We start from the raw sequence: 144,179 nt of genomic DNA on the forward strand, positions 1-144,179 counted from the left end.
ATGAAATGGAATGGAATGGAATGGAATGGAAAGGAATGGAATGGAATGTGCACATGTAGAATGTAATCTATTGGAATGCAATGGAATGGAATGGAATGGAATGTAATGGAATGTAATGGAATCTACCCGAGTAGAATAGAATGGAATGGAATGGAAAGGAATGGAATGTAATGTAATGGAATGGAATGGAACGGAATAGAATCTACCCGAAAAGAACGGAACGGAACGGAACGGAACGGAAGAGAACTGAATGTAATCTAAACGAGTAGAATGGAATGGATTCGAAAGGAATGGAACGGAACGGAATGGAATGGAATGGAATGCAATGGAATGGAATGGAATGGAATGGAATGGAATGGAATCTACTCGAGTAGAATGGAATGGAATGGAATGGAATGGATTGGAAAGGAATCTACACGACTGGAACGGAATGGAATGGATTGGAATGGTATGGAATCTACCAGAGTAGAACGGGATGGAATGGAATGGAATGGAATGGAATGGAATGGAATGGAATGGAATGGAATGGAATGGAATGGAACAGAACGGAATAGAATGGAATGGAAGGGAATGGAATCTACCCCAGTAGAACGGTATGGAATGGAATGGAATGGAATGGAATGGAATGGAATGGAATGGAATGGAATGCAAAGGAATGGAAAGGTATGGAATCTACCCGGGTTGAACAGAATCGAATTGAGTGGAATGGAATGGGATGGAATGCAATGGAATGGAAAGGAATAGAATGGAATTGAATGGAATGGAATCGCATGGAATCTACCCGACTAGAACGGAATGGAATGGAATGGAATGGTATGGAATCTACCCGAGTAGAACGGAATGGAATGGAATGGAATGGAATGGAATGGAATGGAACGGAACGGAAGAGAATGGAATGGAATGGAATGGAACGGAATAGAATATACCCGAAAAGAACGGCACGGAACGGAACGGAACGGAAGAGAAATGAATGTAATGTAAACGAGTAGAATGGAATGGAATCGAAAGGAATGGAACGGAACGGAATGTAATGGAATGGAATGCAATGGAATGGAATGGAATGGAATCTACTCGAGTAGAATGGAATGGAATGGAATGGAATGGAATGGAATGGAATGGAATGGAATGGAATGGAATCTACCCGACTAGAACGGAATGGAATGGATTGGAATGGTATGGAATCTACCAGAGTAGAATGGGATGGAATGGAATGGAATGGAATGGAATGGAATGGAATGGAATGGAACAGAAAGGAATAGAATGGAATGGAATGGAATGGAATCTACCCCAGTAGAATGGAATGGAATGGAATGGAATGGAATTGAATTGAATGGAATTGAATGGAATGGAATGCAAAGGAATGGAAAGGTATGGAATCTACCCGGGTTGAACAGAATCGAATTGAGTGGAATGGAATGGAATGGAATGCAATGGAATGGAAAGGAATAGAATGGAATGGAATGGAATGGAGTCGAATGGAATCTACCCGACTAGAACGGAATGGAATGGAATGGTGTGGTATGGAATCTACCCGAGTAGAACGGAATGGAATGGAATGGAAAGGAATGGAATGGAATGGAACGGAAGAGAATGGAATGGAATGGAATGGAACCTACCCGAGTAGAACGGAATGGAATGCAATGGAATGGTATGAAATCTACACGAGTAGAACGGAATGGAATGCAATGGAAAGGAAAGGAACGGTATGGAATAGAATGGAATGGAATGGAACGGAATGCAATGGAATGGTATCTATCCGAGTAGAATGGAATGGAAGGGAATGGAATGGAATGGAACGGAAAGTTACGGAGGAGAACGGAACGGAACGGAACGGAACGCAATGGAATGGAATCCACCCGAGAAGAACGGAACGGAACTTAACGGAACGCAATGGAATGGAATCCAACCGAGAAGAACGGAACGGAACGGAACGGAACGGAACGGAATGGAACGGAACGGAACGGATTGGAACGCAATGGAATGGAATGCAATGGAATGGAGACTACCCGAGTAGAAACGAATGGAATGGAATGGAATGGAATGGTATGGAATCTACCCGACTTGAACAGAATGGAATGGAATGGAATGGAATGGAATCTACCCGACTAGAATGGAAAGGAATGGATTGGAATGGTATGGAATCTACCAGAGTAGAACGGAATGGATTGGAATGGAATGGAACCGAATGGAATGGAATGGAATGGAGTCTACCCGAGTAGAACAGAATGGAATGGAATGGAATGGAACCGAATGGAATGGAATAGAATGGAATGGAATGAAAAGGAATGGAATGGTGTGGAATCTACCCGGGTTGAACAGAATCGATTTGAAAGGAATGGAATGGAATGGAATGCAATGGAACGGAAAGGAATAGAATGGAATGGAATGGAATGGAATGGAATCTACCCGACTAGAATGGAAAGGAATGCATTGGAATTGTATGGAATCTACCAGAGTAGAACGGAATGGATTGGAATGGAATGGAACCGAATGGAATGGAATGGAATGGAGTCTACCCGAGTAGAACGGAATGGAATGGAATGGAATGGAACCGAATGGAATGGAATAGAATGGAATGGAATGAAAAGGAGTGGAATGGTATGGAATCCAGCCGGGTTGAACAGAATCGAATTGAATGGAATGGAATGGAATGGAATGCAATGGAACGGAAAGGAATAGAATGGAATGGAATGGAATGGAATTGAATGGAATCTACCCGACTAGAACGGAATGGAATGGAATGGAATGGCATGGAATCTACCCGAGTAGAATGGAATGGAATGGAATGGAATGGAATGGAATGGAATGGAATGGAATGGAATGGAATAGAATGGAAAGGAATGGAATAGAATGGAATGGAATGGAATGGAATGGAATGGAATGGAATGGAATGGAATGCAATGGAAAGGAATGGAATGGAATCTACCCGAGTACAACGGAATGGAACGGATCGGAACGGAAAGGAATCTACTTGAGAAGAACGGAATGGAATGAAATGGAATGGAATGGAATGGAATGGAAAGGAATGGAATGGAATGTGCACATGTAGAATGTAATCTATTGGAATGCAATGGAATGGAATGGAATGGAATGGAATGGAATGTAATGGAATCTACCCGAGTAGAATAGAATGGAATGGAATGGAAAGGAATGGAATGTAATGTAATGGAATGGAATGGAACGGAATAGAATCTACCCGAAAAGAACGGAACGGAACGGAACGGAACGGAAGAGAACTGAATGTAATCTAAACGAGTAGAATGGAATGGATTCGAAAGGAATGGAACGGAACGGAATGGAATGGAATGGAATGCAATGGAATGGAATGGAATGGAATGGAATGGAATGGAATCTACTCGAGTAGAATGGAATGGAATGGAATGGAATGGATTGGAAAGGAATCTACACGACTGGAACGGAATGGAATGGATTGGAATGGTATGGAATCTACCAGAGTAGAACGGGATGGAATGGAATGGAATGGAATGGAATGGAATGGAATGGAATGGAATGGAATGGAATGGAACAGAACGGAATAGAATGGAATGGAAGGGAATGGAATCTACCCCAGTAGAACGGTATGGAATGGAATGGAATGGAATGGAATGGAATGGAATGGAATGGAATGGAATGGAATGGAATGCAAAGGAATGGAAAGGTATGGAATCTACCCGGGTTGAACAGAATCGAATTGAGTGGAATGGAATGGGATGGAATGCAATGGAATGGAAAGGAATAGAATGGAATTGAATGGAATGGAATCGCATGGAATCTACCCGACTAGAACGGAATGGAATGGAATGGAATGGTATGGAATCTACCCGAGTAGAACGGAATGGAATGGAATGGAATGGAATGGAATGGAATGGAACGGAACGGAAGAGAATGGAATGGAATGGAATGGAACGGAATAGAATATACCCGAAAAGAACGGCACGGAACGGAACGGAACGGAAGAGAAATGAATGTAATGTAAACGAGTAGAATGGAATGGAATCGAAAGGAATGGAACGGAACGGAATGTAATGGAATGGAATGCAATGGAATGGAATGGAATGGAATCTACTCGAGTAGAATGGAATGGAATGGAATGGAATGGAATGGAATGGAATGGAATGGAATGGAATGGAATCTACCCGACTAGAACGGAATGGAATGGATTGGAATGGTATGGAATCTACCAGAGTAGAATGGGATGGAATGGAATGGAATGGAATGGAATGGAATGGAATGGAATGGAACAGAAAGGAATAGAATGGAATGGAATGGAATGGAATCTACCCCAGTAGAATGGAATGGAATGGAATGGAATGGAATTGAATTGAATGGAATGGAATGGAATGGAATGCAAAGGAATGGAAAGGTATGGAATCTACCCGGGTTGAACAGAATCGAATTGAGTGGAATGGAATGGAATGGAATGCAATGGAATGGAAAGGAATAGAATGGAATGGAATGGAATGGAGTCGAATGGAATCTACCCGACTAGAACGGAATGGAATGGAATGGTGTGGTATGGAATCTACCCGAGTAGAACGGAATGGAATGGAATGGAAAGGAATGGAATGGAATGGAACGGAAGAGAATGGAATGGAATGGAATGGAACCTACCCGAGTAGAACGGAATGGAATGCAATGGAATGGTATGAAATCTACACGAGTAGAACGGAATGGAATGCAATGGAAAGGAAAGGAACGGTATGGAATAGAATGGAATGGAATGGAACGGAATGCAATGGAATGGTATCTATCCGAGTAGAATGGAATGGAAGGGAATGGAATGGAATGGAACGGAAAGTTACGGAGGAGAACGGAACGGAACGGAACGGAACGCAATGGAATGGAATCCACCCGAGAAGAACGGAACGGAACTTAACGGAACGCAATGGAATGGAATCCAACCGAGAAGAACGGAACGGAACGGAACGGAACGGAACGGAATGGAACGGAACGGAACGGATTGGAACGCAATGGAATGGAATGCAATGGAATGGAGACTACCCGAGTAGAAACGAATGGAATGGAATGGAATGGAATGGTATGGAATCTACCCGACTTGAACAGAATGGAATGGAATGGAATGGAATGGAATCTACCCGACTAGAATGGAAAGGAATGGATTGGAATGGTATGGAATCTACCAGAGTAGAACGGAATGGATTGGAATGGAATGGAACCGAATGGAATGGAATGGAATGGAGTCTACCCGAGTAGAACAGAATGGAATGGAATGGAATGGAACCGAATGGAATGGAATAGAATGGAATGGAATGAAAAGGAATGGAATGGTGTGGAATCTACCCGGGTTGAACAGAATCGATTTGAAAGGAATGGAATGGAATGGAATGCAATGGAACGGAAAGGAATAGAATGGAATGGAATGGAATGGAATTGAATGGAATCTACCCGAGTAGAATGGAATGGAATTTAATGGAATGGTATGGAATCTACCCGAGTAGAATGGAATGGAATAGAATGGAATGGAATGGAATAGAATGCAATGGAATGGAATGGAATGGAATGCAATGGAAAGGAATGGAATGGAATCTTCCCGAGTACAACGGATTGGAACGGATCGGAACGGAAAGGAATCTACATGAGAAGAACGGAATGGAATGAAATGGAAGGGAATGGAATGGAATGGAAAGGAATGGAATGGAATGTGCACATGTAGAATGTAATTTATTGGAATGCAATGGAATGGAATGGAATGGAATGAAATGGAATGTAATGGAATCTACCCGAGTAGAATAGAATGGAATGGAATGGAAAGGAATGGAATGTAAAGTAATGGAATGGAATGGAACGGGATAGAATCTACCCGAAAAGAACGGCACGGAACGGAACGGAACGGAAGAGAACTGAATGTAATCTAAACGAGTAGAATGGAATGGAATCAAAAGGAATGGAACGGAACGGAATGGAATGGAATGGAATGCAATGGAATGGAATGGAATGGAATGGAATCTACTCGAGTAGAATTGAATGGAATGGAATGGAATGGAATGGAATGGAATGGAATCTTCCCGACTAGAACGGAATGGAATGGATTGGAATGGTATGGAATCTACCAGAGTCGAACGGGATGGAATGGAATGGAATGGAATGGAATGGAATGGAATGGAATGGAACAGAACGGAATAGAATGGAATGGAATGGAATGGGATCTACCCCAGTAGAACGGAATGGAATGGAATGGAATGGAATGGAATGGAATGCAAAGGAATGGAAAGGTATGGAATCTACCCGGGTTGCACAGAATCGAATTGAGTGGAATGGAATGGAATGTAATGCAATGGAATGGAAAGGAATAGAATGGAATGGAATGGAATGGAATGGAATCGCATGGAATCTACCCGACTAGAACGGAATGGAATGGAATGGAATGGTATGGAATCTACCCGAGTAGAACGGAATGGAATGGAATGGAATGGAATGGAATGGAATGGAATGGAATGGAATGGAATGCAAAGGAATGGAAAGGTATGGAATCTACCCGGGTTGAACAGAATCGAATTGAGTGGAATGGAATGGAATGGAATGCAATGGAATGGAAAGGAATAGAATGGAATGGAATGGAATGGAGTCGAATGGAATCTACCCGACTAGAACGGAATGGAATGGAATGGTGTGGTATGGAATCTACCCGAGTAGAACGGAATGGAATGGAATGGAATGGAATGGAATGGAATGGAACGGAAGAGAATGGAATGGAATGGAATGGAACCTACCCGAGTAGAACGGAATGGAATGCAATGGAATGGTATGAAATCTACACGAGTAGAACGGAATGGAATGCAATGGAAAGGAAAGGAACGGTATGGAATAGAATGGAATGGAATGGAACGGAATGCAATGGAATGGTATCTATCCGAGTAGAATGGAATGGAAGGGAATGGAATGGAATGGAACGGAAAGTTACGGAGGAGAACGGAACGGAACGGAACGGAACGCAATGGAATGGAATCCACCCGAGAAGAACGGAACGGAACTTAACGGAACGCAATGGAATGGAATCCAACCGAGAAGAACGGAACGGAACGGAACGGAACGGAACGGAATGGAACGGAACGGAACGGATTGGAACGCAATGGAATGGAATGCAATGGAATGGAGACTACCCGAGTAGAAACGAATGGAATGGAATGGAATGGAATGGTATGGAATCTACCCGACTTGAACAGAATGGAATGGAATGGAATGGAATGGAATCTACCCGACTAGAATGGAAAGGAATGGATTGGAATGGTATGGAATCTACCAGAGTAGAACGGAATGGATTGGAATGGAATGGAACCGAATGGAATGGAATGGAATGGAGTCTACCCGAGTAGAACAGAATGGAATGGAATGGAATGGAACCGAATGGAATGGAATAGAATGGAATGGAATGAAAAGGAATGGAATGGTGTGGAATCTACCCGGGTTGAACAGAATCGATTTGAAAGGAATGGAATGGAATGGAATGCAATGGAACCGAAAGGAATAGAATGGAATGGAATGGAATGGAATTGAATGGAATCTACCCGAGTAGAATGGAATGGAATTTAATGGAATGGTATGGAATCTACCCGAGTAGAATGGAATGGAATGGAATGGAATGGAATGGAACGGAATGGAATAGAATGGAATGGAATGGAATAGAATGCAATGGAATGGAATGGAATGGAATGCAATGGAAAGGAATGGAATGGAATCTTCCCGAGTACAACGGATTGGAACGGATCGGAACGGAAAGGAATCTACATGAGAAGAACGGAATGGAATGAAATGGAAGGGAATGGAATGGAATGGAAAGGAATGGAATGGAATGTGCACATGTAGAATGTAATTTATTGGAATGCAATGGAATGGAATGGAATGGAATGAAATGGAATGTAATGGAATCTACCCGAGTAGAATAGAATGGAATGGAATGGAAAGGAATGGAATGTAAAGTAATGGAATGGAATGGAACGGGATAGAATCTACCCGAAAAGAACGGCACGGAACGGAACGGAACGGAAGAGAACTGAATGTAATCTAAACGAGTAGAATGGAATGGAATCAAATGGAATGGAACGGAACGGAATGGAATGGAATGGAATGCAATGGAATGGAATGGAATGGAATGGAATCTACTCGAGTAGAATTGAATGGAATGGAATGGAATGGAATGGAATGGAATGGAATCTTCCCGACTAGAACGGAATGGAATGGATTGGAATGGTATGGAATCTACCAGAGTCGAACGGGATGGAATGGAATGGAATGGAATGGAATGGAATGGAATGGAATGGAACAGAACGGAATAGAATGGAATGGAATGGAATGGGATCTACCCCAGTAGAACGGAATGGAATGGAATGGAATGGAATGGAATGGAATGCAAAGGAATGGAAAGGTATGGAATCTACCCGGGTTGAACAGAATCGAATTGAGTGGAATGGAATGGAATGTAATGCAATGGAATGGAAAGGAATAGAATGGAATGGAATGGAATGGAATGGAATCGCATGGAATCTACCCGACTAGAACGGAATGGAATGGAATGGAATGGTATGGAATCTACCCGAGTAGAACGGAATGGAATGGAATGGAATGGAATGGAATGGAATGGAATGGAATGCAAAGGAATGGAAAGGTATGGAATCTACCCGGGTTGAACAGAATCGAATTGAGTGGAATGGAATGGAATGGAATGCAATGGAATGGAAAGGAATAGAATGGAATGGAATGGAATGGAGTCGAATGGAATCTACCCGACTAGAACGGAATGGAATGGAATGGTGTGGTATGGAATCTACCCGAGTAGAACGGAATGGAATGGAATGGAATGGAATGGAATGGAATGGAATGGAATGGAACGGAAGAGAATGGAATGGAATGGAATGGAACCTACCCGAGTAGAACGGAATGGAATGCAATGGAATGGTATGAAATCTACACGAGTAGAATGGAATGGAATGCAATGGAAAGGAAAGGAACGGTATGGAATAGAATGGAATGGAATGGAACGGAATGCAATGGAATGGAATCTATCCGAGTAGAATGGAATGGAAGGGAATGGAATGGAATGGAACGGAAAGTTACGGAGGAGAACGGAACGGAACGGAACGGAACGCAATGAAATGGAATCCACCCGAGAAGAACGGAACGGAACTTAACGGAACGCAATGGAATGGAATCCAACCGAGAAGAACGGAACGGAACGGAACGGAACGGAACGGAACGGAATGGAACGGAACGGAACGGATTGGAACGCAATGGAATGGAATGCAATGGAATGGAAACTACCCGAGTAGAAACGAATGGAATGGAATGGCATGGAATGGTATGGAATCTACCCGACTTGAACAGAATGGAATGGAATGGAATGGAATGGAATCTACCCGACTAGAATGGAAAGGAATGGATTGGAATGGTATGGAATCTACCAGAGTAGAACGGAATGGATTGGAATGGAATGGAACCGAATGGAATGGAATGGAATGGAGTCTACCCGAGTAGAACGGAATGGAATGGAATGGAATGGAACCGAATAGAATGGAATAGAATGGAATGGAATGAAAAGGAATGGAATGGTGTGAAATCTACCCGGGTTGAACAGAATCGAATTGAAAGGAATGGAATGGAATGGAATGCAATGGAACGGAAAGGAATAGAATGGAATGGAATGGAATGGAATTGAATGGAATCTACCCGAGTAGAATGGAATGGAATGGAATGGAATGGTATGGAATCTACCCGAGTAGAATGGAATGGAATGGAATGGAATGGAATGGAACGGAATGGAGTAGAATGGAATCGAATGGAATAGAATGCAATGGAATGGAATGCAATGGAAAGGAATGGAATGGAATCTTCCCGAGTACAACGGATTGGAACGGATCGGAACGGAAAGGAATCTACATGAGAAGAACGGAATGGAATGAAATGGAATGGAATGGAATGGAATGGAAAGGAATGGAATGGAATGTGCACATGTAGAATGTAATTTATTGGAATGCAATGGAATGGAATGGAATGGAATGAAATGGAATGTAATGGAATCTACCCGAGTAGAATAGAATGGAATGGAATGGAAAGGAATGGAATGTAAAGTAATGGAATGGAATGGAACGGAATAGAATCTACACGAAAAGAACGGCACGGAACGGATCGGAACGGAAGAGAACTGAATGTAATCTAAACGAGTAGAATGGAATGGAATCAAAAGGAATGGAACGGAACGGAATGGAATGGAATGGAATGCAATGGAATGGAATGGAATGGAATGGAATCTACTCGAGTAGAATTGAATGGAATGGAATGGAATGGAATGGAATGGAATGGAATGGAATGGAATGGAATGGAATCTTCCCGACTAGAACGGAATGGAATGGATTGGAATGGTATGGAATCTACCAGAGTCGAACGGGATGGAATGGAATGGAATGGAATGGAATGGAATGGAACAGAACGGAATAGAATGGAATGGAATGAAATGGGATCTACCCCAGTAGAACGGAATGGAATGGAATGGAATGGAATGGAATGCAAAGGAATGGAAAGGTATGGAATCTACCCTGGTTGAACAGAATCGAATTGAGTGGAATGGAATGGAATGGAATGCAATGGAATGGAAAGGAATAGAATGGAATGGAATGGAATGGAATCGCATGGAATCTACCCGACTAGAACGGAATGGAATGGAATGGAATGGTATGGAATGTACCCGAGTAGAACGGAATGGAATGGAATGGAATGGAATAGAACGGAGGAGAATGGAATGGAATATAATGGAATCTACCCGACTAGAACGGAATGGAATGGAATGGAATGGTATGGAATCTACCCGACTTGAACAGAATGGAATGGAATGGAATGGAATGGAATCTACCCAACTAGAATGGAAAGGAATGGATTGGAATGGTATGGAATCTACCAGAGTAGAACGGAATGGAATGGAATGGAATGGAACCGAATGGAATGGAATGGAATGGAACAGAACGGAATGCAATGGAAAGGAATGGAATGGAATCTACCCGAGTACTATGGAATGGAACGGATCGGAACGGAAATGAATCTACGTGAGAAGAACGGAATGGATTGAAATGGAATGGAATGGAATGGAATGGAAAGGAATGGAATGGAATGTGCACATGTAGAATGTAATTTATTGGAATGCAATGGAATGGAATGGAATGGAATGAAATGGAATGTAATGGAATCTACCCGAGTAGAATAGAATGGAATGAAATGGAAAGGAATGGAATGGAATGTAATGGAATGGAATGGAACGGAATAGAATCTACCCGAAAAGAACGGCACGGAACGGAACGGAATGGAAGAGAAATGAATGTAATCTAAACGAGAAGAATGGAATGGAATCGAAAGGAATGGAACGGAACTGAATGGAATGGAATGGAATGCAATGGAATGGAATGGAATGGAATGGAATCTACTCGAGTAGAATGGAATGGAATGGAATGGAATGGAATCTACCCGACTAGAACGTAATGGAATGGATTGGAATGGTATGGAATCTACCAGAGTAGAACGGGATGGAATGGAATGGAATGGAATGCAATGGAATGGAATGGAATGGAACAGAACGGAATAGAATGGAATGGAATGGAATGGAATCTACCCCAGTAGAACGGAATGGAATGGAATGGAATGGAATTGAATGGAATGGAATGGAATGGAATGGAATGGAATGGAATGCAAAGGAATGGAAAGGTATGGAATCTACCCGGGTTGAACAGAATCGAATTGAGTGGAATGGAATGGAATGGAATGCAATGGCATGGAAAGGAATAGAATGGAATGGAATGGAATGGAGTCAAATGGAATCTACCCGACTAGAACGGAATGGAATGTAATGGAATGGAATGGAATGGAATGGAATGGAATGGAACGGAAGAGAGTGGAATGGAACGGAATGGAACCTACCCGAGTAGAACGGAATGGAATGGAATGGAATGGTATGAAATCTACACGAGTAGAACGGAATGGAATGCAATGGAATGGAAAGGAACGGTATGGAACAGAATGGAATGGAATGGAACGGAATGCAATGGAATGGAATCTATCCGATTAGAATGGAATGGAAGGGAATGGAATGGAATGGAACGGAAAGTTACGGAAGAGGACGGAACGGAACGGAAGGGAACGCAATGAAATGGAATCCACCCGAGAAGAACGGAACGGAACGGAATGGAACGCAATGGAATGTAATCCAACTGAGAAGAACGAAACGGAACGGAATGGAACGGAACGGAATGGAACGGAACGGAACGGATTGGAACGCAATGGAATGGAATGCAATGGAATGGAAACTACCCGAGTAGAAACGAATGGAATGGAATGGAATGGAATGGAATGGAATGGTATGGAATCTACCCGACTTGAACAGAATGGAATGGAATGGAATGGAATGGAATCTACCCGACTAGAATGGAAAGGAATGCATTGGAATTGTATGGAATCTACCAGAGTAGAACGGAATGGATTGGAATGGAATGGAACCGAAAGGAATGGAATGGAATGGAGTCTACCCGAGTAGAACGGAATGGAATGGAATGGAATGGAACCGAATGGAATGGAATAGAATGGAATGGAATGAAAAGGAGTGGAATGGTATGGAATCCAGCCGGGTTGAACAGAATCGAATGGAATGGAATGGAATGGAATGGAATGCAATGGAACGGAAAGGAATAGAATGGAATGGAATGGAATGGAATTGAATGGAATCTACCCGACTAGAACGGAATGGAATGGAATGGAATGGCATGGAATCTACCCGAGTAGAATGGAATGGAATGGAATGGAATGGAATGGAATGGAATGGAATGGAATGGAATAGAATGGAAAGGAATGGAATAGAATGGAATGGAATGGAATGGAATGGAATGGAATGGAATGGAATGCAATGGAAAGGAATGGAATGGAATCTACCCGAGTACAACGGAATGGAACGGATCGGAACGGAAAGGAATCTACTTGAGAAGAACGGAATGGAATGAAATGGAATGGAATGGAATGGAATGGAAAGGAATGGAATGGAATGTGCACATGTAGAATGTAATCTATTGGAATGCAATGGAATGGAATGGAATGGAATGTAATGGAATGTAATGGAATCTACCCGAGTAGAATAGAATGGAATGGAATGGAAAGGAATGGAATGTAATGTAATGGAATGGAATGGAACGGAATAGAATCTACCCGAAAAGAACGGCACGGAACGGAACGGAACGGAAGAGAACTGAATGTAATCTAAACGAGTAGAATGGAATGGATTCGAAAGGAATGGAACGGAACGGAATGGAATGGAATGGAATGCAATGGAATGGAATGGAATGGAATGGAATGGAATGGAATCTACTCGAGTAGAATGGAATGGAATGGAATGGAATGGATTGGAAAGGAATCTACACGACTGGAACGGAATGGAATGGATTGGAATGGTATGGAATCTACCAGAGTAGAACGGGATGGAATGGAATGGAATGGAATGGAATGGAATGGAATGGAATGGAATGGAATGGAATGGAACAGAACGGAATAGAATGGAATGGAAGGGAATGGAATCTACCCCAGTAGAACGGTATGGAATGGAATGGAATGGAATGGAATGGAATGGAATGGAATGGAATGGAATGGAATGGAATGCAAAGGAATGGAAAGGTATGGAATCTACCCGGGTTGAACAGAATCGAATTGAGTGGAATGGAATGGGATGGAATGCAATGGAATGGAAAGGAATAGAATGGAATTGAATGGAATGGAATCGCATGGAATCTACCCGACTAGAACGGAATGGAATGGAATGGAATGGTATGGAATCTACCCGAGTAGAACGGAATGGAATGGAATGGAATGGAATGGAATGGAATGGAATGGAATGGAACGGAACGGAAGAGAATGGAATGGAATGGAATGGAACGGAATAGAATATACCCGAAAAGAACGGCACGGAACGGAACGGAACGGAAGAGAAATGAATGTAATCTAAACGAGTAGAATGGAATGGAATCGAAAGGAATGGAACGGAACGGAATGTAATGGAATGGAATGCAATGGAATGGAATGGAATGGAATCTACTCGAGTAGAATGGAATGGAATGGAATGGAATGGAATGGAATGGAATGGAATGGAATGGAATGGAATCTACCCGACTAGAACGGAATGGAATGGATTGGAATGGTATGGAATCTACCAGAGTAGAATGGGATGGAATGGAATGGAATGGAATGGAATGGAATGGAATGGAATGGAACAGAAAGGAATAGAATGGAATGGAATGGAATGGAATCTACCCCAGTAGAATGGAATGGAATGGAATGGAATGGAATTGAATTGAATGGAATGGAATGGAATGGAATGCAAAGGAATGGAAAGGTATGGAATCTACCCGGGTTGAACAGAATCGAATTGAGTGGAATGGAATGGAATGGAATGCAATGGAATGGAAAGGAATAGAATGGAATGGAATGGAATGGAGTCGAATGGAATCTACCCGACTAGAACGGAATGGAATGGAATGGTGTGGTATGGAATCTACCCGAGTAGAACGGAATGGAATGGAATGGAAAGGAATGGAATGGAATGGAACGGAAGAGAATGGAATGGAATGGAATGGAACCTACCCGAGTAGAACGGAATGGAATGCAATGGAATGGTATGAAATCTACACGAGTAGAACGGAATGGAATGCAATGGAAAGGAAAGGAACGGTATGGAATAGAATGGAATGGAATGGAACGGAATGCAATGGAATGGTATCTATCCGAGTAGAATGGAATGGAAGGGAATGGAATGGAATGGAACGGAAAGTTACGGAGGAGAACGGAACGGAACGGAACGGAACGCAATGGAATGGAATCCACCCGAGAAGAACGGAACGGAACTTAACGGAACGCAATGGAATGGAATCCAACCGAGAAGAACGGAACGGAACGGAACGGAACGGAACGGAATGGAACGGAACGGAACGGATTGGAACGCAATGGAATGGAATGCAATGGAATGGAGACTACCCGAGTAGAAACGAATGGAATGGAATGGAATGGAATGGTATGGAATCTACCCGACTTGAACAGAATGGAATGGAATGGAATGGAATGGAATCTACCCGACTAGAATGGAAAGGAATGGATTGGAATGGTATGGAATCTACCAGAGTAGAACGGAATGGATTGGAATGGAATGGAACCGAATGGAATGGAATGGAATGGAGTCTACCCGAGTAGAACAGAATGGAATGGAATGGAATGGAACCGAATGGAATGGAATAGAATGGAATGGAATGAAAAGGAATGGAATGGTGTGGAATCTACCCGGGTTGAACAGAATCGATTTGAAAGGAATGGAATGGAATGGAATGCAATGGAAAGGAAAGGAATAGAATGGAATGGAATGGAATGGAATTGAATGGAATCTACCCGAGTAGAATGGAATGGAATTTAATGGAATGGTATGGAATCTACCCGAGTAGAATGGAATGGAATGGAATGGAATGGAATGGAACGGAATGGAATAGAATGGAATGGAATGGAATAGAATGCAATGGAATGGAATGGAATGGAATGCAATGGAAAGGAATGGAATGGAATCTTCCCGAGTACAACGGATTGGAACGGATCGGAACGGAAAGGAATCTACATGAGAAGAACGGAATGGAATGAAATGGAAGGGAATGGAATGGAATGGAAAGGAATGGAATGGAATGTGCACATGTAGAATGTAATTTATTGGAATGCAATGGAATGGAATGGAATGGAATGAAATGGAATGTAATGGAATCTACCCGAGTAGAATAGAATGGAATGGAATGGAAAGGAATGGAATGTAAAGTAATGGAATGGAATGGAACGGGATAGAATCTACCCGAAAAGAACGGCACGGAACGGAACGGAACGGAAGAGAACTGAATGTAATCTAAACGAGTAGAATGGAATGGAATCAAAAGGAACGGAACGGAACGGAATGGAATGGAATGGAATGCAATGGAATGGAATGGAATGGAATGGAATCTACTCGAGTAGAATTGAATGGAATGGAATGGAATGGAATGGAATGGAATGGAATGGAATCTTCCCGACTAGAACGGAATGGAATGGATTGGAATGGTATGGAATCTACCAGAGTCGAACGGGATGGAATGGAATGGAATGGAATGGAATGGAATGGAATGGAATGGAACAGAACGGAATAGAATGGAATGGAATGGAATGGGATCTACCCCAGTAGAACGGAATGGAATGGAATGGAATGGAATGGAATGGAATGCAAAGGAACGGAAAGGTATGGAATCTACCCGGGTTGAACAGAATCGAATTGAGTGGAATGGAATGGAATGTAATGCAATGGAATGGAAAGGAATAGAATGGAATGGAATGGAATGGAATGGAATCGCATGGAATCTACCCGACTAGAACGGAATGGAATGGAATGGAATGGTATGGAATCTACCCGAGTAGAACGGAATGGAATGGAATGGAATGGAATGGAATGGAATGGAATGGAATGCAAAGGAATGGAAAGGTATGGAATCTACCCGGGTTGAACAGAATCGAATTGAGTGGAATGGAATGGAATGGAATGCAATGGAATGGAAAGGAATAGAATGGAATGGAATGGAATGGAGTCGAATGGAATCTACCCGACTAGAACGGAATGGAATGGAATGGTGTGGTATGGAATCTACCCGAGTAGAACGGAATGGAATGGAATGGAATGGAATGGAATGGAATGGAATGGAATGGAACGGAAGAGAATGGAATGGAATGGAATGGAACCTACCCGAGTAGAACGGAATGGAATGCAATGGAATGGTATGAAATCTACACGAGTAGAATGGAATGGAATGCAATGGAAAGGAAAGGAACGGTATGGAATAGAATGGAATGGAATGGAACGGAATGCAATGGAATGGAATCTATCCGAGTAGAATGGAATGGAAGGGAATGGAATGGAATGGAACGGAAAGTTACGGAGGAGAACGGAACGGAACGGAACGGAACGCAATGAAATGGAATCCACCCGAGAAGAACGGAACGGAACTTAACGGAACGCAATGGAATGGAATCCAACCGAGAAGAACGGAACGGAACGGAACGGAACGGAACGGAACGGAATGGAACGGAACGGAACGGATTGGAACGCAATGGAATGGAATGCAATGGAATGGAAACTACCCGAGTAGAAACGAATGGAATGGAATGGCATGGAATGGTATGGAATCTACCCGACTTGAACAGAATGGAATGGAATGGAATGGAATGGAATCTACCCGACTAGAATGGAAAGGAATGGATTGGAATGGTATGGAATCTACCAGAGTAGAACGGAATGGATTGGAATGGAATGGAACCGAATGGAATGGAATGGAATGGAGTCTACCCGAGTAGAACGGAATGGAATGGAATGGAATGGAACCGAATAGAATGGAATAGAATGGAATGGAATGAAAAGGAATGGAATGGTGTGAAATCTACCCGGGTTGAACAGAATCGAATTGAAAGGAATGGAATGGAATGGAATGCAATGGAACGGAAAGGAATAGAATGGAATGGAATGGAATGGAATTGAATGGAATCTACCCGAGTAGAATGGAATGGAATGGAATGGAATGGTATGGAATCTACCCGAGTAGAATGGAATGGAATGGAATGGAATGGAATGGAACGGAATGGAGTAGAATGGAATCGAATGGAATAGAATGCAATGGAATGGAATGCAATGGAAAGGAATGGAATGGAATCTTCCCGAGTACAACGGATTGGAACGGATCGGAACGGAAAGGAATCTACATGAGAAGAACGGAATGGAATGAAATGGAATGGAATGGAAAGGAATGGAATGGAATGTGCACATGTAGAATGTAATTTATTGGAATGCAATGGAATGGAATGGAATGGAATGAAATGGAATGTAATGGAATCTACCCGAGTAGAATAGAATGGAATGGAATGGAAAGGAATGGAATGTAAAGTAATGGAATGGAATGGAACGGAATAGAATCTACACGAAAAGAACGGCACGGAACGGAACGGAACGGAAGAGAACTGAATGTAATCTAAACGAGTAGAATGGAATGGAATCAAAAGGAATGGAACGGAACGGAATGGAATGGAATGGAATGCAATGGAATGGAATGGAATGGAATGGAATCTACTCGAGTAGAATTGAATGGAATGGAATGGAATGGAATGGAATGGAATGGAATGGAATGGAATGGAATGGAATCTTCCCGACTAGAACGGAATGGAATGGATTGGAATGGTATGGAATCTACCAGAGTCGAACGGGATGGAATGGAATGGAATGGAATGGAATGGAATGGAACAGAACGGAATAGAATGGAATGGAATGAAATGGGATCTACCCCAGTAGAACGGAATGGAATGGAATGGAATGGAATGGAATGCAAAGGAATGGAAAGGTATGGAATCTACCCTGGTTGAACAGAATCGAATTGAGTGGAATGGAATGGAATGGAATGCAATGGAATGGAAAGGAATAGAATGGAATGGAATGGAATGGAATCGCATGGAATCTACCCGACTAGAACGGAATGGAATGGAATGGAATGGTATGGAATGTACCCGAGTAGAACGGAATGGAATGGAATGGAATGGAATAGAACGGAGGAGAATGGAATGGAATATAATGGAACCTACCCGAGTAGAACGGAATGGAATGGAATGGAATGGTATGAAATCTACACGAGTAGAACGGAATGGAATGCAATGGAATTGAAAGGAACGGTATGGAATAGAATGGAATGGAATGGAACGGAATGCAATGGAATGGAATCTATCCGAGTAGAATGGAATGGAAGGGAATGGAATGGAATGGAAAGGAAAGTTACGGAAGAGAACGGAACGGAACGGAACGGAACGCAATGGAATGGAATCCACCCGAGCAGAACGGAACGGAACGGAACGGAACACAATGGAATGGAATCCAACCGAGAAGAACGGAACGGAATGGAACGGTACGGAACGGAATGGAACGGAATGGAACGGATTGGAACGCAATGGAATGGAATGCAATGGAATGGAAACTACCCGAGTAGAACGGAATGGAATGGAATGGAATGGAATGGAATGGAATGGAATGGAATGGAATGGAATGGAATGGAATGGAATGGAATGGTATGGAATCTACCCGAGTTGAACAGAAAGAATGGAATGGAATCTACCCGACTAGAACGGAAAGGAATGGATTGGAATGGTATGGAAACTACCAGAGTAGAACTGAATGGAATGGAATGGAGTGGATTGGAATGGAATGGTATGGAACAGAATGGAATGGAATGGAATGGAATCTACCCGAGTAGAACGGAATGGAATGGAATGGAATGGAATGGAATGGAATGGAATGGAATGGAATGGAATGGAATGCAAAGGAATGGAATGGTATGGAATCTACCCGGGTTGAACAGAATCGAATTGAATGGAATGGACTGGAATGGAATGCAATGGAACGGAAAGGAGTAGAATGGAATGGAATGGAATGGTATTGAATGGAATCGGCCCGACTAGAACGGAATGGAATGGAATGGAATGGTATAGAATCTACCCGAGAAGAATGGAATGGAATGGAATGGAATGGAATGGAATGGAATGGAATGGAATGGAATGGAATGGAATGGAATGCAAAGGAATGGAATGGAATGGAATCTACCCGAGTACAACGGAAAGGAACGGATCGGAACGGAATGGAATCTACATGAGAAGAACGTAGTGGAATGAAATGGAAAGGAATGGAATGGAATGGAAAGGAATGGAATGGAATGTTCACATGTAGAATGTAATTTATTGGAATACAATGGAATGGAATGGAATGGAATGAAATGGAATGTAATGGAATGTACCCGAGTAGAATAGAATGGAATGGAATGGAAAGGAATGGAATGTAATGTAATGGAATGGAGTGGAACAGAATAGAATCTACCCGAAAAGAACGGCACGGAACGGAACGGAACGGAAGGGAACTGAAGGTAATCTACCCGAGTAGAATGGAATGGAATCGAAAGGAATGGAACGGAACGGAATGGAATGGAATGGAATGCAATGGAATGGAATGGAATGGAATGGAATCTACTCGAGTAGAATGAAATGGAATGGAATGGAATGGAATGGAATCTATCCGAGTAGAATGGAATGGAACGGAACGGAATGGTACGGAACAGAATGGAACAGAACGGAACGGAACCCAATGGAATGGAATCCACCTGAGAAGAACGGAACGGAATGGAACGGAATGGAACGTATCGGAATGGAACGGAACGGAATGCAAAGGAATGGAATGGAATGAACCCGAGTAGAACGGAATGGAATGGAATGGAACGTAAGGGAATGGAATGGAATCCACCCGAGAAGAACGGAATTCAATGGAAAGGAATGGATCGGAACAGAACAGAATAGAATGGAATGGAATGGAATAGAATGGAATGGAATAGAATGGAATCTACCCAAGTAGAACAGAATGGAATGGAATGGAATGGAATTTAATCCACCTGAGAAAAACGGAATGGAATGGAACGGAATGGAATGGAATGGAATGGAACAGAACGGAATGGAATGGAATGGAATGGAATGGGATCCACAAGAAAGGAACGGAATGGAATGGAATGGAATGGAATGGAATGGAATGGAATGGAATGGAACGGAACGGAATAGAAAGGAATGGAATTGAATCTACCTGAGTAGAACGGAATGGAATGGAATGGAATGGAATGGAATGGAATGGAATGGAATGAAATGGAATGGAATGCAATGGAATGGAGTGGAATGAAATGGAATGGTATGGAATCTACCTGATTTGAACAGAATCGAATGGAATGGAATGGAAGGGAATGTAATGGAATGGAACGGAATGGAATTGAATGGAATGGAATGGAATTGAATGGAATGGAACGGAACGGAACGGAATAGAATTGAATCTACCCGTGTAGAATGGAATGGAATGGAATGGAATGGAATCTACCCGACTAGAACGGAAAGGAATGGATTAGAATGGTATGGAATCTACCAGAGTAGAACGGAATGGAATGGAATGGAATGCATTGGAATGGAATGGAATGGAATGGAATGGAATGGAATGGAATGGAATGGAATGGAATGGAATGCAAAGGAATGGAAAGGTGTGGAATCTACCCAGGACGAACAGAATCGAATTGAGTGGAATGGAATGGAATGGAATGCAATGGAATGGAAAGGAATAGAATGGAATGGAATGGAATGGAATCAAATGGAATCTACCCGACTAGAACGGAACGGAATGGAATGGAATGGAATTGTATGGAATCTACCAGAGTAGAACGGAATGGAATGGAATGGAATGGAATGCAATGGAATGGATTGGAACGGAACGGAATGGAACAGAATGGAATGGAATGGAATGGAATGGAACCTACCCAAGTAGAATGGAATAGAATGGAATGGAATGGTATGGAATTTACACGAGTAGAACGGAATGGAATGCAATGGAATGGAATGGAATGGAAAGGAACGGTATGGAATAGAATGGAATGGAATGGAACGGAATGCAATGGAATGGAATCTATCCGAGTAGAATGGAATGGAAAGGAATGGAATGGAATGGAATGGAATGGAATGGAACGGAAAGGCACGGAAGAGAATGGAACGGAACGGAACGGAACGCAATGGAATGGAATCCACCCGAGAAGAACGGAACGGAATGGAACGGAACGCAATGGAATGGAATCTATCCGAGTAGTATGGATCGGAATGGAATGGAATGGATTGGAACCCAACCGAAAAGAACGGAACGGAATGGAACGGAACGGAACGGAATGGAACGGAACGGAACGGAACGGATTGGAACGCAATGGAATGGAATGCAATGGAATGGAAACTACCCGAGTAGAAACGAATGGAATGGAATGGAATGGAATGGAATGGAATCTACCCGACTAGAACGGAAAGGAATGGATTAGAATGGTATGGAATCTACCAGAGTAGAACGGAATGGAATGGAATGGAATGCATTGGAATGGAATGGAATGGAATGGAATGGAATGGAATGGAATGGAATGGAAAGGAATGGAAAGGTATGGAATCTACCCGGGACGAACAGAATCGAATTGAGTGGAATGGAATGGAATGGAATGCAATGGAATGGAAAGGAATAGAATGGAATGGAATGGAATGGAATCAAATGGAATCTACCCGACTAGAACGGAATGGAATGGAATGGAATGGTATGGAATCTACCCGAGTAGAACGGAATGGAATGGAATGGAATGGAATGGAATGGAATGGAACGGGATGGAACAGAATGGAATGGAATGGAATGGAATGGAATGGAATGGAACCTACCCGAGTAGAACGGAATGGAATGCAATGGAATGGAATGGAATGGAATTGAACGGTATGGAATAGAATGGAATGGAATGGAACGGAATGCAATGGAATGGAATCTATCCGAGTAGTATGGAACGGAATGGAATGGAATGGAATGGAACAGAAAGGTACGAAAGAGAACGGAACGGAACGGAACGGAACGCAATGGAATGGAATCCAACCGAAAAGAACGGAACGGAATGGAACGGAACGGAACGGAATGGAACGGAACGGAACGGATTGGAACGCAATGGAATGGAATGCAATGGAATGGAAACTACCCGAGTAGAACGGAATGGAATGGAATGGAATGGAATGGAATGGAATTGAATGGTATGGAATCTACCCGAGTTGAATAGAATGGAATGGAATGGAATGGAATCTACCCGACTAGAACGGAAAGGAATGAGTTGGAATGGTATGGAATCTACTAGATTAGAACGGAATGGAATGGAATGGAATGGAATGGAATGGAACAGAATGGAATGGAATGGAATGGAATCTACCCGAGTAGAACGGAATGGAATGGAATGGAAGGCAAAGGAATGGAAGGGTATGGAATCTACCCGGGTTGAACAGAATGGAATGGAATGGAATGGAATGGAACGGAACGGAACGGAACAGAATGGAATGGAATGAAATGGAATGGAATGGAATAGAATCTAACCGAGTAGAACGAAATGGAATGGAATGGCATGGTATGGAATCTACCGGAGTAGAATGGAATGGAATGGAACGTAACGGAATGGTACGGAACAGAATGGAACAGAACGGAACGGAACCCAATGGAATGGAATCCACCCAAGAAGAACGGAATTTAACGGAAGGGAATGGAACGGAGCAGAACAGAATGGAATATAATGGAATGGAATAGAATGGAATGGAATAGATTGGAATCTACCCAAGTAGAACAGAATGGAATGGAATGGAATGGAATTTAATCCACCTGAGAAGAACTGAATGGAACGGAACGGAATGGAACGGAATGGAATGGAATGGAATCCACAAGAGAAGAAAAGAATGGAATGGAACGGAATGGAATGGAATGGAACGGAACCGAACGGAATGGAATTGAATCTACCCGAGTAGAATGGAATGGAATGGAATGGAATGGAATGGAATGGAATGGAATGGAATGGAATGGAATGGAATGGAATGCAATGGAATGGAATGGAATGAAATGGAATGGAATGGAATCTAGCTGAGTTGAACAGAATCGAATGGAATGGAATGGAAGGGAATGTAATGGAATGGAACGGAATGGAATAGAATGGAATGGAATGGAATGGAATGGAATTGAATGGAACGGAACGGAACGGAACAGAACGGAATGGAATGGAATGGAATCCACCCGAGGAGAACGGAGTGGAATGGTACATTATGGAATGGAATGGAATAGAATGGAATGGATTTGAATCGCATGGAATGGAATGGAATCGAAACTACCCGAGTAGAACGGAATGGAATGGAATGGAATGGAATACAATGGAATGGAATGGTATGGAATCTATCCGGGTTGAACAGAATCGAATGGAATGGAAATGAATGGAATGGAATGGAATGGAACGGAACGGAATAGAATGCAAAGGAATGGAAAGGAATTGAATGGAATGGAATGGAATGGAATGGAATGGAATGGAATGGAATCTACCCGAGTAGAACACAACGGAATGGAATGGAATGGAATGGACCCAAGAAGAACGGAATGGAATGGAATGGAATGGAATGGAGTGTAACGGAACGGAATGGAAAGAATGGAATGGAATGGAATAAACTCGAGTAGAACGGAATGGAATGGAATGGAATGGAATGGAACGGAATGGAATGGAATGGAATCTACTCGAGTAGAATGGAACGGAACGGAACGGAATGGAACGGAATGGAATGTACCCGAGTAGAACGGAATGGATTGGAATGGAATGGAATGGAACGGAATGGAATGTAAAGGAATGGAATGCAATGGAATCTCCACGAATAGAACGGAATGGAATGGAATGGAATGGAATGGAATGGAATGGAACGGAATGGAATGCAATGGAATGGAATGGAATGGAATCCAACTGAGTAAAATGGAACGGAACGGAAGGGAACGGAATGGAATCTACAGGAGAAGAACGGAATGGAATGCAATGGAATGGAATGGAATGGAATGGAATGGAATGGAATGTACCCGAGAAGAATGGAATGGATTGGAATGCAATGGAATGGAATGGTATGGAATGGAATCTACCGGAGTAGAATGGAATGAAATAGAATGGAACGGAATGGAAATGAATGAAATGGAACGGAATGGAATGGAATGGAATGGAATGGAATCTACCCGCGTAGAACGGAACGGAATGGAATGGAACGGAATGGAATGGAAAGGACCCGAGAAGAACGGAATGGAATGGAATGGAATGGAATGGAGTGTAATGGAAGGGAAAGGAATGAAAAGGAATGGAGTGGAATGGAATGGAATGGAATGGAATTGAATGGAATGGAATGGAATGGAATGGAATCTACCCCAGTAGAATGGAACGGAACAGAACGGAACGGAACGGAATGGAATGTACCCGATTAGAAAGGAATGTAGTGGAATGGAATTCAATGGAATCTCCACGAATACAACGGAATGGAATGGAAAGGAATGGAATGGAATAGAATGGAATGGAATGGAATGGAATGGAATGCAATGGAATGGAATGGAATGGAATGTACCCGAGCACAACGGAATGGAACGGATCGGAACGGAATGGAATCTACATGAGAAGAACGGAATGGAATGAAATGGAATGGAATGGAATGGAATGGAATGGAATGGAATGGAAAGGAATGGAATGGAATGTGCACATGTAGAATGTAATATATTGGAATGCAATGGAATGGAAAGGAATGGAATGGAATGAAGTGGAATGTAATGGATTCTACCCGAGTAGAATAGAATGGAATGGAATGGAAAGGAATGGAATGTAATGTAATGGAATGGAATGGAACGGAATATAATCTACCTGAAGAGAACGGCACGGAACGGAACGGAACGGAACGGAACTGAATGTAATCTACCCGAGTAGGATGGAATGGAATCGAAAGGAACGGAACGGAATGGAATGGAATGGAATGGAATGCAAAGAATGGAATGGTATGGAATGGAATCTACTGGAGTAGAATGGAATGGAATGGAATGGAATGGAATGGAATGGAATGGAATGGAATGGAATCTTCCCGACTAGAACGGAATGGAATGGATTGGAATGGTATGGAATCTACCAGAGTAGAACGGGATGGAATGGAATGGAATGGAATGGAATGGAATGGAATGGAATGGAATGGAATGGAATGGAATGGAACAGAATGGAATAGAATGGAATGGAATGGAATGGAATCTACCCCAGTAGAACGGAATGGAATGGAATGGAATGGAATGGAATGGAATGGAATGAACTCGAGTAGAACAGAATGGAATGGAATGGAATGGAATGGAATGAAATGGAATGGAATGGAATGGAATGGAACGGAATGGAATGGAATGGAATGGAATGGAATGGAATGGAACGGAATCAACCGGAGTAGAACGGAATGGAACAGAATGGAATGTACCCGATTAGAACGGAATGGAATGGAATGGAACGGAACGGAATGTAATGGAATGGAATTCAATGGAATCTCCATGAATACAACGGAATGGAATGGAATGGAATGGAGTGGAATGGAATGGAATGGAATAGAATGGAATGGAATGGAATAGAAAGGAATGCAATGGAATGGAATGGAATGGAATCTACCCGATTACAACGGAATGGAACGGATCGGAACGGAATGGAATCTACATGAGAAGAACGGAATGGAAAGAGATGGAATGCAATGGAATGGAGTGGAAAGGAATGGAATGGAATGTGCACATGCAGAATGGAATTTATTGGAATGCAATGGAATGGAATGGAATAGAATGAAATGGAATGTAATGGAATCTACCCGAGTAGAATAGAATGGAATGGAAAGGAAAGGAATGGAATGGAATGTAATGGAATGGAATGGAACGGAATAGAATCTACCTGAAAAGAACGGCACGGAACGCAATGGAACGGAACGGAACTGAATGTAATCTACCCGAGTAGAATGGAATGGAATCGAAAGGAATGGAACGGAATGGAACGGAATGAAATGGAATGCAATGGAATGGAAAGGAATGGAATGGAATGGAATCTACTCGAGTAGAATGGAATGGAATGGAATGGAATGGAATGGAATGGAATCTACCCGACTAGAACGGAATGGAATGGATTGGAAAGATATGGAATCTACCAGAGAAGAACGGGATGGAATGGAATGGAATGGAATGGAATGGAATGGAATGGAATGGAATGGAATGGAATGGAATGGAATGGAACAGAATGGAATAGAATGGAATGGAATGGAATGGAAACTACCCCAGTAGAACGGAATGGAATGGAATGGAATGGAATGGAATGGAATGCAAAGGAATGGAATGGTATGGAATCTACCCGGGTTGAACAGAATCGAATTGAGTGGAATTGAATGGAATGGAATGCAATGGAATGGAAAGGAATAGAATGGAATGGAATGGAATGGAATCGAATGGAATCTACCCGACTAGAACGGAATGGAACAGAATGGAATGGAATGGAATGGAATGGAACCTACCCAAGTAGAATGGAATAGAATGGAATGGAATGGTATGGAATTTACATGAGTAGAACGGAATGGAATGCAATGGAATGGAATGGAATGGAAAGGAACGGTATGGAATAGAATGGAATGGAATGGAACGGAATGCAATGGTATGGAATCTATCCGAGTAGAATGGAATGGAATGGAATGGAATGGAATGGAATGGAATGGAACGGAAAGGCAGGGAAGAGAATGGAACGGAACGGAACGGAACGCAATGGAATGGAATCCACCCGAGAAGAACGGATCGGAATGGAACGGAATGCAATGGAATGGAATCCAACCGAGAAGAACGGAAAGGAATGGAACGGAACGGAAAGGAATGGAAGGGAACGGAACGGTTTGGAACGCAATGGAATGGAATGCAATGGAATGGAAACTACCCGAGTAGAAACGAATGGAATGGAATGGAATGGAATGGAATGGTATGGAATCTACCCGAGTTGAACAGAATGGAATGGAATGGAATGGAATCTACCCGACTAGAACGGAAAGGAATGGATTGGAATGGTATGGAATCTACCAGAGTAGAACGGAATGGAATGGATTGGAATGGAATGGAATGGAATGGAATGGAATGGAATGGAATGGAATGGAATGCAAAGGAATGGAAAGGTATGGAATCTACCCGGGATGAACAGAATCGAATTGAGTGGAATGGAATGGAATGGAATGCAATGGAATGGAAAGGAATAGAATGGAATGGAATGGAAGGGAATCAAATGGAATCTACCCTACTAGAACGGAATGGAATGGAATGGAATGGTATGGAATATACCCGAGTAGAACGGAATTTAATGGAATGGAATGGAATGGAATGGAATGGAATGGAATGGAATGGAATGGAATGGAATGGGATGGAACAGAATGGAATGGAATGGAATGGAATGGAATGGAATGGAATGGAGTGGAATGGAATGGAACCTACCCGAGTAGAACGGAATGGAATGCAATGGAATGAAATGGAATGGAAAGGAACGGTATGGAATAGAATGGAATGGAATGGAACGGAATGCAATGGAATGGAATCTATCCGAGTAGAAAGGAATGGAATGGAATGGAATGGAATGGTATGGAATCTACCCGAGTTGAATAGAATGGAATGGAATGGAATGGAATGGAATGCAATGGAATCTACCCGACTAGAACGGAATGAATGAATTGGAATGGTATGGAATCTACCAGAGTAGAACGGAACGGAATGGGATGGAATGGAATGGAATGGAACAGAATGGAATCTACAGGGGTAGAATGGAATCGAATCAAATGGAATGGAATCTACAGGAGCAGAATGAAATGGAATGTAATGTAATGGAATGGAATGGAATGCAATGCAATGGAATGGAGTGGAATCTACCCGAGAAGTACGGAATGGAACGGAACGGAACGGATAAAAATGGAATGGAACGGAAGGGAACGGAATCTACCCGAGTAGAATGGAATGGAATGGAATGGAATGGAATGGAATGGAATGGAACGGAACGGAAGGGAATGGAACGGAACGGAAGGGAATGTACCCGAGTGGAACGGAATGGAATGGAATGGAATGAAATGGAACATAATATAACGGAGGGGAATGGAATGGAATGGAATGGAATCTACCCGAGTAGAACAGAGCGGAACGGAACGGAAAGGAACGGAACGGAACGGAACGCAATGGAATCTACAAGAGTAGAACGGAATGGAATGGAATGGATTGGAATGGATTGAAATGGAATCTACCAGAGGAGAACGGAACTGAGTGGCATGGAATGGAGTGGAATGGAATGAAATCTACCCGAGTAGAACGGAACGGAATGGAACAGAACGGAACGGAATGGAATCTACCCGAGTAGAACGGAAGGGAATCGAATGGAATGGAATGGACCCGAGAAGAACGGAACGGAATGGAATGGAATGGAATGGATTGGAATGCAATGGAATGGAAAGGAATGGAATGGAATGGAATGGAATGGAATTGAATGGAATGGAATGGAATGGAATGGACCGGAATGGAAGGGAATGGAATGGAATCTACCCAAGTGGAAAGGAATGGAATGGAATGGAATGGAATATAATGGAACGGAATGGAATGGAATGGAATCTACCCAAGTAGAACTGAACGGAACGGAACGGAACGGAAGGGAACGGAATGGAATCTAGAGGAGAAGAACGGAATGGAATGCAATGGAATGGAATGGAATGGAATGGAATGGAATGGAATGGAATGTACCCGAGTAGAATGGAATGGATTGTAATGCAATCGAATGGAATGGTATCAAATGGAATCTACCCGAGTAGAATGGAATGAAATGCAATGGAACGGAATGGAAATGAATGGAATGGAACAGAATGGAATGGAATGGAATCTACCCCAGTAGAACAGAGTGGAATGGAATGGAATGGAATGGAATGGAATGGAATGGAAAGGACCCGAGAAGAACGGAACGGAATGGAATGGAATGGAATGGAGTGTTATGGAATGGAATGGAATGGAATGGAATGGAATGGAATGGAATGGAATGGAACGGAATGGAATGGAATCTACCCGAGTAGAATGGAACGGAACGGAACGGAACGGAACGGAATGGAAAGTACCCGATTAGAACGGAATGGAATGGAATGGAACGGAATGGAATGTAATGGAATGGAATTCAATGGAATCTCCACGAATACAACGGAATGGAATGGAATGGAATGGAATGGGATAGAATGGAATGGAATGGAATGGAATGGAATGCAATGGAATGGAATGGAATGGAATCTACCCGAGTACAACGGAATGGAACGGATCGGAACGGAATGGAATCTACATGAGAAGAATGGAATGGATTGAAATGGAATGGAATGGAATGGAATGGAATGGAATGGAATGGAAAGGATTGGAATGGAATGTGCACATGTAGAATGTAATTTATTGGAATGCAATGGAATGGAATGGAATGGAATGGAATGAAATGGAATGTTATGGAATCTACCCGAGTAGAATAGAATGGAATGGAATGGAATAGAATGGAATGGAATGTAATGTAATGGAATGGAACGGAACAGAATCTACCCGAAAAGAACGGCACGGAAGGGAGCGGAACGGAACGGAACTGAATGTAATCTACCCAAGTAGAATGGAATGGAATCGAAAGGAATGGAACGGAACGGAATGGAATGGAATGGAATGCAATGGAATGGAATGGAATGGAATGGAATCTACTCGAGTAGAATGCAATGGAATGGAATGGAATGGAATGAAATGGAATCTACCTGACTAGAACGGAATGGAATGGATTGGAATGGTATGGAATCTACCAGAGTAGAACGGAATGGAATGGAATGGAATGGAATGGAATGGAATGGAATGGAATGGAATGGAACAGAGTGGAATAGAATGGAATGGAATGGAATGGAATTGAATCTACCCCAGTAGAACCGAATGGAATGGAATGGAATGGAATGGAATGGAAAGCAAAGGAATGGAATGGTATGGAATCTACTCGGGTTGAACAGAATCGAATTGAGTGGCATGGAATGGAATGGAATGCAATGGAATGGAAAGGAATAGAATGGAATGGAATGGAATGGAATCGAATGTAATCTACCCGACTAGAACGGAATGGAAAGGAATGGAATGGTATGGAATCTACCCGAGTAGAATGGAATGGAATGGAATGGAATGGAATGGAATGGAATGGAATGGAATGGTATGGAATCTACCCGAGTTGAATAGAATGGAATGGAATGGAATGGAATGGAATGGAATCTACCCGACTAGAACGGAAAGGAATGAATTGGAATGGTATGGAATCTACCAGAGTAGAACGGAATGGAATGGAATGGAATGGAATGGAATGGAACAGAATGGAATGGAATGGAATGGAATCTACCCGAGTAGAACGGAATGGAATGGAATGGAATGGAATGGAATGGAATGGAATGGAATGGAATCTACCCGAGTAGAATGGAACGGAACGGAACGGAACGGAACGGAATGGAATGTACCCGATTAGAAAGGAATGTAATGTAATGGAATTCAATGGAATCTCCACGAATACATCGGAATGGAATGGAAAGGAATGGAATGGAATAGAATGGAATGGAATGGAATGGAATGGAATGCAATGGAATGGAATGGAATGGAATCTACCCGAGTACAACGGAATGGAACGGATCGGAACGGAATGGAATCTACATGAGAAGAACGGAATGGAATGAAATGGAATGGAATGGAATGGAATGGAATGGAAAGGAATGGAATGGAATGCAAAGGAATGGAATGGTATGGAATCTACCCGGGTTGAACAGAATCGAATTGAGTGGAATGGAATGGAATGGAATGCAATGGAATGGAAAGGAATAGAACGGAATGGAATGGAATGGAATCGAATGGAATCTACCCGACAAGAACGGAATGGAATGGAATGGAATGGTATGGAATCTACCCGAGTAGAACGGAATGGAATGGAATGGAATGGAATGGAATGGAATGGAATGGAATGGAATGGAATGGAATGGAACGGAATGGAACGGAATGGAATGGAATGGAATGGAATGGAACCTACCCGAGTAGAATGGAATAGAATGGAATGGAATGGTATGGAATTTACACGAGTAGAACGGAATGGAATGCAATGGAATGGAATGGAATGGAAAGGATCGGTATGGAATAGAATGGAATGGAATGGAACGGAATGCAATGGAATGGAATCTATCCGAGTAGAATGGAATGGAATGGAATGGAATGGAAGGGAACGGAAAGGCACGGAAGAGAACGGAACGGAACGGAACGGAACCCAATGGAATGGAATCCACCCGAGAAGAACGGAACGGAATGAAACAGAACGCAATGGAATGGAATCCAACCGAGAAGAACGGAACGGAATGGAACGGAACGGAACGGAATGGAAGGGAACAGAACGGATTGGAACGCAATGGAATGGAATGCAATGGAATGGAAACTACCCGAGTAGAAACGAATGGAATGGAATGGAATGGAATGAAATGGAATGGAATGGTATGGAATCTACCCGAGTTGAACAGAATGGAATGGAATGGAATGGAATGGAATCTACCCGACTAGAACGGAAAGGAATGGATTGGAATGGTATAGAATCTACCAGAGTAGAACGGAATGGAATGGAATGGAATGGATTGGAATGGAATGGAATGGAATGGAATGGAATGGATTGGAAAGGAATGGAAAGGTATGGAATCTACCCGGGATGAACAGAATCGAATTGAGTGGAATGGAATGGAATGGAATGCAATGGAATGGAAAGGAATAGAATGGAATGAAATGGAATGGAATCAAATGGAATCTACCCGACTAGAACGGAATGGAATGGAATGGAATGGTATGGAATCTACCCGAGTAGAACGGAATGGAATAGAATGGAATGAAATGGAATGGAATGGAATGGAATGGAATGGAAAGGAACGGGATGGAACAGAATGGAATGGAATGGATTGGAATGGAATGGAATAGAATGGAACCTACCCGAGTAGAACGGAATGGAATGCAATGGAATGGAATGGAATGGAAAGGAACGGTATGGAATAGAATGCAATTGAATGGAACGGAATGCAATGGAATGGAATCTATCCGAGTAGAATGGAATGGAATGGAATGGAATGGAATGGAACGGAAAGGTACGGAAGAGAACGGAACGGAACGGAACGGAACGCAATGGAATGGAATCCACCCGAGAAGAACGGAACGTAACGGAACGGAACGAAATGGAATGGAATCCAACCGAGAAGAACGGAACGGAATGGAACGGAACGGAATGGAATGGAGCGGAACGGAACGGATTGGAACGCAATGGAATGGAATGCAATGGAATGGAAACTACCCGAGTAGAACGGAATGGAATGAAATGGAATGGAATGGTATGGAATCTACCCGAGTTGAATAGAATGGAATGGAATGGAATGGAATGGAATGGAATCTACCCGACTAGAACGGAAAGGAATGAATTCGAATGGTATGGAATCTACTAGAGTAGAATGGATTGGAATAGAATGGATTGGAATGTAATGGAACAGAATGGAATGGAATGGAATGGAATATACCCGAGTAGAACGGAATGGAATGGAATGCAAAGGAATGGAATGGTATGGAATCTACCCGGGTTGAACAGAATCGAATTGAATGGAATGGACTGGAATGGAATGGAATGGAACGGAAAGAAATAGAATGGAATGGAATGGAATGGAATTGAATGGAATCTACCCGACTAGAACGGAATGGAATGGAATGGAATGGTGTGGAATCTACCCGAGTAGAATGGAATGGAATGGAATGGAATGGAAAGGAATGCAAAGGAATGGAATGGTATGGAATCTACGTGGGTTGAACAGAATCGAATGGAATGGAACGGAATGGAATGGAATGTAAAGGAAGGGAATGAAACGGAACGGAACGGAACAGAACAGAAAGGAGTGGAGTCTACCCGAGTAGAACAGAATGGAATCTAATGGAATGGAATGGAATGGAATGGAATTAAATGGAATGGTATGGAATCTATCTGAGTTGAACAAAATCAAATGGAATGGAATGGAATGGAATGGAATGGAATGGAATGGAATCTACCCGAGTAGAACGGAATGGAAAGGAATGGAATGGGATGGAATTTACCCGACTAGAACGGAATGGAATGCAATAGAATGGAATGGAATGGAACGGTATGGAATAGAATGGAATGGAATGGAATGCAATGGAATGGTATCTATCCGAGTAGAACGGAATGGAATGGAATGGAATGGAATGGAATGGAAAGGTACGGAAGAGAACGGAATGGAACGGAACGGAACGCAATGGAATGGAATCCACCCGAGAAAATCGGAACGGAATGGAACGGAACGGAACGGAATGGAACGGAACGGAACGGAATGTAATTCAACGGAATGGAATGCAATGGAGTGGAATCTACCCGAGTAGAAAGGAATGGAATGGAATGGAATGAAATGGAATGGAATGGAATGGAACAGAATGGAATAGAATGGAATGGAATGGAAAGGAATCTACCAGAGTAGAACGGAATGGAATGGAATGGAATGGAATGCAAACGAATGGAATGGTATGGAATCAACACGGGTTGAACAGAATCGAAATGAATGGAATGGAAAGGAATGGAATGGAATGGAACGGAAAGGAATGGAATGGAATGGAATGGAATGGAATCGAATGGAATCTACCCGACTAGAACAGAATAGAATGGAATGGAATGGTATGGAATCTACCCTAGTAGAACGGAATGGAATGGAATGGAATGGAATGGTATGGAATCTACCAGAGTTGATCTGAATCGAATTGAATGGAAAGGAACAGAATGGAATGGAATGGAACGGAATGGGATAGAATGGAACGGAATGGAATGGAATGGAATCCACCCGAGAAGAACGGAATGGAATTGTAAGTTATGGAATGGAATGGAATGGAATGGAATGGAATGGAATGGAGTGGAATGGAATCTACCCGAGTAGAACGGAATGGAATGGAATGGAATGGAATGGAAAGCAAAGGAATGGAAGGGTATGGAATCTACCCGGGTTGAACAGAATGGAATGGAATGGAATGGAATTTAAAGGAATGGAATGCAATGGAATCTCCACGAATAGAACGGAATGGAATGGAATGGAATGGAATGGAAGGGAAGGCAATGGAATGGAATAGAATGGAATCCACCTGAGTACAATGGAACGGAACGGAACGGAACGAAATGGAATCTACACGAGAAGAACTGAATGGAATCAAATGGAATGGAATGGAATAGAATGGAATGGAATGGAATGGAATGGAATGGAATCTATCCGAGTGGAAAGGAATGGAATGGAATGGAGTGGAATGGAATGGAATGGAACGGAATAGAATGGATTCTGCTCGAGTCGAGCGGAATGGAATGGAATGGCATTGAATGGAATGGAATGGAATGGGATGGAATGGAATGGAATGGAATGGAATGGAATGGAATGGAATGGAATGAAATGAAATGTAACCGAGTAGAACGGAATGCAATGGAAAGGAATGGAATGGAACGGAAAGGAATGGAATGGAATGGAATGGAATGGAATGGAATGGAATCTACAGGGGTAGAATGGAATCGAATGGAATGGAATGGAATCTACAGGAGCAGAATGAAATGTAATGTAATGTAATGGAATGGAATGGAATGGAATGCAATGCAATGGAATGGAGTGGAATCTACCCGAGAAGTACGGAATGGAACGGAACGGAATGGATAAAAATGGAACGGAACGGAAGGGAACGGAATCTAACCGAGTAGAATGGAATGGAATGGAATGGAATGGAATGGAATGGAATGGAATGGAACGGAACGGAAGGGAACGGAACGGAACGGAACGGAATTTACCCGAGAAGAACGGAATGAAATGGAATGGAATGAAATGGAACATAATATAATGATGGGGAATAGAATGGAATGGAATGGAATCTCTCCGAGTAGAACGGAGCGGAACGGAACGGAAAGGAACGGAACGGAACGGAACGCAATGGCATCTACCCGAGTAGAACGGAATGGAATGGAATGGATTGGAATGGATTGAAATGGAATCTACCATAGTAGAACGGAACGGAGTGGCATGGAATGGAGTTGAATGGAATGAAATCTACCCGAGTAGAGCGGAACGGAATGGAACAGAATGGAACGGAATGGAATCTACCCGAGTAGAACGGAAGGGAATGGAATGGAATGGAATGGACCCGAGAAGAACGGAACGGAATGGAATGGAATGGAATTGATTGGAATGCAATGGAATGGAATGGAATGGAATGGAATGGAATGGAATGGAATGGAATGGAATGGAATGGAACGGAATGGAATGGAATGGAATGGAATCAACCCAAGTGGAAAGGAATGGAATGGAATGGAATGGAATATAATGGAATGGAATGGAATGGAATGGAATCTACCCAAGTAGAACTGAACGGAACGGAACGGAACGGAAGGGAACGGAACGGAATCTACAGGAGAAGAAAGGAATGGAATGCAATGGAATGGAATGGAATGGAATGGAATGGAATGGAATGGAATGGAATGGAATGGAATGGTATGGAATCTACCCGGGTTGAACAGAATCGAATTGAGTGGAATGGAATGGAATAGAATGGAATGGAATGGAATGGAATCGAATGGAATCTACCCGACTAGAACGGAATGGAATGGAATGGAATGGTATGGAATCTACCCGAGTAGAACGGAATGGAATGGAATGGAATGGAATGGAATGGAATGGAACGGAATGGAACAGAATGGAATGGAATGGAAAGGAATGGAACCTAACCGAGTAGAATGGAATAGAATGGAATGGAATGGTATGGAATTTACCCTAGTAGAAGAGAATGGAATGCAATGGAATGGAATGGAATGGAAAGGAACGGTATGGAATAGAATGCAATGGAAGGGAACGGAATGCAATGGAATGGAATCTATCCGAGTAGAATGGAATGTAATGGAATGGAATGGAATGGAACGGAAAGGCACGGAAGAGAACGGAACGGAACGGAATGGAACGCAATGGAATCGAATCCACCCGAGAAGAACGGAACGGAATGGAACGGAACGGAATGGAATGGAAGGGAACGGAACGGATTGGAACGCAATGGAATGGAATGCAATGGAATGAAAACTACCCGAGTGGAAACGAATGGAATGGAATGGAATGGAATGGAATGGAATGGAATGGTATGGTATGGAATCTACCCGAGTTGAACAGAATGGAATGGAATGGAATGGAATGGAATCTACCCGACTAGAACGGAAAGGAATGGATTGGAATGGTATGGTATCTACCACAGTAGAACGGAATGGAATGGAATGGAATGCATTGGAATGGAATGGAATGGAATGGAATGGAATGGAATGGAATGGAATGGAATGGAAAGGAATGGAAAGGTATGGAATCTACCCGGGACGAACAGAATCGAATTGAGTGGAATGGAATGGAATGGAATGCAATGGAATGGAAAGGAATAGAATGGAATGGAGTGGAATAGAATCAAACGAAATCTACCCGACTAGAACGGAATGGAATGGAATGGAATGGTATGGAATCTACCCGAGTAGAACGGAATGGAATGGAATGGAATGGAATGGAATGGAATGGAATGGAATGGAACGGGATGGAACAGAATGGAACGGAATGGAATGGAATGGAATGGAATGGAAAGGAACTGTATGGAATAGAATGGAATGGAATGGAACGGAATGCAATGGAATTTAATCTATTCGAGTAGTATGGAACGGAATGGAATGGAATGGAATGGAACAGAAAGGTACGAAAGAGAACGGAACGTAACGGAACGGAACGCAATGGAATGGAATCCAACCTAAAAGAACGGAACGGAATGGAACGGAATGGAATGGAACGGAACGGATTGGAACGCAATGGAATGGAATGCAATGGAATGGAAACTACCCGAGTAGAACGGAATGGAATGGAATGGAATGGAATGGAATGGAATGGTATGGAATCTACCCGAGTTGAATAGAATGGAATGGAATGGAATGGAATGGAATGGAATCTACCCGAGTAGTATGGAATGGAACGGAACGGAACGGAACGGAATGGAATGTACCCGATTAGAACGGAATGGAATGGAATGGAATTCAATGGAATCTCCACAAATACAAAGGAATGGAATGGAATGGAATAGAATGGAATGCAATGGAATGGAATGGAATGCAAAGGAATGGAATGGAATGGAATCTACCCGAGTACAACGGAATGGAACGGATCGGAACGGAAGGGAATCTACATGAGAAGAACGGAATGGAATGAAATGGAATGGAATGGAATGGAATGGAATGGAAAGGAATTGAATGGAATGTGCACATGTAGAATGTAATATATTGTAATGGAATGGAATGGAATGGAATGGAATGGAATGGAATGAAATGGAATGTAATGGAATCTACCCGAGTAGAATAGAATGGAATGGAATGGAAAGGAATGGAATGTAATGTAACGGAATGGAATGGAACGGAATGGAATCTACCTGAAAAGAACGGCACGGAACGGAACGGAACGGAACGGAACTGAATGTAATCTACCCGAGTAGAATGGAATGGAATCGAAAGGAACGGAACGGAATGGAATGGAATGGAATGGAATGGAATGGAATGGAATGGAATTGAATGGAATGCAATGGAATGGAATGGTATGGAATGGAATCTACTCGAGTAGAATGGAATGGAATGGAATGGAATGGAATCTACCCGACTAGAACGGAATGGAATGGATTGGAATGGTATGGAATCTACCAGAGTAGAACGGGATGGAATGGAATGGAATGGAATGGAATGGAATGGAATGGAATGGAATCTACCCAAGTGGAACGGAATGGAATGGAATGGAAGGGAATATAATGGAATGGAATGGAATGGAATGGAATCTACCAAAGTAGAACTGAACGGAACGGAACGGAACGGAAGGGAACGGAATGGAATCTACAGGAGAAGAACGGAATGGAATGGAATGGAATGGAATGGAATGGAATGGAATGTACCCGAGTAGAATGGAATGGATTGGAATGCAATGGAATGGAATGGTATGGAATGGAATCTACCCGAGTAGAACGGAACGGAATGGAATGGGACGGAATGGAATGGAAAGGACCCGAGAAGAACGGAACGGAATGGAATGGAATGGAATGGAGTGTAATGGAAGGGAAAGGAATGGAATGGAATGGCATGGAATGGAATGGAATGGAATTGAAAGGAATGGAATGGAATGGAATGGAATGGAATCTACCCAAGTAGAAAGGAACGGAACAGAACGGAACAGAACGGAATGGAATGTACCCGATTAGAAAGGAATGTAGTGGAATGGAATTCAATGGAATCTCCACGAATACAACGGAATGGAATGGAAAGGAATGGAATGGAATAGAATGGAATGGAATGGAATGGAATGGAATGCAATGGAATGGAATGGAATGGAATCTACCCGAGTACAACGGAATGGAACGGATCGGAACGGAATGGAATCTACATGAGAAGAACGGAATGGAATGAAATGGAATGAAATGGAATGGAATGGAATGGAAAGGAATGGAATGGAATGTGCACATGTAGAATGTAATATATTGGAATGCAATGGAATGGAATGGAATGGAATGGAATGAAATGGAATGTAATGGAATGTACCCGAGTAGAATAGAATGGAATGGAATGGAAAGGAATGTAATGTAATGCAATGGAATGGAATGGAACGGAATATAATCTACCTGAAGAGAACGGCACGGAACGGAATGGAACGGAACGGAACTGAATGTAATCTACCAGAGTAGAATGGAATGGAATCGAAAGGAACGGAACGGAATGGAATGGAATGGAATGGAATGCAATGGAATGGAATGGTATGGAATGGAATCTACTGCAGTAGAATGGAATGGAATGGAATGGAATGGAATGGAATGGAATGGAATGGAATGGAATCTTCCCGACTAGAACGGAATGGAATGGATTGGAATGGTATGGAATCTACCAGAGTAGAACGGGATGGAATGGAATGGAATGGAATGGAATGGAATGGAATGGAATGGAATGGAACAGAATGGAATAGAATGGAATGGAATGGAATGGAATCTACCCCAGTAGAACGGAATGGAATGTAATGGAATGGAATGGAATGGAATGAACTCGAGTAGAACAGAATGGAATGGAATGGAATGGAATGGAATGAAATGGAATGGAATGGAATGGAAAGGAACGGAATGGAATGGAATGGAATGGAATGGAATGGAGCGGAATCAACCCGAGTAGAACGGAATGGAACAGAATGGAATGTACCCGATTAGAAAGGAATGGAATGGAATGGAACGGAATGGAATGTAATGGAATGGAATTCAATGGAATCTCCACGAATACAACGGAATGGAATGGAATGGAATGGAATGGAATGGAATGGAATGGAATGGAATGGAATGGAATGGAATGGAATAGAATGGAATGGAATGGAATAGAAAGGAATGCAATGGAATGGAATGGAATGGAATCTACCCGATTACAGCGGAATGGAACGGATCGGAACGGAATGGAATCTACAAGAGAAGAACGGAATGGAATGAGATGGAATGCAATGGAATGGAGTGGAAAGGAATGGAATGGAATGTGCACATGTAGAATGTAATTTATTGGAATGCAATGGAATGGAATGGAATAGAATGAAATGGAATGTAATGGAATCTACCCGAGTAGAATAGAATGGAATGGAATGGAAAGGAATGGACTGGAATGTAATGGAATGGAATGGAATGGAATAGAATCTACCTGAAAAGAACGGCACGGAACGGAATGGAACGGAAGCGAACTGAAGGTCATCTACCCGAGTAGAATGGAATGGAATCGAAAGGAATGGAACGGAACGGAACGGAACGGAACGCAATGGAATGGAATCCAACCGAGAAGAACGGAACGGAATGGAACGGATTGGAACGCAATGGAAGGGAATGCAATGGAATGGAACCTACCCGAGTAGAAACGAATGGAATGGAATGGAATGGAATGGAGTGGAATGGTATGGAATCTACCCGACTTGAACAGAATGGAATGGAATGGAATGGAATGGAATCTACCCGACTAGAATGGAAAGGAATGGATTGGAATGGTATGGAATCTACCAGAGTAGAACGGAATGGAATGGAATGGAATGGAACCGAATGGAATGGAATGGAATGGAATCTACCCGAGTAGAACGGAATGGAATGGAATGGAATGGAACCGAATGGAATGGAATAGAATGGAATGGAATGAAAAGGAATGCAATGGTATGGAATCTACCCGGGTTGAACAGAATGGAATTGAATGGAATGGAATGGAATGGAATGCAATGGAACGGAAAGGAATAGAATGGAATGGAATGGAATGGAATCTACCCGACTAGAACGGAATGGAATGGAATGGTATGGAATCTACCCGAGTAGAATGGAATGGAATGGAATGGAATGGAATAGAGTGGAATGGAATGGAATAGAATGGAATGGAATGGAATGGAATGGAATGGAATGGAATGCAATGGAAAGGAATGGAATGGAATCTACCCGAGTACAACGGAATGGAACGGATCGGAACGGAAAGGAATCTACATGAGAAGAACGGAATGGAATGAAATGGAATGGAATGGAATGGAATGGAAAGGAATGGAATGGAATGTGCTCATGTAGAATGTAATTTATTGGAATGCAATGGAATGGAATGGAATGGAATGAAATGGAATGTAATGGAATCTACCCGAGTAGAATGGAATGGAATGGAATGGAAAGGAATGGAATGGAATGTAATGGAATGGAATGGAACGGAATAGAATCTACCCGAAAAGAACGGCACGGAACGGAACGGAACGGAAGAGAACTGAATGTAATCTAAACGAGTAGAATGGAATGGAATCGAAAGGAATGGAATGGAACGGAATGGAAAGGAATGGAATGCAATAGAATGGAAAGGAATGGAATGGAATCTACTCGAGTAGAATGGAATGGAATGGAATGGAATGGAATGGAATGGAATGGAATCTACCCGACTAGAACGGAATGGAATGGATTGGAATGGTATGGAATCTACCAGAGTAGAACGGGATGGAATGGAATGGAATGGAATGGAATGGAATGGAACAGAACGGAATAGAATGGAATGGAATGGAATGGAATCTACCCCAGTAAAACGGAATGGAATGGAATGGAATGGAATGGAATGGAATGGAATGGAATGGAATAGAATGGAATGCAAAGGAATGGAAAGGTATGGAATCTACCCGGGTTGAACAGAATCGAATTGAGTGGAATGGAATGGAATGGAATGCAATGGAATGGAAAGGAATAGAATGGAATGGAATGGAATGGAATCGAATGGAATCTACCCGACAAGAACCGAATGGAATGGAAAGGAATGGTATGGAATCTACCCGAGTAGAACGGAATGGAATGGAATGGAATGGAATGGAATGGAATGGAACGGAAGAGAATGGAATGGAATGGTATGGAATGGAATGGAATAGAATGGAATGGAATGGAACCTACCCGAGTAGAATGGAATAGAATGGAATGGAATGGTATGGAATTTACACGAGTAGAACGGAATGGAATGCAATGGAATGGAATGGAATGGAAAGGAACGGTATGGAATAGAATGGAATGGAATGGAACGGAATGCAATGGAATGGAATCTATCCGAGTAGAATGGAACGGAATGGAATGGAATGGAATGGAACGGAAAGGCACGGAAGAGAACGGAACGGAACGGAACGGAACGCAATGGAATGGAATCCACCGGAGAAGAACGGAACGGAACGGAACAGAACGCAATGGAATGGAATCCAACCGAGAAGAACGGAACGGAATGGAACGGATTGGAACGCAATGGAAGGGAATGCAATGGAATGGAAACTACCCGAGTAGAAACGAATGGAATGGAATGGAGTGGAATGGTATGGAATCTACCCGACTTGAACAGAATGGAATGGAATGGAATGGAATGGAATCTACCCGACTAGAATGGAAAGGAATGGATTGGAATGGTATGGAATCTACCAGAGTAGAACGGAATGGAATGGAATGGAATGGAACCGAATGGAATGGAATGGAATGGAATCTACCCGAGTAGAACGGAATGGAATGGAATGGAATGGAACCAAATGGAATGGAATAGAATGGAAAGGAATGAAAAGGAATGGAATGGTATGGAATCTACCCGGGTTGAACAGAATCGAATTGAATGGATTGGATTGGAATGGAATGCAATGGAACGGAAAGGAATAGAATGGAATGGAATGGAATGGAATTGAATGGAGTCTACCCGACTAGAACGGAATGGAATGGAATGGAATGGTATGGAATCTACCCGAGTAGAATGGAATGGAATGGAATGGAATGGAATAGAATGGAATGGAATGGAATAGAATGGAATGGAATGGAATGGAATGGAATGGAATGGAATGGAACAGAACGGAATAGAATGGAATGGAATGGAATGGAATCTACCCCAGTAGAACGGAATGGAATGGAATGGAATGGAATGGAATCTACCCGAGTACAATGGAATGGAACGGATCGGAACGGAAAGGAATCTACATGAGAAGAACGGAATGGAATGAAATGGAATGGAATGGAAAGGAGTGGAATGGAATGTGCACATGTAGAATGTAATTTATTGGAATGCAATGGAATGGAATGGAATGCAATGAAATGGAATGTAATGGAATCTACCCGAGCAGAATAGAATGGAATGGAATGGAAAGGAATGGAATGGAATGTAATGGAATGGAATGGAACGGAATAGAATCTACCCGAAAAGAACGGCACGGAACGGAACGGAACGGTATGGAATAGAATGGAATGGAATGGAACGGAAAGCAATGGAATGGAATCTATCCGAGTAGAATGGAATTGAAGGGAATGCAATGGAATGGAACGGAAAGGTACGGAAGAGAACGGAACGGAACGGAACGGAACGCAATGGAATGGAATCCACCCGAGAAGAACGGAACGGAACGGAATCGAACGCAATGGAATGGAATCCAACCGAGAAGAACGGAACGGAATGGAACGGAATGGAACGGAATGGAATGGAACGGAACGGATTGGAACGCAATGGAATGGAATGCAATGGAATGGAAACTACACGAGTAGAAACGAATGGAATGGAATGGAATGGAATGGAATGGAATGGAATGGTATGGAATCTACCCGACTTGAACAGAATGGAATGGAATGGAATGGAATGGAATGGAATCTACCCGACTAGAATGGAAAGGAATGGATTGGAATGGTATGGAATCTACCAGAGTAGAACGGAATGGATTGGAATGGAATGGAACCGAATGGAATGGAATGGAATGGAATCTACCCGAGTAGAACGGAAAGGAATGGAATGGAACGGAACCGAATGGAATGGAATAGAATGGAATGGAATGAAAAGGAATGGAATGGTATGGAATCTACCCGGGTTGAACAGAATCGAATGGAATGGAATGGAATGGAATGGAATGCAATGGAACGGAAAGGAATAGAATGGAATGGAATTGAATGGAATCTACCCGACTAGAACGGAATGGAATGGAATGGAATGGTATGGAATCTACCCGAGTAGAATGGAATAGAATGGAATGGAATGGAATAGAATGGAATGGAATGGAATAGAATGGAATGGAATGGAATGGAATGGAATGGAATGGAATGGAATGGAATGGAATGGAATGGAATGCAATGGAAAGGAATGGAATGGAATCTACCCGAGTACTACGGAATGGAACGGATCGGAACGGAAAGGAATCTACATGAGAAGAACGGAATGGAATGAAATGGAATGGAATGGAATGGAATGGAAAGGAATGGAATGGAATGTGCACATGTAGAATGTAATTTATTGGAATGCAATGGAATGGAATGGAATGGAATGGAATGAAATGTAATGTAATGGAATCTACCCGAGTAGAATGGAATAGAATGGAATGGAAAGGAATGGAATGGAATGTAATGGAATGGAATGGAACGGAATAGAATCTACCGGAAAAGAACGGCACGGAACGGAACGGAATGGTATGGAATCGAATGGAATGGAATGGAACGGAATGCAATGGAATGGAATCTATCCGAGTAGAATGGAATTGAAGGGAATGCAATGGAATGGAACGGAAAGGTACGGAAGAGAACGGAACGGAACGGAACGGAACGCAATGGAGTGGAATCCACCCGAGAAGAACGGAACGGAACGGAATCGAACGCAATGGAATGGAATCCAACCGAGAAGAACGGAACGGAATGGAACGGAACGGAACGGAATGGAATGGAACGGAACGGATTGGAACGCAATGGAATGGAATGCAATGGAATGGAAACTACCGGAGTAGAAACGAATGGAATGGAATGGAATGGAATGGAATGGAATGGAATGGAATGGTATGGAATCTACCCGACTTGAACAGAATGGAATGGAATGGAATGGAATGGAATCTACCCGACTAGAATGGAAAGGAATGGATTGGAATGGTATGGAATCTACCAGAGTAGAACGGAATGGATTGGAATGGAATGGAACCGAATGGAATGGAATGGAATGGAATCTACCCGAGTAGAACGGAAAGGAATGGAATGGAATGGAACCGAATGGAATGGAATAGAATGGAATGGAATGAAAAGGAATGGAATGGTATGGAATCTACCCGGGTTGAACAGAATCGAATTGAATGGAATGGAATGGAATGGAATGCAATGGAACGGAAAGGAATAGAATGGAATGGAATGGAATGGAATTGAATGGAGTCTACACGACTAGAACGGAATGGAATGGAATGGAATGGTATGGAATCTACCCGAGTAGAATGGAATGGAATGGAATGGAATGGAATGGAATGGAATGGAATGGAATAGAATGGAATGGAATGGAATAGAATGGAATGGAATGGAGTGGAATGGAACAGAACGGAATAGAATGGAATGGAATGGAATGGAATCTACCCCAGTAGAACGGAATGGAATTGAATGGAATGGAATGGAATGGAATGGAATGGAATGCAAAGGAAGGGAATGGTATGGAATCTACCCGGGTTGAACAGAATCGAATTGAATGGAATGGACTGGAATGGAATGGAATGGAATGGAATGGAATGGAATCTACCCGAGTAGAATGGAACGGAACGGAACGGAACGGAACGGAATGGAATGTACCCGATTAGAAAGGAATGTAATGTAATGGAATTCAATGGAATCTCCACGAATACATCGGAATGGAATGGAAAGGAATGGAATGGAATAGAATGGAATGGAATGGAATGGAATGGAATGCAATGGAATGGAATGGAATGGAATCTACCCGAGTACAACGGAATGGAACGGATCGGAACGGAATGGAATCTACATGAGAAGAACGGAATGGAATGAAATGGAATGGAATGGAATGGAATGGAATGGAAAGGAATGGAATGGAATGCAAAGGAATGGAATGGTATGGAATCTACCCGGGTTGAACAGAATCGAATTGAGTGGAATGGAATGGAATGGAATGCAATGGAATGGAAAGGAATAGAATGGAATGGAATGGAATGGAATCGAATGGAATCTACCCGACAAGAACGGAATGGAATGGAATGGAATGGTATGGAATCTACCCGAGTAGAACGGAATGGAATGGAATGGAATGGAATGGAATGGAATGGAATGGAATGGAATGGAATGGAATGGAACGGAATGGAACAGAATGGAATGGAATGGAATGGAATGGAACCTACCCGAGTAGAATGGAATAGAATGGAATGGAATGGTATGGAATTTACATGAGTAGAACGGAATGGAATGCAATGGAATGGAATGGAATGGAAAGGAACGGTATGGAATAGAATGGAATGGAATGGAACGGAATGCAATGGAATGGAATCTATCCGAGTAGAACGGAATGGAATGGAATGGAATGGAAGGGAACGGAAAGGCACGGAAGAGAACGGAACAGAACGGAACGGAACCCAATGGAATGGAATCCACCCGAGAAGAACGGAACGGAATGAAACAGAACGCAATGGAATGGAATCCAACCGAGAAGAACGGAACGGAATGGAACGGAACGGAACGGAATGGAAGGGAACAGAACGGATTGGAACGCAATGGAATGGAATGCAATGGAATGGAAACTACCCGAGTAGAAACGAATGGAATGGAATGGAATGGAATGAAATGGAATGGAATGGTATGGAATCTACCCGAGTTGAACAGAATGGAATGGAATGGAATGGAATGGAATCTACCCGACTAGAACGGAAAGGAATGGATTGGAATGGTATAGAATCTACCAGAGTAGAACGGAATGGAATGGAATGGAATGGATTGGAATGGAATGGAATGGAATGGAATGGAATGGATTGGAAAGGAATGGAAAGGTATGGAATCTACCCGGGATGAACAGAATCGAATTGAGTGGAATGGAATGGAATGGAATGCAATGGAATGGAAAGGAATAGAATGGAATGAAATGGAATGGAATCAAATGGAATCTACCCGACTAGAACGGAATGGAATGGAATGGAATGGTATGGAATCTACCCGAGTAGAACGGAATGGAATAGAATGGAATGAAATGGAATGGAATGGAATGGAATGGAATGGAAAGGAACGGGATGGAACAGAATGGAATGGAATGGATTGGAATGGAATGGAATAGAATGGAACCTACCCGAGTAGAACGGAATGGAATGCAATGGAATGGAATGGAATGGAAAGGAACGGTATGGAATAGAATGCAATTGAATGGAACGGAATGCAATGGAATGGAATCTATCCGAGTAGAATGGAATGGAATGGAATGGAATGGAATGGAACGGAAAGGTACGGAAGAGAACGGAACGGAACGGAACGGAACGCAATGGAATGGAATCCACCCGAGAAGAACGGAACGTAACGGAACGGAACGAAATGGAATGGAATCCAACCGAGAAGAACGGAACGGAATGGAACGGAACGGAATGGAATGGAGCGGAACGGAACGGATTGGAACGCAATGGAATGGAATGCAATGGAATGGAAACTACCCGAGTAGAACGGAATGGAATGAAATGGAATGGAATGGTATGGAATCTACCCGAGTTGAATAGAATGGAATGGAATGGAATGGAATGGAATGGAATCTACCCGACTAGAACGGAAAGGAATGAATTCGAATGGTATGGAATCTACTAGAGTAGAATGGATTGGAATAGAATGGAATGGAATGTAATGGAACAGAAAGGAATGGAATGGAATGGAATATACCCGAGTAGAACGGAATGGAATGGAATGCAAAGGAATGGAATGGTATGGAATCTACCCGGGTTGAACAGAATCGAATTGAATGGAATGGACTGGAATGGAATGCAATGGAACGGAAAGAAATAGAATGGAATGGAATGGAATGGAATTGAATGGAATCTACCCGACTAGAACGGAATGGAATGGAATGGAATGGTGTGGAATCTACCCGAGTAGAATGGAATGGAATGGAATGGAATGGAAAGGAATGCAAAGGAATGGAATGGTATGGAATCTACGTGGGTTGAACAGAATCGAATGGAATGGAACGGAATGGAATGGAATGTAAAGGAAGGGAATGAAACGGAACGGAACGGAACAGAACAGAAAGGAGTGGAGTCTACCCGAGTAGAACAGAATGGAATCTAATGGAATGGAATGGAATGGAATGGAATTAAATGGAATGGTATGGAATCTATCTGAGTTGAACAAAATCAAATGGAATGGAATGGAATGGAATGGAATGGAATGGAATGGAATCTACCCGAGTAGAACGGAATGGAAAGGAATGGAATGGGATGGAATTTACCCGACTAGAACGGAATGGAATGCAATAGAATGGAATGGAATGGAACGGTATGGAATAGAATGGAATGGAATGGAATGCAATGGAATGGTATCTATCCGAGTAGAACGGAATGGAATGGAATGGAATGGAATGGAATGGAAAGGTACGGAAGAGAACGGAATGGAACGGAACGGAACGCAATGGAATGGAATCCACCCGAGAAAATCGGAACGGAATGGAACGGAACGGAACGGAATGGAACGGAACGGAACGGAATGTAATTCAACGGAATGGAATGCAATGGAATGGAATCTACCCGAGTAGAAAGGAATGGAATGGAATGGAATGAAATGGAATGGAATGGAATGGAACAGAATGGAATAGAATGGAATGGAATGGAAAGGAATCTACCAGAGTAGAACGGAATGGAATGGAATGGAATGGAATGCAAACGAATGGAATGGTATGGAATCAACACGGGTTGAACAGAATCGAAATGAATGGAATGGAAAGGAATGGAATGGAATGGAACGGAAAGGAATGGAATGGAATGGAATGGAATGGAATCGAATGGAATCTACCCGACTAGAACAGAATAGAATGGAATGGAATGGTATGGAATCTACCCTAGTAGAACGGAATGGAATGGAATGGAATGGAATGGTATGGAATCTACCAGAGTTGATCTGAATCGAATTGAATGGAAAGGAACAGAATGGAATGGAATGGAACGGAATGGGATAGAATGGAACGGAATGGAATGGAATGGAATCCACCCGAGAAGAACGGAATGGAATTGTAAGTTATGGAATGGAATGGAATGGAATGGAATGGAATGTAATGGAGTGGAATGGAATCTACCCGAGTAGAACGGAATGGAATGGAATGGAATGGAATGGAAGGCAAAGGAATGGAAGGGTATGGAATCTACCCGGGTTGAACAGAATGGAATGGAATGGAATGGAATTTAAAGGAATGGAATGCAATGTAATCTCCACGAATAGAATGGAATGGAATGGAATGGAATGGAATGGAAGGGAAGGCAATGGAATGGAATGGAATGGAATCCACCTGAGTACAATGGAACGGAACGGAACGGAACGAAATGGAATCTACACGAGAAGAACTGAATGGAATCAAATGGAATGGAATGGAATAGAATGGAATGGAATGGAATGGAATGGAATGGAATCTATCCGAGTGGAAAGGAATGGAATGGAATGGAGTGGAATGGAATGGAATGGAACGGAATAGAATGGATTCTGCTCGAGTCGAGCGGAATGGAATGGAATGGCATTGAATGGAATGGAATGGAATGGGATGGAATGGAATGGAATGGAATGGAATGGAATGGAATGGAATGGAATGGAATGGAATGAAATGAAATGTAACCGAGTAGAACGGAATGCAATGGAAAGGAATGGAATGGAACGGAAAGGAATGGAATGGAATGGAATGGAATGGAATGGAATGGAATGGAATCTACAGGGGTAGAATGGAATCGAATGGAATGGAATGGAATCTACAGGAGCAGAATGAAATGTAATGTAATGTAATGGAATGGAATGGAATGGAATGCAATGCAATGGAATGGAGTGGAATCTACCCGAGAAGTGCGGAATGGAACGGAACGGAATGGATAAAAATGGAACGGAACGGAAGGGAACGGAATCTAACCGAGTAGAATGGAATGGAATGGAATGGAATGGAATGGAATGGAATGGAACGGAACGGAAGGGAACGGAACGGAACGGAACGGAATTTACCCGAGAAGAACGGAATGAAATGGAATGGAATGAAATGGAACATAATATAATGATGGGGAATAGAATGGAATGGAATGGAATCTACCCGAGTAGAACGGAGCGGAACGGAACGGAAAGGAACGGAACGGAACGGAACGCAATGGCATCTACCCGAGTAGAACGGAATGGAATGGAATGGATTGGAATGGATTGAAATGGAATCTACCATAGTAGAACGGAACGGAGTGGCATGGAATGGAGTTGAATGGAATGAAATCTACCCGAGTAGAGCGGAACGGAATGGAACAGAATGGAACGGAATGGAATCTACCCGAGTAGAACGGAAGGGAATGGAATGGAATGGAATGGACCCGAGAAGAACGGAACGGAATGGAATGGAATGGAATTGATTGGAATGCAATGGAATGGAATGGAATGGAATGGAATGGAATGGAATGGAATGGAATGGAATGGAATGGAATGGAATGGAATGGAACGGAATGGAATGGAATGGAATGGAATCAACCCAAGTGGAAAGGAATGGAATGGAATGGAATGGAATATAATGGAATGGAATGGAATGGAATGGAATCTACCCAAGTAGAACTGAACGGAACGGAACGGAACGGAAGGGAACGGAACGGAATCTACAGGAGAAGAAAGGAATGGAATGCAATGGAATGGAATGGAATGGAATGGAATGGAATGGAATGGAATGGAATGGAATGGTATGGAATCTACCCGGGTTGAACAGAATCGAATTGAGTGGAATGGAATGGAATAGAATGGAATGGAATGGAATGGAATCGAATGGAATCTACCCGACTAGAACGGAATGGAATGGAATGGAATGGTATGGAATCTACCCGAGTAGAACGGAATGGAATGGAATGGAATGGAATGGAATGGAATGGAACGGAATGGAACAGAATGGAATGGAATGGAAAGGAATGGAACCTAACCGAGTAGAATGGAATAGAATGGAATGGAATGGTATGGAATTTACCCGAGTAGAAGAGAATGGAATGCAATGGAATGGAATGGAATGGAAAGGAACGGTATGGAATAGAATGCAATGGAAGGGAACGGAATGCAATGGAATGGAATCTATCCGAGTAGAATGGAATGTAATGGAATGGAATGGAATGGAACGGAAAGGCACGGAAGAGAACGGAACGGAACGGAATGGAACGCAATGGAATCGAATCCACCCGAGAAGAACGGAACGGAATGGAACGGAACGGAATGGAATGGAAGGGAACGGAACGGATTGGAACGCAATGGAATGGAATGCAATGGAATGAAAACTACCCGAGTGGAAACGAATGGAATGGAATGGAATGGAATGGAATGGAATGGAATGGAATGGTATGGAATCTACCCGAGTTGAACAGAATGGAATGGAATGGAATGGAATGGAATCTACCCGACTAGAACGGAAAGGAATGGATTGGAATGGTATGGTATCTACCAGAGTAGAACGGAATGGAATGGAATGGAATGCATTGGAATGGAATGGAATGGAATGGAATGGAATGGAATGGAATGGAAAGGAATGGAAAGGTATGGAATCTACCCGGGACGAACAGAATCGAATTGAGTGGAATGGAATGGAATGGAATGCAATGGAATGGAAAGGAATAGAATGGAATGGAGTGGAATAGAATCAAACGAAATCTACCCGACTAGAACGGAATGGAATGGAATGGAATGGTATGGAATCTACCCGAGTAGAACGGAATGGAATGGAATGGAATGGAATGGAATGGAATGGAATGGAATGGAACGGGATGGAACAGAATGGAACGGAATGGAATGGAATGGAATGGAATGGAAAGGAACTGTATGGAATAGAATGGAATGGAATGGAACGGAATGCAATGGAATTTAATCTATTCGAGTAGTATGGAACGGAATGGAATGGAATGGAATGGAACAGAAAGGTACGAAAGAGAACGGAACGTAACGGAACGGAACGCAATGGAATGGAATCCAACCTAAAAGAACGGAACGGAATGGAACGGAATGGAATGGAACGGAACGGATTGGAACGCAATGGAATGGAATGCAATGGAATGGAAACTACCCGAGTAGAACGGAATGGAATGGAATGGAATGGAATGGAATGGAATGGTATGGAATCTACCCGAGTTGAATAGAATGGAATGGAATGGAATGGAATGGAATGGAATCTACCCGAGTAGTATGGAATGGAACGGAACGGAACGGAACGGAATGGAATGTATCCGATTAGAACGGAATGGAATGGAATGGAATTCAATGGAATCTCCACAAATACAACGGAATGGAATGGAATGGAATAGAATGGAATGCAATGGAATGGAATGGAATGCAAAGGAATGGAATGGAATGGAATCTACCCGAGTACAACGGAATGGAACGGATCGGAACGGAATGGAATCTACATGAGAAGAACGGAATGGAATGAAATGGAATGGAATGGAATGGAATGGAATGGAAAGGAATGGAATGGAATGTGCACATGTAGAATGTAATATATTGTAATGGAATGGAATGGAATGGAATGGAATGGAATGGAATGAAATGGAATGTAATGGAATCTACCCGAGTAGAATAGAATGGAATGGAATGGAAAGGAATGGAATGTAATGTAACGGAATGGAATGGAACGGAATGGAATCTACCTGAAAAGAACGGCACGGAACGGAACGGAACGGAACGGAACTGAATGTAATCTACCCGAGTAGAATGGAATGGAATCGAAAGGAACGGAACGGAATGGAATGGAATGGAATGGAATGGAATGGAATGGAATGGAATTGAATGGAATGCAATGGAATGGAATGGTATGGAATGGAATCTACTCGAGTAGAATGGAATGGAATGGAATTGAATGGAATCTACCCGACTAGAACGGAATGGAATGGATTGGAATGGTATGGAATCTACCAGAGTAGAACGGGATGGAATGGAATGGAATGGAATGGAATGGAATGGAATGGAATGGAATCTACCCAAGTGGAACGGAATGGAATGGAATGGAAGGGAATATAATGGAATGGAATGGAATGGAATGGAATCTACCAAAGTAGAACTGAACGGAACGGAACGGAACGGAAGGGAACGGAATGGAATCTACAGGAGAAGAACGGAATGGAATGGAATGGAATGGAATGGAATGGAATGGAATGTACCCGAGTAGAATGGAATGGATTGGAATGCAATGGAATGGAATGGTATGGAATGGAATCTACCCGAGTAGAATGGAATGAAATGGAATGGAACGAAATGGAAATGAATGAAATGGAACAGAATGGAATGGAATGGAATGGAATGGAATCTACCCGAGTAGAACGGAACGGAATGGAATGGGACGGAATGGAATGGAAAGGACCCGAGAAGAACGGAACGGAATGGAATGGAATGGAATGGAGTGTAATGGAAGGGAAAGGAATGGAATGGAATGGCATGGAATGGAATGGAATGGAATTGAATGGAATGGAATGGAATGGAATTGAATGGAATCTACCCAGGTAGAAAGGAACGGAACAGAACGGAACAGAACGGAATGGAATGTACCCGATTAGAAAGGAATGTAGTGGAATGGAATTCAATGGAATCTCCACGAATACAACGGAATGGAATGGAAAGGAATGGAATGGAATAGAATGGAATGGAATGGAATGGAATGGAATGCAATGGAATGGAATGGAATGGAATCTACCCGAGTACAACGGAATGGAACGGATCGGAACGGAATGGAATCTACATGAGAAGAACGGAATGGAATGAAATGGAATGGAATGGAATGGAATGGAATGGAATGGAATGGAAAGGAATGGAATGGAATGTGCACATGTAGAATGTAATATATTGGAATGCAATGGAATGGAATGGAATGGAATGGAATAGAATGAAATGGAATGTAATGGAATGTACCCGAGTAGAATAGAATGGAATGGAATGGAAAGGAATGTAATGTAATGCAATGGAATGGAATGGAACGGAATATAATCTACCTGAAGAGAACGGCACGGAACGGAATGGAACGGAACGGAACTGAATGTAATCTACCAGAGTAGAATGGAATGGAATCGAAAGGAACGGAACGGAATGGAATGGAATGGAATGGAATGCAATGGAATGGAATGGTATGGAATGGAATCTACTGCAGTAGAATGGAATGGAATGGAATGGAATGGAATGGAATGGAATGGAATGGAATGGAATGGAATCTTCCCGACTAGAACGGAATGGAATGGATTGGAATGGTATGGAATCTACCAGAGTAGAACGGGATGGAATGGAATGGAATGGAATGGAATGGAATGGAATGGAATGGAACAGAATGGAATAGAATGGAATGGAATGGAATGGAATCTACCCCAGTAGAACGGAATGGAATGTAATGGAATGGAATGGAATGGAATGAACTCGAGTAGAACAGAATGGAATGGAATGGAATGGAATGGAATGAAATGGAATGGAATGGAATGGAAAGGAACGGAAAGGAATGGAATGGAATGGAGCGGAATCAACCCGAGTAGAACGGAATGGAACAGAATGGAATGTACCCGATTAGAAAGGAATGGAATGGAATGGAACGGAATGGAATGTAATGGAATGGAATTCAATGGAATCTCCACGAATACAACGGAATGGAATGGAATGGAATGGAATGGAATGGAATGGAATGGAATGGAATGGAATGGAATAGAATGGAATGGAATGGAATAGAAAGGAATGCAATGGAATGGAATGGATTGGAATCTACCCGATTACAGCGGAATGGAACGGATCGGAACGGAATGGAATCTACAAGAGAAGAACGGAATGGAATGAGATGGAATGCAATGGAATGGAGTGGAAAGGAATGGAATGGAATGTGCACATGTAGAATGTAATTTATTGGAATGCAATGGAATGGAATGGAATAGAATGAAATGGAATGTAATGGAATCTACCCGAGTATAATAGAATGGAATGGAATGGAAAGGAATGGACTGGAATGTAATGGAATGGAATGGAATGGAATAGAATCTACCTGAAAAGAACGGCACGGAACGGAATGGAACGGAAGCGAACTGAAGGTAATCTACCCGAGTAGAATGGAATGGAATCGAAAGGAATGGAACGGAACGGAACGGAACGGAACGCAATGGAATGGAATCCAACCGAGAAGAACGGAACGGAATGGAACGGATTGGAACGCAATGGAAGGGAATGCAATGGAATGGAAACTACCCGAGTAGAAACGAATGGAATGGAATGGAATGGAATGGAGTGGAATGGTATGGAATCTACCCGACTTGAACAGAATGGAATGGAATGGAATGGAATGGAATCTACCCGACTAGAATGGAAAGGAATGGATTGGAATGGTATGGAATCTACCAGAGTAGAACGGAATGGAATGGAATGGAATGGAACCGAATGGAATGGAATGGAATGGAATCTACCCGAGTAGAACGGAATGGAATGGAATGGAATGGAACCGAATGGAATGGAATAGAATGGAATGGAATGAAAAGGAATGGAATGGTATGGAATCTACCCGGGTTGAACAGAATGGAATTGAATGGAATGGAATGGAATGGAATGCAATGGAACGGAAAGGAATAGAATGGAATGGAATGGAATGGAATCTACCCGACTAGAACGGAATGGAATGGAATGGTATGGAATCTACCCGAGTAGAATGGAATGGAATGGAATGGAATGGAATAGAGTGGAATGGAATGGAATAGAATGGAATGGAATGGAATGGAATGGAATGGAATGGAATGCAATGGAAAGGAATGGAATGGAATCTACCCGAGTACAACGGAATGGAACGGATCGGAACGGAAAGGAATCTACATGAGAAGAACGGAATGGAATGAAATGGAATGGAATGGAATGGAATGGAAAGGAATGGAATGGAATGTGCTCATGTAGAATGTAATTTATTGGAATGCAATGGAATGGAATGGAATGGAATGAAATGGAATGTAATGGAATCTACCCGAGTAGAATGGAATAGAATGGAATGGAAAGGAATGGAATGGAATGTAATGGAATGGAATGGAACGGAATAGAATCTACCCGAAAAGAACGGCACGGAACGGAACGGAACGGAAGAGAACTGAATGTAATCTAAACGAGTAGAATGGAATGGAATCGAAAGGAATGGAATGGAACGGAATGGAAAGGAATGGAATGCAATAGAATGGAAAGGAATGGAATGGAATCTACTCGAGTAGAATGGAATGGAATGGAATGGAATGGAATGGAATGGAATGGAATGGAATCTACCCGACTAGAACGGAATGGAATGGATTGGAATGGTATGGAATCTACCAGAGTAGAACGGGATGGAATGGAATGGAATGGAATGGAATGGAATGGAACAGAACGGAATAGAATGGAATGGAATGGAATGGAATCTACCCCAGTAAAACGGAATGGAATGGAATGGAATGGAATGGAATGGAATGGAATGGAATGGAATAGAATGGAATGCAAAGGAATGGAAAGGTATGGAATCTACCCGGGTTGAACAGAATCGAATTGAGTGGAATGGAATGGAATGGAATGCAATGGAATGGAAAGGAATAGAATGGAATGGAATGGAATGGAATCGAATGGAATCTACCCGACAAGAACCGAATGGAATGGAATGGAATGGTATGGAATCTACCCGAGTAGAACGGAATGGAATGGAATGGAATGGAATGGAACGGAAGAGAATGGAATGGAATGGTATGGAATGGAATGGAATAGAATGGAATGGAATGGAACCTACCCGAGTAGAATGGAATAGAATGGAATGGAATGGTATGGAATTTACACGAGTAGAACGGAATGGAATGCAATGGAATGGAATGGAATGGAAAGGAACGGTATGGAATAGAATGGAATGGAATGGAACGGAATGCAATGGAATGGAATCTATCCGAGTAGAATGGAACGGAATGGAATGGAATGGAATGGAACGGAAAGGCACGGAAGAGAACGGAACGGAACGGAACGGAACGCAATGGAATGGAATCCACCGGAGAAGAACGGAACGGAACGGAACAGAACGCAATGGAATGGAATCCAACCGAGAAGAACGGAACGGAATGGAACGGATTGGAACGCAATGGAAGGGAATGCAAAGGAATGGAAACTACCCGAGTAGAAACGAATGGAATGGAATGGAATGGAATGGAGTGGAATGGTATGGAATCTACCCGACTTGAACAGAATGGAATAGAATGGAATGGAATGGAATCTACCCGACTAGAATGGAAAGGAATGGATTGGAATGGTATGGAATCTACCAGAGTAGAACGGAATGGAATGGAATGGAATGGAACCGAATGGAATGGAATGGAATGGAATCTACCCGAGTAGAACGGAATGGAATGGAATGGAATGGAACCAAATGGAATGGAATAGAATGGAAAGGAATGAAAAGGAATGGAATGGTATGGAATCTACCCGGGTTGAACAGAATCGAATTGAATGGAATGGATTGGAATGGAATGCAATGGAACGGAAAGGAATAGAATGGAATGGAATGGAATGGAATTGAATGGAGTCTACCCGACTAGAACGGAATGGAATGGAATGGAATGGTATGGAATCTACCCGAGTAGAATGGAATGGAATGGAATGGAATGGAATAGAATGGAATGGAATGGAATAGAATGGAATGGAATGGAATGGAATGGAATGGAATGGAATGGAACAGAACGGAATAGAATGGAATGGAATGGAATGGAATCTACCCCAGTAGAACGGAATGGAATGGAATGGAATGGAATGGAATCTACCCGAGTACAATGGAATGGAACGGATCGGAACGGAAAGGAATCTACATGAGAAGAACGGAATGGAATGAAATGGAATGGAATGGAAAGGAGTGGAATGGAATGTGCACATGTAGAATGTAATTTATTGGAATGCAATGGAATGGAATGGAATGGAATGAAATGGAATGTAATGGAATCTACCCGAGCAGAATAGAATGGAATGGAATGGAAAGGAATGGAATGGAATGTAATGGAATGGAATGGAACGGAATAGAATCTACCCGAAAAGAACGGCACGGAACGGAACGGAACGGTATGGAATAGAATGGAATGGAATGGAACGGAATGCAATGGAATGGAATCTATCCGAGTAGAATGGAATTGAAGGGAATGCAATGGAATGGAACAGAAAGGTACGGAAGAGAACGGAACGGAACGGAACGGAACGCAATGGAACGGAATCCACCCGAGAAGAACGGAACGGAACGGAATCGAACGCAATGGAATGGAATCCAACCGAGAAGAACGGAACGGAATGGAACGGAACGGAACGGAATGGAATGGAACGGAACGGATTGGAACGCAATGGAATGGAATGCAATGGAATGGAAACTACCCGAGTAGAAACGAATGGAATGGAATGGAATGGAATGGAATGGAATGGAATGGAATGGTATGGAATCTACCCGACTCGAACAGAATGGAATGGAATGGAATGGAATGGAATCTACCCGACTAGAATGGAAAGGAATGGATTGGAATGGTATGGAATCTACCAGAGTAGAACGGAATGGATTGGAATGGAATGGAACCGAATGGAATGGAATGGAATGGAATCTACCCGAGTAGAACGGAAAGGAATGGAATGGAACGGAACCGAATGGAATGGAATAGAATGGAATGGAATGAAAAGGAATGGAATGGTATGGAATCTACCCGGGTTGAACAGAATCGAATGGAATGGAATGGAATGGAATGGAATGCAATGGAACGGAAAGGAATAGAATGGAATGGAATTGAATGGAATCTACCCGACTAGAACGGAATGGAATGGAATGGAATGGTATGGAATCTACCCGAGTAGAAAGGAATGGAATGGAATGGAATGGAATAGAAAGGAATGGAATGGAATAGAATGGAATGGAATGGAATGGAATGGAATGGAATGGAATGGAATGGAATGGAATGGAATGCAATGGAAAGGAATGGAATGGAATCTACCCGAGTACTACGGAATGGAACGGATCGGAACGGAAAGGAATCTACATGAGAAGAACGGAATGGAATGAAATGGAATGGAATGGAATGGAATGGAAAGGAATGGAATGGAATGTGCACATGTAGAATGTAATTTATTGGAATGCAATGGAATGGAATGGAATGGAATGGAATGAAATGTAATGTAATGGAATCTACCCGAGTAGAATGGAATAGAATGGAATGGAAAGGAATGGAATGGAATGTAATGGAATGGAATGGAACGGAATAGAATCTACCCGAAAAGAACGGCACGGAACGGAACGGAATGGTATGGAATAGAATGGAATGGAATGGAACGGAATGCAATGGAATGGAATCTATCCGAGTAGAATGGAATTGAAGGGAATGCAATGGAATGGAACGGAAAGGTACGGAAGAGAACGGAACGGAACGGAACGGAACGCAATGGAATGGAATCCACCCGAGAAGAACGGAACGGAACGGAATCGAACGCAATGGAATGGAATCCAACCGAGAAGAACGGAACGGAATGGAACGGAACGGAACGGAATGGAATGGAACGGAACGGATTGGAACGCAATGGAATGGAATGCAATGGAATGGAAACTACCCGAGTAGAAACGAATGGAATGGAATGGAATGGAATGGAATGGAATGGAATGGTATGGAATCTACCCGACTTGAACAGAATGGAATGGAATGGAATGGAATGGAATCTACCCGACTAGAATGGAAAGGAATGGATTGGAATGGTATGGAATCTACCAGAGTAGAACGGAATGGATTGGAATGGAATGGAACCGAATGGAATGGAATGGAATGGAATCTACCCGAGTAGAACGGAAAGGAATGGAATGGAATGGAACCGAATGGAATGGAATAGAATGGAATGGAATGAAAAGGAATGGAATGGTATGGAATCTACCCGGGTTGAACAGAATCGAATGGAATGGAATGGAATGGAATGGAATGCAATGGAACGGAAAGGAATAGAATGGAATGGAATTGAATGGAATCTACCCGACTAGAACGGAATGGAATGGAATGGAATGGTATGGAATCTACCCGAGTAGAATGGAATGGAATGGAATGGAATGGAATAGAATGGAATGGAATGGAATAGAATGGAATGGAATGGAATGGAATGGAATGGAATGGAATGGAATGGAATGGAATGGAAAGCAATGGAAAGGAATGGAATGGAATCTACCCGAGTACTACGGAATGGAACGGATCGGAACGGAAAGGAATCTACATGAGAAGAACGGAATGGAATGAAATGGAATGGAATGGAATGGAATGGAAAGGAATGGAATGGAATGTGCACATGTAGAATGTAATTTATTGGAATACGATGGAATGGAATGGAATGGAATGGAATGAAATGTAATGTAATGGAATCTACCCGAGTAGAATGGAATAGAATGGAATGGAAAGGAATGGAATGTAATGTAATGGAATGGAATGGAACGGAATAGAATCTACCCGAAAAGAACGGCACGGAACGGAACGGAAAGGAAGAGAACTGAATGTAATCTAAACGAGTAGAATGGAATGGAATCGAAAGGAATGGAACGGAACGGAATGGAAAGGAATGGAATGGAATGTAATCTACTCGAGTAGAATGGAATGGAATGGAATGGAATGGAATGGAATGGAATGGAATGGAATCTACCCGACTAGAACGGAATGGAATGGATAGGAATGGTATGGAATCTACCAGAGTAGAACGGGATGGAATGGAATGGAATGGAATGGAATGGAATGGAATGGAACAGAACGGAATAGAATGGAATGGAATGGAATGGAATCTACCCCAGTAGAAAGGAATGGAATGGAATGGAATGGAATGGAATGGAATGGAATGGAATGGAATGGAATGGAATGGAACGGAATGGAATGGAATGGAATGGAATGGAATGGAATTGAATGGAACAGAACGGAATAGAATGGAATGGAATGGAATGGAATCTACCCCAGTAGAACGGAATGGAATGGAATGGAATGGAATGGAATGGAATGGAATGGAATGGAATGGAATGGAATGCAAAGGAATGGAAAGGTATGGAATCTAACCGGGTTGAACAGAATCGAATTGAGTGGAATGGAATGGAATGGAATGCAATGGAATGGAAAGGAATAGAATGGAATGGAATGGAATGGAATCTACCCGAGTAGAACGGAATGGAATGGAATGGAATGGAATGGAACGGAAGAGAACAGAATGGAATAGAATGGAACCTACCCGAGTAGAACGGAATGGAATGGAATGGAATGGTATGAAATCTACACGAGTAGAACGGAATGGAATGCAATGGAATGGAAAGGAACAGTATGGAATAGAATGGAATGGAATGGAACAGAATGCAATGGAATGGAATCTATCCGAGTAGAATGGAATGGAAGGGAATGGAATGGAATTGAACGGAAAGGTACGGAAGAGAACGGAACGGAACGGAACGGAACGCAATGGAATGCAATCCAACCGAGAAGAACGGAACGGAATGGAATGGAACGGAACGGAATGGAAAGGAACGGAACGGATTGGAACGCAATGGAATGGAATGCAATGGAATGGAAACTACCCGAGTAGAACGGAATGGAATGGAATGGAATGGAATGGAATGGAATGGTATGGAATCTACCCGAGTTGAACAGAATGGAATGGAATGGAATGGAATGGAATCTACCCGACTAGAACGGAAAGGAATGGATTGGAATGGTATGGAATCTACCAGAGTAGAACGGAATGGAATGGATTGGAATGGAATGGAATGGAACAGAATGGAATGGAATGGAATGGAAAGGAATGGAATGGAATGGAACGGAATCAACCCGAGTAGAACGGAATGGAACGGAATGGAATGTACCCGATAAGAACGGAATGGAATGGAATGGAACTGAATGGAATGTAATGGAATGGAATTCAATGGAATCTTCACGAATACAACGGAATGGAATGGAATGGAATGGAATGGAATGGAATGGAATTCAATGGAATGGAATGGAATGGATTTTACCCGAATACAACGGAATGGAACGGATCGGAACGGAATGGAATCTACATGAGAACAACGGAATGGAATGAGATGGAATGCAATGGAATGGAGTGGAAAGGAATGGAATGGAATGTGCACATGTAGAATGTAATTTATTGGAATGCAATGGAATGGAATGGAATAGAATGAAATGGAATGTAATGGAATCTACCCGAGTAGAATAGAATGGAATGGCATGGAAAGGAATGGAATGGAATGTAATGGAAAGGAATGGAACGGAATAGAATCTACCTGAAAAGAACGGCACGGAACGGAACGGAACTGAATGTAATCTACCCGAGTAGAATGGAATAGAATCGAAAGGAATGGAACGGAAAGGAATGGAATGGAATGGAATGCAATGGAATGGAATGGAATGGAATGGAATGGAATGGAATGGAATCTACTCGAGTAGAACAGAATGGAATGGATTGGAATGGTATGGAATCTACCAGAGTAGAACGGGAGGGAATGGAATGGAATGGAATGGAATGGAATGGAATGGAATGGAATGGAATGGAACAGAATGGAATAGAATGGAATGGAATGGAATGGAATCTACCCCAGTAGAATGGAATGGAATGGAATGGAATGGAATGGAATGGAATGGAATGCAAAGGAATGGAATGGTATGGAATCTACCCGGGTTGAACAGAATTGAATTGAGTGGAATGGAAAGGAATGGAATGCAATGGACTGGAAAGGAATAGAATGGAATGGAATGGAATGGAATCGAATGGAATCTACCCGACTAGAACGGAATGGAATGGAATGGAATGGTATGGAATCTACCCGAGTAGAACGGAATGGAATGGAATGGAATGGAATGGAATGGAATGGAATGGATTGGAACGGAACGGAATGGAACAGAATGGAATGGAATGGAATGGAATGGAACCTACCCAAGTAGAATGGAATAGAATGGAATGGAATGGTATGGAATTTACACGAGTAGAACGGAATGGAATGCAATGGAATGGAATGGAATGGAAAGGAACGGTATGGAATAGGATGGAATGGAATGGAACGGAATGCAATGGAATGGAATCTATCCGAGTAGAATGGAATGGAATGGAATGGAATGGAATGGAATGGAATGGAATGGAATGGAAAGGAACGGTATGGAATAGGATGGAATGGAATGGAACGGAATGCAATGGAATGGAATCTATCCGAGTAGAATGGAATGGAATGGAATGGAATGGAAGGGAACGGAAAGGCACGGAAGAGAACGGAACGGAATGGAACGGAACGCAATGGAATGGAATCCACCTGAGAAGAACGGAACGGAATGGAACAGAATGCAATGGAATGGAATACAACCGAGAAGAACGGAACGGAATGGAACGGAATGGAATGGAATGGAAGGGAACGGAGCGGATTGGAACGCAATGGAATGGAATGCAATGGAATGGAAACTACCGGAGTAGAAACGAATGGAATGGAATGGAATGGAATGGAATGGAATGGAATGGAATGGTATGGAATCTACCCGAGTTGAACAGAATGGAATGGAATGGAATGGAATGGAATGGAATCTACCCGACTAGAACGGAAAGGAATGGATTGGAATGGTATAGAATCTACCAGAGTAGAACGGAATGGAATGGAATGGAATGGATTGGAATGGAATGGAATGGAATGGAATGGAATGGAATGCAAAGGAATGGAAAGGTATGGAATCTACCCGGGATGAACAGAATCGAATTGAGTGGAATGGAATGGAATGGAATGCAATGGAATGGAAAGGAATAGAATGGAATGGAATGGAATGGAATGGAATCAAATTGAATCTACCCGACTAGAACGGAATGGAATGGAATGGAATGGTATGGAATCTACCCGAGTAGAACGGAATGGAATGGAATGGAATGGAATGGAATGGAATGGAATGGAATGGAATGGAATGGAATGGAATGGAATGGAATGGAACGGGATGGAACAGAATGGAATGGAATGGATTGGAATGGCATGGAATGGAATGGAACCTACCCGAGTAGAATGGAATGGAATGCAATGGAATGGAATGGAATGGAAAGGAACGGTATGGAATAGAATCGAATGGAATGGAACGGAATGCAATGGAATGGAATCTATCCGAGTAGAATGGAATGGAATGGAATGGAATGGAATGGAACGGAAAGGTACGGAAGAGAACGGAGCGGAACGGAACGGAATGCAATGGAATGGAATCCACCCGAGAAGAACGGAACGTAACGGAACGGAACGCAATGGAATGGAATCCAACCGAGAAGAACGGAACGGAATGGAACGGATCGGAACGGAACGGAACGGAACGGAACGGATTGGAACGCAATGGAATGGAATGCAATGGAATGGAAACTACCCGAGTAGAACGGAATGGAATGAAATGGAATGGAATGGTATGGAATCTACCCGAGTTGAATAGAATGGAATGGAATGGAATGGAATGGAATGGAATGGAATCTACCCGACTAGAACGGAAAGGAATGAATTGGAATGGTATGGAATCTACTAGGGTAGAACGGAATGGAATGGAATGGAATGGAATGGAATGGAACAGAATGGAATGGAATGGAATGCAATCTACTCGAGTAGAACGGAATGGAATGGAATGGAATGGAATGGAATGGAATGGAATGGAATGGAATGGAATGGAATGGAATGCAAAGGAAGGGAATGGTATGGAATCTACCCGGGTTGAACAGAATCGAATTGAATGGAATGGACTGGAATGGAATGCAATGGAACGGAAAGAAATAGAATGGAATGGAATGGAATGGAATTGAATGGAACCTACCCGACTAGAACGGAATGGAATGGAATGGAATGGTATGGAATCTACCCGAGTAGAATGGAATGGAATGGAATTGAATGGAATGGAATGGAAAGGAATGCAAAGGAATGGAATGGTATGGAATCTACGCGGGTTGAACAGAATCGAATGGAATGGAACGAAATGGAATGGAATGTAAAGGAAGGGAATGAAACGGAACGGAACGGAACAGAACAGAAAGGAGTGGAGTCTACCCGAGTAGAACAGAATGGAATCTAATGGAATGGAATGGAATGGAATGGAATGGAATGGAATGGAATTAAATGGAATGGTATGGAATCTATCTGAGTTGAACAAAATCGAATGGAATGGAATGGAATGGAATGGAATGGAATGGAATGGAATGGAATGGAATCTACCCGAGTAGAACGGAATGGAAAGGAATGGAATGGGATGGAATTTACCCGACTAGAACGGAATGGAATGCAATAGAATGGAATGGAATGGAACGGTATGGAATAGAATGGAATGGAATGGAATGCAATGGAATGGTATCTATACAAGTAGAACGGAATGGAATGGAATGGAATGGAATGTAACGGAAAGGCACGGAAGAGAACGGAATGGAATGGAACGGAATGCAATGGAATGGAATCCACCCGAGAAAAACGGAACGGAATGGAACGGAACGGAACGGAATGGAACGGAACGGAACGGAATGTAATTCAATGGAATGGAATGCAATGGAATGGAATCTACCCGAGTAGAAAGGAATGGAATGGAATGGAATGAAATGGAATGTAATGGAATGGAATGGAATGGAACAGAATGGAATAGAATGGAATGGAATGGAAAGGAATATACCAGAGTAGAATGGAATGGAATGGAATGGAATGGAATGCAAACGAATGGAATGGTATGGAATCTACACGGGTTGAACAGAATCGAAATGCATGGAATGCAAAGGAATGGAATGGAATGGAACGGAAAGGAATAGAATGGAATGGAATGGAATGGAATTGAATGGAATCTACCCGACTAGAACGGAATAGAATGGAATGGAATGGTATGGAATCTACCCTAGTAGAACGGAATGGAATGGAATGGAATGGAATGGTATGGAATCTACCTGAGTTGAACTGAATCGAATGGAATGGATAGGAACGGAATGGAATGGAAAGGAACGGAATGGAATAGAATTGAACGGAATGGAATGGAATGGAATCCACCCGAGAAGAACGGAATGGAATTGTAAGTTATGGAATGGAATGGAATGGAATGGAATGGAATGGAATGGAATGGAATGGAATCTACCCGAGTTGAACGGAATGGAATGGAATGGAATGGAATGGAATGGAATGGAAGGCAAAGGAATGGAAGGGTATGGAATCTACCCGGGTTGAACAGAATGGAATGGAATGGAATGGAATGGAAAGGAACGGAACGGAACAGAATGGAATGGAATGAAATGGAATGGAATGGAATGGAATCTAACCGAGTAAAACGAAATGGAATGGAATGGCATAGTATGGAATCTACCCGAGTAGAATGGAATGGAATGGAACGGGATGGAATGGTATGGAACAGAATGGAACAGAACGGTACGGAACCCAATGGAATGGAATCCACCTGAGAAGAACGGAACGGAATGGAACGGAATGGAACGGATCGGAATGGAATGGAACGGAATGCAAAGAATGGAATGGAATGAACCAGAGTAGAACGGAATGGAATGGAATGGAACGTAACGGAATGGAATGGAATCCACCCAAGAAGAACGGAATTTAATGGAAGGGAAAGGAACGGAGCAGAACAGAATGGAATATAATGGAATGGAATAGAATGGAATGGAATAGAATGGAATCTACCCAAGTAGAACAGAATGGAATGGAATGGAATGGAATTTAATCCACCTGAGAAGAACGGAATGGAACGGAATGGAATGGAATGGAATGGAATGGAATGGAATCCACAAGAGAAGAACAGAATGGAATGGAACGGAATGGAATGGAATGGAATGGAATGGAACGGAACGGAACCGAACGGAATGGAATTGAATCTACCCGAGTAGAACGGAATGGAATGAAATGGAATGGTATGGAATCTACCTGAGTTGAACAGAATCGAATGGAATGGCATGGAAGGGAATATAATGGAATGGAACGGAATGGAATAGAATGGAATGGAATGGAATGGAATGGAATTGAATGGAACGGAACAGAACGGAATGGAATGGAATGGAATGGAATCCACCCGAGAAGAAAGGAGTGGAATGGTACATTATGGAATGGAATGGAATAGAATGGAATGGATTTGAATCGCATGGAATGGAATGGAATGGAACCTACACGAGTAGAACGGAATGGAATGGAATGGAATGGAATACAATGGAGTGGAATGGTATGGAATCTATCCGGGTTGAACAGAATCGAATGGAATGGAAATGAATGGAATGGAATGAAATGGAACGGAACGGAATAGAATGCAATGGAATGGAAAGGAATGGAATGGAATGGAATGGAATGGAATCTACCCGAGTAGAACACAACGGAATGGAATGGAATGCAATGGAATGGATTGGACCGAAGAAGAACGGAATGGAATGGAATGGAATGGAATGGAATGTAGTGTAACGGAACGGAATGGAACGGAATGGAATGGAATGGAATAAACTCGAGTAGAATGGAATGGAATGGAATGGAATGGAATGGAATTGAATGGAATGGAATGGAATGGAACGGAAGGGAATGGAATGGAATCTACTCGAGCAGAATGGAACGGAACGGAACGGAATGGAACGGAATGGAATGTACCCGAGTAGAACGGAATGGATAGGAATGGAATGGAATGGAACGGAATGGAATGTAAAGGAATGGAATGCAATGGAATCTCCACGAATAGAACGGAATGAAATGGAATGGAATGGAATGGAATGGAAGGCAGTGGAATGGAATGGAATGGAATCCACCTGAGTACAATGGAACGGAACGGAACGGAACGAAATGGAATCTGCACGAGAAGAACTGAATGGAATCAAATGGAATGGAATGGAATAGAATTGAATGGAATGGAATGGAATGGAATCTATTCGAGTGGAAAGGAATCGAATGGAATGGAGTGGAATGGAATGGAATGGAACGGAATAGAATGGATTCTACTCGAGTAGAGCGGAACGGAATGGAATGGCATTGAATGGAATGGAATGGAATGGGATGGAATGGAATGGAATGGAATGGAATGGAATGGAATGGAATGGAATGGAATGGAATGGAATGAAATGTACCCGAGTAGAACAGAATGGAATGGAATGGAATGGAATGGAACGGAAAGGAATGGAATGAAATGTACCCGAGTAGAACGGAATGGAATGGAATGGAATGGAATGGAACGGAAAGGAATGGAATGGAATGGAATGGAATGGAATGGAATGGAATGGAATGGAATGGAATGGAATGGAATGGAATCTACAGGGGTAGAATGGAATCGAATGGAATGGAATGGAAACTACAGGAGCAGAATGAAATGTAATGTAATGTAATGGAATGGAATGGAATGCAATGCATTGGAATGGAGTGGAATCTACCCGAGAAGTACGGAATGGAACGGAACGGAATGGATAAAAATGGAACGGAATGGAAGGGAACGGAATCTACCCGAGTAGAATGGAATGGAATGGAATGGAATGGAATGGAACGGAACGGAAGTGAACGGAACAGAACGGAACGGAATTTACCCAAGCAGAACGGAATGGAATGGAATGGAATGAAATGGAACATAATATAATGGAGGGGAATGGAATGGAATGGAATGGAATCTACCCGAGTAGAACGGAGCGGAACGGAACGGAAAGGAACGGAACGGAACGGAACGCAATGGTATCTACCAGAGTAGAACGGAATGGAATGGAATGGATTGGAATGGATTGAAATAGAATCTACCAGAGTAGAACGGAACTGAGTGGCATGGAATGGAGTGGAATGGAATGAAATCTAACCGAGTAGAGCGGAACGGAATGGAACAGAACGGAACGGAATGGAATCTACCCGAGTAGAACGGAAGGGAATGGAATGGAATGGAATGGACCCGAGAAGAACGGAACGGAATGGAATGGAATGGAATGGATTGGAATGCAATGGAATGGAAAGGAATGGAATGGAATGGAATGGAATGGAATGGAATGGAACGGAATGGAATGGAATGGAATGGAATCTACCCAAGTGGAAAGAATGGAATGGAATGGAATGGAATATAATGGAATGGAATGGAATGGAATGGAATCTACCCAAGTAGAACTGAACGGAACGGAACGGAACGCAAGGTAACGGAACGGAATCTACAGGAGAAGATCGGAATGGAATGCAATGGAATGGAATGGAATGGAATGCAAAGGAATGGAAAGGTATGGAATCTACCCGGGTTGAACAGAATCGAATTGAGTGGAATGGAATGGAATGGAATGCAATGGAATGGAAAGGAATAGAATGGAATGGAATGGAATGGAATCGAATGGAATCTACCCGACTAGAACGGAATGGAATGGAATGGAATGGTATGGAATCTACCCGAGTAGAACGGAATGGAATGGAATGGAATGGAATGGAATGGAATGGAATGGAATGGAACGGAATGGAAGATAATGGAATGGAATGGAATGGAATGGAACCTAACCGAGTAGAATGGAATAGAATGGAATGGAATGGTATGGAATTTACCCGAGGAGAACGGAATGGAATGCAATGGAATGGAATGGAATGGAAAGGAACGGTATGGAATAGAATGCAATGGAATGGAACGGAATGCAATGGAATGGAATCTATCCGAGTAGAATGTAATGTAATGGAATGGAATGGAATGGAACGGAAAGGCAGAGAAGAGAACGGAATGGAACGGAACGGAACGCAATGGAATGGAATCCACCCGAGAAGAATGGAACGGAATGGAATGGAACGCAATGGAATGGAAGGGAACGGAACGGATTGGAACGCAATGGAATGGAATGCAATGGAATGGAAACTACCCGAGTAGAAACGAATGGAATGGAATGGAATGGTATGGAATCTACCCGAGTTGAACAGAATGGAATGGAATGGAATGGAATGGAATCTACCCGACTAGAACGGAAAGGAATGGATTGGAATGGTATGGAATCTACCAGAGTAGAACGGAATGGAATGGAATGGAATGCATTGGAATGGAATGGAATGGAATGGAATGGAATGGAATGCAAAGGAATGGAAATGTATGGAATCTACCCGGGACGAACAGAATCGAATTGAGTGGAATGGAATGGAATGGAATGCAATGGAATGGAAAGGAATAGAATGGAATGGAATGGAATGGAATCAAATGGAGTCTACCCGACTAGAACGGAATGGAATGGAATGGAATGGTATGAAATCTACCCGAGTAGAACGGAATGGAATGGAATGGAATGGAATGGAATGGAATGGAATGGAATGGAATGGAATGGAACGGGATGGAACGGAATGGAATGGAATGGAATGGAATGGAATGGAACGGGATGGAACAGAATGGAATGCAATGGAATGGAATGGAATGGAAAGGAATGGTATGGAATAGAATGGAATGGAATGGAACGGAATGCAATGGAATGGAATCTATCCGTGTAGTATGGAACGGAATGGAATGGAATGGAATGGAACAGAAAGGTATGAAAGAGAACGGAACGGAACGGAACGGAACACAATGGAATGGAATCCAACCGAAAAGAACGGAACGGAATGAAACGGAACGGGACGGAATGGAACGGAACGGAACGGATTGGAACGCAATGGAATGGAATGCAATGGAATGGAAACTACCCGAGTAGAACGGAATGGAATGGAATGGAATGGAATGGTATGGAATCTACCCGAGTTGAATAGAATGGAATGGAATGGAATGGAATGGAATGGAATCTACCCGACTAGAACAGATAGGAATGAATTGGAATGGTATGGAATCTACCAGAGTAGAACGGAATGGAATGGAATGGAGTGGAATGGAATGGAACAGAATGGAATGGAATGGAATGGAATGGAATCTACCCGAGTAGAACGGAATGGAATGGAATGGAATGGAATGGAATGGAATGGAATGGAATGGAATGGAATCTACCCGAGTAGAATGGAACGGAACGGAACGGAACGGAACGGAATGGAATGTACCCGATTAGAAAGGAATGTAATGGAATGGAATTCAATGGAATCTCCACGAATACATCGGAATGGAATATAAAGGAATGGAATGGAATAGAATGGAATGGAATGGAATGCAATGGAATGCAATGGAATGGAATGGAATGGAATCTACCCGAGTACAACGGAATGGAATGGATCGGAACGGAATGGAATCTACATGAGAAGAACGGAATGGAATGAAATGGAATGGAATGGAATGGAATGGAATGGAAAGGAATGGAATGGAATGCAAAGGAATGGAATGGTATGGAATCTACCCGGGTTGAACAGAATCGAATTGAGTGGAATGGAATGGAATGGAATGGAATTCAATGGAATGGAAGGGAATAGAATGGAATGGAATGGAATGGAATCGAATGGAATCTACCCGACAAGAACGGAATGGAAAGGAATGGAATGGTATGGAATCTACCCGAGTAGAACGGAATGGAATGGAATGGAATGGAATGGAATGGAATGGAATGGAACGGAATGGAACAGAATGGAATGGAATGGAATGGAATGGAACCTACCCGAGTAGAATGGAATAGAATGGAATGGAATGGTATGGAATTTACACGAGTAGAACGGAATGGAATGCAATGGAATGGAATGGAATGGAAAGGAACGGTATGGAATAGAATGGAATGGAATGGAACGGAATGCAATGGAATGGAATCTATCCGAGCAGAATGGAATGGAATGGAATGGAATGGAAGGGAACGGAAAGGCACGGAAGAGAACGGAACGGAACGGAACGGAACGCAATGGAATGGAATCCACCCGAGAAGAACGGAACGGAATGGAACAGAACGCAATGGAATGGAATCCAACCGAGAAGAACGGAACGGAATGGAACGGAAAGGAACGGAATGGAAGGGAATGGAACGGATTGGAACGCAATGGAATGGAATGCAATGGAATGGAAACTACCCGAGTAGAAACGAATGGAATGGAATGGAATGGAATGGAATGGAATGGAATGGAATGGTATGGAATCTACCCGAGTTGAACAGAATGGAATGGAATGGAATGGAATGGAATCTACCCGACTAGAACGGAAAGTAATGGATTGGAATGGTATAGAATCCACCAGAGTAGAACGGAATGGAATGGAATGGAATGGATTGGAATGGAATGGAATGGAATGGAATGGAATGGATTGCAAAGGAATGGAAAGGTATGGAATCTACCCGGGATGAACAGAATCGAATTGAGTGGAATGGAATGGAATGGAATGCAATGGAATGGATAGGAATAGAATGGAATGGAATGGAATGGAATCAAATGGAATCTACCCGACTAGAACGGAATGGAATGGAATGGAATGGTATGGAATCTACCCGAGTAGAACGGAATGGAATTGAATGGAATGGAATGGAATGGAATGGAATGGAATGGAATGGAATGGAATGGAAAGGAACGGGATGGAACAGAATGGAATGGAATGGATTGGAATGGAATGGAATAGAATGGAACCTACCCGAGTAGAACGGAATGCAATGCAATGGAATGGAATGGAATGGAAAGGAACGGTATGGAATAGAATGCAATGGAATGGAACGGAATGCAATGGAATGGAATCTATCCGAGTCGAATGGAATGGAATGGAATGGAATGGAATGGAATGGAATGGAACGGAAAGGTACGGAAGAGAACGGAACGGAACGGAACGGAACGCAATGGAATGGAATCCACCCGAGAAGAACGGAACGTAACGGAACGGAACGAAATGGAATGGAATCCAACCGAGAAGAACGGAACGGAATAGAACGGAACGGAATGGAATGGAGCGGAACGGAACGGATTGGAACGCAATGGAATGGAATGCAATGGAATGGAATGGAATCTACCCGACTAGAATGGAAAGGAATGAATTGGAATGGTATGGAATCTACTAGAGTAGAACGGATTGGAATAGAATGGAATGGAATGTAATGGAACAGAATGGAATGGAATGGAATGGAATGGAATCTACCCGAGTAGAACGGAATGGAATGGAATGCAAAGGAATGGAATGGTATGGAATCTACCCGGGTTGAACAGAATCGAATTGAATGGAATGGACTGGAATGGAATGCAATGGAACGGAAAGAAATAGAATGGAATGGAATGGAATGGAATTGAAAGGATTCTACCCGACTAGAACGGAAAGGAATGGAATGGAATGGTATGGAATCTACCCGAGTAGAATGGAATGGAATGGAATGGAATGGAAAGGAATGCAAAGGAATGGAATGGTATGGAATCTACGCGGGTTGAACAGAATCGAATGGAACGGAACGGAATGGAATGGAATGTAAAGGAAGGGAATGAAACGGAACAGAACGGAACAGAACAGAAAGGAGTGGAGTCTACCCGAGTAGAACAGAATGGAATCTAATGGAATGGTATGGAATGGAATGGAATGGAATGGAATGGAATGGTATGGAATCTATCTGAGTTGAACAAAATCGAATGGAATGGAATGGAATGGAATGGAATGGAATGGAATCTACCCGAGTAGAACGGAATGGAAAGGAATGGAATGGGATGGAATTTACCCGACTAGAACGGAATGGAATGCAATAGAATGGAATGGAATGGAACGGTATGGAATAGAATGGAATGGAATGGAATGCAATGGAATGGTATCTATCCGAGTAGAATGGAATGGAATGGAATGGAATGGAATGCAATGGAAAGGTACGGAAGAGAATGGAATGGAACGGAACGGAACGCAATGGAATGGAATCCACCCGAGAAAATCGGAACGGAATAGAACGGAACGGAACGGAATGGAACGGAACGGAACGGAATGTAATTCAATGGAATGGAATCTACCCGAGTAGAAAGGAATGGAATGGAATGGAATGAAATGGAATGGAATGGAATGGAACAGAATGGAATAGAATGGAATGGAATGGAAAGGAATCTACCAGAGTAGAACGGAATGGTATGGAATGGAATGGAATGCAAACGAATGGAATGGTATGGAATCTACACGGGTTGAACAGAATCGAAATCAATGGAATGGAAAGGAATGGAATGGAATGGAACGGAAAGGAATAGAATGGAATGGAATGGTATGGAATCTACCCTAGTAGAACGGAATGGAATGGAATGGAATGGAATGGTATGGAATCTACCTGAGTTGAACTGAATCGAATGGAATGGAAAGGAACAGAATGGAATGGAATGGAACGGAATGGGATAGAATGGAACGGAATGGAATGGAATGGAATCCACCCGAGAAGAACGGAATGGAATTGTAAGTTATGGAATGGAATGGAATGGAATGGAATGGAACGGAATGGAATGGAATGGAATCTACCCGAGTAGAACGGAATGGAATGGAATGGAATGGAATGGAAGGCAAAGGAATGGAAGGGTATGGAATCTACCCAGGTTGAACAGAATGGAATGGAATGGAATGGAATGTAAAGGAATGGAATGCAATGGAATCTGCACGAATAGAACGGAATGGAATGGAATGGAATGGAATGGAAGGGAAGGCAATGGAATGGAATGGAATGGAATCCACCTGAGTACAATGGAACGGAACGGAACGGAACGAAATGGAATCTACACGAGAAGAACTGAATGGAATCAAATGGAATGGAATGGAATAGAACGGAATGGAATGGAATGGAATGGAATCTATCCGAGTGGAAAGGAATGGAATGGAATGGAGTGGAATGGAATGGAATGGAACGGAATAGAATGGATTCTGCTCGAGTAGAGCGGAATGGAATGGAATGGCATTGAATGGAATGGAATGGAATGGGATGGAATGGAATGGAAAGGAACGGGATGGAACAGAATGGAATGGAATGGATTGGAATGGAATTGAATAGAATGGAACCTACCCGAGTAGAACGGAATGGAATGCAATGGAATGGAATGGAATGGAATGGAATGGAATGGAATGGAATGGAATGGAAAGGAATGGAAAGGTATGGAATCTACCCGGGACGAACAGAATCGAATTGAGTGGAATGGAATGGAATGGAATGCAATGGAATGGAAAGGAATAGAATGGAATGGAGTGGAAAGAATCAAACGGAATCTACCCGACTAGAACGGAATGGAATGGAATGGAATGGTACGGAATCTACCCGAGTAGAACAGAATGGAATGGAATGGAACGGAATGGAATGGAATGGAATGGAATGGAATGGAATGGATTGGAACCTACCCGAGTAGAACGGAATGGAATGCAATGGAATGGAATGGAATGGAAAGGAACGGTATGGAATAGAATGGAATGGAATGGAACGGAATGCAATGGAATGGAATCTATCCGAGTAGTATGGAACGGAATGGAATGGAATGGAATGGAACAGAAAGGTACGAAAGAGAACGGAACGTAACGGAACGGAACGCAATGGACTGGAATCCAACCGAAAAGAACGGAACGGAATGGAACGGAATGGAATGGAACGGAACGGATTGGAACGCAATGGAATGGAATGCAATGGAATGGAAACTACCCGAGTAGAACGGAATGGAATGGAATGGAATGGAATGGAATGGAATGGAATGGTATGGAATCTACCCGAGTTGAAGAGAATGTAATGGAATGGAATGGAATGGAATGGAATCTACCCGACTAGAACGGAAAGGAATGAATTGGAATGGTATGGAATCTACCAGAGTAGAACGGAAAGGAATGGAATGGAATGGAATGGAATGGAACAGAATGGAATGGAATGGAATGGAATCTACCCGAGTAGAAAGGAATGGAATGGAATGGAATGGAATGGAATGGAATCTACCCGAGTAGAATGGAACGGAACGGAACGGAATGGAATGTACCCGATTAGAAAGGAATGTAATGGAATGGAATTCAATGGAATCTCCACGAATACATCGGAATGGAATGGAAAGGAATGGAATGGAATAGAATGGAATGGAATGGAATGGAATGGAATGCAATGGAATGGAATGGAATGGAATCTACCCGAGTACAACGGAATGGAACGGATCGGAACGGAATGGAATCTACATGAGAAGAACGGAATGGAATGAAATGGAATGGAATGGAATGGAATGGAATGGAATGGAAAGGAATGGAATGGAATGCAAAGGAATGGAATGGTATGGAATCTACCCGGGTTGAACAGAATCGAATTGAGTGGAATGGAATGGATTGGAATGCTATGGAATGGAAAGGAATAGAATGGACTGGAATGGAATGGAATGGAATCGAATGGAATCTACCCGACAAGAACGGAATGGAATGGAATGGAATGGTATGGAATCTACCCGAGTAGAACGGAATGGAATGGAATGGAATGGAATGGAATGGAATGGAACGGAATGGAACAGAATGGAATGGAATGGAATGGAATGGAACCTACCCGAGTAGAATGGAATAGAATGGAATGGAATGGTATGGAATTTACACGAGTAGAACGGAATGGAATGCAATGGAATGGAATGGAATGGAAAGGAACGGTATGGAATAGAATGGAATGGAATGGAACGGAATGCAATGGAATGGAATCTATCCAAGTAGAATGGAATGGAATGGAATGGAATGGAAGGGAACGGAAAGGCACGGAAGAGAACGGAACGGAACGGAACGGAACGCAATGGAATGGAATCCACCCGAGAAGAACGGAACGGAATGGAACAGAACGCAATGGAATGGAATCCAACCGAGAAGAACGGAACGGAATGGAACGGATCGGAACGGAATGGAAGGGAACGGAACGGATTGGAACGCAATGGAATGGAATGCAATGGAATGGAAACTACCCGAGTGGAAACGAATGGAATGGAACGGAATGGAATAGAATGGAATGGAATGGTATGGAATCTACCCGAGTTGAACAGAATGGAATGGAATGGAATGGAATGGAATCTACCCGACTAGAACGGAAAGGAATGGATTGGAATGGTATAGAATCTACCAGAGTAGAACAGAATGGAATGGAATGGAATGGATTGGAATGGAATGGAATGGAATGGAATGGAATGGAACGGAATGGAATGGATTGCAAAGGAATGGAAAGGTATGGAATCTACCCGGGATGAACAGAATCGAATTGAGTGGAATGGAATGGAATGGAATGCAATGGAATGGAAAGGAATAGAATGGAATGGAATGGAATGGAATCAAATGGAATCTACGCGACTAGAACGGAATGGAATGGAATGGAATGGTATGGAATCTACCCGAGTAGAACGGAATGGAATAGAATGGAATGGAATGGAATTGAATGGAATGGAATGGAATGGAATGGAATGGAAAGGAACGGGATGGAACAGAATGGAATGGAATGGATTGGAATGGAATGGAATAGAATGAAACCTATCCGAGTAGAACGGAATGGAATGCAATGGAATGGAATGGAATGGAAAGGAACGGTATGGAATAGAATGCAATGGAATGGAACGGAATGCAATGGAATGGAATCTATCCGAGTAGAATGGAATGGAATGGAATGGAATGGAATGGAACGGAAAGGTACGGAAGAGAACGGAACGGAACGGAACGGAACGCAATGGAATGGAATCCACCCGAGAAGAACGGAACGTAACGGAACGGAACGCAATGGAATGGAATCCAACCGAGAAGAACGGAACGGAATGGAACGGAACGGAATGGAATGGAGCAGAACGGAACGGATTGGAACGCAATGGAATGGAATGCAATGGAATGGAAACTACCCGAGTAGAACGGAATGGAATGAAATGGAATGGAATGGTATGGAATCTACCCGAGTTGAATAGAATGGAAGGGAATGGAATGGAATGGAATGGAATCTACCCGACTAGAACGGAAAGGAATGAATTTTAATGGTATGGAATCTACTAGAGTAGAACGGATTGGAATAGAATGGAATGGAATGTAATGGAACAGAATGGAATGGAATGGAATGGAATCTACCCGAGTAGAACGGAATGGAATGGAATGCAAAGGAATGGAATGGTATGGAATCTACCCGGGTTGAACAGAATCGAATTGAATGGAATGGACTGGAATGGAATGCAATGGAACGGAAAGAAATGGAATGGAATGGAATTGAATGGAATTGAATGGAATCTACCCGACTAGAACGGAATGGAATGTAATGGAATGGTATGGAATCTACCCGAGTAGAATGGAATGGAATGGAATGGAATGGAATGGAAAGGAATGCAAAGGCATGGAATGGTATGGAATCTACGCGGGTTGAACAGAATCGAATGGAATGGAACGGAATGGAATGGAATGTAAAGGAAGGGAATGAAACGGAACGGAACGGAACAGAACAGAAATGAGTGGAGTCTACCCGAGTAGAACAGAATGGAATCTAATGGAATGGAATGGAATGGAATGGAATGGAATGGAATGGAATGGAATGGAATGGAATGGTATGGAATCTATCTGAGTTGAACAAAATCGAATGGAATGGAATGGAATGGAATGGAATGGAATGGAATCTACCCGAGTAGAACGGAATGGAAAGGAATGGAATGGGATGGAATTTACCCGAATAGAACGGAATGGAATGCAATAGAATGGAATGGAAGGGAACGGTATGGAATAGAATGGAATGGAATGGAATGCAATGGAATGGTATCTATCCGAGTAGAACGCAATGGAATGGAATGGAATGGAATGGAATGGAATGGAATGGAAAGGTATGGAAGAGAACGGAATGGAACGGAACGGAACGCAATGGAATGGAATCCACCGAGAAAATCGGAACGGAATGGAACGGAACGGAACGGAATGGAACGGAACGGAACGGAATGTAATTCAACGGAATGGAATGAAATGGAATGGAATCTACCCGAGTAGAAAGGAATGGAATGGAATGGAATGAAATGGAATGGAATGGAATGGAACAGAATGGAATAGAATTGAATGGAATGGAAAGGAATCTACCAGAGTAGAACGGAATGGAATGGAATGGAATGGAATGCAAACGAATGGAATGGTATGGAATCTACACGGGTTGAACAGAATCGAAATGAATGGAATGGAAAGGAATGGAATGGAAAGGAACGGAAAGGAATGGAATGGAATGGAATGGAATGGAATCGAATGGAATCTACCCGACTAGAACGGAATAGAATGGAATGGAATGGTATGGAATCTACCCTAGTAGAACGGAATGGAATGGAATAGAATGGAATGGTATGGAATCTACCTGAGTTGAACTGAATCGAATGGAATGGAAAGGAACAGAATGGAATGGAATGGAACGGAATGGGATAGAATGGAACGGAATGGAATGGAATGGAATCCACCCGACAAGAACGGAATGGAATTGTAAGTTATGGAATGGAATGGAATGGAATGGAATGGAATGGAATGGAATGGAATGGAATGGAATCTACCCGAGTAGAACGGAATGGAATGGAATGGAATGGAATGGAAGGCAAAGGAATGGAAGGGTATGGAATCTACCCGGGTTGAACAGAATGGAATGGAATGGAATGGAATGTAAAGGAATGGAATGCAATGGAATCTCCACGAATAGAACGGAATGGAATGGAATGGAATGGAATGGAAGGGAAGGCAATGGAATGGAATGGAATGGAATCCACCTGAGTACAATGGAACGGAACGGAACGGAACGAAATGGAATCTACACGAGAAGAACTGAATGGAATCAAATAGAATGGAATGGAATAGAATGGAATGGAATGGAATGGAATGGAATGGAATCTATCCGAGTGGAAAGGAATGGAATGGAAAGGAATGGAGTGGAATGGAATGGAATGGAACGGAATAGAATGGATTCTGCTCGAGTAGAGTGGAATGGAATGGAATGGCATTGAATGGAATGAAATGGAATGGAATGGAATGGAACAGAATGGAATAGAATTGAATGGAATGGAAAGGAATATACCAGAGTAGAATGGAATGGAATGGAATGTAATGGAATGCAAACGAATGGAATGGTATGGAATCTACCCGGGTTGAACAGAATCGAATTGCGTGGAATGGAATGGAATGGAATGCAACGGAATGGAAAGGAATAGAATGGAATGGAATGGAATGGAATCGAATGGAATGTACCCGAGTAGAACGGAATGGAATGGAATGGAATGGAATGGAATGGAATGGAACGGGATGGAACAGAATGGAATGGAATGGCATAGAATGGAATGGAATGGAATGGAATGGAACCTACCCGAGTAGAACGGAATGGAATGCAATGGAATGGAATGGAATGGAAAGGAACAGTATGGAATAGAATGGAATGGAATGGAACGGAATTCAATGGAATGGAATCTTTCCGAGTAGAATGGAATGGAATGGAATGGAATGGAATGGAATGGTATGGAATCTACCCGAGTTGAATAGAATGGAAGGGAATGGAATGGAATGGAATGGAATGGAATGGAATGGAATCTACCCGACTAGAACGGAAAGGAATGAATTGGAATGGTATGGAATCTACCAGAGTAGAACGGAATGGAATGGAATGGAATGGAATGGAATGGAACAGAATGGAATGGAATGGAATGGAATCTACCCGAGTAGAACGGAATGGAATGGAATGGAATGGAATGGAATGGAATGGAATGGAATGGAATGCAAAGGAATGGAATGGTATGGAATCTACCTGGGTTGAACAGAATCGAATTGAATGGAATGGACTGGAATGGAATGCAATGGAACGTAAAGAAATAGAATGGAATGGAATGGAATGGAATTGAACGGAATCTACCCGACTAGAACGGAATGGAATGGAATGGAATGGTATGGAATCTACCCGAGTAGAATGGAATGGAATGGAATGGAATGGAATGGAATGGAATGGAATGGAATGGAATGGAATGAAATGGAAAGGAATGCAAAGGAATGGAATATTATGGAATCTACCCGGGTTGAACAGTATCGAATGGAATGGAATGGAATGGAACGGAATGGAATGGAATGTAAAGGAAGGGAATGAAACGGAACGGAACGGAACGGAACCGAACGGAGTGGAGTCTACACGAGTAGAACAGAATGGAATCTAATGGATTGGAATGGAATGGAATGGAATGGAATGGAATGGAATGGAATCTATCTGAGTTGAACAAAATCGAATGGAATGGAATGGAATGGAATGGAATGGAATGGAATGGAATGGAATCTACCCGAGTAGAACGGAATGGAAAGGAATGGAATGGGATGGAATATAGCCGACTAGAACGGAATGGAATGCAATAGAATGGAATGGAATGGAACGGTATGGAATAGAATGGAATGGAATGGAATGCAATGGAATGGTATCTATCCGAGTAGAACGGAAAGGAATGGAATGGAATGGAATGTAACGGAAAGGTACGGAAGAGAACGGAATGGAATGGAACGGAAGGCAATGGAATGGAATCCACCCGAGAAAAACGGAAGAGATTGGAACAGAACGGAACGGAATGGAACGGAACGGAACGGAATGTACTTCAATGGAATGGAATGCAATGGAATGGAATCTTCCTGAGTAGAAAGGAATGGAATGGAATGGAATGAAATGGAATGGAATGGAATGGAATGGAATGGAATGGAACAGAATGGATTAGAATGGAATGGAATGGAAAGGAATCTACCCGAGTAGAACGGAATGGAATGGAATGGAATGGAATGCAAACGAATGGAATGGTACGGAATCTACCCGGGTTGAACAGAATCGAATTGAATCGAATGGAAAGGAATGGAATGGATTGGAACGGAAAGGAATAGAATGGAATGGAATGGAATCGAATCGAATGGAATCTACCCGACTAGAACGGAATAGAATGGAATGGAATGGTATGGAATGTACCCTAGTAGAACGGAATGGAATGGAATGGAATGGAATGTACCCAAGTAGAACTGAACGGAACGGAACGGAACGGAAGGTAACGGAACGGAATCTACAGGAGAAGAACGGAATGGAATGCAATGCAATGGAATGGAATGGAATGGAATGGAATGCAAAAGAATGGAATGGTATGGAATCTACCCGGGTTGAACAGAATCGAATTGAGTGGAATGGAATGGAATGGAATGCAATGGAATGGAAAGGAATAGAATGGAATGGAATGGAATGGAATGGAATGGAATCGAATGGAATCTACCCGACTAGAACGGAATGGAATGGAATGGAATGGTATGGAATCTACCCGAGTAGAACGGAATGGAATGGAATGGAATGGAATGGAATGGAATGGAACGGAATGGAAGATAATGGAATGGAATGGAATGGAATGGAACCTAACCGAGTAGAATGGAATAGAATGGAATGGAATAGTATGGAATTTACCCGAGTAGAACGGAATGGAATGCAATGGAATGGAATGGAATGGAAAGGAACGGTATGGAATAGAATGCAATGGAATGGAACGCAATGCAATGGAATGGAATCTATCCGAGTAGAATGGAATGTAATGGAATGGAATGGAATGGAACGGAAAGGCACGGAAGAGAACGGAACGGAAGGGAACAGAACGCAATGGAATGGAATCCACCAGAGAAGAACGGAACGGAATGGAATGGAACGCAATGGAATGGAAGGGAACGGAACGGATTGGAACGCAATGGAATGGAATGCAATGGAATGGAAACTACCCGAGTAGAAACGAATGGAATGGAATGGAATGGAATGGAATGGTATGGAATCTACCCGAGTTGAACAGAATGGAATTGAATGGAATGGAATGGAATCTACACCACTAGAACGGAAAGGAATGGATTAGAATGGTATGGAATCTACCAGAGTAGAACGGAATGGAATGGAATGGAATGCATTGGAATGGAATGGAATGGAATGGAATGGAATGGAATGGAATGGAAAGGAATGGAAATGTATGGAATCTACCCGGGACGAACAGAATCGAATTGAGTGGAATGTAATGGAATGGAATGCAATGGAATGGAAAGGAATAGAATGGAATGGAATGGAATGGTATGGAATGGAATGGAATGGAATGAAATGGAAAGGAATGCAAAGGAATGGAATGGTATGGAATCTACCCGGGTTGAACAGAATCGAATGGAATGGAATGGAATGGAACGGAATGGAATGGAATGTAAAGGAAGGGAATGAAACGGAACGGAACCGAACGGAGTGGAGTCTACACGAGTAGAACAGAATGGAATCTAATGGAATGGAATGGAATGGAATGGAATGGAATGGAATGGAATGGAATGGAATGGAATCTATCTGAGTTGAACAAAATGGAATGGAATGGAATGGAATGGAATGGAATGGAATGGAATGGAATGGAATGGAATGGAATCTACCCGTGTAGAACGGAATGGAATGGAATGGAATGGAATGGAATGGAAGGCAAAGGAATGGAAGGGTATGGAATCTACCCGGGTTGAACAGAATGGAATGGAATGGAATGGAATGGAAAGGAACGGAACGGAACAGAATGGAATGGAATGAAATGGAATGGAATGGAATGGAATGTAACCGAGTAGAACGAAATGGAATGGAATGGCATGGTATGGAATCTACCCGAGTAGAATGGAATGGATTGGAACGGAACGGAATGGTACGGAACAGAATGGAACAGAACGGAACGGAACCCAATGGAATGGAATCCACCTGAGAAGAACGGAACGGAATGGAACGGAATGGAACGGATCGGAATGGAGCGGAACGGAATGCAAAGGAATGGAATGGAATGAACCAGAGTAGAACGGAATGGAATGCAATGGAACGTAACGGAATGGAATGGAATCCACACAAGAAGAACGGAATTTAATGGAAGGGAATGGAACGGAGCAGAACAGAATGGAATATAATGGAATGGAATAGAATGGAATGGAATAGAATGGAATCTACCCAAGTAGAACAGAATGGAATGGAATGGAATGGAATTTAATCCACCTGAGAAGAACGGAATGGAACGGAACGGAATGGAATGGCATGGAATGGAATGGAATCCACAAGAGAAGAACGGAATGGAATGGAACGGAATGGAATGGCATGGAATGGAATGGAACGGAACGGAACCAAATGGAATGGAATTGAATCTACCCGAGTAGAACGGAATGGAATGGAATGGAATGGAATGGAATGGAATGGAATGGAATGGAATGGAATGCAATGGAATGGAATGGAATGAAATGGAATGGTATGGAATCTACCTGAGTTGAACAGAATCGAATGGAATGGCATGGAAGGGAATGTAATGGATTGGAACGGAATGGAATAGAATGGAATGGAATGGAATGGAATGGAATTGAATGGAAAGGAACGGAATGGAACGGAACGGAATGGAATGGAATCCACCCGAGAAGAACGGAGTGGAATGGTACATTATGGAATGGAATGGAATAGAATGGAATGGATGTGAATCGCATGGAATGGAATGGAATGGAACCTACGCGAGTAGAACGGAATGGAATGGAATTGAATGGAATACAATGGAATGGAATGGTATGGAATCTATCCGGGTTGAACAGAGTCGAATGGAATGGAAAAGAATGGAATGGAATGGAATGGAACGGAACGGAATAGAATGCAAAGGAATTGAAAGGAATGGAATGGAATGGAATGGAATGGAATGGAATGGAATCTACCCGAGTAGAACACAACGGAATGGAATGGAATGGAATGGAATGGAATGGAATGGAATGGAATGGAATGGACCCAAGAAGAACGGAATTGAATGGAATGGAATGGAATGGAATGTAGTGTAACGGAACGGAATGGAATGGAATGGAATGGAATGGAATAAACTCGAGTAGAATGGAATGGAATGGAATGGAATGGAATGGAACGGAATGGAATGGAATGGAATCTACTCGAGTAGAATGGAACGGAACGGAACGGAATGGAACGGAATGGAATGTACCCGAGTAGAACGGAATGGATTGGAATGGAATGGAATGGAACGGAATGGAATGTAAAGGAATGGAATGCAATGGAATCTCCACGAATAGAACGGAATGGAATGGAATGGAATGGAATGGAAGGGAAGGCAATGGAATGGAATGGAATGGAATCCACCTGAGTACAATGGAACGGAACGGAACGGAACGAAATGGAATCTACACGAGAAGAACTGAAGGGAATCAAGTGGAATGGAATGGAATAGAATGGAATGGAATGGAATCTATCCGAGTGGAAAGGAATGGAATGGAATGGAGTGGAATGGAATGGAATGGAACGGAATAGAATGGATTCTGCTCGAGTAGAGCGGAATGGAATGGAATGGCATTGAATGGAATGGAATGGAATGGGATGGAATGGAATGGAATGGAATGGAATGGAATGGAATGGAATGGAATGAAATGTACCCGAGTAGAACGGAATGGAATGGAATGGAATGGAATGGAACGGAAAGGAATGGAATGGAATGGAATGGAATGGAATGGAATGGAATGGAATCTACAGGGGTAGAATGGAATCAAATGGAATGGAATGGAATCTACAGGAGCAGAATGAAATGTAATGTAATGTAATGGAATGGAATGGAATGCAATGCAATGGAATGGAGTGGAATCTACCCGAGAAGTACGGAATAGAACGGAACGGAATGGATAAAAATGGAACGGAACGGAAGGGAACGGAATCTAACCGAGTAGAATGGAATGGAATGGAATGGAATGGAATGGAATGGAATGGAATGGAATGGAACGGAACGGAAGGGAACGGAACGGAACGGAACGGAATTTACCAGAGAAGAACGGAATGTAATGGAATGGAATGAAATGGAACATAATATAATGGAGGGGAATGGAATGGAATGGAATGGAATCTACCCGAGTAGAACGGAGCGGAACGGAACGGAAAGGAACGGAACTGAACGGAACGCAATGACATCTACCCGAGTAGAACGGAATGGAATGGAATGGATTGGAATGGATTGAAATGGAATCTACCAGAGTAGAACGGAACTGAGTGACATGGAATGGAGTTGAATGGAATGAAATCTACCCGAGTAGAGCGGAACGGAATGGAACAGAACGGAACGGAATGGAATCTACCAGAGTAGAACGGAAGGGAATGGAATGGAATGGAATGGACCCGAGAAGAATGGAACGGAATGGAATGGAATGGAATGGAATGGAATGGAATGGATTGGAATGCAATGGAATGGAAAGGAATGGAATGTAATGGAATGGAATTTAATGGAATGGAATGGAACGGAATGGAATGGAATGGAATGGAATCTACCCAAGTGGAAAGGAATGGAATGGAATGGAATGGAATATAATGGAATGGAATGGAATGGAATGGAATCTACCCAAGTAGAACTGAACGGAACGGACCGGAACGGAAGGGAACGGAACGGAATCTACAGGAGAAGAACGGAATGGAATGCAATGGAATGTAATGTAATGGAATGGAATGGAATGCAAAGGAATGGAATGGTATGGAATCTACCCGGGTTGAACAGAATCGAATTGAGTGGAATGGAATGGAATTGAATGGAATGGAATGGAGTGGAATCGAATGGAATCTACCCGACTAGAACGGAATGGAATGGAATGGAATGGAATGGAATGGAATGGAATGGAACGGAATGGTACAGAATGGAATGGAAAGGAATGGAATGGAACCTAACCGTGTAGAATGGTATAGAATGGAATGGAATGGTATGGAATTTACCCGAGTAGAACAGAATGGAATGCAATGGAATGGAATGGAATGGAAAGGAACGGTATGGAATAGAATGCAATGGAATGGAACGGAATGCAATGGAATGGAATCTATCCGAGTAGAATTTAATGTAATGGAATGGAATGGAATGGAACGGAAAGGCACGGAAGAGAACGGAACGGAACGGAACGGAACGCAATGGAATGGAATCCACCTGAGAAGAACGGAACGGAATGGAACGGAACACAATGGAATGGAAGGGAACGGAACGGATTGGAACGCAATGGAATAGAATGCAATGGAATGGAAACAACCCGAGTGGAAACGAATGGAATGGAATGGAATGGAATGGTATGGAATCTACCCGAGTTGAACAGAATGGAATGGAATGCAATGGAATGGAATCTACCCGACTAGAACGGAAAGGAATGGATTGGAATGGTATGGAATCTACCAGAGTAGAACGGAATGGAATGGAATGGAATGGAACCGAATGGAATGGAATGGAAAGGAATGGAATGGAATGGAATGGAATGGAATGGAATGGAATGGAATGGAATGGAATGGAATGGAATGCAAAGGAATGGAAAGGTATGGAATCTACCGGGACGAACAGAATCGAATTGAGTGGAATGGAATGGAATGGAATGCAATGGAATGGAAAGGAATAGAATGGAATGGAGTGGAATGGAATCAAGTGGAATCTACCCGACTAGAACGGATTGGAATGGAATGGAATGGTATGGAATCTACCCGAGTAGAACGGAATGGAATGGAATGGAATGGAATGGAATGGAATGGAATGGAATGGAATGGAACAGGATGGAACAGAATGGAATGGAATGGAATGGAATGGAATGGAACCTACCCGAGTAGAACGGAATGGAATGCAATGGAATGGAATGGAATGGAAAGGAACGGTATGGAATAGAATGGAATGGAATGGAACGGAATGCAATGGAATGGAATCTATCCGAGTAGTATGGAACGGAATGGAATGGAATGGAATGGAACAGAAAGGTACCAAAGAGAACGGAACGGAACGGAACGGAACGCAATGGAATGGAATCCAACAGAAAAGAACGGAACGGAATGGAACGGAACGGAACGGAAAGGAACGGAACGGAACGGATTGGAACGCAATGGAATGGAATGCAATGGAATGGAAACTACCCGAGTAGAACGGAATGGAATGGAATGGAATGGAATGGTATGGAATCTACCCGAGTTGAATAGAATGGAATGGAATGGAATGGAATGGAATGGAATGGAATGGAATGGAATCTACACGACTAGAACGGAAAGGAATGAATTGGAATGGTATGGAATCTACCAGAGTAGAACGGAATGGAATGGAATGGAATGGAATGGAATGGAATGGAATGGAACAGAATGGAATGGAATGGAATGGAATCTACCCGAGTAGAACGGAATGGAATGGAATGGAATGGAATGGAATGGAATGGAATGGAATCTACCCGAGTAGAATGGAACGGAACGGAACGGAACGGAACGGAATGGAATGTACCCGATTAGAACGGAATGGAATGGAATGGAATTCAATGGAATCTCCACGAATACAACGGAATGGAATGGAATGGAATGGAATGGAATGGAATGGAATAGAATGGAATGCAATGGAATGGAATGGAATGCAAAGGAATGGAATGGAATGGAATCTACCCGAGTACAATGGAATGGAACGGATCGGAACGGAATGGAATCTACATGAGAAGAACGGAATGGAATGAAATGGAATGGAATGGAATGGAATGGAATGGAATGGAATGGAAAGGAATGGAATGGAATGTGCACATGTAGAATGTAATATATTGGAATGCAATGGAATGGAATGGAATGGAATGGAATGAAATGGAATGTAATGGAATCTACCCGAGTAGAATAGAATGGAATGGAATGGAAAGGAATGGAATGTAATGTAACGGAAAGGAATGGAACGGAATAGAATCTACCTGAAAAGAACGGCACGGAACGGAACGGAACGGAACGGAACTGAATGTAATCTACCCGAGTAGAATGGAATGGAATCGAAAGGAACGGAACGGAATGGAATGGGATGGAATGGAATGGAATGGAATTGAATGGAATGCAATGGAATGGAATGGTATGGAATGGAATCTACTCGAGTAGAATGGAATGGAATGGAATGGAATGGAATGGAATGGAATGGAATCTACCCGACTAGAACGGAATGGAATGGATTGGAATGGTATGGAATCTACCAGAGTAGAACGGGATGGAATGGAATGGAATGGAATGGAATGGAATGGAATCTACCCAAGTAGAACGGAATGGAATGGAATGGAATGGAATATAATGGAATGGAATGGTATGGAATGGAATCTACCAAAGTAGGACTGAACGGAACGGAACGGAACGGAAGGGAACGGAATGGAATATACAGGAGAAGAACGGAATGGAATGCAATGGAATGGAATGGAATGGAATGGAATGTACCCAAGTAGAATGGAATGGATTGGAATGCAATGGAATGGAATGGTATGGAATGGAATCTACCCGAGTAGAATGGAATGAAATGGAATGGAACGGAATGGAAATGAATGAAATGGAACAGAATGGAATGGAATGGAATGGAATGGAATCTACCCGAGTAGAACGGAACGGAATGGAATGGAACGGAATGGAATGGAAAGGACCCGAGAACAACGGAACGGAATGGAATGGAATGGAATGGAATGGAATGGAATGGAATGGAATGGAATGGAATGGAATGGAATGGAATGGAATGGAATCTACCCGAGTAGAATGGAACGGAATAGAACGGAACGGAACGGAATGGAATGTACACGATTAGAAAGGAATGTAGTGGAATGGAATTCAATGGAATCTCCACGAATGCAACGGAATGGAATGGAAAGGAATGGAATGGAATAGAATGGAATGGAATGGAATGGAATGGAATGCAATGGAATGGAATGGAATGGAATCTACCCGAGTACAACGGAATGGAACGGATCGGAACGGAATGGAATCTTCATTAGAAGAACGGAATGGAATGAAATGGAATGGAATGGAATGGAATGGAATGGAGAGGAATGGAATGGAATGTGCACATGTAGAATGTAATATATTGGAATGCAATGGAATGGAATGGAATGGAATGGAATGAAATGGAATGTAATGGAATCTACCCGAGTAGAATAGAATGGAATGGAATGGAAAGGAATGCAATGTAATGTAATGGAATGGAATGGAACGCAATATAATCTACCTGAAGAGAACGGCACGGAACGGAACGGAACGGAACGGAACTGAATGTAATCTACCGGAGTAGAATGGAATTGAATCGAAAGGAACGGAACGGAATGGAATGGAATGGAATGGAATGCAATGGAATGGAATGGTATGGAATGGAATCTACTGGAGTAGAATGGAATGGAATGAAATGGAATGGAATGGAATGGAATGGAATCTTCCCGACTAGAACGGAATGGAATGGATTGGAATGGTATGGAATCTACCAGAGTAGAACGGGATGGAATGGAATGGAATGGAATGGAATGGAATGGAATGGAATGGAATGGAATGGAATGGAACAGAATGGAATAGAATGGAATGGAATGGAATGGAATCTACCCCAGTAGAACGGAATGGAATGGAATGGAATGGAATGGAATGGAATGAACTCGAGTAGAACAGAATGGAATGGAATGGAATGGAATGGAATGAAATGGAATGGAATGGAATGGAATGGAACGGAATGGAATGGAATGGAATTGAATGGAATGGAATGGAAAGGAATCAACCCGAGTAGAACGGAATGGAACAGAATGGAATGTACCCGATTAGAACGGAATGGAATGGAATGGAACGGAATGGAATGTAATGGAATGGAATTCAATGGAATCTCCACGAATACAACGGAATGGAATGGAATGGAATGGAATGGAATGGAATGGAATGGAATGGAATGGAATGGAATAGAATGGAATGGAATGGAATAGAAAAGAATGCAATGGAATGGAATGGAATGGAATCTACCCGATTACAACGGAATGGAACGGATCGGAACGGAATGGAATCTACATGAGAAGAACGGAATGGAATGAGATGGAATGCAATGGAATGTAGTGGAAAGGAATGGAATGGAATGTGCACATGTAGAATGGAATTTATTGGAATGCAATGGAATGGAATGGAATAGAATGAAATGGAATGTAATGGAATCTACCCGAGTAGAATAGAATGGAATGGAATGGAAAGGAATGGAATGGAATGGAATGGAATGGAATGGAATGGAAGGGAATAGAATCTACCTGAAAAGAATGGCACGGAACGGAATGGAACGGAACGGATCTGAATGTAATCTGCCCGAGTAGAATGGAATGGAATCGAAAGGAATGGAACGGAACGGAACGGAATGGAATGGAATGCAATGGAATGGAAAGGAATGGAATGGAATGGAATCTACTCGAGTAGAATGGAATGGAAAGGAATGGAATGGAATGGAATGGAATGGAATGGAATGGAATGGAATCTACCCGACTAGAACGGAATGGAATGGATTGGAAAGGTATGGAATCTACCAGAGTAGAACGGGATGGAATGGAATGGAATGGAATGGAATGGAATGGAATGGAATGGAATGGAACAGAATGGAATAGAATGGAATGGAATGGAATGGAAACTACCCCAGTAGAACGGAATGGAATGGAATGGAATGGAATGCAAAGGAATGGAATGGTTTGGAATCTACCCGGGTTGAACAGAATCGAATTGAGTGGAATTGAATGGAATGGAATGCAATGGAATGGAAAGGAATAGAATGGAATGGAATGGAATGGAATCGAATGGAATCTACCCGACTAGAACGGAATGGAATGGAATGGAATGGTATGGAATCTACCCGAGTAGAACGGAATGGAATGGAATGGAATGGAATGGAATGGAATGGAATGGAACCTACCCAAGAAGAATGGAATAGAATGGAATGGAATGGTATGGAATTTATATGAGTAGAACGGAATGGAATGCAATGGAATGGAAAGGAACGGTATGGAATAGAATGGAATGGAATGGAACGGAATGCAATGGAATGGAATCTATCCGAGTAGAATGGAATGGAATGGAATGGAATGGAATGGAATGGAACGGAACTCAATGGAATGGAATCCACCCGAGAAGGACGGATCGGAATGGAACGGAATGCAATGGAATGGAATCCAACCGAGAAGAACGGAAAGGAATGGAACGGAAAGGAACGGAATGGAAGGGAACGGAACGGTTTGGAACGCAATGGAATGGAATGCAATGGAATGGAAACTACCCGAGTAGAAACGAATGGAATTGAATGGAATGGAATGGAATGGAATGGAATGGTATGGAATCTACCCGAGTTGAACAGAATGGAATGGAATGGAATGGAATGGAATCTACCCGACTAGAATGGAAAGGAATGGATTGGAATGGTATGGAATCTACCAGAGTAGAACGGAATGGAATGGAAATGAATGGATTGGAATGGAATGGAATGGAATGGAATGGAATGGAATGGAATGGAATGCAAAGGAATGGAAAGGTATGGAATCTACCTGGGATGAACAGAATCGAATTGAGTGGAATGGAATCGAATGGAATGCAATGGAATGGAAAGGAATAGAATGGAATGGAATGGAAGGGAATCAAATGGAATCTACCCGACTAGAACGGAATGGAATGGAATGGAATGGTATGGAATATACCCGAGTAGAACGGAATGGAATGCAATGGAATGAAATGGAATGGAAAGGAACGGTATGGAATAGAATGGAATGGAATGGAACGGAATGCAATGGAATGGAATCTATCCGAGTAGAATGGAATGGAATGGAATGGAATGGAATGGAATGGAATGGAATGGAATGGAATGGTATGGAATCTACCCGAGTTGAATAGAATGGAATGGAATGGAATGGAATGGAATGGAATGGAATCTACCCGACTAGAACGGAAAGGAATGAATTGGAATGGTATGGAATCTACCAGAGTAGAACGGAACGGAATGGAATGTAATGGAATGGAATGGAACAGAATGGAATGGAATGGAATGGAATCTACCCTAGTAGAATGGAATGGAATGGAATGGAATGGAATGGAATGGAATGGAATGGAATGGAATGGAATGGAATGGAATGCAAAGGAATGGAATGGTATGGAATCTACCTGGGTTGAACAGAATCGAATTGAAAGGAATGGACTGGAATGGAATGCAATGGAACGGAAAGAAATAGAATGGAATGGAATGGAATGGAATTGAATGGAATCTACCCGACTAGAACGGAATGGAATGGAATGGAATGGTATGGAATCTACCCGAGTAGAATGGAATGGAATGGAATGGAATGGAATGGAATGGAATGGAATGGAATGGAATGGAATGAAATGGAAAGGAATGCAAAGGAATGGAATGGTATGGAATCTACCCGGTTTGAACAGAATCGAATGGAATGGAATGGAATGGAACGGAGTGGAATCGAATGGAAAGGAAGGGAATGAAACGGAGCGGAACGGAACGGAACCGAACGGAGTGGAGTCTACACGATTAGAACAGAATGGAATCTAATAGAATGGAATGGAATGGAATGGAATGGAATGGAATGGAATGGAATGGAATGGAATGGAATGGAATCTATCTGAGTTGAACAAAATCGAATGGAATGGAATGGAATGGAATGGAATGGAATCTACCCGAGTAGAACGGAATGGAAAGGAATGGAACGGGATGGAATTTACCCGACTAGAACGGAATGGAATGCAATAGAATGGAATGGAATGGAATGGTATGGAATAGAATGGAATGGAATGGAATGCAATGGAATGGTATCTATCCGAGTAGAACGGAAAGGAATGGAATGGAATGGAATGGAACGGAAAGGTACGGAAGAGAACGGAATGGAATGGAATGGAACGCAATGGAATGGAATCCACCAGAGAAAAACGGAACGGAATGGGACGGAACGGAACGGAATGGAACGGAACGGAACGGAATGTACTTCAATGGAATGGAATGCAATGGAATGGAATCTTCCCGAGTAGAAAGGAATGGAATGGAATGGAATGAAATGGAATGGAATGGAATGGAATGGAATGGAATGGAACAGAATGGAATAGAATGGAATGGAATGGAAAGGAATCTACCCGAGTAGAACGGAATGGAATGGAATGGAATGGAATGCAAACGAATGGAATGGTATGGAATCTACCCGGGTTGAACAGAATCGAATTGAATGGAATGGAAAGGAATGGAATGGAATGGAACGGAAAGGAATAGATTGGAATGGAATGGAATGGAATCGAATGGAATCTACCCGACTAGAACGGAATAGAATGGAATGGAATGGTATGGAATCTACCCTAGTAGAACGGAATGGAATGGAATGGTATGGAATCTACCTGAGTTGAACTGTATCGAATGGAATGGAAAGGAACGGAATGGAATGGAATGGAACGGAATGGGATAGAATGGAACGGAATGGAATGGAATGGAATCCACCCGAGAAGAACGGAATGGAATTGTATGTTATGGAATGGAATGGAATGGAATGGAATGGAATGGAATGGAATGGAATGGAATGGAATGGAATCTACCCGAGTAGAACGGAATGGAATGGAATGGAAGGCAAAGGAATGGAAGGGTATGGAACCTACCCGGGTTGAACAGAATGGAATGGAATGGAATGGAATGGAACGGAAAGGAACGGAACAGAATGGAATGGAATGAAATGGAATGGAATGGAATGGAATCTAACCGAGTAGAACGAAATGGAATGGAATGGCATGGTATGGAATCTACCGGAGTAGAATGGAATGGAATGGAACGTAACGGAATGGTACGGAACAGAATGGAACAGAACGGAAAGGAACCCAATGAAATGGAATCCACCTGAGAAGAACGGAACGGAGTGGAACGGAATGGAACGGAAAAACCAGAGTAGAACGAAATGGAATGGAATGGAACGTAACGGAATGGAATGGAATCCACCCAAGAAGAACGGAATTTAATGGAAGGGAATGGAACGGAGCAGAACAGAATGGAATATAATGGAATGGAATAGAATGGAATGGAATAGATTGGAATCTACCCAAGTAGAACAGAATGGAATGGAATGGAATGGAATTTAATCCACCTGAGAAGAACGGAATGGAACGGAATGGAATGGAATGGAATGGAATGGAATGGAATCCACAAGAGAAGAACGGAATGGAATGGAACGGAATGGAATGGAATGGAATGGAATGGAATGGAACGGAACCGAACGGAATGGAATTGAATCTACCCGAGTAGAATGGAATGGAATGGAATGGAGTGGAATGGAATGGAATGGAATGCAATGGAATGGAATGGAATGAAATGGAATGGAATGGAATCTATCTGAGTTGAACAGAATCGAATGGAATGGAATGGAAGGGAATGTAATGGAATGGAACGGAATTGAATAGAATGGAATGGAATGGAATGGAATGGAATTGAATGGAACGGAACGGAACGGAACAGAACGGAATAGAATGGAATGGAATCCACCCGAGAAGAACGGAGTGGAATGGTACATTATGGAATGGAATGGAATAGAATGGAATGGATTTGAATCGCATGGAATGGAATGGAATGGAACCTACCCGAGTAGAACGGAATGGAATGGAATGGAATGGAATACAATGGAATGGAATGGTATGGAATCTATCCGGGTTGAACAGAATCGAATGGAATGGAAATGAATGGAATGGAATGGAATGGAACGGAACGGAATAGAATGCAAAGGAATGGAAAGCAATGGAATGGAATGGAATGGAATGGAATGGAATGGAATGGAATGGAATGGAATGGAATGGAATGGAATGGAATCTACCCGAGTAGAACACAACGGAATGCAATGGAATGGAATGGAATGGAATGGACCCAAGAAGAACGGAACGGAATGGAATGGAATGGAATGGAGTGTAACGGAACGGAATGGAATGGAATGGAATGGAATGGAATAAACTCAAGTAGAACGGAATGGAATGGAATGGAATGGAATGGAACGGAATGGAATGGAATGGAATCTACTCGAGTAGAATGGAACGGAATGGAACGGAATGGAACGGAATGGAATGTACCCGAGTAGAACAGAATGGATTGGAATGGAATGGAATGGAACGGAATGGAATGTAAAGGAATGGAATGCAATGGAATCTCCATGAATAGAACGGAATGGAATGGAATGGAATGGAATGGAATGGAATGGAAAGGAATGGAATGAAATGCAATGGAATGGAATGGAATGGAATCCAACTGAGTACAACGGAACGGAACGGAACGGAACGGAATGGAATCTACACGTGAAGAACTGAATGGAATCAAATGGAATGGAATGGAATAGAATGGAATGGAATGGAATAGAATGGAATCTATTCGAGTGGAAAGGAATGGAATGGAATGGAGGGGAATGGAATGGAATGGAACGGAATAGAATGGATTCTACCCGAGTAAAGCTGAAAGGAATGGAATGGCATTGAATGGAATGGAATGGGATGGAATGGAATGGAATGGAATGGAATGGAATGGAATGGAATGGAATGGAATGGAATGAAATGTACCCGAGTAGAACGGAATGGAATGGAATGGAATGGAATGGAATGGAACGGAAAGGAATGGAATGGAATGGAATGGAATGGAATCTACAGGGGTAGAATGGAATCGAATGGTATGGAATGGAATCTACAGGAGCAGAATGAAATGGAAAGTAATGTAATGGAATGGAATGGAATGCAATGCAATGGAATGGAGTGGAATCTACCCGAGAAGTACGGAATGGAACGGAACGGAACGGATAAAAATGGAATGGAACGGAAGGGAACGGAATCTACCCGAGTAGAATGGAATGGAATGGAATGGAATGGAATGGAATGGAACGGAACGGAAGGGAACGGAACGGAACGGAAGGGAATGTACCCGAGTAGAACGGAATGGAATGGAATGGAATGAAATGGAACATAATATAACGGAGGGGAATGGAATGGAATGTAATGGAATCTACCCGAGTAGAACGGAGCGGAACGGAACGGAAAGGAACGGAACGGAACGGAACGCAATGGAATCTACCAGAGTAGAACGGAATGGAATGGAATGGATTGGAATGGATTGAAATGGAATCTACCAGAGGAGAACGGAACTGAGTGGCATGGAATGGAGTGGAATGGAATGAAATCTACCCGAGTAGAACGGAACGGAATGGAACAGAACGGAACGGAATGGAATCTACCCGAGTAGAACGGAAGGGAATGGAATGGAAAGAATGGACCCGAGAAGAACGGAACAGAATGGAATGGAATGGAATGGAATGGAATGGATAGGAATACAATGGAATGGAAAGGAATGGAATGGAATGGAATGGAATGGAATGGAATGGAATGGAACGGAATGGAATGGAATGGAATGGAATGGAATGGAATCTACCCAAGTGGAAAGGAATGGAATGGAATGGAATGGAATATAATGGAATGGAATGGAATGGAATGGAATCTACCCAAGTAGAACTGAACGGAACGGAACGGAACGGAAGGGAACGGAATGGAATCTACAGGAGAAGAACGGAATGGAATGCAATGGAATGGAATGGAATGGAATGGAATGGAATGTACCCGAGTAGAATGGAATGGATTGTAATGCAATCGAATGGAATGGTATCAAATGGAATCTACCCGAGTAGAATGGAATGAAATGCAATGGAACGGAATGGAAATGAATGGAATGGAACAGAATGGAATGGAATGGAATCTACCCCAGTAGAACGGAGTGGAATGGAATGGAATGGAATGGAATGGAATGGAATGGAAAGGACCCGAGAAGAACGGAACGGAATGGAATGGAATGGAATGGAGTGTTATGGAATGGAATGGAATGGAATGGAATGGAATGGAATGGAACGGAATGGAATGGAATCTACCCGAGTAGAATGGAACAGAACGGAACGGAACGGAACGGAATGGAATATACCCGATTAGAACGGAATGGAATGGAATGGAACGGAATGGAATGTAATGGAATGGAATTCAATGGAATCTCCACGAATACAACGGAATGGAAAGGAATGGAATGGAATGGGATAGAATGGAATGGAATGGAATGGAATGGAATGGAATGGAATGGAATGGAATGGAATGGAATCTAACCGAGTACAACGGAATGGAAGGGATCGGAACGGAATGGAATCTACATGAGAAGAATGGAATGGATTGAAATGGAATGGAATGGAATGGAATGGAATGGAATGGAATGGAATGGAAAGGATTGGAATGGAATGTGCACATGTAGAATGTAATTTATTGGAATGCAATGGAATGGAATGGAATGGAATGGAATGAAATGGAATGTAATGGAATCTACACGAGTAGAATAGAATGGAATGGAATGGAAAAGAATGGAATGGAATGGAATGGAATGGAATGGAACGGAATAGAATCTACCCGAAAAGAACGGCACGGAAGGGAGCGGAACGGAACGGAACTGAATGTAATCTACCCAAGTAGAATGGAATGGAATCGAAAGGAATGGAACGGAACGGAATGGAATGGAATGGAATGCAATGGAATGGAATGGAATGGAATGGAATCTACTCGAGTAGAATGCAATGGAATGGAATGGAATGGAATGGAATGGAATCTACCCGACTAGAACGGAATGGAATGGATTGGAATGGTATGGAATCTACCAGAGTAGAACGGAATGGAATGGAATGGAATGGAATGGAATGGAATGGAACAGAGTGGAATAGAATGGAATGGAATGGAATGGAACGGAATCTACCCCAGTAGAACGGAATGGAATGGAATGGAATGGAAAGCAAAGGAATGGAATGGTATGGAATCTACTCGGGTTGAACAGAATCGAATTGAGTGGCATGGAATGGAATGGAATGCAATGGAATGGAAGGGAATAGAATGGAACGGAATGGAATGGAATCGAATGTAATCTACCCAACTAGAACGGAATGGAAAGGAATGGAATGGTATGGAATCTACCCGAGTAGAACGGAATGGAATGGAATGGAATGGAATGGAATGGAATGGAATGGAATGGAATGGAATGGAATGGAATTGAATGGAATGGAATGGAACGGAATAGAACAGAATGAAACGGAATGGAATGGAATGGAATGGAATGGAACCTACCCGAGTAGAACGGAATGGAATGGAATGGAATGGTATGGAATTTACACGAGTAGAACGGAATGGAATGCAATGGAATGGAATGGAATGGAAAGGAACGCTATGGAATAGAATGGTATGGAACGGAAAGGAATGCAGTGGAATGGAATATATCAGAGTAGAATGGAATGGAATGGAATGGAATAGAATGGAATGGAATGGAATGGAACGGAAATGTACGGAAGAGAACGGAACGGAACAGAACGGAACGCAATGTAATGGAATCCACCCGAGAAGAACGGAACGGAACTGAACGGAACGCAATGGAATGGAGTCCAACAGAGAAGAACGGAATGGAATGGAACGGAACGGAACGGAATGCAACGGAACGGAACGGATTGGAACGCGATGGAATGGAATGCAATGGAATGGAAACTACCCGAGTGGAACGGAATGGAATGGAATTGAATGGAATGGTATGGAATGGAATGGAATGGAATGGAATGGAATGGAATGGAAAGGAATGGATTCAACCCGAGTAGAAAGGAATGGAATGGAATGGAATGGAATCAAATTGAATCGAATGGAATCAAATGGAATGGAATGAACAGAATGGAATCAACCAGAGTAGAACGGAATGGATTGGACTGGAATGAATGGAATCGAATGGAATCAATCCGAGTAGAATGGAATGGAATGGAATGGAATGGAATGAAATTCAGTGAAATAGAATGGAATTGAATCAACCCGTGTGGAACGGAATGGAACGGAACGTAAAGGAACGGAACGGAATGGAACGGAATCAACCCGAGTAGAACGGAAAGGAATGGGACGGGACGGGACGGGACGGGAAGTGTCGACATGGGACAGAATGGAACGGAACAGAACGGCATGGAATCAACCCGAGTAGAATGGAATGGAATGGAATGGAATGGAAAGAACCCGAGTAAAACGGAATGCAATGGAATGGAATGGAATGGAATGGAATGGAATGGAATGGAATGGAATGGAATCGAATGGAGCGGAATGGAATGGAATAGAATGGAATGGAATGGTATGGAATGGAATGGAATGGAATGGAATGGAATCAACCCGACTAGTATGGAACGGAATGGAATGGAATGGAATGGAATGGAATGGAATGGAATGGAATGGAATTCAATGGAATAGAATGGAATGGAATGGAATGGAATGGAATGGAATGGAATGGAATGGAATGGAATGGAATGGAATGGAATCGAATGGAATGGAATGGAATTGAATGGAATGGAAAGGAATGGAATGGTATCGAATGGAATCGAATGGAATGGAATGGAACAGAACGGAACGTAACGGAACGGAACAGAACGGAACGGACTGGAATGGAATGAATCCGAGTAGAACGGAATGGAATGGAAGGGAATGGAATGGAATGGAATGGAATGGAATGGAATGGAATGGAATGGAATGGAATGGATTGGAATCGAATGGAATCGAATGGCATCGAATGGAATAGAATGTAATCAACCCGAATAGATCGGAACGGAACGGAACGGAACGGAACGGAACGGAACGGAACGGAACGGAACGGAACGGAATGGAATGGAATGGAATGGAATGGAATGAAATGATCAACCCGAGTAGAATGGAATGAAATGGAAAGGAGTTGAATGTAATGTAATGTAATGTAATGGAATGGAATGGAATCGAATGCAATGGAATGGAATGGAATGGAAAAGAATGGAATCAACCCGAGTAGAACGGAATGGAATGGAATGGAATGGAATGGAATGGAATGGAATGGAACGGAACGGAACGGAACGGAACGGAATGGAACGGAAAGAACACGAGTAGAACGGAATGGAATGGAATGGAATGGAATGGAATGGAATGGAATGGAATGGAATGGAATGGAATGGAATAGAATGGAATGAACCCGAGTAGAGCGGAATGGAATGGAATGGAACGGAATGGAATGGAATGGAATGGAATGGAATGGAATGGAATGGAATGGAATGGAATTGAATGATCAACCCGAGTAGAACGGAATGGAATGGAATGGAATGGATTGGAATGGAGTGGAATGGAATGGAATGGAATGGAATGGAATGGAATAGAATGGAATCAACCCGAGTAGAACGGAATGGAATGGAATGGAATGGAATGGAATGGAATGGAATGGAATGGAGTGGAATGGAATGAACCCGAGAAGAACGGAATGGAATGGAACGGAATGGAATGGAATGGAATGGAATGGAATGGAATCGAATGGAATCGAATGGAATGGAATGGAAAAGAACGGAAGGTAACGGAACGGAACGGAACGGAACGGACTGGAATGGAATGAATCCGAGTAGAACGGAATGGAATGGATAGGAATGGAATGGAATGGAATGGAATGGAATGGAATGGAATGGAATGGAATGGAATGGAATGGAATGGAATCGAATGGAGCGGAATGGAATGGAATAGAATGGAATGGAATGGTATGGAATGGAATGGAATGGAATGGAATGGAATCAACCCGACTAGTATGGAACGGAATGGAATGGAATGGAATGGAATGGAATGGAATGGAATGGAATGGAATGGAATGGAATCGAATGGAGCGGAATGGAATGGAATAGAATGGAATGGAATGGTATGGAATGGAATGGAATGGAATGGAATGGAATCAACCCGAATAGTATGGAACGGAATGGAATGGAATGGAATGGAATGGAATGGAATGGAATGGAATGGAATGGAATTCAATGGAATGGAATGGAATGGAATGGAATGGAATGGAATGGAATGGAATGGAATGGAATGGAATGGAATGGAATCGAATGGAATGGAATGGAATGGAATGGAATGGAACGTAATGGAATGGAATCGAATGGAATCGAATGGAATGGAATGGAACAGAACGGAACGGACTGGAATGGAATGAATCCGAGTAGAACGGAATGGAATGGAAGGGAATGGAATGGAATGGAATGGAATGGAATGGAATGGATTGGAATCGAATGGAATCGAATGGCATCGAATGGAATAGAATGTAATCAACCCGAATAGAACGGAACGGAACGGAACGGAACGGAACGGAATGGAACGGAACGGAACGGAACGGAATGGAATGGAATGGAATGGAATGGAATGAAATGATCAACCCTAGTAGAATGGAATGAAATGGAAAGGAGTTGAATGTAATGTAATGTAATGTAATGGAATGGAATGGAATCGAATGCAATGGAATGGAATGGAATGGAAAAGAATGGAATCAACCCGAGTAGAACGGAATGGAATGGAATGGAATGGAATGGAATGGAATGGAATGGAATGGAATGGAATGGAGTGGAATGGAATGAACCTGAGAAGAACGGAATGGAATGGAACGGAATGGAATGGAATGGAATGGAATGGAATGGAATCGAATGGAATCGAATGGAATGGAATGGAAAAGAACGGAAGGTAACGGAACGGAACGGAACGGAACGGACTGGAATGGAATGAATCCGAGTAGAACGGAATGGAATGGATAGGAATGCAATGGAATGGAATGGAATGGAATGGAATGGAATGGAATGGAATGGAATGGAATGGAATCGAATGGAGCGGAATGGAATGGAATAGAATGGAATGGAATGGTATGGAATGGAATGGAATGGAATGGAATGGAATGGAATGGAATGGAATGGAATGGAATGGAATGGAATTCAATGGAATGGAATGGAATGGAATGGAATGGAATGGAATGGAATGGAATGGAATGGAATGGAATCGAATGGAATGGAATGGAATGGAATGGAATGGAACGGAATGGAATGGAACCGAATGGAATCGAATGGAATGGAATGGAACAGAACGGAACGTAACGGAACGGAACAGAACGGAACGGACTGGAATGGAATGAATCCGAGTAGAACGGAATGGAATGGAATGGAATGGAATGGAAAGGAATGGAATGGAACGGAACGGAACGGAACGGAACGGAATGGAACGGAAAGAACACGAGTAGAATGGAATGGAATGGAATGGAATGGAATGGAATGGAAAGGAATGGAATCAACACGAGTAGAATGGAATGGATTGGAATGGAATGGAATGGAATGGAATGGAATGGAATGGAATGGAATGGAATGGAATGGAATGGAATGGAATGGAATGGAATCAACCCGAGTAGAACGGAATGGTATGGAATGGAATAGAATGGAATGGAATGGAATGGAATGGAATGGAATGGAATGGAATGGAATGGAAAGGAATGGAATGGAATGGAATAGAATGGAATCAACTCGAGTAGAACGGAATGGAATGGAATGGAATGGAATGGAGAGGAATGGAATGGAATGGAATGGAATGGAATGGAATGGAATCAACCCGAGTAGAATGGAATGGATTGGAATGGAATGGAATGGAATGGAATGGAATGGAATGGAATGGAATGGAATAGAATGGAATCAACCCGAGTAGAACGGAATGGAATGGAATGGAATGGAATGGAATGGAATGGAATGGAATGGAATGGAATGAACCCGAGAAGAATGGAATGGAATGGAATGGAATGGAATGGAATGGAATGGAATGGAAAGGAATGGAATGAACCCGAGTAGAATGGAATGGATTGGAATGGAATGGAATGGAATGGAATGGAATGGAATCAACCCGAGTAGAATGGAATGGATTGGAATGGAATGGAATGGAATGGAATGGAATGGAATCAACCCGAGTAGAACGGAATGGAATGGAATGGAATAGAATGGAATGCAATGGAATGCAAATGGAATCGAATGGAATGGAATGGAATGGAATGGAATGGAATGGAATGGAATGGAACGGAAGGGAACGGAACGGAACGGAAGGGAATGTACCCGAGTAGAACGGAATGGATAGGAATGGAATGAAATGGAACATAATATAACGGAGGGGAATGGAATGGAATGGAATGGAATGGAATGGAATGGAATGGAATGGAATGGAAAGGAATGGAATGGAATGTAATAGAATGGAATCAACCCGAGTAGAACGGAATGGAATGGAATGGAATGGAATGGAGAGGAATGGAATGGAATGGAATGGAATGGAATGGAATCAAACCGAGTAGAATGGAATGGATTGGAATGGAATGGAATGGAATGGAATGGAATGGAATCGAATGGAATCGAATGGAATGGAATGGAACAGAATGGAATCAATCTGAGTAGAACGGAATGGAATGGAATGGAACGGAATGGAACAGAACGGAACGGAATGGAATGGAACGGATCGGAACGTAATGGAATGGAATGAACCCGAGTAGAACGGAATGGAATGGAATGGAATGGAATGGAATGGAATGGAATGGAATGGTATCGAATGGAATCGTATGGAATCGAATGGAAGAGAATGGAGTCAACCCCAGTAGAACGGAACGGAATGGAATGGAATGGAATGGAATGGAATGGAATGATCAACCCGAGTAAAATGGAATGGAATGGAATGATCAACCCGAGTGGAATGGAATGGAATGGAATGGAATGATCAACCCGAGTAGAATGGAATGGAATGGAGTGATCAACCCGAGTGGAATGGAATGGAATGGAATCAACCCGAGTAGAACGGAATGGAATGGAATGGAATAGAATGGAATGCAATGGAATGGAATGGAATCGAATGGAATCGAATGGAAAGAACCCGAGTAGAACGGAATGGAATGGAATGAAATGGAATGGAATGGAATGGAATGGAATGGAATGGAATGGAATGGAATGGAATGGAATGGAATGAACCCGAGTAGAACGGAATGGAATGGAATGGAATGGAATGGAATGGAATGGAATGGAATGGAAAGATCAACCCGAGTAGAACGGGATGGAATGGAATGGAATGGAATGGAATCGAATGGAATGGAATGGAATGGAATGGAATAGAATGGAATCAACCCGAGTAGAACGGAATGGAATGCAATGGAATGGAATGGAATGGAATGGAATGGAATGGAATGGAATGGAAAGGAATGGAATCAACCCGAGTAGAATGGAGTGGATTGGAATGGAATGGAAAGGAATGGAATGGAATGGAATGGAATGGAATCAACCCGAGTAGAACGGAATGGAATGGAATGGAATAGAATGGAATGGAATGGAATGGAATGGAATGGAATAGAATGGAATGGAATGGAATGGAATGGAATGGAATGGAATAGAATGGAATCAACCCGAGTAGAATGGAATGGAATGGAATGGAATGGAATGGAATGGAGTGGAATGGAATGGAATGGAATGGAATGGAATCAACCCGAGTAGAATGGAATGGATTGGAATGGAATGGAATGGAATGGAATGGAATGGAATGGAATGGAATGGAATGGAATCGAATGGAATCGAATGGAATGGAATGGAACAGAATGGAATCAATCTGAGTAGAACGGAATGGAATGGAATGGAACGGAATGGAACAGAACGGAACGGAATGGAATGGAACGGAACGGAACGGAATGGAATGGAATGAACACGAGTAGAACGGAATTGAATGGAATGGAATGGAATGGAATGGAATGGAATGGAATGGAATTGAATGGAATGGAATGGAATGGTATCGAATGGAATCGTATGGAATCGAATGGAAGAGAATGGAGTCAACCCCAGTAGAACGGAACGGAACTGAACAGAACGGAACGGAATGGAATGGAATGGAATGGAATGGAATGGAATGGAATGGAATGGAATGATCAACCCGAGTAAAATGGAATGGAATGGAATGATCAACCCGAGTGGAATGGAATGGAATGGAATGGAATGGAATGGAATGGAATGGAATGGAATAGAAAGGAATCAACCCGAGTAGAACGGAGTGGAATGGAATGTAATGGAATGTAATGGAATGGAATGAACCCGAGAAGAATGGAATGGAATGGAATGGAATGGAATGGAATGGAATGGAATGGAATGGAATCAACCCGAGTAGAATGGAATGGATTGGAATGGAATGGAATGGAATGGAATGGAATGGAATGGAATGGAATGGAATGGAATGGAAAGGAATGGAATCAACCAGAGTAGAATGGAATGCATTAGAATGGAATGCAATGGAATGGAATGGAATGGAACGGAATGGAATCAACCCGAGAAGAACGGAATGGAATGGAATGGAATAGAATGGAATGGAATGGAATGGAATGGAATCGAATGGAAAGGAATGGAAAGAACCCGAGTAGAACGAAATGGAATGGAATGGAATGGAATGGAATGGAATGGAATGGAATGGAATGGAATGGAATGGAATGGAATCAACCCGCGTAGAACGGAATGGAATGGAATGGAATGGAATGGGAAGGATTGGAATGGAATGGAATGATCAACCCTAGTAGAACGGGATGGAATGGAATGGAATGGAATGGAATGGAATGGAATGGAATGGAATAGAATTGAATCAACCCGATTAGAACGGAATGGAATGGAATGGAATGGAATGGAATGGAATGGAATGGAATGAACCCGAGAAGAATGGAATGGAATGGAATGGAATGGAATGGAATGGAATGGAATGGAATGGAATGGAATGGAATGGAATGGAATGGAATGGAATGGAATGGAATAGAATGGAATCAACCCGAGTAGAACGGAATGGAATGGAATGGAATGGAATGGAGTGGAATGGAATGGAATGGAATGGAATGGAATGGAATGGAATGGAATTGTATGGAATCAACCAGAGTAGAATGGAATGGATTGGAATGGAATGCAATGGAATGGAATGGAATGGAATGGAATGGAATGGAATTGAATGGAATCAACCCGAGTAGAACGGAAAGGAATGGAATGGAATGGAATGGAATGGAATGGAATGGAATGGAATGGAATGGAATGGAATGGAATAGAATGGAATCAACCAGAGTAGAACGGAATGGAATTGAATGGAATGGTATCGAGTGGAATGGAATGGAATGGAATGGAATGGAATGGAATGGTATGGAATCAACCCGAGTAGAATGGAATGGATTGGAATGGAATGCAATGGAATGGAATGGAAAGGAATGGAATGGAATCGAGTGGAATCGAATGGAATGGAGTGGAACAGAATGGAATCAATCCGAATAGAACGGAATGGAATGGAATGGAATGGAATGGATCGGAATGGAACAGAATGGAACGGAATGGAATGGAACGGAACGGAACGGAATGGAATGGAATGAACCCGAGTAGAATGGAATGGAATGGAATGGAATGGAATGGAATGGAATGGAATGGAATGGTATCGAATGGAATCGAATGGAATCGAATGGAATAGAATGGAGTCAAACCCAATAGAACGGAACGGAACTGAACAAAACGGAACGGAACGGAATGGAATGGAATGGAATGGAATGATCAACCGGAGTGGAATGGAATGGCATGGAATGGAATGGAATGGAATGGAATGGAATAGAATGGAATCTACCCGAGTAGAACGGAATGGAATGGATTGGAATGGAATGGAATGGAATGAACCCGAGAAGAACGGAATGGAATGGAATGGAATGGATTGGAATGGAATGGAATGGATTGGAATGGAATGGAATGGAATGGAATGGAATGGAATGGAATGGAATGGAATCAACCCGAGTAGAACGGAATGGAATGGAATGGAATGGAATGGAATGGAATGGAATGGAATGGAATGGAATGGAATAGAATGGAATCAACCCGAGTAGAATGGAATGGAATGGAATGGAATGGAATGGAATGGAATCAACCCGAGTAGAATGGAATGCATTGGAACGGAATGGAATGTAATGTAATGGAATGGAATGGAATGGAATCGAATGTAATCGAATGGAATGGAATGGAACAGAGTGGAATCAATGCTAGTAGAACGGAATGGAATGGAATGGAATGGAATGGAACGGAATGGAACAGAACGGAACGGAAAGGAATGGAATGAACCCGAGTAGAACGGAATGGAATGGAATGGAATGGAATGGAATGGAATGGAATTGAATGGAATGGAATGGAATGGTATCGAATGGAATCGAATGGAATCGAATGGAATCGAATGGAATGGAATGGAACAGAATGGAATCAATCCGAGTAGAACGGAATGGAATGGAATGGAATGGAATGGAACGGAATGGAACAGAACGGAACGGAATGGAATGGAATGGAATGGAACGGAATGGAATGGAATGAACCCGAGTAGAACGGAATGGAATGGAATGGAATGGAATGGAATGGAATTGAATGGAATGGAATGGAATGGTATCGAATGGAATCGAATGGAATCGAATGGAATAGAATGGAATCAACCCCAGTAGAACGGAACGGAACTGAACAGAACGGAACGGAATGGAATGTAATGGAATGGAATGATCAACCCGAGTAGAATGGAATGGAATGGAATGGAATGGAATCGAATGGAATGGAATGGAATGGAATGGAATGGAATGGAATGGAATGGAATGGAATGGAATGGAATCAACCCGAGTAGAATGGAATGGATTGGAATGGAATGGAACGGAATGGAATGGAATGGAATGGAATGGAATGGAATCAAATGGAATCGAATGGAAAGGAATGGAACAGAATGGAATCAATCCGAGTATAACGGAATGGAATGGAATGGAATGGAATGGAACGGAATGGAACAGAACGGAATGGAATGGAATGAACCCGAGTAGAAAGGAATGGAATGGAATGGAATGGAATGGAATGGAATGGAACGGAATGGAATGGAATGGTATCGAATGGAATCGAATGGAATCCAATGGAATAGAATGGAATCAACCCCAGTAGAATGGAACGGAACTGAACAGAACGGAACGGAACGGAATGGAGTGGAATGGAATGGAATGGAATGGAATAATCAACCCGAGTAGAATGGAATGGAATGGAATGGAATGGAATGGAATGGAATGGAATGGAATGGAATGGAAAAGAATGGAATCAACCCGAGTAGAACGGAATGGAATGGAATGGAATGGAATGGAATGGAATGGATTGGAATGGAATGGAATAGAATGGAATCAACCCGAGTAGAACGGAATGGAATGGAATGGAATGGAATGGAATGGAATGGAACGGAACGGAATGGAACGGAATGGAACGGAATGGAATGGAATCAACCCGAGTAGAAAGGGATGGAATGGAATGGTATGGAATGGAAGGGAATGGAATGGAATGGAATGGAATAGAATGGAATCAACCCGAGTAGAACGGAATGGAATGGAATGGAATGGAATGGAATGGAATGGAATGGAATGGAATGGAATGGAATGGAATGGAACGGAATGATCAAACCGAGTAGAACGGAATGGAATGGAATGGAATGGAATGGAATGGAATGGAATGGAATTTAATGGAATCGAATGGAATAGAATGGAATCAACCCGAGTAGAACGGAATGGAATGGAATGGAATGGAATGGAATGGAATGGAATGGAATGGAATGGAATGGAATGGAATGGAATGAAATGGAATGGAATGGAATGGAATGGAATGGAAAGGAATAGAATGGAATCAACCGGAGTAGAACGGAATGGAATGGAATTGAATGGAATGGAACGGGTCGCAAGGAATGGAACGGAACGGAATGGAATGGAATGAACCCGAGTAGAACTGAACGGAATTGAATGGAATGGAATGGAACGGAATGGAATGGAATGGAATGGAATGGAAGGGAACGGAAAGGAACGGAACGGAATAGAATGGAAAGAACCCGAGTAGAACGGAATGGAATGGAATGGAATAGAATGGAATGGAATGGAATGGAATGGACTGGAATGGAATAGAATGGAATCAACCCGGGTAGAACGGAATGGAATGGAATGGAATGGAATGGAATGGAATGGAATGGAATGGAATGATCAACACGAGCAGAACGGAATGGAATGGAATGGAATGGAATGGAATGGAATGGAATGGAATGGAATGGAATGGAATGAACCCGAGTAGAACGGAATGGAATGGAATGGAATGGAATGGAATGGAATCGAATGGATTCGAATGGAATGGAATGGAATGGAATGGAATGGAATCGAATAGAATGGAATGGAATGGAGTGGAATGGAATGGAATGGAATGGAATGGAATGGAATGGAATGGAAAGGAATGGAATGGGAAGGAATGGAATGGAATCAACCCGAGTAGAACGGAATGGAATGGAATGGAACAGAATGGAATCAACTCGAGTAGAACGGAACGGAATGGAACTTAAAGTAACGGAATGGAATGGAATGGAATGGAATCAACCCGAGTAGAACGGAATGGAATGGAATCTAATGGAATGGAATGGAATGGAATGGAGTGGAATGGAATGGAAGGGAATGGAATGGAATCGAATGGAATCGAATGGAATGGAATGTAATAGAATGGTATCAACCCGAGTAGAACGGAATGGAATGGAATGGAATGGAATGGATCGGAATGGAACAGAATGGAACGGAAAGGAACGGAACGGAATTGAATGGAAAGTACCCGAATAGAACGGAATGGAATGGAATGGAATGGATTGGAATGGAATGGAATGGAATGGAATGATCAAACCGAGTGGAATGGAATGGAATGGAATGGAATGGAATGGAATGGAATGGAATAGAATGGAATCAACCCGAGTAGAACGGAACGGAACGGAACAGAACGGAATGGAACGGAATGGAATGGAATGGAATGGAATCAACCAGAGTAGAAAGGAATGGAATGGAATGGAATGGAATGGAATGGAATGGAATGGAATAGAATGGAAAGGAATGGAATGAATTGAAATGGAATGGAATGGAATGGTATGGAATGGAATGGAATGGAATGGAATAGAATGGAATCAACCCGAGTAGAACGGAATGGAATGGAATGGAATGGAATGGAATGGAATGGAATGGAATGGAATGGTATGGAATGGAATGGAATCAACCCGAGTAGAATGGAATGGATTGGAATGGAATGGAATGGAATGGAATGGAATGGAATGGAATGGAATGGAATAGAATGGAATGGAATCAACCCGAGTAGAACGGAATGGAATCGAATGGAATAGAATGGAATGCAATGGAATGGAATGGAATGGAATGGAATGGAATGGAATGGAATGGAAAGGAATGGAATGGAATGGAATAGAATGGAATCAACCCGAGTAGAACGGAATGGAATGGAATGGAATGGAATGGAATGGAATGGAGTGGAATGGAATGGAATGGAATGGAATGGAATCAACCCGAGTAGAATGGAATGGATTGGAATGGAATTGAATGGAATGGAATGGAATGGAATGGAATGGAATCGAATGGAATCGAATGGAATGGAATGGAACATAATGGAGTCAATCTGAGTAGAACGGAATGGAATGGAATGGGACCGAATGGAACAGAACGGAACGGAATGGAATGGAACGGAACGGAACGGAATGGAATGGAATGAACCCGAGTAGAACAGAATGGAATGGAATGGAATGGAATGGAATGGAATGGAATGGAATGGAATGGAATGGAATGGAATGGAATGGTATCGAATGGAATCGTATGGAATCGAATGGAAGAGAATGGAGTCAACCCCAGTAGAACGGAACGGACCTGAACAGAACGGAACGGAATGGAATGGAATGGAATGGAATGGAATGGAATGGAATGATCAACCCGAGTAAAATGGAATGGAATGGAATGATCAACCCGAGTGGAATGGAATGGAATGGAATGGAATGGAATGGAATGGAATAGAATGGAATCAACCCGAGTAGAACGGAGTGGAATGGAATGGAATGGAATGGAATGGAATGGAATGGAATGAACCCGAGAAGAATGGAATGGAATGGAATGGAATGGAATGGAATGGAATCAACCCGAGTAGAATGGAATGTATTGGAATGGAATGGAATGGAATGGAATGGAATGGAATGGAATGGAATGGAATGGAATGGAACGGAATGGAATCAACCCGAGTAGAACGGAACGGAACGGAACAGAACGGAATGGAACGGAATGGAATGGAATGGAATGGAATCAACCAGAGTAGAAAGGAATGGAATGGAATGGAATGGAATGGAATGGAATGGAATAGAATGGAAAGGAATGGAATGAATTGGAATGGAATGGAATGGAATGGTATGGAATGGAATGGAATAGAATGGAATCAACCCGAGTAGAACGGAACGGAACGGAACAGAACGGAATGGAACGGAATGGAATGGAATGGAATGGAATGAACCAGAGTAGAAAGGAATGGAATGGAATGGAATGGAATGGAATGGAACGGAATAGAATGGAAAGGAATGGAATGAATTGGAATGGAATGGAATGGAATGGAATAGAATGGAATCAACCCGAGTAGAACGGAATGGAATGGAATGGAATGGAATGGAATGGAATAGAATGGAATCAACCCGAGTAGAACGGAATGGAATGGAATGGAATGGAATGGAAAGGAATGGAATGGAATGGAATGATCAACCCGAGTAGAACGGGATGGAATGGAATGGAATGGAATGGAATGGAATCGAATGGAATGGAATGGAATGGAATGGAATAGAATTGAATCAACCCGAGTAGAACGGAATGGAATGGAATGGAATGGAATGGAATGGAATGGAATGGAATGGAATGGAATGAACCCGAGAAGAACTGAATGGAATGGAATGGAATGGAATGGAATGGAATGGAATGGAATGGAATAGAATGGAATCAACCCGAGTAGAACGGAATGGAATGGAATGGAATGGAGTGGAATGGAATTGAATGGAATGGAATGGAATGGTATGGAATCAACCCGAGTAGAATGGAATGGATTGGAATGGAATGCAATGGAATGGAATGGAATGGAATGGAATGGAATGGAATGGAATCAACCAGAGTAGAACGGAATGGAATGCAATGGAATGGAATGGAATGGAATGGAATAGAATGGAATGGAGTGGAATGGAATAGAATGGAATCAACCCGAGTAGAACGGAATGGAATGGAATGGAATGGAATGGAGTGGAATGGAATGGAATGGAATGGAATGGAATGGAATGGAATCGAACGGAATAGAATGGAAAGGAATGGAATGAATTGGAATGGAATGGAATGGAATGGTATGGAATGGAATGGAATGGAATGGAAAAGAATGGAATCAACCCGAGTAGAACGGAATGGAATGGAATGGAATGGAATGGAATGGAATGGAATGGAATGGAATGGAATTAAATGGAATCTACCCGAGTAGAATGGAATGGATTGGAATGCAATGGAATGGAATGGATTGGAATGGAATGGAATCAACCCGAGTAGAACGGAATGGAATGGAATGGAATAGAATGGAATGGAATGGAATGGAATGGAATGGAATGGAATGGAATGGAATGGAAAGGAATGGAATGGAATGGAATAGAATGGAATCAACCCGAGTAGAACGGAATGGAATGGAATGGAATGGAATGGAGTGGAATGGAATGGAATGGAATGGAATGGAATCAACTCGAGTAGAATGGAATGGATTGGAATGGAATGGAATGGAATGGAATGGAATGGAATGGAATGGAATCGAATGGAATCGAATGGAATGGAATGGAACATAATGGAATCAATCTGAGTAGAACGGAATGGAATGGAATGGAACGGAATGGAACAGAATGGAAAGGAATGGAATGGAACGGAACGGAACGGAACGGAATGGAATGGAATGAACCCGAGTAGAACAGAATGGAATGGAATGGAATGGAACGGAATGGAATGGAATGGAATGGAATGGAATGGAATGGAATGGAATGGAATGGAATTGAATGGAATGGAATGGAATCAACCCGAGTAGAACGGAATGGAATGGAATGGAATGGAATGGAAAGGAATGGAATGGAATGGAATGATCAACCCGAGTAGAATGGGATGGAATGGAATGGAATGGAATGGAATGGAATGGAATCGAATGGAATGGAATGGAATGGAATGGAATAGAATTGAATCAACCCGAGTAGAACGGAATGGAATGGAATGGAATGGAATGGAATGGAATGGAATGGAATGGAATGGAATGGAATAGAATGGAATCAACCCGAGAAGAACGGAATGGAATGGAATGGAATGGAGTGGAATGGAATGGAATGGAATGGAATGGAATGGTATGGAATCAACCCGAGTAGAATGGAATGGATTGGAATGGAATGCAATGGAATGGAATGGAATGGAATGGAATGGAATGGAATGGAATCAACCAGAGTAGAACGGAATGGAATGGAATGGAATGGAATGGAATGGAATGGAATGGAATGGAATGGAATGGAATGGAGAGGAATGGAATAGAATGGAATCAACCCGAGTAGAACGGAATGGAATGGAATGGAATGGAATGGAGTGGAATGGAATGGAATGGAATGGAATGGAATGGTATGGAATCAACCCGAGTAGAATGGAATGGATTGGAATGGAATGCAATGGAATGGAATGGAATGGAATGGAATGGAATGGAATGGAATGGAATGGAATGGAATCGAGTGGAATCGAATGGAATGGAGTGGAACAGAATGGAATCAATCCGAATAGAACGGAATGGAATGGAATGGAATGGAATCAACCCGAGTAGAACGGAATGGAATGGAATGATCAACCCGGGTGGAATGGAATGGAATGGAATGGAATGGAATGGAATGGAATGGAATGAACCCGAGAAGAACGGAATGGAATGGATTGGAATGGAATGGAATGGAATGGAATGGAATGGAATTGAATGGAATCAACCCGAGCAGAACGGAATGGAATGGAATGGAATGGAATGGAATGGAATGGAATGGAATGGAATGGAATGGAATGGAATGGAATGGAATAGAATGGAATCAACCCGAGTAGAATGGAATGGAATGGAATGGAATGGAATGGAATGGAATGGAATGGAATGGAATGGAATGGAATCAACCCGAGTAGAATGGAATGCATTGGAACGGAATGTAATGTAATGTAATGGAATGGAATGGAATGGAATCGAAAGGAATCGAATGGAATGGAATGGAACAGAATGGAATCAATGCGAGTAGAACGGAATGGAATGGAATGGAATGGAATGGAACGGAATGGAACAGAACGGAACGGAATGGAATGGAATGAACCCGAGTAGAACGGAATGGAATGGAATGGAATGGAATGGAATTGAATGGAATGGTATCGAATGGAATCGAATGGAATCGAATGGAATCGAATGGAATGGAATGGAACAGAATGGAATCAATCCGAGTAGAACGGAATGGAATGGAATGGAATGGAATGGAACGGAATGGAACAGAACGGAACGGAATGGAATGGAACGGAACGGAACGGAATGGAATGGAATGAACCCGAGTAGAACGGAATGGAATGGAATGGAATGGAATGGAATGGAATGGAATGGAATTGAATGGAATGGAATGGAATGGTATCGAATGGAATCGAATGGAATCGAATGGAATAGAATGGAATCAACCCCAGTAGAACGGAATGGAACTGAACAGAATGGAACGGAATGGAATGGAATGGAATGGAATGGAATGGAATGATCAACCCGAGTATAATGGAATGGAATGGAATGGAAAGGATTCGAATGGAATGGAATGGAATGGAATGGAATGGAATGGAATGGAATGGAATGGAATGGAATGGAATGGAATAGAATGGAATCAACCCGAGTAGAACGGAATGGAATGGAATGGAATGGAGTGGAATGGAATGGAATGGAATGGAATGGAATGGTATGGAATCAACCCGAGTAGAATGGAATGGATTGGAATGGAATGCAATGGAATGGAGTGGAATGGAATGGAATGGAATGGAATCAACCAGAGTAGAACGGAATGGAATGGAATGGAATGGAATGGAATGGAATGGAATGGAATGGAATGGAGAGGAATGGAATAGAATGGAATCAACCCGAGTAGAACGGAATGGAATGGAATGGAATGGAATGGAGTGGAATGGAATGGAATGGAATGGAATGGAATGGTATGGAATCAACCCGAGTAGAATGGAATGGATTGGAATGGAATGCAATGGAATGGAATGGAATGGAATGGAATGGAATGGAATGGAATGGAATGGAATCGAGTGGAATCGAATGGAATGGAGTGGAACAGAATGGAATCAATCCGAATAGAACGGAATGGAATGGAATGGAATGGAATCAACCCGAGTAGAACGGAATGGAATGGAATGATCAACCCGGGTGGAATGGAATGGAATGGAATGGAATGGAATGGAATGAACCCGAGAAGAACGGAATGGAATGGATTGGAATGGAATGGAATGGAATGGAATGGAATGGAATGGAATGGAATGGAATCAACCCGAGCAGAACGGAATGGAATGGAATGGAATGGAATGGAATGGAATGGTATGGAATGGAATGGAATGGAATGGAATGGAATGGAATAGAATGGAATCAACCCGAGTAGAATGGAATGGAATGGAATGGAATGGAATGGAATGGAATGGAATGGAATGGAATCAACCCGAGTAGAATGGAATGCATTGGAACGGAATGTAATGTAATGTAATGGAATGGAATGGAATGGAATCGAATGGAATCGAATGGAATGGAATGGAACAGAATGGAATCAATGCGAGTAGAACGGAATGGAATGGAATGGAATGGAATGGAACGGAATGGAACAGAACGGAACGGAATGGAATGGAATGAACCCGAGTAGAACGGAATGGAATGGAATGGAATGGAATGGAATTGAATGGAATGGTATCGAATGGAATCGAATGGAATCGAATGGAATCGAATGGAATGGAATGGAACAGAATGGAATCAATCCGAGTAGAACGGAATGGAATGGAATGGAATGGAATGGAACGGAATGGAACAGAACGGAACGGAATGGAATGGAACGGAACGGAACGGAATGGAATGGAATGAACCCGAGTAGAACGGAATGGAATGCAATGGAATGGAATGGAATGGAATGGAATGGAATGGAATGGAATGGAATGGAATGGTATCGAATGGAATCGAATGGAATCGAATGGAATAGAATGGAATCAACCCCAGTAGAACGGAACGGAACTGAACAGAACGGAACGGAATGGAATGGAATGGAATGGAATGATCAACCCGAGTAGAATGGAATGGAATGGAATGGAATGGAATCGAATGGAATGGAATGGAATGGAATGGAATGGAATGGAATCAACCCGAGTAGAATGGAATGGATTGGAATGGAATGGAATGGAAGGGAGTGGAATGGAATGGAATGGAATCAAATGGAATCGAATGGAAAGGAATGGAACAGAATGGAATCAATCCGAGTAGAACGGAATGGAATGGAATGGAACGGAATGGAACAGAACGGAATGGAATGGAATCAACCCGAGTAGAATGGAATGGAATGGAATGGAATGGAGTGGAATGGAATGGAATGGAATGGAATGGAATCAACCCGAGTAGAATGGAATGGATTGGAATGGAATGGAATGGAATGGAATGGAATGGAATGGAATGGAATGGAATGGAATGGAATGGAATCGAATGGAATCGAATGGAATGGAATGGAACAGAATGGAATCAATCTGAGTAGAACGGAATGGAATGGAATGGAACGGAATGGAACAGAACGGAAAGGAATGGAATGGAACGGAACGGAACGGAATGGAATGGAATGAACCCGAGTAGAACGGAATTGAATGGAATGGAATGGAATGGAATGGAATGGAATGGAATGGAATGGAATGGAATTGAATGGAATGGAATGGAATGGTATCGAATGGAATCGTATGGAATCGAATGGAAGAGAATGGAGTCAACCCCAGTAGAACGGAACGGAACTGAACAGAACGGAACGGAATGGAATGGAATGGAATGGAATGGAATGGAATGGAATGGAATGGAATGATCAACCCGAGTAAAATGGAATGGAATGGAATGATCAACCCGAGTGGAATGGAATGGAATGGAATGGAATGGAATGGAATGGAATAGAAAGGAATCAACCCGAGTAGAACGGAGTGGAATGGAATGTAATGGAATGTAATGGAATGGAATGAACCCGAGAAGAATGGAATGGAATGGAATGGAATGGAATGGAATGGAATGGAATGGAATGGAATCAACCCGAGTAGAATGGAATGGATTGGAATGGAATGGAATGGAATGGAATGGAATGGAATGGAATGGAATGGAAAGGAATGGAATCAACCCGAGTAGAATGGAATGGATTGGAATGGAATGCAATGGAATGGAATGGAATGGAACGGAATGGAATCAACCCGAGAAGAACGGAATGGAATGGAATGGAATAGAATGGAATGGAATGGAATGGAATGGAATCGAATGGAAAGGAATGGAAAGAACCCGAGTAGAACGAAATGGAATGGAATGGAATGGAATGGAATGGAATGGAATGGAATGGAATGGAATGGAATGGAATGGAATCAACCCGCGTAGAACGGAATGGAATGGAATGGAATGGAATGGGAAGGATTGTAATGGAATGGAATGATCAACCCTAGTAGAACGGGATGGAATGGAATGGAATGGAATGGAATGGAATGGAATGGAATGGAATAGAATTGAATCAACCCGATTAGAACGGAATGGAATGGAATGGAATGGAATGGAATGGAATGGAATGGAATGAACCCGAGAAGAATGGAATGGAATGGAATGGAATGGAATGGAATGGAATGGAATGGAATGGAATGGAGTGGAATGGAATGGAATGGAATGGAATAGAATGGAATCAACCCGAGTAGAACGGAATGGAATGGAATGGAATGGAATGGAGTGGAATGGAATGGAATGGAATGGAATGGAATGGAATGGAATGGAATTGTATGGAATCAACCAGAGTAGAATGGAATGGATTGGAATGGAATGCAATGGAATGGAATGGAATGGAATGGAACGGAACGGAATAGAATGGAAAGAACCCGAGTAGAACGGAATGGAATGGAATGGAATGGAATGGAATGGAATGGAATGGAATGGAATGGAATGGAATGGAATAGAATGGAATCAACCAGAGTAGAACGGAATGGAATTGAATGGAATGGTATCGAGTGGAATGGAATGGAATGGAATGGAATGGAATGGAATGGTATGGAATCAACCCGAGTAGAATGGAATGGATTGGAATGGAATGCAATGGAATGGAATGGAAAGGAATGGAATGGAATCGAGTGGAATCGAATGGAATGGAGTGGAACAGAATGGAATCAATCCGAATAGAACGGAATGGAATGGAATGGAATGGAATGGATCGGAATGGAACAGAATGGAACGGAATGGAATGGAACGGAACGGAACGGAATGGAATGGAATGAACCCGAGTAGAATGGAATGGAATGGAATGGAATGGAATGGAATGGAATGGAATGGAATGGTATCGAATGGAATCGAATGGAATCGAATGGAATAGAATGGAGTCAAACCCAATAGAACGGAACGGAACTGAACAAAACGGAACGGAACGGAATGGAATGGAATGGAATGGAATGATCAACCGGAGTGGAATGGAATGGCATGGAATGGAATGGAATGGAATGGAATGGAATAGAATGGAATCAACCCGAGTAGAACGGAATGGAATGGATTGGAATGGAATGGAATGGAATGAACCCGAGAAGAACGGAATGGAATGGAATGGAATGGATTGGAATGGAATGGAATGGATTGGAATGGAATGGAATGGAATGGAATGGAATGGAATGGAATGGAATGGAATCAACCCGAGTAGAACGGAATGGAATGGAATGGAATGGAATGGAATGGAATGGAATGGAATGGAATGGAATGGAATGGAATAGAATGGAATCAACCCGAGTAGAATGGAATGGAATGGAATGGAATGGAATGGAATGGAATCAACCCGAGTAGAATGGAATGCATTGGAACGGAATGGAATGTAATGTAATGGAATGATCAACCCGAGTAAAATGGAATGGAATGGAATGATCAACCCGAGTGGAATGGAATGGAATGGAATGGAATGGAATGGAATGGAATGGAACAGAGTGGAATCAATGCTAGTAGAACGGAATGGAATGGAATGGAATGGAATGGAACGGAATGGAACAGAACGGAACGGAAAGGAATGGAATGAACCCGAGTAGAACGGAATGGAATGGAATGGAATGGAATGGAATGGAATGGAATTGAATGGAATGGAATGGAATGGTATCGAATGGAATCGAATGGAATCGAATGGAATCGAATGGAATGGAATGGAACAGAATGGAATCAATCCGAGTAGAACGGAATGGAATGGAATGGAATGGAATGGAACGGAATGGAACAGAACGGAACGGAATGGAATGGAATGGAACGGAACGGAATGGAATGGAATGAACCCGAGTAGAACGGAATGGAATGGAATGGAATGGAATGGAATGGAATTGAATGGAATGGAATGGAATGGTATCGAATGGAATCGAATGGAATCGAATGGAATAGAATGGAATCAACCCCAGTAGAACGGAACGGAACTGAACAGAACGGAACGGAATGGAATGGAATGGAATGGAATGATCAACCCGAGTAGAATGGAATGGAATGGAATGGAATGGAATCGAATGGAATGGAATGGAATGGAATGGAATGGAATGGAATGGAATGGAATGGAATGGAATGGAATGGAATCAACCCGAGTAGAATGGAATGGATTGGAATGGAATGGAACGGAATGGAATGGAATGGAATGGAATGGAATGGAATGGAATCAAATGGAATCGAATGGAAAGGAATGGAACAGAATGGAATCAATCCGAGTAGAACGGAATGGAATGGAATGGAATGGAATGGAACGGAATGGAACAGAACGGAATGGAATGGAATGAACCCGAGTAGAAAGGAATGGAATGGAATGGAATGGAATGGAATGGAATGGAACGGAATGGAATGGAATGGTATCGAATGGAATCGAATGGAATCCAATGGAATAGAATGGAATCAACCCCAGTAGAATGGAACGGAACTGAACAGAACGGAACGGAACGGAATGGAGTGGAATGGAATGGAATGGAATGGAATAATCAACCCGAGTAGAATGGAATGGAATGGAATGGAATGGAATGGAATGGAATGGAATGGAATGGAATGGAAAAGAATGGAATCAACCCGAGTAGAACGGAATGGAATGGAATGGAATGGAATGGAATGGAATGGAATGGATTGGAATGGAATGGAATAGAATGGAATCAACCCGAGTAGAACGGAATGGAATGGAATGGAATGGAATGGAATGGAATGGAACGGAACGGAATGGAACGGAATGGAACGGAATGGAATGGAATCAACCCGAGTAGAAAGGGATGGAATGGAATGGTATGGAATGGAAGGGAATGGAATGGAATGGAATGGAATAGAATGGAATCAACCCGAGTAGAACGGAATGGAATGGAATGGAATGGAATGGAATGGAATGGAATGGAATGGAATGGAATGGAATGGAATGGAACGGAATGATCAAACCGAGTAGAACGGAATGGAATGGAATGGAATGGAATGGAATGGAATGGAATGGAATGGAATGGAATTTAATGGAATCGAATGGAATAGAATGGAATCAACCCGAGTAGAACGGAATGGAATGGAATGGAATGGAATGGAATGGAATGGAATGGAATGGAATGGAATGGAATGAAATGGAATGGAATGGAATGGAATGGAATGGAAAGGAATAGAATGGAATCAACCGGAGTAGAACGGAATGGAATGGAATTGAATGGAATGGAACGGGTCGCAAGGAATGGAACGGAACGGAATGGAATGGAATGAACCCGAGTAGAACTGAACGGAATTGAATGGAATGGAATGGAACGGAATGGAATGGAATGGAATGGAATGGAATGGAAGGGAACGGAAAGGAACGGAACGGAATAGAATGGAAAGAACCCGAGTAGAACGGAATGGAATGGAATGGAATAGAATGGAATGGAATGGAATGGAATGGACTGGAATGGAATAGAATGGAATCAACCCGGGTAGAACGGAATGGAATGGAATGGAATGGAATGGAATGGAATGGAATGGAATGGAATGATCAACACGAGCAGAACGGAATGGAATGGAATGGAATGGAATGGAATGGAATGGAATGGAATGGAATGGAATGGAATGAACCCGAGTAGAACGGAATGGAATGGAATGGAATGGAATGGAATGGAATCGAATGGATTCGAATGGAATGGAATGGAATGGAATGGAATGGAATCGAATAGAATGGAATGGAATGGAGTGGAATGGAATGGAATGGAATGGAATGGAATGGAATGGAATGGAATGGAAAGGAATGGAATGGGAAGGAATGGAATGGAATCAACCCGAGTAGAACGGAATGGAATGGAATGGAACAGAATGGAATCAACTCGAGTAGAACGGAACGGAATGGAACTTAAAGTAACGGAATGGAATGGAATGTAATGGAATCAACCCGAGTAGAACGGAATGGAATGGAATCTAATGGAATGGAATGGAATGGAATGGAGTGGAATGGAATGGAAGGGAATGGAATGGAATCGAATGGAATCGAATGGAATGGAATGTAATAGAATGGTATCAACCCGAGTAGAACGGAATGGAATGGAATGGAATGGAATGGATCGGAATGGAACAGAATGGAACGGAAAGGAACGGAACGGAATTGAATGGAAAGTACCCGAGTAGAACGGAATGGAATGGAATGGAATGGATTGGAATGGAATGGAATGGAATGGAATGATCAAACCGAGTGGAATGGAATGGAATGGAATGGAATGGAATGGAATGGAATGGAATAGAATGGAATCAACCCGAGTAGAACGGAACGGAACGGAACAGAACGGAATGGAACGGAATGGAATGGAATGGAATGGAATCAACCAGAGTAGAAAGGAATGGAATGGAATGGAATGGAATGGAATGGAATGGAATGGAATAGAATGGAAAGGAATGGAATGAATTGAAATGGAATGGAATGGAATGGTATGGAATGGAATGGAATGGAATGGAATAGAATGGAATCAACCCGAGTAGAACGGAATGGAATGGAATGGAATGGAATGGAATGGAATGGAATGGTATGGAATGGAATGGAATCAACCCGAGTAGAATGGAATGGATTGGAATGGAATGGAATGGAATGGAATGGAATGGAATGGAATGGAATGGAATGGAATAGAATGGAATGGAATCAACCCGAGTAGAACGGAATGGAATGGAATGGAATAGAATGGAATGCAATGGAATGGAATGGAATGGAATGGAAAGGAATGGAATGGAATGGAATAGAATGGAATCAACCCGAGTAGAACGGAATGGAATGGAATGGAATGGAATGGAATGGAATGGAGTGGAATGGAATGGAATGGAATGGAATGGAATCAACCCGAGTAGAATGGAATGGATTGGAATGGAATTGAATGGAATGGAATGGAATGGAATGGAATGGAATCGAATGGAATCGAATGGAATGGAATGGAACATAATGGAGTCAATCTGAGTAGAACGGAATGGAATGGAATGGAACCGAATGGAACAGAACGGAACGGAATGGAATGGAACGGAACGGAACGGAATGGAATGGAATGAACCCGAGTAGAACAGAATGGAATGGAATGGAATGGAATGGAATGGAATGGAATGGAATGGAATGGAATGGAATGGAATGGAATGGAATGGTATCGAATGGAATCGTATGGAATCGAATGGAAGAGAATGGAGTCAACCCCAGTAGAACGGAACGGAACTGAACAGAACGGAACGGAATGGAATGGAATGGAATGGAATGGAATGGAATGGAATGATCAACCCGAGTAAAATGGAATGGAATGGAATGATCAACCCGAGTGGAATGGAATGGAATGGAATGGAATGGAATGGAATGGAATAGAATGGAATCAACCCGAGTAGAACGGAGTGGAATGGAATGGAATGGAATGGAATGGAATGGAATGGAATGGAATGAACCCGAGAAGAATGGAATGGAATGGAATGGAATGGAATGGAATGGAATGGAATGGAATCAACCCGAGTAGAATGGAATGTATTGGAATGGAATGGAATGGAATGGAATGGAATGGAATGGAATGGAATGGAATGGAACGGAATGGAATCAACCCGAGTAGAACGGAACGGAACGGAACAGAACGGAATGGAACGGAATGGAATGGAATGGAATGGAATCAACCAGAGTAGAAAGGAATGGAATGGAATGGAATGGAATGGAATGGAATGGAATAGAATGGAAAGGAATGGAATGAATTGGAATGGAATGGAATGGAATGGTATGGAATGGAATGGAATAGAATGGAATCAACCCGAGTAGAACGGAACGGAACGGAACAGAACGGAATGGAACGGAATGGAATGGAATGGAATGGAATGAACCAGAGTAGAAAGGAATGGAATGGAATGGAATGGAATGGAATGGAACGGAATAGAATGGAAAGGAATGGAATGAATTGGAATGGAATGGAATGGAATGGAATAGAATGGAATCAACCCGAGTAGAACGGAATGGAATGGAATGGAATGGAATGGAATAGAATGGAATCAACCCGAGTAGAACGGAATGGAATGGAATGGAATGGAATGGAAAGGAATGGAATGGAATGGAATGATCAACCCGAGTAGAACGGGATGGAATGGAATGGAATGGAATGGAATGGAATCGAATGGAATGGAATGGAATGGAATGGAATAGAATTGAATCAACCCGAGTAGAACGGAATGGAATGGAATGGAATGGAATGGAATGGAATGGAATGGAATGGAATGAACCCGAGAAGAACTGAATGGAATGGAATGGAATGGAATGGAATGGAATGGAATGGAATGGAATGGAATAGAATGGAATCAACCCGAGTAGAACGGAATGGAATGGAATGGAATGGAGTGGAATGGAATTGAATGGAATGGAATGGAATGGTATGGAATCAACCCGAGTAGAATGGAATGGATTGGAATGGAATGCAATGGAATGGAATGGAATGGAATGGAATGGAATGGAATGGAATCAACCAGAGTAGAACGGAATGGAATGCAATGGAATGGAATGGAATGGAATGGAATAGAATGGAATGGAGTGGAATGGAATAGAATGGAATCAACCCGAGTAGAACGGAATGGAATGGAATGGAATGGAATGGAGTGGAATGGAATGGAATGGAATGGAATGGAATGGAATCGAACGGAATAGAATGGAAAGGAATGGAATGAATTGGAATGGAATGGAATGGAATGGTATGGAATGGAATGGAATGGAATGGAAAAGAATGGAATCAACCCGAGTAGAACGGAATGGAATGGAATGGAATGGAATGGAATGGAATGGAATGGAATGGAATGGAATTAAATGGAATCAACCCGAGTAGAATGGAATGGATTGGAATGCAATGGAATGGAATGGATTGGAATGGAATGGAATCAACCCGAGTAGAACGGAATGGAATGGAATGGAATAGAATGGAATGGAATGGAATGGAATGGAATGGAATGGAATGGAATGGAAAGGAATGGAATGGAATGGAATAGAATGGAATCAACCCGAGTAGAACGGAATGGAATGGAATGGAATGGAATGGAGTGGAATGGAATGGAATGGAATGGAATGGAATCAACTCGAGTAGAATGGAATGGATTGGAATGGAATGGAATGGAATGGAATGGAATGGAATGGAATGGAATCGAATGGAATCGAATGGAATGGAATGGAACATAATGGAATCAATCTGAGTAGAACGGAATGGAATGGAATGGAACGGAATGGAACAGAATGGAAAGGAATGGAATGGAACGGAACGGAACGGAACGGAATGGAATGGAATGAACCCGAGTAGAACAGAATGGAATGGAATGGAATGGAACGGAATGGAATGGAATGGAATGGAATGGAATGGAATGGAATGGAATGGAATGGAATGGAATGGAATCGAATGGATTGGAATGGAAAGAACCCGAGTAGAACGGATTGGAATGGAATGAAATGGAATGGAATGGAATGGAATGTAATGGAATGGAATGGAATTGAATGGAATGGAATGGAATCAACCCGAGTAGAACGGAATGGAATGGAATGGAATGGAATGGAAAGGAATGGAATGGAATGGAATGATCAACCCGAGTAGAATGGGATGGAATGGAATGGAATGGAATGGAATGGAATGGAATCGAATGGAATGGAATGGAATGGAATGGAATAGAATTGAATCAACCCGAGTAGAACGGAATGGAATGGAATGGAATGGAATGGAATGGAATGGAATGGAATGGAATGGAATGGAATAGAATGGAATCAACCCGAGAAGAACGGAATGGAATGGAATGGAATGGAGTGGAATGGAATGGAATGGAATGGAATGGAATGGTATGGAATCAACCCGAGTAGAATGGAATGGATTGGAATGGAATGCAATGGAATGGAATGGAATGGAATGGAATGGAATGGAATGGAATCAACCAGAGTAGAACGGAATGGAATGGAATGGAATGGAATGGAATGGAATGGAATGGAATGGAATGGAGAGGAATGGAATAGAATGGAATCAACCCGAGTAGAACGGAATGGAATGGAATGGAATGGAATGGAGTGGAATGGAATGGAATGGAATGGAATGGAATGGTATGGAATCAACCCGAGTAGAATGGAATGGATTGGAATGGAATGCAATGGAATGGAATGGAATGGAATGGAATGGAATGGATTGGAATGGAATGGAATCGAGTGGAATCGAATGGAATGGAGTGGAACAGAATGGAATCAATCCGAATAGAACGGAATGGAATGGAATGGAATGGAATCAACCCGAGTAGAACGGAATGGAATGGAATGATCAACCCGGGTGGAATGGAATGGAATGGAATGGAATGGAATGGAATGGAATGGAATGAACCCGAGAAGAACGGAATGGAATGGATTGGAATGGAATGGAATGGAATGGAATGGAATGGAATGGAATGGAATCAACCCGAGCAGAACGGAATGGAATGGAATGGAATGGAATGGAATGGAATGGAATGGAATGGAATGGAATGGAATAGAATGGAATCAACCCGAGTAGAATGGAATGGAATGGAATGGAATGGAATGGAATGGAATGGAATGGAATGGAATGGAATCAACCCGAGTAGAATGGAATGCATTGGAACGGAATGTAATGTAATGTAATGGAATGGAATGGAATGGAATCGAAAGGAATCGAATGGAATGGAATGGAACAGAATGGAATCAATGCGAGTAGAACGGAATGGAATGGAATGGAATGGAATGGAACGGAATGGAACAGAACGGAACGGAATGGAATGGAATGAACCCGAGTAGAACGGAATGGAATGGAATGGAATGGAATGGAATTGAATGGAATGGTATCGAATGGAATCGAATGGAATCGAATGGAATCGAATGGAATGGAATGGAACAGAATGGAATCAATCCGAGTAGAACGGAATGGAATGGAATGGAATGGAATGGAACGGAATGGAACAGAACGGAACGGAATGGAATGGAACGGAACGGAACGGAATGGAATGGAATGAACCCGAGTAGAACGGAATGGAATGGAATGGAATGGAATGGAATGGAATGGAATGGAATTGAATGGAATGGAATGGAATGGTATCGAATGGAATCGAATGGAATCGAATGGAATAGAATGGAATCAACCCCAGTAGAACGGAATGGAACTGAACAGAATGGAACGGAATGGAATGGAATGGAATGGAATGGAATGGAATGATCAACCCGAGTAGAATGGAATGGAATGGAATGGAAAGGATTCGAATGGAATGGAATGGAATGGAATGGAATGGAATGGAATGGAATGGAATGGAATGGAATGGAATAGAATGGAATCAACCCGAGTAGAACGGAATGGAATGGAATGGAATGGAGTGGAATGGAATGGAATGGAATGGAATGGAGTGGTATGGAATCAACCCGAGTAGAATGGAATGGATTGGAATGGAATGCAATGGAATGGAGTGGAATGGAATGGAATGGAATGGAATCAACCAGAGTAGAACGGAATGGAATGGAATGGAATGGAATGGAATGGAATGGAATGGAATGGAATGGAGAGGAATGGAATAGAATGGAATCAACCCGAGTAGAACGGAATGGAATGGAATGGAATGGAATGGAGTGGAATGGAATGGAATGGAATGGAATGGAATGGTATGGAATCAACCCGAGTAGAATGGAATGGATTGGAATGGAATGCAATGGAATGGAATGGAATGGAATGGAATGGAATGGAATGGAATGGAATGGAATCGAGTGGAATCGAATGGAATGGAGTGGAACAGAATGGAATCAATCCGAATAGAACGGAATGGAATGGAATGGAATGGAATCAACCCGAGTAGAACGGAATGGAATGGAATGATCAACCCGGGTGGAATGGAATGGAATGGAATGGAATGGAATGGAATGGAATGGAATGAACCCGAGAAGAACGGAATGGAATGGATTGGAATGGAATGGAATGGAATGGAATGGAATGGAATGGAATGGAATCAACCCGAGCAGAACGGAATGGAATGGAATGGAATGGAATGGAATGGAATGGTATGGAATGGAATGGAATGGAATGGAATGGAATGGAATAGAATGGAATCAACCCGAGTAGAATGGAATGGAATGGAATGGAATGGAATGGAATGGAATGGAATGGAATGGAATGGAATCAACCCGAGTAGAATGGAATGCATTGGAACGGAATGTAATGTAATGTAATGGAATGGAATGGAATGGAATCGAATGGAATCGAATGGAATGGAATGGAACAGAATGGAATCAATGCGAGTAGAACGGAATGGAATGGAATGGAATGGAATGGAACGGAATGGAACAGAACGGAACGGAATGGAATGGAATGAACCCGAGTAGAACGGAATGGAATGGAATGGAATGGAATGGAATTGAATGGAATGGTATCGAATGGAATCGAATGGAATCGAATGGAATCGAATGGAATGGAATGGAACAGAATGGAATCAATCCGAGTAGAACGGAATGGAATGGAATGGAATGGAATGGAACGGAATGGAACAGAACGGAACGGAATGGAATGGAACGGAACGGAACGGAATGGAATGGAATGAACCCGAGTAGAACGGAATGGAATGGAATGGAATGGAATGGAATGGAATGGAATGGAATGGAATGGAATGGAATGGTATCGAATGGAATCGAATGGAATCGAATGGAATAGAATGGAATCAACCCCAGTAGAACGGAACGGAACTGAACAGAATGGAACGGAATGGAATGGAATGGAATGGAATGGAATGGAATGATCAACCCGAGTAGAATGGAATGGAATGGAATGGAATGGATTCGAATGGAATGGAATGGAATGGAATGGAATGGAATGGAATGGAATGGAATGGAATCAACCCGAGTAGAATGGAATGGATTGGAATGGAATGGAATTGAATGGAATGGAATGGAATGGAATGGAATCAAATGGAATCGAATGGAAAGGAATGGAACAGAATGGAATCAATCCGAGTAGAACGGAATGGAATGGAATGGAATGGAACGGAATGGAACAGAACGGAATGGAATGGAATGAACACGAGTAGAACGGAATGGAATCGAATGGAATGGAATGGAATGGAATGGAACGGAATGGAACGGAATGGAATGGAATGGTATCGAATGGAATCGAATGGAATAGAATGGAATCAACCCCAGTAGAATGGAACGGAACTGAACAGAACGGAACGGAACGGAATGGAGTGAAATGGAATGGAATGGAATGGAATAATCAACCCGAGTAGAATGGAATGGAATGGAATGGAATGGAATGGAATGGAATGGAATGGAATAGAATGGAATCAACCCGAGTAGAACGGAATGGAATGGAATGGAATGGAATGGAATGGAACGGAACGGAATGGAACGGAATGGAACGGAATGGAATGGAATCAACCCGAGTAGAACGGGATGGAATGGAATGGAATGGAATGGAAGGGAATGGAATGGAATGGAATGGAATAGAATGGAATCAACCCGAGTAGAACGGAATGGAATGGAATGGAATGGAATGGAATGGAATGGAATGGAATGGAATGGAATGCAATGGAATGGAATGATCAAACCGAGTAGAACGGAATGGAATGGAATGGAATGGAGTGGAATGGAATGGAATGGAATTTAATGGAATCGAATGGAATAGAATGGAATCAACCCGAGTAGAACGGAATGGAATGGAATGGAATGGAATGGAATGGAATGAAATGGAATGGAATGGAATGGAATGGAAAGGAATAGAATGGAATCAACCGGAGTAGAACGGAATGGAATGGAATGGAATGGAATGGAACGGGTCGCAAGGAACGGAACGGAACGGAATTGAATGGAATGAACCCGAGTAGAACTGAACGGAATTGAATGGAATGGAATGGAAAGGAATGGAATGGAATGGAATGGAATGGAATCGAATGGAATCGAATGGAATCGAATGGAATTGAATGGAATCAACCCGAGTAGAACGGAATGGAATGGAATGGAATGGAATGGAATGGAAGGGAACGGAAAGGAACGGAACGGAATAGAATGGAAAGAACCCGAGTAGAACGGAATGGAATGGAATGGAAAAGAATGGAATGGAATGAAATGGAATGGAATGGAATGGAATGGAATGGAATAGAATGGAATCAACCCGGGTAGAACGGAATGGAATGGAATGGAATGGAATGGAATGGAATGGAATGGAGTGGAATGGAATGGAATGGAATGGAATGATCAACCCGAGCAGAACGGAATGGAATGGAATGGAATTGAATGGAATGGAATCTAATGGAATGGAATGAACCCGAGTAGAACGGAATGGAATGGAATGGAATGGAATGGAATGGAATGGAATGGAATGGAATGGAATGGAATGGAATGGATTCGAATGGAATGGAATGGAATGGAATGGAATCGAATAGAATGGAATGGAATGGAATGGAATGGAATGGAATGGAATGGAATGGGAAGGAATGGAATGGAATCAAACCGAGTATAATGGAATGGATTGGAATGGAATGGAATGGAATGGAATGGAATGGAATGGAATGGAAAAGAATGGAATCAACCCGAGTAGAACGGAATGGAATGGAATGGAATGGAATGGAATGGAATGGAATGGAATGGAATGGAATGGAATGGAATGGAATGGAATGGAATGGAACGGAACGGAATGGAACGGAATGGAACGGAATGGAATGGAATCAACCCGAGTAGAACGGGATGGAATGGAATGGAATGGAATGGAAGGGAATGGAATGGAATGGAATGGAATAGAATGGAATCAACCCGAGTAGAACGGAATGGAATGGAATGGAATGGAATGGAATGGAATGGAATGGAATGGAATGGAATGCAATGGAATGGAATGATCAAACCGAGTAGAACGGAATGGAATGGAATGGAATGGAGTGGAATGGAATGGAATGGAATTTAATGGAATCGAATGGAATAGAATGGAATCAACCCGAGTAGAACGGAATGGAATGGAATGGTATGGAATGGAATGGAATGAAATGGAATGGAATGGAATGGAATGGAAAGGAATAGAATGGAATCAACCGGAGTAGAATGGAATGGAATGGAATGGAATGGAATGGAATGGAAAAGAATGGAATCAACCCGAGTAGAACGGAATGGAATGGAATGGAATGGAATGGAATGGAATGGAATGGAATGGAATGGAATGGAACGGAACGGAATGGAACGGAATGGAACGGAATGGAATGGAATCAACCCGAGTAGAACGGGATGGAATGGAATGGAATGGAATGGAAGGGAATGGAATGGAATGGAATGGAATAGAATGGAATCAACCCGAGTAGAACGGAATGGAATGGAATGGAATGGAATGGAATGGAATGGAATGGAATGGAATGGAATGGAATGGAATGGAATGGAATGCAATGGAATGGAATGATCAAACCGAGTAGAACGGAATGGAATGGAATGGAATGGAGTGGAATGGAATGGAATGGAATTTAATGGAATCGAATGGAATAGAATGGAATCAACCCGAGTAGAACGGAATGGAATGGAATGGAATGGAATGGAATGGAATGAAATGGAATGGAATGGAATGGAATGGAAAGGAATAGAATGGAATCAACCGGAGTAGAACGGAATGGAATGGAATGGAATGGAATGGAACGGGTCGCAAGGAACGGAACGGAACGGAATGGAATGGAATGAACCCGAGTAGAACTGAACGGAATTGAATGGAATGGAATGGAAAGGAATGGAATGGAATGGAATGGAATGGAATCGAATGGAATCGAATGGAATCGAATGGAATTGAATGGAATCAACCCGAGTAGAACGGAATGGAATGGAATGGAATGGAATGGAATGGAAGGGAACGGAAAGGAACGGAACGGAATAGAATGGAAAGAACCCGAGTAGAACGGAATGGAATGGAATGGAAAAGAATGGAATGGAATGGAATGGAATGGAATGGAATGGAATAGAATGGAATCAACCCGGGTAGAACGGAATGGAATGGAATGGAATGGAATGGAATGGAATGGAGTGGAATGGAATGGAATGGAATGGAATGATCAACCCGAGCAGAACGGAATGGAATGGAATGGAAATGAATGGAATGGAATCTAATGGAATGGAATGAACCCGAGTAGAACGGAATGGAATGGAATGGAATGGAATTGAATGGAATGGAATGGAATGGAATGGATTCGAATGGAATGGAATGGAAGGGAATGGAATCGAATAGAATGGAATGGAATAGAATGGAATGGAATGGCATGGAATGGAATGGAATGGAATGGAATGGAATGGAATGGAATGGAATGGAATGGGAAGGAATGGAATGGAATCAACCCGAGTAGAACGGAATGGAATGGAATGCAACAGAATGGAATCAACCCGAGTGGAACGGAACGGAATGGAACGGAAAGTAACGGAATGGAATGGAATGGAATGGAATCAACCCGAGTAGAACGGAATGGAATGGAATCTAATGGAATGGAATGGAATGGAATGGAGTGGAATGGAATGGAAGGGAATGGAATGGAATCGAATGGAATCGAATGGAATGGAATGTAATAGAATGGTATCAACCCGAGTAGAACGGAATGGAATGGAATGGAATGGAATGGAACGGAATGAAACAGAATGGAACGGAAAGGAACGGAACGGAATGGAATGGAAAGTACCCGAGTGGAACGGAATGGAATGGAATGGAATGGATTGGAATGGAATGGAATGGAATAGAATGGAATCAACCCGAGTAGAACGGAAAAGAACGGAACAGAACGGAATGGAACGGAATGGAATGGAATGGAATGGAATCAACCAGAGTAGAAAGGAATGGAATGGAATGGAATGGAATGGAATAGAATGGAAAGGAATGGAATGAATTGGAATGGAATGGAATGGAATGGTATGGAATGGAATGGAATGGAATGGAATAGAATGGAATCAACCCTAGTAGAACGTAATGGAATGGAATGGAATGGAATGGAACGGAACGGAATGGAACGGAACTTAACGGAATGAACCCGAGTAGAACGGAATGGAATGGAATGGAATGGATTGGAATGGAATGGAATGGAATGGAATGCAATGGAATGCAATGGAATGGAATGGAATGCAATGGAATGCAACGGAATGGAATGGAATCGAATAGAATGGAATGGAATGGAATTGAATGGAAAGGAATGGATTGGAATGGAATGGAATGGAAGTGAATGGAATCGAATAGAATGGAATTGAATGGAATGGAATGGAATGGAATGGAATGGAATGGGAAGGAATGGAATGGAATCAACCCGAGTAGAACGGAATGGAATGGAATGGAATGGAGTGGAATGGAATGGAAAAGAATGGAATGGAATTCAATGGAATAGAATGGAATGGAATGGAATGGAATCGATTGGAATCGCATGTCATCGAATGGAATTGAATGGAATAGAATGGAATCAACCCCAGTAGAACGGAATGGAATGGAATGGAATGGAATGGAATGGAATGGAATGGAATGGAATGGAATGGAATGGAATGGAATGGAATAGAATGGAATCAACCCGAGTAGAACGGAACGGAACGGAATGGAATGGAATCAACCCGAGTAGAATGGAATGGAATGGAATGGAATGGAATGGAATGGAATCGAATGGAATCAACCCGAGTAGAACGGAATGGAACGGAACGGAACGGAACGGAATGCAATGGAATCAACCCGAGTAGAACGGAATGGAATGGAATGGAATGGAGTGGAGTGGAATGGAATGGAATGGAATGGAATGGAATGGAATGGAATGGAATCGAATGGAATGGAATGGAATGGAATGGAATGGAATGGAATGGAATGGAATGGAATGGAATGGAATCAACCCGAGTAGAATTTAATGGATTGGAATGGAATGGAATGGAATGGAATCGAATGGAACGGAATGGAATGGAATGGAATGGAATGGAATGGAATGGAATCAACCCGAGTAGAATGGCATGGATTGGAATGGACTGGAATGGAATGGAATTGAATGGAATAAATCCGAGTAGAATGGAATGGAATGGAATGGAACTAAATGTAATAGAATGGAATTGAATCAACCTGCGTGGAACGGAATGGAACGGAACGGAAAGTAACGGAACGGAATGGAACGGAAACCACCCGAGCAGAACGGAACGGGATGGGACGGGATGGAACGGGACGGGACGGGTCGAGATGGGACGGAATGGAACGAAACGGAAAGGCATGGAATCAACCCGAGTAGAATGGAATGGAATGGAATGGAATGGAATGGAATAGAATAGAATGGAATTGAATCAACCCGCGTGGAACGGAATTAAACGGAACGGAACGGAATGAACCAGAGTAGAACGGAATGGAATGGACTGGAATGGAATGGAATGCAATGGAAGGGAATGGAATGGAATGGAATGGAGTCGAATGGAAGAGAATGGAATCAACCCGAGTAGAACGGAATGGAATGGAATGGAATGGAATGGAATGGAATGGAATGGAATGGAGTGGAATGGAATGGAATGGAATAGAATGGAATCAATTCGAGTAGAACGGAATGGAATGGAATGGAATGGAATGGAATGGAATGAAACGGAACGGAACGGAATGGAACGGAACGGAATGGAATGGAATGAACCCGAGTAGAACGGAATGGAATGGAATGGAATGGAATGGAATGGAATGGAATGGAATGGCATGGAATGGAATGGAATCTACCCGACTAGAACGGAATGGAATGGATTGGAATGGTATGGAATCTACCAGAGTAGAACGGGATGGAATGGAATGGAATGGAATGGAATGGAATGGAATGGAACAGAACGGAATAGAATGGAATGGAATGGAATGGAATCTACCCCAGTAGAACGGAATGGAATGGAAAAAAATGGAATGGAATGGAATGGAATGGAATGCAAAGGAATGGAAAGGTATGGAATCTAACCGGGTTTAACAGAATCGAATTGAGTGGAATGGAATGGAATGGAATGCAATGGAATGGAAAGGAATGGATTGGAATGGAACGGAACGGAACTGAACAGAACGGAACGGAATGGAATGGAATGGAATGGAATGGAATGGAATGGAATGATCAACCCGAGTAGAATGGAATGGAATGGAATGGAATGGATTCGAATGGAATGGAATGGAATGGAATGGAATGGAGTGGAATGGAATGGAATCAACCCGAGTAGAATGGAATGGATTGGAATGGAATGGAATGGAATGGAATGGAATGGAATGGAATGGAATGGAATGAAATGGAATCGAATGGAAAGGAATGGAACAGAATGGAATCAATCCGAGTAGAACGGAATGGAATGGAATGGAATGGAATGCAACGGAATGGAACAGAACGGAATGGAATGGAATGAACCCGAGTAGAACGGAATGGAATCGAATGGAATGGAATGGAATGGAATGGAACGGAATGGAATGGAATGGTATCGAATGGAATCGAATGGAATCGAATGGAATAGAATGGAATCAACCCCAGTAGAATGGAACGGAACTGAACAGAACGGAACGGAACGGAATGGAGTGAAATGGAATGGAATGGAATGGAATAATCAACCCGAGTAGAATGGAATGGAATGGAATGGAATGGAATGGAATGGAATGGAATGGAATGGAATGGAATGGAATGGAAAAGAATGGAATCAACCCGAGTAGAACGGAATGGAATGGAATGGAATGGAATGGAATGGAATGGAATGGAATGGAATGGAATGGAATGGAATAGAATGGAATCAACCCGAGTAGAACGGAATGGAATGGAATGGAATGGAATGGAATGGAATGGAATGGAATGGAACGGAACGGAATGGAACGGAAAGGAACGGAATGGAATGGAATCAACCCGAGTAGAACGGGATGGAATGGAATGGAATGGAATGGAAGGGAATGGAATGGAATGGAAGGGAATAGAATGGAATCAACCCGAGTAGAACGGAATGGAATGGAATGGAATGGAATGGAATGGAATGGAATGGAATGGAATGGAATGCAATGGAATGGAATGATCAAACCGAGTAGAACGGAATGGAATGGAATGGAATGGAATGGAATAGAATGGAATGGAATTTAATGGAATCGAATGGAATAGAATGGAATCAACCCGAGTAGAACGGAATGGAATGGAATGGAATGGAATGGAATGGAATGGAATGGAATGGAATGAAATGAAATGGAATGGAATGGAATGGAATGGAAAGGAATAGAATGGAATCAACCGGAGTAGAACGGAATGGAATGGAATGGAATGGAATGGAATGGAACGGGTCGCAAGGAATGGAACGGAACGGAATGGAATGGAATTAACCCGAGTAGAACTGAACGGAATTGAATGGAATGGAATGGAAAGGAATGGAATGGAATGGAATGGAATGGAATCGAATGGAATCGAATGGAATCGAATGGAAGTGAATGGAATCAACCCGAGTAGAACGGAATGGAATGGAATGGAATGGAATGGAATGGAAGGGAACGGAAAGGAACGGAACGGAATAGAATGGAAAGAACCCGAGTAGAACGGAATGGAATGGAATGGAAAAGAATGGAATGGAATGGAATGGAATGGAATGGAATGGAATGGAATGGAATAGAATGGAATCAACCCGGGTAGAACGGAATGGAATGGAATGGAATGGAATGGAATGGAATGGAATGGAATGGAGTGGAATGGAATGGAATGGAATGGAATGATCAACCCGAGCAGAACGGAATGGAATGGAATGGAATTGAATGGAATGGAATGGAATGGAATGGAATGAACCCGAGTAGAACGGAATGGAATGGAATGGAATGGAATGGAATGGAATGGAATGGAATGGAATGGAATGGAATGGAATGGAATGGAATGGATTCGATTGGAATGGAATGGAATGGAATGGAATCGAATAGAATGGAATGGAATGGAATGGAATGGAATGGAATGGAATGGAATGGAATGGAATGGGAAGGAATGGAATGGAATCAACCCGAGTAGAACGGAATGGAATGGAATGCAACAGAATGGAATCAACCCTAGTAGAACGGAACGGAATGGAACGGAAAGTAACGGAATGGAATGGAATGGAATGGAATCAACCCGAGTAGAACGGAATGGAATGGAATCTAATGGAATGGAATGGAATGGAATGGAGTGGAATGGAATGGAAGGGAATGGAATGGAATCGAATGGAATCGAATGGAATGGAATGTAATAGAATGGTATCAACCCGAGTAGAACGGAATGGAATGGAATGGAATGGAATGGAACGGAATGGAACAGAATGGAACGGAAAGGAACGGAACGGAATGGAATGGAAAGTACCCGAGTGGAACGGAATGGAATGGAATGGAATGGATTGGAATGGAATGGAATGGAATGGAATGACCAACCCGAGTGGAATGGAATGGAATGGAATGGAATGGAATGGAATGGAATGGAATTGAATGGAATCAACCCGAGTAGAACGGAAAAGAACGGAACAGAACGGAATGGAACGGAATGGAATGGAATGGAATGGAATCAACCAGAGTAGAAAGGAATGGAATGGAATGGAATGGAATGGAATGGAATGGAATGGAATGGAATGGAATAGAATGGAAAGGAATGGAATGAATTGGAATGGAATGGAATGGAATGGTATGGAATGGAATGGAATGGAATGGAATGGAATAGAATGGAATCAATCCGAGTAGAACGTAATGGAATGGAATGGAATGGAATGGAATGGAACGGAACGGAATGGAACGGAACTTAACGGAATGAACCCGAGTAGAACGGAATGGAATGGAATGGAATGGATTGGAATGGAAAGGAATGGAATGGAATGCAATGGAATGCAATGGAATGGAATGGAATGCAATGGAATGCAACGGAATGGAATGGAATCGAATAGAATGCAATGGAATGGAATGGAATGGAAAGGAATGGATTGGAATGGAATGGAATGGAATTGAATGGAATCGAATAGAATGGAAATGAATGGAATGGAATGGAATGGAATGGAATGGAATGGGAAGGAATGGAATGGAATCAACCCGAGTAGAACGGAATGGAATGGAATGGAATGGAGTGGAATGGAATGGAATGGAATGGAATGGAATTCAATGGAATAGAATGGAATGGAGTGGAATGGAATCGATTGGAATCGCATGTCATCGAATGGAATTGAATGGAATAGAATGGAATCAACCCCAGTAGAACGGAATGGAATGGAATGGAATGGAATGGAATGGAATGGATTGGAATGGAATGGAATGGAATGGAATGGAATGGAATGGAATGGAATGGAATGGAATGGAATGGAAGGGAATGGAGTGGAGTGGAATGGAGTGTAATGGAATGGAATGGAATGGAATCAAACCGAGTATAATGGAATGGATTGGAATGGAATGGAATGGAATGGAATCGAATGGAATGGAATGGAATGATCAACCCGAGTAGAACGGAATGGAATGGAATGGAATGGAATGGACTGGAATGGAATGGAATAGAATGGAATCAACGCGAGTAGAACGGAACGGAACGGAATGGAATGGAATCAACCCGAGTAGAATGGAATGGAATGGAATGGAATGGAATGGAATCGAATGGAATCAACCCGAGTAGAACGGAACGGAATGGGGCGGAACGGAACGGAATGGAATGGAATCAACCCGAGTAGAACGGAATGGAATGGAATGGAATGGAGTGGAGTGGAATGGAATGGAATGGAATGGAGTGGAATGGAATGGAATGGAATGGAATGGAATGGAATGGAATGGAATGGAATGGAATGGAATGGAATGGAATCAACCCGAGTAGAATTTAATGGATTGGAATGGAATGGAATGGAATGGAATCGAATGGAACGGAATGGAATGGAATGGAATGGAATGGAATGGAATGGAATGGAATGGAATGGAATGGAATGGAATGGAATCAACCCGAGTAGAATGGCATGGATTGGAATGGACTGGAATGGAATGGAATTGAATGGAATAAATCCGAGTAGAATGGAATGGAGTGGAATGGAATTAAATGTAATAGAATGGAATTGAATCAACCCGCGTGGAACGGAATGGAACGGAACGGAAAGGAACGGAACGGAATGGAACGGAAACCACCCGAGCAGAACGGAACGGGATGGGACGGGATGGAACGGGACGGGACGGGTCGAGATGGGATGGAATGGAACGAAACGGAAAGGCATGGAATCAACCAGAGTAGAATGGAATGGAATGGAATGGAATGGAATGGAATAGAATAGAATGGAATTGAATCAACCCGCGTGGAACGGAATTAAACGGAACGGAACGGAATGAACCAGAGTAGAACGGAATGGAATGGACTGGAATGGAATGGAATGCAATGGAATGGAATGGAATGGAATGGAATGGAATGGAATGAAACGGAACGGAACGGAATGGAACGGAACGGAATGGAATGGAATGAACCCGAGTAGAACGGAATGGAATGGAATGGAATGGAATGGAATGGAATGGAATGGAATGGAATGGAATGGCATGGAATGGAATGGAATCTACCCGACTAGAACGGAATGGAATGGATTGGAATGGTATGGAATCTACCAGAGTAGAACGGGATGGAATGGAATGGAATGGAATGGAATGGAATGGAATGGAATGGAATGGAATGGAACAGAACGGAATAGAATGGAATGGAATGGAATGGAATCTACCCCAGTAGAACGGAATGGAATGGAAAAAAATGGAATGGAATGGAATGGAATGGAATGCAAAGGAATGGAAAGGTATGGAATCTAACCGGGTTGAACAGAATCGAATTGAGTGGAATGGAATGGAATGGAATGCAATGGAATGGAAAGGAATGGATTGGAATGGAACGGAACGGAACTGAACAGATCGGAACGGAATGGAATGGAATGGAATGGAATGGAATGGAATGATCAACCCGAGTAGAATGGAATGGAATGGAATGGAATGGATTCGAATGGAATGGAATGGAATGGAATGGAATGGAATGGAATGGAATGGAATCAACCCGAGTAGAATGGAATGGAATGGAATGGAATGGAATGGAATGGAATGGAATGGAATGGAATGGAATGGAATGGAATGAAATGGAATCGAATGGAAAGGAATGGAACAGAATGGAATCAATCCGAGTAGAACGGAATGGAATGGAATGGAATGGAATGCAACGGAATGGAACAGAACGGAATGGAATGGAATGAACCCGAGTAGAACGGAATGGAATCGAATGGAATGGAATGGAATGGAATGGAACGGAATAAAATGGAATGGTATCGAATGGAATCGAATGGAATCGAATGGAATAGAATGGAATCAACCCCAGTAGAATGGAACGGAACTGAACAGAACGGAACGGAACGGAATGGAGTGAAATTGAATGGAATGGAATGGAATAATCAACCCGAGTAGAATGGAATGGAATGGAATGGAATGGAATGGAATGGAATGGAATGGAATGGAATGGAAAAGAATGGAATCAACCCGAGTAGAACGGAATGGAATGGAATGGAATGGAATGGAATGGAATGGAATGGAATGGAATGGAATGGAATGGAATAGAATGGAATCAACCCGAGTAGAACGGAATGGAATGGAATGGAATGGAATGGAATGGAATGGAATGGAATGGAATGGCATGGAATGGAATGGAATCTACCCGACTAGAACGGAATGGAATGGATTGGAATGGTATGGAATCTACCAGAGTAGAACGGGATGGAATGGAATGGAATGGAATGGAATGGAATGGAATGGAACAGAACGGAATAGAATGGAATGGAATGGAATGGAATCTACCCCAGTAGAACGGAATGGAATGGAAAAAAATGGAATGGAATGGAATGGAATGGAATGCAAAGGAATGGAAAGGTATGGAATCTAACCGGGTTTAACAGAATCGAATTGAGTGGAATGGAATGGAATGGAATGCAATGGAATGGAAAGGAATGGATTGGAATGGAACGGAACGGAACTGAACAGAACGGAACGGAATGGAATGGAATGGAATGGAATGGAATGGAATGGAATGATCAACCCGAGTAGAATGGAATGGAATGGAATGGAATGGATTCGAATGGAATGGAATGGAATGGAATGGAATGGAGTGGAATGGAATGGAATCAACCCGAGTAGAATGGAATGGATTGGAATGGAATGGAATGGAATGGAATGGAATGGAATGGAATGGAATGGAATGAAATGGAATCGAATGGAAAGGAATGGAACAGAATGGAATCAATCCGAGTAGAACGGAATGGAATGGAATGGAATGGAATGCAACGGAATGGAACAGAACGGAATGGAATGGAATGAACCCGAGTAGAACGGAATGGAATCGAATGGAATGGAATGGAATGGAATGGAACGGAATGGAATGGAATGGTATCGAATGGAATCGAATGGAATCGAATGGAATAGAATGGAATCAACCCCAGTAGAATGGAACGGAACTGAACAGAACGGAACGGAACGGAATGGAGTGAAATGGAATGGAATGGAATGGAATAATCAACCCGAGTAGAATGGAATGGAATGGAATGGAATGGAATGGAATGGAATGGAATGGAATGGAATGGAAAAGAATGGAATCAACCCGAGTAGAACGGAATGGAATGGAATGGAATGGAATGGAATGGAATGGAATGGAATGGAATGGAATGGAATAGAATGGAATCAACCCGAGTAGAACGGAATGGAATGGAATGGAATGGAATGGAATGGAATGGAATGGAACGGAACGGAATGGAACGGAAAGGAACGGAATGGAATGGAATCAACCCGAGTAGAACGGGATGGAATGGAATGGAATGGAATGGAAGGGAATGGAATGGAATGGAAGGGAATAGAATGGAATCAACCCGAGTAGAACGGAATGGAATGGAATGGAATGGAATGGAATGGAATGGAATGGAATGGAATGGAATGGAATGGAATGCAATGGAATGGAATGATCAAACCGAGTAGAACGGAATGGAATGGAATGGAATGGAATGGAATAGAATGGAATGGAATTTAATGGAATCGAATGGAATAGAATGGAATCAACCCGAGTAGAACGGAATGGAATGGAATGGAATGGAATGGAATGGAATGGAATGGAATGGAATGGAATGAAATGAAATGGAATGGAATGGAATGGAATGGAAAGGAATAGAATGGAATCAACCAGAGTAGAACGGAATGGAATGGAATGGAATGGAATGGAATGGAACGGGTCGCAAGGAATGGAACGGAACGGAATGGAATGGAATGAACCCGAGTAGAACTGAACGGAATTGAATGGAATGGAATGGAAAGGAATGGAATGGAATGGAATGGAATGGAATCGAATGGAATCGAATGGAATCGAATGGAAGTGAATGGAATCAACCCGAGTAGAACGGAATGGAATGGAATGGAATGGAATGGAATGGAAGGGAACGGAAAGGAACGGAACGGAATAGAATGGAAAGAACCCGAGTAGAACGGAATGGAATGGAATGGAAAAGAATGGAATGGAATGGAATGGAATGGAATGGAATGGAATGGAATGGAATGGAATAGAATGGAATCAACCCGGGTAGAACGGAATGGAATGGAATGGAATGGAATGGAATGGAATGGAATGGAATGGAGTGGAATGGAATGGAATGGAATGGAATGATCAACCCGAGCAGAACGGAATGGAATGGAATGGAATTGAATGGAAAGGAATGGAATGGAATGGAATGAACCCGAGTAGAACGGAATGGAATGGAATGGAATGGAATGGAATGGAATGGAATGGAATGGAATGGAATGGAATGGAATGGAATGGAATGGAATGGATTCGATTGGAATGGAATGGAATGGAATGGAATCGAATAGAATGGAATGGAATGGAATGGAATGGAATGGAATGGAATGGAATGGGAAGGAATGGAATGGAATCAACCCGAGTAGAACGGAATGGAATGGAATGCAACAGAATGGAATCAACCCTAGTAGAACGGAACGGAATGGAACGGAAAGTAACGGAATGGAATGGAATGGAATGGAATCAACCCGAGTAGAACGGAATGGAATGGAATCTAATGGAATGGAATGGAATGGAATGGAGTGGAATGGAATGGAAGGGAATGGAATGGAATCGAATGGAATCGAATGGAATGGAATGTAATAGAATGGTATCAACCCGAGTAGAACGGAATGGAATGGAATGGAATGGAATGGAACGGAATGGAACAGAATGGAACGGAAAGGAACGGAACGGAATGGAATGGAAAGTACCCGAGTGGAACGGAATGGAATGGAATGGAATGGATTGGAATGGAATGGAATGGAATGGAATGACCAACCCGAGTGGAATGGAATGGAATGGAATGGAATGGAATGGAATGGAATGGAATAGAATGGAATCAACCCGAGTAGAACGGAAAAGAACGGAACAGAACGGAATGGAACGGAATGGAATGGAATGGAATGGAATCAACCAGAGTAGAAAGGAATGGAATGGAATGGAATGGAATGGAATGGAATGGAATGGAATGGAATGGAATAGAATGGAAAGGAATGGAATGAATTGGAATGGAATGGAATGGAATGGTATGGAATGGAATGGAATGGAATGGAATAGAATGGAATCAATCCGAGTAGAACGTAATGGAATGGAATGGAATGGAATGGAATGGAACGGAACGGAATGGAACGGAACTTAACGGAATGAACCCGAGTAGAACGGAATGGAATGGAATGGAATGGATTGGAATGGAAAGGAATGGAATGGAATGCAATGGAATGCAATGGAATGGAATGGAATGCAATGGAATGCAACGGAATGGAATGGAATCGAATAGAATGCAATGGAATGGAATGGAATGGAAAGGAATGGATTGGAATGGAATGGAATGGAATTGAATGGAATCGAATAGAATGGAAAAGAATGGAATGGAATGGAATGGAATGGAATGGAATGGGAAGGAATGGAATGGAATCAACCCGAGTAGAACGGAATGGAATGGAATGGAATGGAGTGGAATGGAATGGAATGGAATGGAATGGAATTCAATGGAATAGAATGGAATGGAGTGGAATGGAATCGATTGGAATCGCATGTCATCGAATGGAATTGAATGGAATAGAATGGAATCAACCCCAGTAGAACGGAATGGAATGGAATGGAATGGAATGGAATGGAATGGATTGGAATGGAATGGAATGGAATGGAATGGAATGGAATGGAATGGAATGGAATGGAATGGAATGGAAGGGAATGGAGTG

This window comes from Gorilla gorilla, chromosome Y (assembly GCF_029281585.2).
Source record: "Gorilla gorilla gorilla isolate KB3781 chromosome Y, NHGRI_mGorGor1-v2.1_pri, whole genome shotgun sequence".
In the NCBI taxonomy this organism is placed as follows: Eukaryota; Metazoa; Chordata; class Mammalia; order Primates; family Hominidae; genus Gorilla; species Gorilla gorilla.